Source organism: Solea solea, chromosome 11 (assembly GCF_958295425.1).
Source record: "Solea solea chromosome 11, fSolSol10.1, whole genome shotgun sequence".
NCBI classification, from domain to species: domain Eukaryota; kingdom Metazoa; phylum Chordata; class Actinopteri; order Pleuronectiformes; family Soleidae; genus Solea; species Solea solea.
Window position 1 is genome coordinate 26,920,505 of NC_081144.1, and position 144,179 is coordinate 27,064,683.

A 144,179-nucleotide genomic window follows, 5' to 3' on the forward strand; every position below is an offset into this window, starting at 1 on the left:
GCGCGCTCGCTGCCTCTGATTGGCTTGCGCTGACATGTGTTCCTTGACTTAACCAAGTGTCACAGTCACGTCATAAAAAAATATCCTTAAACGGATTGAAAAAATGTTAAGTTTTAGGAAAGCTAATCTTGCTTTGTTATAATACAACGAGACAAAACTGAGAACTTCTGTCATGTTCACTTCAAATGTGTCTTCCTGTACTTGATTAAAGTGACTTTAAGAATTGAAACCTCAGATGTTCTTATATCTGCACACACAGTAATCTGTGATAGTGACACATCTGTTCTACAAACACACACACAGGAGCAGGAACTCTGGGATTTCATGAAAACCATTGTTTCTGCATCTTAAAGGAAGCTGTAATATCTTTTATTCCATTTCTACGTGCCAAGATCTTTTTGTTGTCGGGCTAAAGACGAGGAAAACTTCATTTTACTTTCTTTAAAAAGTATTTTGCAGTGCCGCTCTTTACGTTTCCCTTTTAAGAAATCTTTCCTCGTTGGAAACACAGGAAACAAATTTGGGATCTCTGGAGTGAGTGGCGAGCGTTTGGACCGTATGGAGGAGGACCTGCGTCGCCTCACTCTGGGCCTGGACACTCTCACTGGGGCGGTGGCCGGCCTTGAGGTGAGACTGCGAACATCCCTGCGAGAGGACACCAACAAACTCCTGGTGTCTCTGCTGCCCGGTGGTCCTCGTGTGCCGGACTCTGTGGTGGGATTTGGAGTGATCCCAGATGATTCGGAAGGAGTGGATGGAGGCGATAGCTTCCCTGGATTTGGAGATTTAGCAGGGAGGGTGACAGAAGTGAGGGATGAGCTGCGAGCCAAGGCTCACATCTTAGAGGAGATTCAGGTAAACACACCTCACTTTTATCCTGCGTCCTTAATAAATGCTGTTTCTTAATAACCTTTCATGTGTGTCTTCAGGGAATGGTCCTTGGTCACGATGGCCAGCTGAAGAGCCTGCTGGAGGGTGCTAGAGGCAGGCCAATCCCTGGCCACGGTTCTACCGCTTTTATTGAAGAGATCCTGAACACCAAGTTGGCGGACATGCGGGCTGAGATCCTGGACGGCTTTGAGAACCGTCTAACCAATCTAGAGAACATCTGCGACAAGAGGATTGGTGAGGTGCAGAAGCAGTGTCACCAGGAGCACATGAACGGCCAGGAGCAGATGCAGCAGACTCTGGATGGAAGAGAGACCGGGCTCAGGGAGGAACTGGGCTCCATTCAGGCTCAGATCCAGGGCCTGACTCTGACTGAGAGCTGCTGTGGACAGGTAGGACGTGATAAGACACACACACACACACTTACAGGGACTGTTCAGTACGTGTGTTACGTACAGGTGACTGCACTCACAAGAGTTCATCTAAACAACACAAAATAACACAGATATAGTGACTGATGGAACTCCTGTATGTTGTGCTGTCGTCAGTGAACCTTGGTGCAGGGAGTGAGTGCTTTACAAGGTGATACAAACCATCTGCTTGTCGCTCTTTATTTACTTTATCTCCATACGTTCCACATATTGAAGTACAGAAGGTTTTTAATGTGTGTAATGTTTCATATGATTTTTATACCCCCCGTCTCTATTGAAAAACTATATCTGAACATTTCCAGCCTGTGTATTGCATTCTACATTATTTGTGCTATTTGAACATGAACCAGATCAGTGAATGTGTGTTATTGCTTAAAGACTATAGACTATAATAAAGGCTTGATGTTGATGTTTGCAGGTGAGCAGCCTGTCTCAGCGTGTTCTGCTGCTGGAGGAGTCTGTAAAAGGTTTGACAGAATCTCAGAGACAGCTGCAGACTGCCCTCACTGACCAGACCTTCCATGTGGAGACGCTGATTGAAACCCGGCTGGTGGACATAGAGGGCCGCCTCAACACCACAGAGGGTGGAGCTGATTTAGGGCTCCCTGGAGGTCTCACTGGCTTTAAGACCTTGCTGGAGGACAAGCTGAAGACCCTGGAGGAGAAGGTGTTTGTAGCTGTGGAGGAGCTGAGCAACGCCACAGCTCCTGCTCTCCTGGAGGGTCAGGTGGTCCCGGCACTGGAGACGGAGATCGAGTCGGTGAGGAGGAGGGTGGAGGGAGACCTGGATGGTATTCAGAAGCAATTAACAGACCTGGAGCTCCTCTGCACCTCCTCCTGCTCACCCTCCACCCCGCCAGCAGGGGGTATCAGCATCACTGAAGTGGAGGAGGAGTGTGAGGGGATGGAGAAGAAGATGACAGGTCGTCTGGACACACATTCTAAACAGCTGGACCGACTAAACAACACCCTGCAGAACCTGCTCTTCAGGATCGCACAGGAGGACACGGAGGGCGTTGTCCAGGGGGAGATCACCCTGCTGAAGGTCAACATCAACTCCGTGAACCGCACTCTGAAGGGTCTCAAGGACTCCATCAGCTACATTGCAGGGGAGGTGGGCCATGCCAATTCCACTTGGGAGCAGAGAGAGCACCAGCTCGTCAACCAGGTGCAGGGAATCACCAGACTCGTGGGTCACCAAGCCTCGCTCCTGGGGGCCGGAGACAGGAGGCTGGCCCAGCTGAAGGGAGAACTGGTGACTCTGAAGAGGCAGCTGTCGGGGGAGCTGCGAGGCTGCAGGAGCACAGCGATAGACGTGCAGAGGGAGGTGAAGGACTTTGACAGCAGGGTGAGTCAGGTGGAGGGGCAGTGCAGCGGCCTGGGGGAGCTGGCAGAGCAGCTGGAGAAGATCAGGGCCGAGCTGGAGAGACACTCAGACTCATACCTGGCCGAGGTGAACGGCACCCTGGTGGACCACTCAGAACAGCTAGCTGAGCTGAAAGGAGAGGTCAAAGACTGTGCGGCCAAGGAAGCAGCAAACCAAAAAGGAGACCAGTAGCATCTGAGCTACAGATTTTACTTTGTTTTTCTTTGTTGTTGTTTTTTTAAAGAGGGACACTTAAAATTATAGTACACATTTTTTGAAATGTGGTTGTATGAGACACAGAAAAACAGATTTGAACTTAACAAAAGGCTGTAAAATAACATGTTTTCTCACCATGAAAATGAAGTTTGTCCACCACTCACACTGAACTCCAGAGATTTGAATCTGAAAGTAGGATTTTAAACGCAAAGTCACAAAATAACACATTTGAATGTATTAATGGAGACGGCAGTGGATCAGCGACCTAACCCTCGCACAGCAACACAAAACAGAAGGCTGTCTTATAATAACACGAGGCAGCTTAATGTAGAGCAGACTTGAGCCGGCGTGCATTAATAGGTGATTTTCCAGTAGGGAAACAGTAGCTTTAGTTCATTTTACCCTAAAACTCGTCCATTTTTGCTAATTCAACTCTTGTCTTAGCTGAAACGGCAGCAATCTGTGCTACTTTTCCACTTGTCTTCACTGTAAAAGTGATTGAGCTACTTTGAGTGTCACACTGGTTCCCAGCACTTGCAGAGCTGCCTGTGTGTCAGTGTCTCATACAGCCACACTTTACACAAGTAAACTATGTATTTTCTGCGTGCCTCTCCTTAGACTCTAGTGACTTCCTCTGGTTGTCTCTTCTCTTTTTTTAATCCCATCTGCACAGATGCAAATTAACGCTCGGCACTCCGCTGCCTCCAGATGTTCTGGCAGTTTGGTTTATTGAAGTGAGGAGACGCAGAGGCAGAATCATGGTTGTATAGCTGGGCAATATTTCCCCTTGAGACTTTATTCTATAGGGCATTTGTTTGATTTTTCTTTTATGATTGTTTTCTTTTCATAGTTGACCTTTTTTTTAACTTATATGAAGTGAGTGCATTGTCATGATGTAGTAGAGAAATGATAACAAAAGGAAGTGAGTGATATGGGACTGATTCGCTGCTACGGGTTCTACTGACCAGCACACTCAACATCCTCTGCATGTGTGGACTCTTCTCTGGTCTTTTTTAAACAATACTGTACGTCAACTTGGTGCTATTTACTTTTTTTTTTTTTTTTTGGTAAACTCATTTTACACCAGTTTTAAAATGTATTCTTCTTGTTTGTTTTCATTGTTCCAACTTTCAGAGAAGTTCCACAGTTCTCCATCAGGGGGCAGTGTCAACACATCACACATCACATGACAGGAGGAGAGAAAAAGGAAGAAAGACAGAAAATGTAAAACACATGAGGGCTGTGCTCAGAATGATAGTGGGGTTTTTTACACAAATATTTTTTCAGTTTCCATTATGTTCTGTCTAAATCAATACAAATCTATTTATCCGTGTAAATGACTGTATGCAGCAGCTTCAGGCTGTGAACGTAACAGTGTATTTATTGTAAAATCCCACATGATGTAAAAAATGTCCTCTTTTTTGAGTGCCAACAAATACACAACGTACATGGAAAATGTTCTGGAGCTAAAACAAGTGTTATCACATATCAACATAAACATTACATTTACATTCAAGTCAGAAAAAACACAACCTTAAATGTCTTCTTCATTTAAATGTGTCCTCAAAGAACATATATGTGTATTTTATTTAACCAGGAATAAAACACATTACAACCAATAAAATAGCACAGCATAAATAATACAATATACATACAAATCTACTAAATGTTAAATGTGTCCAGTGAGACCAGATCCTTCCTTTTAAAAGGAAAGAGGGAGCTGCATATGTCTGCTCCTCCCTTAATGTGAGAGAAAGAGTCTATTTATACCTCAGAGCTCCCTCTAGTGGTGGTTCTGGAGCCGACACTCTGTGTAAAGTCAGTTCTTTCAGTGAAGGAAAACCTTAGAAATAAAACAAACATGTTTCCTCTTCAAACTGCTGCCTTGTTTGGTAACTTTATGTCACTTTAATACATTTGAAGAACACAGGTCACAAAATAACTCGTTTGAACACAGATACACTACACGTGTTTGTCACTTTACATTAAGGGTCACGAGGAGCCTTAATAAAGGGAAATAATGCTAATAAATGCTTAGGTGTAGTTAAGTAAGGCTTATACGTCTATAAATGTTTTACACTTTACAATAAGTGTCACAAGGAGCATTAATAAAGGTAGAGTGCTGCTATAATTAGATTATAAAATGATTATGTTGTGCTATTGTACACAAATGTCACTTAAGGGAAACAAATGTTCAACTTTACAGACAGAAACATTGAATAAATGTTAACTAAAGACAAGACATTTACTTAAAGCTATTAATGAGAATAAATACTGAGTTAAAACATGGATTAGCTGTTTAGTAAATGTGTGTAAAAGGATGAAGTCTGTGTGCAGCAGCTTCATCTCTCACAGATTCAGTGGCTGTCAAACCGTAATGAGTACCAGAGAAGTCATCGTGTCAAATATACTGCGCAGCATGTTTTAGCTGCAGGAATCTGAGGTGTGACTGCGGAGAGTCGGCATTCTTTTCTTCTCTTCTTCACTTTTGTTCAAAACGACTGACTTAACCAAAGTGATAGAAGGAGGAAAGTGCTCTCATGACAGGAATGTTAACTGACACGCTCACAAGACCGGTCACATGCAGTGGTCAGATGATCCGCTGGGTCATTAGCTGAAAATGTGCAGGATATCAAAGTGTGTGTGTGTGTGTGTGTGTGTGTGTGTGTGTGTGTGTGGAGTCAGAGGTGAAGAGTGGAGCTCGCACCTCTGCAGCACCGTCAGCAGGTCGTCTGTGACGCATCAGCACATACTTTCATACAGACACCGTCACTCTCAGCAACCACAGCGGCATGAAACAATCAGAGCGTAATGAAAACCAGAGGCTACACATCAAAATAAAATCCAAAAAAAAACCCTGGAGGGGAAGTACAGAGGGGCGGAGGTCAGAGGCAGAGACTAATATGGATAAGGCTGCTTGGAAAGATATAATTGGCTCAGGGATTAGGAGGGAACGATGATCAAGTACTACATAAATATACAGTTTACAGCAGCTTCATATTTTATTATACATGTTGAAAAGAAAAAGAAAACATTGTGTGGGACCAGTGGGACCTTCAGTGAAACTCACTCGTAACTGAAACCACTCATTCCCACTGAGAAAATCAGTATTTTTAGCTTGTGGTCAGTTTGTGTCACTTACATTCATTTGAACAAAGAATTATAAAAAGCAAAGTCCCAAAAACAACAAAAACACAGATTTTCTCTGCTGGCTTTAGTGCAGTTTCCTGTCAGTGACATTAAACAGCAGACACGTTCTTAAAGGTCCAGCAAAGTACCTTTGTATACGTGTAGAATTGCTTTCAAATAAAACTCTCAAAGCGTTAATCGCACCAACACTCCAGCTGAAAATGTGCAACTTTGGCAAAGAATTTGGCCACATGCTCCAGAGGACAGCACGTGTTTACCAGAGGACAGACTACATCATCCTGTCTCTGTGTCGGCACATGGAGCAACAACAAGTCCACACAAGTATGGTCAGTGAAGAAGTCAGTGACGTCGTCCAGAAGTTGATCTTTAATGAAAATGATCCTGCGGCACTAACGACGGAAGGGGCGCGGCATTTGGAATGAATGCAGCATTAGAATCAACCTTTAAAGCAAAAGCAGGATTCTAATTTAACAGCTTCAGTCGTTGTGAGGAGGATCAGGAACGTGAGCAGGAGACCAGCCTGGCAAGATCTGGGCTGCCAACCAAGAGTTGGACACACACACACACACACACACACACACATTTTTTGAACGCAGAGAATTGAAAACCACAGAGCGGAGCGGCATGGACGAGGCTCCGCAGGCCTGTGTAGAAAAAGCAAATGCACATGGTTTTTCCAACAGTGAGGATTCTATGTCTGTTTGAGGTTAACAGTTAACATTGATACACGGAGTAAACTGTGTGTAACTGTGTGTAACTGTGTGTGCCAACATCCCTCAAGACATTCTCTAAATATGTGGTTCAGACGTCCTGCTCTAAAAGAACAGACCAGCCCTGGATGGAACGCCTCATATCACAGCTGTTGGCAGCCTGGAGGCATAAAAATGAGATTTGACGATGAATTAATCTGGATAATCTGAACAGTCAGTGAAGGGTGCACCTTCTGCCTGGGTTCCCTCAGGTTGGGCACATGATTGTCCCAAACCCAGCCAGCATCTCCATGTGGGCTCCATGAGTGTGGTGTGGTGGGTCGACGATAATGGGTCTCAAGCAGGTTTGTCCATGGTTTCCATGGTGGTCCCCCCTCAGGCCCGGACCCACTTATGCAGGTTCCTATGGTTTCAGTCACTTGGGCCCACATGGGAAGCTCATGTGAGTAAACACTGGTGGGACCAGCGAGGTGCGGTGAGGTTCACGACTGCTGAAACACTGATGTACAAATATATGAACCCAACATACAAGCTTATATTTCATTAAAACATTTGGTTGTTTTAAAAACGTGTAATTATGCTTTAAACAATTCCACAGCAAGAAAAACTACAGAATATTTATTCGTTTAAATTGGATTTTGTTTTTATTGAAATGTTTTTTTTGGTATTTTCACTGCGCAGTTACGGCAGTGACAGACTGTGTAGTACATGTATAATCAAAGTGCTTCAGTCAGTGTGTGTGTGTGTGTGTGTGTGTGTGTGTGTGTGTGTGTGTGTGTGTGTGTGTGTGTGTGTCACAGCTTGTCACTGGCTCACCTCACTGTTCACGTGTCATTTCAGAAATGTTGAACATTTATATAACAGTCATGTGACACGTTGATTTTCTTTTGTCACTGTTAGTATTTTACTTCATACTTACGTCATGATGAGACCACACGTCACTGATGTCCTGACACACACTCAGGAGCCCAAATATAATCCCTATGGGGCCCAGGCCTGGGTGGGGTCCTGGGCCTCTGGACTCCACCCAGCCTGGGGCAGTTTGGCTTCTGTTCATGGTGCAGAGGCCTCCTCTGTGGGCTGGCCCTGGGGGGTTAGTAGGGGACCCTGTTCTCCCTCAGGTTTGTGCTTGGCTTCCATGTTGGGCCCATTTCAAGCCCAGAGCCACTTAGTACTTAGTACCCTTTCCAGGCTACTTGGGGTGCTAAGTGGGTACTAAGTGGGTATATTCTGATTCCAGTAACATGGTCACCATGGAAACCACAAACAAACCTGCTTGGTTTGGATATTGTCAGCCTTATAATAGAATCCTTATGTTGGCTGAGATCTGTCTCTCTGTGTCCTCTGTCCTCTGTCTGTCCTCTGGCTGTCCTCTGTCTGTCCTTGTCTGTTTAATCTCATTTAACAACAAGTGAGAGCCGTGAACGCATGATGTCAGCACATGTACTATTTTACAAAGGAATAAACACAAAGCTAAAAATAACGTGGAAAGCTTCGGTGCTTAGAGGAGACACACACACACACACACACAGACACACACACACACACACACACACACACACACACACACAGGCACAGAGGAAGTGAGTGATACAAATGCTGTCATCAGCTATTTCCTGATGCTAGTTCCAGTGTGAGAGCATCTGTAGGAGAAGCAGCTTAGAAAAGGCAGAGGCGCCACAGGACAACATCAAAGCCTCTGAGTGGCTCAATACTCTAGAGAGAGAGAGTGGGTGAATGAGTAACTGGTATCTGTGTGTGTGTCTGTGTGAGTGTGTGAGTGTGAGTGTGTGTGCGCTGTCTGTGTAAACAACACATGCCAAGACAACGCTCCAGCTCTTAAGAGCTGCCCTATGTGTGTGTGTGTGTGTGTGAGAGACAGAGAAGTGACACTGGTGTGAGCATATCAAAGCCTTCTGTTTCCCAGACGCCATTAACAAGTGGCTACTTCAGCCAAGCGCTGTGCGTCTGCCAAGACTCTCACTCACACACACACTAACATTCAGCCACTCGTGTTAGGACACTACATTGACTTCCATTCATTTACTCAGGTTCAACAAAACCTGTTCATGCCTATACTTTAAACCATGTGGACAAAAGTATTTGGCCACACTTTATCTCCAGTGAAGGACGATAAAGACATGGTCATCCCTCCCTGAATCAAATGACATTTTTCAATTAAAGTAAAAATAATCCTTCAACACAGTAACCTGTTCTCCACATAAGACATATGTGTCTCACATAAACTACATAGAGTAAAGAGAAAAGCTCACACATGCAAACGTGCAGGAGCTGAGACTTACGTACATTTACTTCCTATTGACCTAACCCAGGTCACGCCCAGGTCTGCTCTCCATGGTATTAGGTGAAGACAAACAGCATCACTGTATCCACATGTCTACAGTACTGTGTGTACGACGGATTGACTGTGAAACAAATACGACACAAGTGATTGAATTTTAATCTGAATTGAATCCTTAAAAAGTGTCAAATGAACGTTACGTTTATGGAGTTATAAAGTTTGCTTCCTCTTATTTTATTTTGGTTCAAATGTTCCGATTCATGTGACATTGTAACAACGGAACAAACACATTCATCAGTGCAGACCCGACACGACACGAGCCAGACATGAGGCTTGGATTAGCTTGATTTGCACAAAATGGGGAAAATGCAGCTTCAACGATGAACACAGTGATTTTCATGAGTGGTTGCAGCTGGTTCAAAACCTGGGAATTAAAGCATAACAATCACACACACACATCAAGAGAGGGCGCATCGAAGTCCTGAGGTTAGCAACTCAAACACACACACACACACACACACACACACACAGCCAAGACACGAGCTGTACAGTTTGTCTGATAAATGTTCTGAAATATATTATTTGAAAACCATGTGCGATTGCACTTGTTACTGAGTTATGTGGAGTTATTTTAACCGATAAATACAATTTAATTTGCACGTAATTGTGGGACCTCTGATACCAAAACAAGGTCCTGCAGATAATCTGCTGATGGAAACGTCTCACAACAATCGATCAATGAAGCGACATTCCTGTCACAATGTAACAAGAAACGAACCTGTTACACGTCCATACAAAGCCTGAGCGAGCGAGTTGACGACCGACTTAAATACACACACCCACACATATACACATATATAGTATACATGCACACACATATATACATATATAGTATATATATAAACATACATATATACACATATATAGTATATATACACACACGCATATATACATATATAGTATATATATAAACATACATATATACACATATATAGTATATATACACACACGCATATATACATATATAGTATATATATACACACATATATACATATATAGTATATATATAAACATACATATATACACATATATAGTATATATATACACACACGCATATATACATATATAGAATATATATAAACATACATATATACACATATATAGTATATATACACACACGCATATATACATATATAGTATATATACACACACATATATACATACATACATACATAGTATATATATATATAAACATACATATATACACATATATAGTATATATACACACACGCATATATACATATATAGTATATATATAAACATACATATATACACATATATAGTATATATACACACACGCATATATACATATATAGTATATATAAACACACATATATACATATATAGTATATATATAAACATACATATATACACATATATAGTATATATACACACACGCATATATACATATATAGTATATATATAAACATACATATATACACATATATAGTATATATATACACACACGCATATATACATATATAGTATATATATACACACATATATAGTATATATATAAACATACATATATACACATATATAGTATATATACACACACGCATATATACATATATAGTATATATACACACACATATATACATACATACATACATAGTATATATACACACACACACACATATACACATATATAGTGTACATGCACACACATATATACATATATAGTATATATATATAAACATACATATATACACATATATAGTATATATACACACACGCATATATACATATATAGTATATATATACACACACATATATACATACATACATACATAGTATATATACACACACACACATATATATGTACAAACACATACACATATATAGTATATATACACACAGATACATATATACACACACACATATATAGTATATACACACACATTTATACACATATAGTATATATATACACACATACATACACATATATAGTATATATACACACACACATACATACACATATATAGTATACATACACACACACATATATACACATATATAGTATATATATATACACACACATATATAGTATATACACACACACATACATACACACATATATACATATATAATATATATACACACATACACACATATATCGTATATATACACACATACATATATACACATATAGTATATATACACACATACATATAGTATATATACACACATACATATATACACATATATAGTATATATACACATACATAAACATATATAGTTTAGATACACACACATACATACACATACTGTATATAGTATATATACACACACATGCATACACATACATAATATATACACACACATATATACACATATATAGTATATATATATACACACACATACATATATACACATATATAGTATATATATACACACATATATAGTATATATACACACATACATATATACACATATATAGTATATATACACACATACATATATACACATATATAGTATATATACACATACATAAACATATATAGTTTAGATACACACACATACATACACATACTGTATATAGTATATATACACACATATTATACACACACATATATAGTATATATATACACACATACACACATATATAGTATATATACACACATACATATATACACATATATAGTATATATACACACATACATATATACACATATATAGTATATATACACACATACATATATACACATACATAAACATATATAGTTTAGATACACACACACATACATACACATACTGTATATAGTATATATACACACATATATTGTATATATATACACACATACATACACATATATAGTATATATACACACACATGCATATACATATATAATATATACACACATATATAGTATATATATACACACACATACATATATACACATATATAGTATATATATATACACACATATATAGTATATACACACATACATACACACATATATACATATATAATATATATACATATACACACATACATATATACACATATATAGTATATATACACACATACATATATACACACATATATAGTATATATACACACACGCATATATACATATATAGTATATATATAAACATACATATATACACATATATAGTATATATACACACACGCATATATACATATATAGTATATATATAAACATACATATATACACATATATAGTATATATACACACACGCATATATACATATATAGTATATATATACACACATATATACATATATAGTATATATATAAACATACATATATACACATATATAGTATATATACACACACGCATATATACATATATAGTATATATATAAACATACATATATACACATATATAGTATATATATACACACACGCATATATACATATATAGAATATATATAAACATACATATATACACATATATAGTATATATACACACACGCATATATACATATATAGTATATATATAAACATACATATATACACATATATAGTATATATACACACACGCATATATACATATATAGTATATATAAACACACATATATACATATATAGTATATATATAAACATACATATATACACATATATAGTATATATACACACACGCATATATACATATATAGTATATATATAAACATACATATATACACATATATAGTATATATATACACACACGCATATATACATATATAGTATATATATACACACATATATAGTATATATATAAACATACATATATACACATATATAGTATATATACACACACGCATATATACATATATAGTATATATACACACACATATATACATACATACATACATAGTATATATACACACACACACACATATACACATATATAGTATACATGCACACACATATATACATATATAGTATATATATATAAACATACATATATACACATATATAGTATATATACACACACGCATATATACATATATAGTATATATATACACACACATATATACATACATACATACATAGTATATATACACACACACACATATATATGTACAAACACATACACATATATAGTATATATACACACACATACATATATACACACACACATATATAGTATATACACACACATTTATACACATATAGTATATATATACACACATACATACACATATATAGTATATATACACACACACATACATACACATATATAGTATACATACACACACACATATATACACACATATATAGTATATATATACACACACATACATATATACACATATATAGTATATATATATACACACACATATATAGTATATACACACACACATACATACACACATATATACATATATAATATATATACACACATACACACATATATCGTATATATACACACATACATATATACACATATATAGTATATATACACACATACATATAGTATATATACACACATACATATATACACATATATAGTATATATACACATACATAAACATATATAGTTTAGATACACACACATACATACACATACTGTATATAGTATATATACACACATATATTGTATATATACACATACATATATACACATATGTAGTATATACACACACATATATAGTATATATATACACACATACATACACATGTATAGTATATATACACACACATGCATACACATACATAATATATACACACACATATATACACATATATAGTATATATATATACACACACATACATATATACACATATATAGTATATATATACACACATATATAGTATATATACACACATACATATATACACATATATAGTATATATACACACATACATATATACACATATATAGTATATATACACATACATAAACATATATAGTTTAGATACACACACATACATACACATACTGTATATAGTATATATACACACATATTATACACACACATATATAGTATATATATACACACACACACATATATAGTATATATACACACATACATATATACACATATATAGTATATATACACACATACATATATACACATATATAGTATATATACACACATACATATATACACATACATAAACATATATAGTTTAGATACACACACACATACATACACATACTGTATATAGTATATATACACACATATATTGTATATATACACATACATATATACACACACGTAGTATATATACACACATATATAGTATATATATACACACATACATACACATATATAGTATATATACACACACATGCATATACATATATAATATATACACACATATATAGTATATATATACACACACATACATATATACACATATATAGTATATATATATATACACACACATATAGTATATACACACATACATACACACATATATACATATATAATATATATACATATACACACATACATATATACACATATATAGTATATATACACACATACATATATACACACATATATAGTATATACACATACATAGTATTTATATATACACACATACATATATACACATATATAGTATATATACACACACACATATATAAACATATATATACATATATATATACATATATGCTGCAGCAGGAGAGATTAACAGGGACATTGTCACGGAGGATAAACGTTTTTTAAACACAGTCAATCAAATGAATAGCATCAACCATTTTCTGGTGTTTATGTTCAAAGCAGTGCACACACTGTGGAATATCTCTGAACTCCACATCCCTGCCTGAGGGAGAGCATGTCACTCGTTAACACACAGTGAAGCTGCTCACATTCAGTGCATCTTGAAGTGAACTCTGGTCAATGTCTCTTTCCTGTGGAACAACAGACTGGGCCATTCTGACAAGCTTCATCTCTATCTGGGGATCTGCACGCACACACACACACACACACACAAACACACGCACACACACAAACACACGCACACACACACACACAAACACACGCACACATACACACACTCAGACAGGCAGACACAGAGTCAGCTTTCACAGTAACAGTAAAGTGTAAAGTGGGACTATTTAAAGAAATCCAGAAAAAGTCTGCTCCCAACATGGCAGCTGAGGATCACACTGGTGTCTGCTGAGACTAAATAATCTTCTGTTAGACTGAGAGAGCGACAGGATGTGACGACATCTATAGACAACAAAACACTCTCAGTCTTCCACAAAAATCCCTTTCATGTTCCCCATGTCGTCACATTTGTGTCATATGAAGGAAGAGAGATCTTCTTCATTTGAAAAGAAGACCATCCTGTGTTTCCCTCACAGTGCATGCAGGCTACAGAGAGAGGGAGGGAGAGAGAGGGGGAGAGAGGGAGGGAGAGAGTGGTCATACTGGTCAGAATTTGTGGCCACTTTGTATTCTGTGTTTTGTTAAGGTCATGTCAGTGAAAAATAAATGTTCTGTGTGTGTGTGTGTGTGTGTGTGTGTTGGTATGTAGTAATACAACACTTAAAATAGAGCCACTAACCACTAACACTGTGGGGAAATGCCTGTGCAAAGGCAGAAACAGCAGGAAACAGTGAAAAGTGAAAGGAGACATGAATGTTGGTCAGTGAGGTGAGTGGATTATTGACAGGTGACAAAACATGGCTGCCAACAGAGACGCAGCCAATAAATAGATGTTCCTCTGCATGTATACTTGGAATTAACAACACGTCCAATGGCCTGTCTTAGTCAGACTATGGCCTCAGTGTACGCAGTGTAGGGGATCAAAAGAAATTTGGGGCGTGGCCTGTTATAGAAATCTGCGTTAGACTAAACTAGATAATGTCAACATGGAAACACGTGGATCACATCGAATCACCTGCAATTGGATAAGCTTACAAATGCCTCAGTGTGAAAAACCTTTAAAACTCTCACTAACAGAAGACTTCACACAATCACAAATGAAACTTCCTGATGGAGGCAGCAGCTTTATATACACATACTGTATATCACCTACACGTGTGTGCACTGTAAACATGTGGTCGCCTCAGTCGAGCTGACCCGGCTCCTGATATAAATATAATATCAGCTGACTGTGCACTACAACTCAAACATACTGTACATATTTCATCTGCAGGAGTTTGGTTATGTATACGTAATACACAAAAACATACATATATATATACGTCACACATAGTAAAGTTGTTTTAACACACCTTATCTTAACCTAACTGACCACACAACATGTGACATGATGGGGTTGTTTATGTCCTCATAAGGTGTAAACAGTGTGAACACATTGAACACAACATGAGTCACACACACACACACACACACACATAATCACAGGTAACATAATAGTATGTTTACAAGTTTTATTGGTGTACTTTGACAATAACAATGATGGTATAAAAGAAAATCTCCATCATACAAATTTCCGATAATCAAAAGTATAATAATAATAATAATAATAATATGCCGATACACAAACAGATCCACATAAGGCTGACATCAAGTTTTGACAAGTGGCTTCAAATGGCTTCAATTCAAGGAGAATCCCTCTCCTTACAATCAGTTGAAATTTAGCAATCTGCATCCTTTTGATATTTAGTTGAAGTAGTAGTTTCCTTTCATACAAAAAAAATATATATATGTATGTATATATATATATATATATATATCTCAGCCGTTTGTAAGCGTATGGTGTTTTTTTGTGTGTTGGTTTTTTGGCTGACACACGGGTGTCCTGCGGCGCTTCCCTCTGACCTTCACCTCGCCATCTCACAGGCATCACTCGTCCAACAAGGGGCGGAGCTTCATCTGAGGATTGATGCCTCAGTGTGCAGTGTGATGCGTGTGAGACGGGGGGGGCGTGGCTTAGAGACGGGGGGGTTTGAAGACGTTGTCAATGAAATAAAAGTAAAAGGCTGTGCTGGGAAGCAGTGATGTAAAAAACAGAGATGTTGCTATGTAAAGCTTCACTAGCACTTTAAAATGGCACCGGATTAGCCCCGCCCCCCTTACTTCCCATCGCCATTCCCCTCCTTCCAGCCCGCCCTCCCCACCCCCAAAATACCAAAACCAAACTTGTACTTATTGTTAGCATCTGTAGTGATTTTAAGACCTTATAGAATTTCTAAAACACTACACACAATGATATTTACAAGAATCATTAAGTTGATATGCACTTTTTTCAATTTAAATATTTTTTTTTACTTGTAAAAAACAAAACAAAAACAACTTCAGTGAAAAAAAAGAAAACACTGCAATAAATTAAGAAGCTTAAGGCGGCCAGTCTCGTCAGACGCCCGGACAGTGGACGCTTCATTTAAACCGGCACAGAACGGATCGGAGCAGGTGACATTACGGTGCTTTTGCTTTTTTGTCTCGGTCTGGACGGAGACAACACTTCTGTTTCTTGATAAAAGCAAGAGACTAATCTGCTGACGTTGTGACGTCTCTAGTGGACAGAGCTGTCCACAAAACGTGTCCTCTTTTGAAATATGGTGTCATAAAGCTGCTTGATCATTATGAATATAGAGTCTGATCCCGACTCTAAGGATTATCTACAACATCCAGAGGGCCTATACACATATATGAGTGTGTGTGTATATATATACGTATATATATATATATACACATATATACACACACACACACACATATATGTAAATATCCAGGGGTCTGAGTCTTCACCTGAACACTCAAACTAAAACCCTTTGGCGTTTTGCTATAATGTCCATCTACCTTTTGATTTAAAGCAATAAAAGTATTGAGAGATTTAGGAAAACACCTTAAATCAGGGATTCATGTTCTTATCAGTGCTGGAAAACATAAAAAAAATAATCATAAACAACCTTAAAATGTAGATGGAGGACACTTTGACCTCTGAGAGGTTTTAGCCATTTCACTCAAACACACATGGAAAAGAAAAACTGAACGCAAACGGCGCTACGGTGTGTGACCTTCGCTGGACGCCTCCTGGGCGACTGGTCAGGTGCTAAACGTGTGCAAACCAACTTGTTTTCATTTCCTCGCACTGACCAGACGAGACGATCACTGGCACCCGGGACATTTGAGGACTTTGAGAGCCCTGGTCGAGCGTTTTGCTTCCAAACTGGACTGGAAGGTGTTCCGGTGCCACGAGGAGCACAGGTGCTCGTGTTGGTCTGTGGACGTGAGCACATGACTTCAGTGGAAGTCTGACGACACATGGATGTGGAACGTACGACCCGGCCTGAGTGAAGTTGGGATGTTTTAAACCTGGGTAATGTCAGGATTGGTTCCAGTAAACACGTCAAGAGAGTCAGCACCATGGACTGTCACTTAGAATAAAGGAGGCGTCCAGTGAAAGACAGCGACCACTAGCATTCTCCTCATTAGGTGTCTTGCTCTTCCTGTGGTTGTCACACAAAATGGCCTCCTCCTGCTCCTCCATTGTGTCTTTCCAGCAGATTAATACACACTAGGCTACAATGGCCCCATTCCATTTCCTTCAAAGCGCGCTCCTCCCGTAGATTCTCCCGTAGAGTGCGTGTTTGAATGAAATGGAGAGGCGTTTTTTTTGGTACGGACCTGAACCTCACAATGGCCACACAATTACAAACAATTACAGGTTTCAGTGCGTGTAACACCGTCTTACAGTAGGTCACCTCAATCATCGCCAGGAAACACAAAAACTCAACAATTCCAGAAAAGAATCCAGAAAAGATCAAATAAATAAAAAAACGAGGGCCAGCCTCTTTGCATCTTCAATTTTTTCTCATTGTTTTTCAAACAGCCACATTTTCCTCATTAAGATTCATCATCAGAAATGCATACAAGGCGGTTTGTGTGAAATGAAGTAGCTGCATGACGAAAGACAGTGTGACACAACCTGTTTCTTTTTCATTTAACAGTTTTTGGGATGTTGCTCAAAAATCTGTATCGTCACACCCACCCACACACACACACACATAAAGGAGGCGGAGTTGTAGCAACTGCTCATATGCCGTCACACCTGCAGGTCTGTAGTGAGTGACATCCAAATATTTCACAATAAAAGCCTGGTTAGATTGAGTCGTGTTGGTAAAGACATTGAGAGTGAAGTGAAAGATGAACCTGAACCTGCTCACATGACCTTCACGCTACACGCCATCCAACACAAACTCACAACATCCTGTCTGTGCCAACACCTAGCTCCAAGCTAACAGGGATAATCAGTAGTTTCAAAATAAAGTAGTACAAAGAAAACAAAGGCAGCTATAGATTTATCACTGAGGAGATTTCACAGCAGCCACAGTGAAGGAGGGCTGGGGAACGTCAACACAAAGACGAGACGGTCTGAAACACAACAAAGCAAAAGCTTCTGTAAACACCAGTGACAGCGTCAGCGATCAAGTCATTCCTACCTACACTTCTCCTCTGGAAGAACCATCAAGACGACTAAACATGAAACCACGTGGGATCTGAAAACATGACAAAGCAAAAACCGTTTCCAGTCTCTGCCGGACTTTGCACGCGACGCCCAGCGGCGCAGCGCGCACACACACACACACACACACACACACGGGCCTCCTTCACTGTCACATGACACAGACAAAGATGGTGAAAGAGGGCGGGGTGTTTGCTGAGGCAAAGGTGAGCGCTGAGTTTGCATACACACTCACTCCAGTAAGGTGTGTGTGTGTGTGTGCGTGCGTGCGTGTGTGTGTGTGTGTGTGTGTGTGTGTGTGTGTGTGTGTGTGTGTGTGTGTGTGTGTGTGTGTGTGTGTGTGTGTGTGTGTGTGTGTGTGTGTGTGTGTGTTGGCACCCGCTCTGTTGCATCTGTATAAGTGAAGGAAGTCAGGATGTATGTTTTCCGCTGTCTGCTTTTGCAGCTTATTGCTAACAGGTTGAACAAACACACACACACAGGCGGAACTATGCAAAGACACACACATCACAGTCTTTCAACACGAGGTTCACAGGACCAAATGAAGCCACTCAGACATGATCGAGGTTTCAGGATAAATTAATCTCACTCTTTATATAGAATTCTCTCTAGCACTCTTCACTTGAAGATTTGGCATCTGCAGAACCAGCTGCAGGAATCCACTGGGCTAAAGTCGCTATGTGGTGGTGGTGGTGGTGTGTGTGTGTGTGTGTGTGTGTGTGTGTGTGTGTGTGTGTGTGTGTGTGTGTAAATGTTTTCCCAGGTTTTTAACGGCATTCGTGAAAACGACAAGTGCAAAAAAACAAAAAACAAACGTAAATCAAAGCCTAAGGGAACGAGTCAGCACATGCAAGCCACACTGTCGCATGCGTGCACCTGCGTTACCGTGGCCTATATTTCAAGAAATAAGCACAGCTGTGTAGGCATGAGCTTATTGAATCAGAAAATGAATGAATGAATGAATGAATGAATGAATAGCTGAATGGATGCTGAAGGCCAAAATGGTGCAAAAGGCATGTGGAGAGAGAAGATTAGATAAGCTCAGATGGGAAGGAGTGATGGACTGTTGCACAGACTGGTGCAGCATATATCCCTAGTTTTCTTATACGATTTATCCAACACACTTATTTAACTCTTCTTTGTCTTTTCTTTTTTTGCATATAAACAAAAGAAAAAAGATTGAATCAAGTGAAAAGTCCTAAAGCAGTGCTGAAACAGGTGAAATATGGCTGATGTGATTCCCTGGTGGTCTGCAGTCCAGCTGGGCCTCGGTCAGTAGTCGGCCACAGGTGCGAGGTTTCTGCTCAGGCTCACTGTGATGTTGGTGTAGAGAGGCCTCCTGGACACAAGGGGCGAGTAGTTGAGGTTGTTGAGACCGTCCACCTTCTGTCGCTCCTTTGAGTGACGTAGTAGACTATACCTGCAGGAGGGAGACGGAACAAGCCTTTTAGTCACTGTCACTGTCACGCTCATACAAGCACAGGCCAGCCAGCATGTCCATGTGGGCCCCAGAATGGTTATATGTATATATACACACACATATATATATACACAGTAAATACACATATATATATATATATATATATATATATATATAGCTCAACCTCATACCCTCTGCAATCATGCACATATTGGCTGTCAATCACCACTAGGGTTGGGTACTGAAGCGCGGTGCTAAGAGTGCACCACTTCCAACATAAACAGTAGTAACAAGACCAAATAAGAAGGAAAACTTTTTTATTGTTTTCCAGCTTATTCAGTGATCTGCAGAATATTTGGTTTGGCTGATATTTTGACCGCAGGTGCCCTCCCTGATGCAACCCTCCCTTTTATCTCGGCTCAGCATCGACAATAAGAGTAAACTGGATACAGTGTCACATTAAACCATTCAATGGGGATCAATGGGGATCAATGGGGATCAATGGGGATCAATGGGGAGTGGTACCCGAGCCCTTGACCTGTCAGGATTCAAACTGTGTCAGGAACGTCTTATGACAAGTTGTGGACTGGAAGCTCCTCCCACTGGCAGTGAGCACAGATGATCTGTGATGATCATCTATGAACGCCTCTGTCATCACTGACATGTGACTCTCTGTGTTTTGTCTTTTACGCATGTTTGTAGAATCGAGTGACCTTTCCCTTGAAGGGCGCTGTGTGTTTCTGCCTGGTACAGCAGCCAATAGGAGGCGCCCTTTCTCTCTCTCTCTGAACTGAACTGCTGTGAGCCTGGTCCGATTTCCCTCAGGCTGTAAACAGGGTCTACCTACCCCAGCTTTAACAGCCTCAGTGTTGGAAAAAACACGAGCATTGGGCCAACAAACAAACAAACAATTACAGTTAAATAGGAAATGGACCAGGTTTTATTCTCCCACACAGTCTTACTCCCGTGGTTAAGACAGAAGCAGCATATTTCATAATCAGGAAACATTCCAAGTGGATTTTAGAAAGCAAATGAGTTTTCTGATATATATGTAATCTTATAATCTAGTGTCCCCGACTCCGAATAAAGACATATTTAATCTCTGGGAGTGTATCAGAGCGCAGAGGGAGCAATGACTGGAATTCTGCCCTGAAGGTTTTGAGCAGATCACATGCAAAGTCTTTAAAGAGCTGAAACTCTCTCAAAGTTACTGCTCTGGCTTTTCATGTGACCGGATTATATCACATGATCCTCCTGTGTGTGTGTGTGTGTGCATTTTCTGGCATAAACACTGACCTCGTCAGGACCAATCCTCATAACCAAAACCTGGTCCTAATGAGGCAGAACCTCATTTCTGAGGAACTAGATAAGTTTAGGGCTAAGATTTGAATTATAGTTAGGTTAAGGGTAGGGTTAGATATAGATAGATGATTTTTTTAAATGATTTGATTATCTTCACAAAAACAACTATTTCAACAGTTTGGGTGTTCTCCCCGTGTGCGTGTGTGTGTGTGTGTGCGCGTGTGTGTGTGTGTGTGTGTGTGTGGGTTTCTCCGGCTTCCTCACACAGTCCAAAAACATGTAATATGGGAATTAGGTCAATTCTAAATTGACCGTAGGTGTGAGAGTGAGAGTGAATGGTTGTTTGTCTCTATGTGTGTGTGTGTGTGTGTGTGTGTGGGTTTCTCCGGCTTCCTCACACAGTCCAAAAACATGTAATATGGGAATTAGGTCAATTCTAAATTGACCGTAGGTGTGAGAGTGAGAGTGAATGGTTGTTTGTCTCTATGTGTGTGTGTGTGTGTGTGTGTGTGGGTGTGTGTGTGTACCAGGTATTACTAATGTTGTGGGGACCAAAACCTGTTTACACAGTCACATTATGGGGACTTGTCCTCCTTGTGGGGACAAAAAGCAAGTCCCCATAACGTAAATTACTACATTTTAAGGTGAAGATATGTTTCATGGTTAGGTTGAGGTTAGGGTTAGGGTTAGGATTAGGATTAGGCCAGTAGTAATTGTGGTTAAGGTTAGAGTAAGTCTCCAAGAAATGAATGTAAGTCAATGCAATGTCCCCTCAAGTCATGAATGTCGAACATGTGTGTGTGTGTGTGTCTGCGATGGACTGGTGACCCCGCCTATCGCCCTATGTCAGCTGAGATCGCCACAGCACCCCCGCGACCCTCCTGTGGAGGATAAAGCAGTAGATGACGGATGGGTTGAAAAATAAAAATCTAACACCTTCGGCAAACCGGCTCGCTGCCCCCTCACTGAGAGGATCGCAGAGGCATTCACAGAACTCGAGACTGTTCACTGTCCTAGCACCCAAATGGTGGAACGAGCTCCCCATCGACATCCGGACAGCGGAAAGCCTCCACATCTTCTGCCAACGACTAAAAACACATTTCTTCCGACTCTACCTCAACAAAAAAAAAACAAAAAAAAACTATACATCGCACTTACGACTAGTACTTCATAGGTTGGTTTACTTGAAGCTCTTACTTACTTCTAGCTCTTATTTGTACCCAAATGTTTAAATGCACTTATTGTAAGTCGCTTTGGATAAAAGCGTCTGCTAAATGACATGTAATGTAATGTAACACTGCTGTTGATCTCAGAGAGTAAATGAAGAAGAAGAAGTGATGATTGATTCTCAAGTTTGAAATGATGCACAATCATTATTAACAGTATGAAAATGGAACATTTCATTAGTTTAGAGCATTTGTTGACATTTTATTGTCATAAAAGAGTCTACGTAGAAAATTGGTGATTAAAGACAAGCTAGCGACAATCAGTAGCATATTTCTGTTCCTTATTTTAAACCAATACATTTAGGAAATTAGCTTTTTTTGTACAAGATTGGTTAGTTCAGCCCGATAAAAAAAAAAAAAAACATATATGCATATACATATATATACATAAAGTATAAGTGAGGACATCTTGTCTGGTTCTCACAATATTTAAGGGTTTTTTGGGGATTAAGGCCTGGTTTTAGGTTAAGGGTCAGTGATGTTTAAGGTTAGGGTAAGGGCCCAGTGAATGTCGTCAGTAAGACTGCAGGGCGAGAACGTGTGTGTGTGTGTGAGTGTGTGAGTGGCACACTAACCTTCCCAGAAACTGAACTTCCCCACGATGGTGATGTGGTATGGACATGTAGCGTCCCTGTTCTCCATGTGGTCTGCTCACTGTGAGGTTAGCAAACTGCACCCTGTGCAAACACACCAGGCCCAGCAATTAGTACACACACACACACACACACACACACACACACACTGATATTTTCAACCATTAACAGTCAGACACGTACACAGGGAAGTGGTTTCACGGTGAGAGCACACTAAAGTGGTCATTAGCACATAAACAGTACAGAGCTTTCCCATCATTCATTTTCTCCATTGACGATGTTTCTGAAACCAGTGAAAACATTTAATACTGGAATATTCAATGATATGATTGTTGAATATTCAAATGTTCTAAACTCTAGCACATGAGAGCTAGTGGAAGTGATGTAGTGTTGAGCTAACAGGGGCAGCTAAAGAGATGCATTCAACGACCCTGGTAACGCCACAGCGTGCTGAGCTTCAAGGAGCAACTTGAAGATGCGTTCAATTCCTCAGCTCCACTCTGGTCACATACCCTTTCATTTACAATAGAACAGAACAGTGTTTCTGATTTAGTACAAGCCAGATGAAGCACCACAGCTTGAGAACCATGGGCTGACACAATACAAAAAGTGTGTTCTGTTCGTTGGTGCAAAACAAATATTAAAACCAAAATGAAAATAAAATACAGGAAATAAGAAAATAATGAGTACAGTGCAATCTTTTACAAAAGAGAAAATGAGTATACATTTAAACAATAATCTGTCACACACACACACACGCACACACTGCAGCTCTCTGACTCTCTGTAATGAAATTGTGAATATCATTAATAAACAGGAGCGAGAAGTTTTTTGTCTTTTGAATACATGTCACTCACTGAGCATCAACATTAGAAGCACTCACAATAATTTCATTGTGATGAATTTCCATTATGCAGATAAGTGTAAAAACTATTTCACTTTATTTATTTTGGGCTTCTCCATCAGTGGTCGTCACAGCAGATCATAAATAAATGATGTGTCCTATCTAAGAAAACTAAGTTTAAGGCTTTTTTTTTTCTTTACACTTTCTAATAATCACTTTATAATAAATGAAAATATGTTATAGCACATTAATCCTTCACAGCACCAGGGATTTGTTGTTTGTTGTCAGTTAATGAGCTCATACCTGTGTGTGACCACAATGCTTTAATGTTACTAAATGATTTATAAAGTGTTATAAATCTTGTTTGTCAGTATGAAATGGTACCTGGTGTGTTTCCTGTGTACCTTCAGTTGAAAGAAGAAAGATGTGGTAAACTGTTGACATTTGTGGTGGTGATAGACATTTCCATGGAAAGATGGAGACCAACCATCGAACACACAGCCCACATCCTTCACATGTGTGGTTTTCACAGGAACAACCAAAAACATCATGACTGACAATCACAACCTCTACTCAAGACAATGCAACATTCAATGTGTAGTTGTGGAGCCACAATGTTGAGATACACACAACACATGTGTGTATGTGTGCGTGCGCACAGCAGCCGGTCATGGAAATATGGAAAGTGACAAACAAGTCAACATAAAAGCTTCATTCACCTGTTCCAGAGGTCATCGTCCTCTCCTCCCCATCCCCAGAACGCATTAGGAAATCCATTAATCTTCTTGAACTGCTCCACCGTCAGGCCGCTGACGCCACCAAAGAACTCATTATATGGAAGCCTTGGAGGAACAATTACACTTATTATTATTATTATATTCCTCTGAGGGAGGGAGGGAGGGAGGGAGTGATGGAGCACAGTCACAGGCTCAGCAGCACTCACATGTACGAGTACTTGTCCAGCTTGACCGCAAAGTGTCGCGGCATGTCTGTGCAGCCGTAGTAGTTCCTGTCGTTCTCCATGAGGTGGTCCACGTCATGGAAGATCAGACAGTCCCAGTCCAGGTCCTTCATCGCCTCCTTGTAGCCCACGTTGAACAACATGGCTCGGTTAAACGGCTCTGTGCCGCCCTGAACGAAAAAAGACGCAGTTGAGTGATTCCTGTGTGTCATTGTCTGATGTTATCACAATCCCAACAGAGGAACTCAAAACTGTGTCTTCTTGTATTTGTAACCTTTTTAGGACCTTTTCCAGCATAAACCCTGACCGTCACGACCACTAGCCCTCATGGAAACCAAAACCTGGTCCTAATTAAGCTCAACCTCATTTTGTTAGGATGTGAATTGTGGAAGTCAGAGCAAAGAAGAATAGATACACAAAGCTGTGTGTGTGTGTGTATAAATATGTTTGTGAGGAACAAACAACACAAAGTAAGGATAACTCACAAATGCAGGTGACAGAGATATTGTCTCAATAAAGCAAGTACATCCACTTTTCTATGTTGATAAGAGCATTAAAATTGTGGGGCAAAAAGAAATCAAGGGACATTTAGAATAGATACAAATGTTAGAAATATTAAAACGATTAATTGCGAGTTCACGATGACATTAATGCAATTAATCGGGATTAAATATTTAAATTGTTTGACAGCACTAATGATTTCGCAAATACTCAATATATCGCCATAATAACGTATTGGGACTTAAATATCGCGATAATATTGTATCGTGGTGTCTCTAGCTCAAAACCAACTACAGAGCCAGCTTTCCTATTTCTACAGTGTTGTTACTTTTGAAAAGTAAATGCTATACATGGCTTTTAAGACCGGTTTAATGATTATTTATTTAAAACCTTTTATTTGTGGCCCTTCACTTGCTTCATTTATGTCTGCGTGGCCCTCTGAAAATAATGTTGCCCACACCTGGGACAGGAAAGTGTCCTCACTCAGAATGCTGTACATGAATTACCTGCTCTATGACATAAAAGGCAAACTGGATTTTCTGTTTCTGCAGCACTGGCACCAGGTGTCTCAGGAGGATTGGTAAGTGTTCATGTCGGTTCCTGAATGGGACGAGGATGGCCACCTGCAGACAAACACCACAGTGCAATGTTCAACATTAAGGCAGAAACCAAACAGAGAAACATTTTCTTATAAGGCCTGGCCCCCACACCAGAGGGATTGATTCAAATGTGACTCGCTTTTAAAAACACAAGAGTCCACAGACACAATTCACTTTGTAACGATTTTACAAAGTCTTAATCCTGAGAAAGCACAGAACAGACGATCACGTCAGGACGCAGGACCACACACTCTGTGTTTCATCAAAGGAGGAAATGTATGTAAAATGTACAATGCAGTGTATGACACATATTGGGACAAGGGGCTTTTGTAAGACATGCAGTCAATTCACCGCTGGACTATTTTCATCTTATTTCCATTTTGCACTCTGTCATGTTTCTAGTCAAAGTCCTGTACTCCAGCTCAACTCTCTTCTGCTTTTACTTGCCACCACATGTTCCTGACAGGATTGTAGTCATTAAGCAATGGAAAACATCAGCACCAAAAGGCCTGAATGATGAACTATTTTAAACATATCACATATCACATATCATATGTCATATGTCATATATCACATATCATATATCACATATCATATATCACATGTCATATATCACATATCATATGTCACATATCATATATCACATGTCACATATCATATGTCACATATCACATGTCACATGTCACATATCATATATCATAAATCACATATCATATATCACATGTCACATATCACATATCATATATCACATATCACATATCATATATCACATATCACATGTCACATATCATATGTCACATATCACATGTCACATATCATATATCACATATCACATGTCATATATCACATATCACATATCATATGTCACATATCACATATCATATATCACATATCACATGTCACATATCATAAATCACATATCATATATCACATGTCACATATCATATATCACATATCACATGTCACATGTCATATATCACATATCACATGTCACATGTCATATATCATATATCATAAATCACATGTCATATATCATATATCATAAATCACATATCACATATCACATATCACATGTCACATATCATATATCACATGTCACATATCACATATCATATGTCACATATCACATGTCATATATCACATATCATGTCACATATATGTCACATATCATATATCACATATGTCACATATCATATATCACATATCACATATCATATATCACATGTCACATGTCACATGTCACATGTCACATGTCATATATCACATATCACATGTCACATGTCATATATCATAAATCACATATCACATATCACATATCACATGTCACATATCATATATCACATGTCACATATCACATATCATATGTCACATATCACATGTCACATATCATATATCACATATCATGTCACATATATGTCACATATCATATGTCACATATCATATATCACATATGTCACATATCATATATCACATATGTCACATATCATATATCACATATGTCACATATCATATATCACATATCATTTATCATATATCACATATAATATCACATATCATATATCACATGTCACATATCACATATCATCGTCCTTCCTCATGCAACATGATAATCATTATGCCAGGGCAAATATCCACTATTTGATTGATTGGGATTGTTGACTCCACCCTCTGCTGACATCACGTTACAGCATCAGCTCACTTGAAACCTCGTTGGAGCAGGGAGCCAAAAAAAGCACCAGGTCAGAGGTCAGTGAGTATTACTGATCACATCCATCCACACTTACCTTCCATCGAGGTAAACAGTCTTTGGGCTTCCAGAAACCTCCTGGGGCGACACTCAGCTCCGCCTCCAGCAAGGGTCCCTCAACATCCTCCAGAGAAACCTCGCTCATGTTGACCACCAACCTGCCCTCTGGAAGACAAACATGTGATATTATATATAGATGATAATAATAATAATAATAATAACTTACAGTCATATTTAGCATGTTATTTTTATTTTTTTTGGCCTTCTTGTGCTTGAGTTGTTGGGGTTGGAAAACCATGGTCAGTTGCACCCTGAGGGGTAAGAAGGAGTTATCTTACCACTGAAGCAGCCACAGCTAACGTTAGCAGCAAAGACGTTAGCAATTTAGCCAGCCATAGCAAAGCACTTCACCAGACTAAACTGGAGGAGAGAACAAGTCTGCGACCGACAGGCTACACGTTTTATTTTGAATTATTTGGAGTTTGACAAAAGAACACAGCGGAATGTAAATGGCTGCATTTGTTCAAGTTTCTTCAAACAATAAATGACTTTATATATCAATCTTTTCATCTGCCACAATAATGTTATAATGAATTTAAATGAAAATACCTCAAGTTGAGGGCTTTTCTAAGTCAATTTTAGGTGAGATTAAAAAGGAGATTAATTAGATCAATTAATTACAGATCATAATTCATTAATCGCCCAATTTTTTTAATCCCTTGACAGCACTAATTATATATTAAAAGATTAAAATGGAAAAAGGGGGAGGGGCTGGAAAAAAAACACATACTGGCACATGTTAGGGCTGAGTAATGTGGGTGAAGTTATTGCGTGTTATTGTGTGTTTTTGTGTGCTATTGTGTGTTATTGTGCGTTTTGTGTGTTTTTGTGTGTTTTGTGTGTTATTGTGTGTTATTCCAACATAATTTGTATGCACCATCAATCAAAGCTGAAATAAAACACATGCTTTGAATCTTTTCACTGTTCATTATTCAAATAATGATGTACACAAGCACAATGAGAAGTCACTGAAGGGAACAGAGAAAACCAGAAAAACCACAGTTTAAGGGTGATTCAAAGTCAAGAGAGAGCCGCTGCCACGGGTGGATTACAGAATTACGAGTCGGGATCGAAGCCAGGCCTTAAAATCCTAAAGTTTCACAGCGTACTTACTCATGGAGGGCAGCCTGTCAGGGCACACCTGCGAGGGGAGGTAGGTGAAACCCTCAGGCAGGTATGTGGAGGGAGGAGCATCACTCTCACTCACATTAAAATCATAGGAATAATCTGCAATCACAAGCACACAGGATATCCAATATTAAAAGTGTCCACATCATAACCAACACTTCACGTGGTTACTGGAATCTCAACACCTGAGTCACAGTCAGCTGTAAGACTTGTTTATCAGGGCGTGAACCATCAGCACGAGCTTCATCCGTGTGGTATGTTGTTGTTTCTCACCTGTGCCGTTGACGCTGTACGCTCCTCTCACCACCTGCTCCAGCACCTGTGCCCCGATGTTCTTCACATTCTCTCGGATCTGGATCCCTCTGGCTTGGACCATGAACACATACTCATTCACTGTGTGCAGAGGAGAGAAAAGAGGAAAAGTGGCTTCCTTTAGTTATTCACGTTTACTTCAATGTGACGAGTTTCTCATCAGCAGAAACACACACACACACACACACACACACTGCATGGCCAAAAACAAAGTCGCCACCTGGATTTAACTAAGCAAATAGAGAAGAGCCTCCTGCACTTGTGACAATGTATACATATATATGTAAACCAGGGATTCCTGAGACCTGGGTCGGGACTCACAGACGGGCAGCACAAACTGCACTGCACAGTATCTGTCATGTTGTTTCTTTAGTCTGACCAATAACAGAGAAACCTTCTCACTGTCAGGGCAGTAAACTGTGGTCTTCTACCTGAACTGGTCCAAACCACTGCCTAAATGCCTTGGTGACATAATGCAGGGAATTTCCCAGCAGCCACACACATGCAACCCTTCACTGCACCAAAGTCATTTAGTGGAATGTTAATCTGTGTGTGAGGTGGGAGCAACACTGTAAATTACTGGTGGGTTCTTCACTTCTGTGGCAACACTGTGACGTCATTCATTGAATCTGTATCAGAGCAGAACATGACACGTTTTAAACGTCAAACTCAAAGGAAGTTGGACTAGGCAACATATGATTGGTTGATATCGATCAATAATCAATAATCCTTTTAATCCTAAAAAGGAAATCTGCTCTGTGACAGGAAGCTTGGAGCGATCACATGGAGTTCAGAGAGAGTTCACAGGGAAACAAAGAGTTGCCTCCAGTTGGCTGCAGTTAGACTCACACTGGTGGAACCTATGTTTCATGAGCAGAAGACAGATTATGTGGGATTACTTCATTAAAAAGAGAAAAATCCAGACCAGCGGAGCAACATTGCCAGGTTCATAACCCTGGAAGCCACTAATAAAGCTGGTGTAGGCAATACATGTGGTGTTATTGATCAATAATTCCTAATAACTTTTCAGCAAAATGTCAATCAAGTGATCTCAGAGAGTTCGAGACTTCTGCACCGTACACCTCACGTGATTAGACTCAAGAGAATCTGTAGCAATACTAGTTCAAATGTCAGGACTGGAGATCAGGAAGGAAGAAAACATGACACACAAACACTTCAGTGAGCACTTGGGTCACCAGCCCATCGCCAGCCCATAATACAACATAAAACAACGGTCAACTTAGGTCGTCCAGTTCACTGAGAAGCAGGTTTTTGGACTGTAGAAGAAAGCCAAAGATCCGGAGAAGCCGATGTTCAGAACATGCAAACTGCACGTACAAAGGCCCTTGGTCAAACTGGGATTCAAACCTAACCCTCTGGCTGTGAGGCAACAATGCTAGCCACTGCATCACCGTGTGACCCCTAAGCAGACTGTCATTAAAAAGCAGCAACAATGGTTCACACGAGTCATGCTGTGGGCTAATCATTTCCTCCTGCGCTCAGAGAGCAAACATGGAGCCACAGTGTGTCGTGTCGTCCACGATGAACAACGGCAGGAAACACCGTTACCCTGACCACGCTACACATCTCTTAAAGAGAACTTCTCCGCTCACTGTGGCCTGACAACACAGGTCAACACAGGTCAACACAGGTCAACACAGGCCAACACAGGTCAACACAGGTCAACACAGGTCAACACAGGTCAACACAGGTTAACACAGGTCAACACGCCTCACTCCAGCGGGGACCTACAGGAAAGGTGACTTGTACTCATCTCCCATGCCAACACAATGATTACAGTGACTCCATATCAGACTGCACCATCTCTGGCCATCGATCCAATCAGCATTCCTCTTACAGCGATGCTAAAGTGATCCAGCACACCCGTGTGGATGCGTGTCTTTGAATGTGCTGCTATAATAACGCTGAGCTGGAAATCCACAGGATGTGGTTTGTCATCAGTAATTGTGCTACACTGTCCATCACTTTGGTCTCGTTGGGTACAAACTGTCTGGCCTGCAGGACGAAGCAGCATCGAAAATCAATGCTCTGGTTTGACCATGACAACAAATCTGCAGAAGAATAATCATGACGCCAAGAAAAAAACAACAACACAGAGAAGATACTGTTCACTCTCAGCGCACGCACGCACACACACACACACATACACACACACACACACACACGCACACATGTATGAGGAGAATCTACAAGTAAATAATCTACTGTCAATCATCACAGAAATTAACCATGTTCAGGTTGGGTGTGTGTGTGTGTGTGTGTGTGCGTGTGTGCATATGTGTGTGCGTGCATGCGTGTGTGTGTGTGCGTGCATGCATGTGTATGTGCGTGCGTGTCTGTGTGTGTCTGTGTGTGCGTGCATGTGTATGTGCGTGCGTGTGCGTGAGCGTGTGTGCGTGCATGCGTGTGTGTGCATGTGTGTGCGTGTGAGCGTGCATGTGTGTGTGTCTGTGTGTGCATGCATGTGTATGTATGTGTGTGTGTGCGTGCACGTGTGTGTGCATGTGTGTGCGTGCGTGAGCGTGCATGTGTGTGTGTGCATGTGCATGCGTGTGTGCATGTGTATGTGCGTGAGCGTTCGTGTGTGTGCATGTGTGTGTGCGTGTGAGCGTGCATGTGTGTGTGCGTGTGTGAGCGTGCGTGTGTGAGCGTGCATGTGTGTGTGCATGTGTGTGTGTCTGTGTGTGCGTGCGTGCATGTGTGTGTGTGCGTGTATGTGTGTGTGCGTGTGTGAGCGTGCATGTGTGTGTGCGTGCATGTGTGCGTGAGCGTGCATGTGTGTGTGCGTGCGTGAGCGTGCATGTGTGCGTGAGCGTGCGTGTGTGTGCATGTGTATGCGTGTGCGTGTGAGCGTGCCCGACTGCGCATTTTCTTTTTCAGAAAGTGAGAATGATCTTTGAGCACAGTCTCTGTGTCACATGTCACTGACACCACGTGTCAAATCAAACTCAGTTTTATGTTGAAATACAGTATGTGCAGCACATCATCACGAGTATCTAGATCATCGACTTCTGGCAGAAACATGCAAAATAAACCACATTTGTACAGCATCCCATAATAAAGGTGAATGTGTCTCATATCAGATAGCCATGCTTGTGTGGTGGCAGGTAATAATGGCACACCTGAACAAACAATGCCACCCCTCCACATTCACAAATACTGCGTTGCTATTTATGGATTTATGGATATTATAGAATTGCTGTATGATCCATGTGTTACAGTGTTACATGCTGTGTTGTAACTGCCACAGTTCCTCTCTTCATCATTGTAGGGCTCAGTAGAGTGAAGCAGTGCTTAGCGCTGAGGTATTCATGCCTATAAACTGTGACAAATGCAATTAGATACGAGAGAAGTGCAGTTTACAGGAAGCCGGCGTGCGTGGGCCTGGATTTCCTCTAAAAGTGAGAGGGCACGCAGACGCTCAACATTCTGCTTGTAAGTCAAAGACACTGATTCACACATGAGTAAATGATACTCACAACTGCCTCACTGCAGCCGATGAAGCATGACCAGAAAGTCCTTGAATGACCTTGTGCTCTGGAGCTCTCACAGAACACGCTGTCCGCATGCCAAGCCCCGCCCACCTCTCCCTCTCTCTCTTTCTAACCCCTCCTCACTCCACATCCCTCTATTGTTGTTCTTCCCTCTATCGCTCCTCTTTATCCTGTTACTGCTGTTACTGCTGCTGTTGCTGCTGCTGCTGCTGTTACTGCTGCTGCTGCTGCTGCTGCTGCTGCTGCTGCTGTCTCTCTGTAATGTGGTTTGTATCCCTATCTGTCAAGTCCACTTGTTCCTCTTGTTTAAGTGAATAAAGTGGACGATGTCCAGCAGGCTTAAGAGGACACATCCAAGAACAGGTCGTCTAACGTCATAACTGAGGCCAGGTGAAAAAAAGAGAAAATGAGATCTTTCTTGTTTGTACGTGACCAAATACTTATTTTCCACCATAATGTACAAATACATTCTTTAAAAATCCTACCATGTGATTTCCAGGATTCTGTGTCTCACAGTTGAAGTGTACCTATGATGACCTCTGTCATCATTTTAAGTGGGAGAACTTGCACAATCGGTGGCTGACTAAATACTGTTTTGCCCCACTGTAAACACACGTCACATGTGCCAATCACATTCGTGTACACTTCAGGGACTGATCGGAAATCATATTACACTTCTCCACTACAAGAAAAGGACCTAGTCCACAGACTACACAGACGCAGCAGCGGTCTGTGATGCTGCTCGTGATTGCCGGGCGCTGTCCCTAAACACACCAGACTCCTCTGTTAAACATAGAGGTCTCAAGGGTAGTTGTTAGAGATGAACCCACGTTTTTAGGATTGTTAAGTTCTTTGTTTGTTAAGTCATCTACAGTTCAACACTGTTCGGCTTGATTTGTGTGTGGGACGTCTCTACTCAGCACGCTTTTACCTGATACCAGGTACTAACAATAGTACCTGGTATCAGGTACTATTGTTAGTACCTGATACCAGGTACTAACAATAGTACCTGGTATCAGGTACTATTGTTAGTATTGTTGATACATTCAGACAAGGACTGCTCATATGTGAAGTTCGGGGCATGAATGATTGAAATCAAACTTCCAACCAAATAGTGAATATTTCAGTAAAATAAAATGATGATTGTGTCACATGGGTCATTTCCTGTGAGCAGCAGATGGCGCTGTCACTATTCATCGGTACAGACATGTAGCTGTGACTGTGAAACTGTTAAACAAAAATAATAATAATTTAAAAAAAGGAAATGACATGCACACACGCACACACACACACGCGCACACACACACACACACACGCGCACACACACACCCATGTTCGACATTCATGACTTGAGGGGACATTGCATTGACTTACATTCATTTCTTGGAGACTTACTCTAACCTTAACCACAATTACTACTGGCCTAATCCTGATCCTAATCCTAACCCTAACCCTAACCCTAACCTCAACCTAACCATGAAACATATCTTCACCTTAAAATGTAGTAATTTACGTTATGGGGACTTGCTTTTTGTCCGCACAAGGAGGACAAGTCCCCATAATGTGACTGTGTAAACAGGTTTTGGTCCCCACAACATTAGTAATACCTGGTACACACACACACACACACACACACACACACACACACACACACACGCGCACACACACACACACACGCACACACACACACACACCACCTTGCTTGCTTGCTTTTCCTCTGAAAGGCAATTACGTGCACAGTGATAGCTCAGCAGTGGGAGGTGATCAGCCGTGTTCTGCTGCCTCTCTGATAAGAGCTGAGAGGCCTTTTTTTTGTCTCTGCCCAGCAGAAACGACCGCTGCAGTCGCACACGCGCAGCAACACGAGTGCACACACACTGCACACACACTGCACACACACACTGCACACACACTGCACACTCACACTCCCAGGGAATCATCACTCTGATAAAAAAGGTTGATTTTTTTATTGCCGCTGCGCCTCAGAGACAGCCGGCGGCGGGGGAAATTGTCCCGGTGCAAAGACATCGCTCATCAGTGAACGCTGGATGTGAATAATGTGGCTTTAAAAGCTGAATTAATGACACTATCAGTATCAGTAACACTGTAAATTAACCATGCATGATTGAGCAGAGCCACCACATTAGCACCAAATCCCTCACAATGAACTACAACCAACACTGTCATTCTAGTGCATCGATGACTTTGGGCTGTTTAATATTGGCACGATGTTCATAAACATTATAGATTTCTGATTGGATGTAGGCCAACGTGTTTTAAACACACACAACACCGTTTTTTAAAGATTATTGGATGTGTAGTGAAGGGACAAGCATATTATTACCTCCTCTGACCCTCTGTAAGTGATGCTGAGAAACCCTCAGGCTGTAGTGCTCAATCAATACACACACACACACAAATAGTGAGTGTTATACAGCAGGTGCAGAAACAGCGGTCTGATGCTCTGATCTCTGCGTCTGTTTGATTTGACTTTTTTATAGAGAATATGTAAAATCACAATAATCATCAATAAAAACATACGACATCATTGTGGTAAAGAGCACTTCAAATAAGTCATCAAGGTAAATGTGTATAATCTAATAATCCTGAAGAAAGACAAACAAAAAGCTGTCTGGCTCACCAACACACAGTCCTTGTGGTTTATTTTTAAATGAGGAGGAGCCGCATCTTTTCTCATGACTTATTATTATCCTACTAAAGAATGACACATACCGTGTATAGATGATATCTAGGGCTGCAACTAACTCATCTTTTCTCATGACTTATTATTATCCTACTAAAGAACTTCCATAAAGAATGACACATACCGTCTATAGATGATATCCATAACTCATCTTTCAACGACTTCCTTTATTACGTGTTCATAAAATGTCAGACAGTGTTGGAAAGTGTTGACGTGTGTTTCCCAAACCTGGAACTGATGATGTTCTCAAAACGCTTCATTTTGAATGATTTCTTTGTTTATTTGGAGCAAAGAAGCCTGAAAATATTCCCATTCACAGAGCTGAGGAATCAGAGGGAAACACCCACACACACATGAATCCATGATGAAAAAATCTAAATACAACAGCTCGAGATTATCAAATATACTATTAAATGTTAGAGGTTTACAAATCCTCACTTAATGCTACACTGTGAGTTAAACATTAAATCCATGTTTACTGAACTCATGTCGTTTTGCTACTGAATACAATGACATTGTGGTAATTGTTTTGTTAAATGACTAAACATCAACGTGCTCTTTTACGACTTTAAACTTTGACATTAAAGTCTTTAATCATTGTATTCATACTTAAACACACGCCTCAGTCAGCAGTGTGTGCAATCCCATCAGATTAAAGATCTAAATCTGTTTAGATCGTATCATAACAAGTCAGAGCCGATGTGTGAGGAATCTTTCCTTTCTGAATCTTTCCTTCCTGCTGTTTCAGTAACGTTTCAGGACGTGTGCCACGTCTAAGATGGAATTCATCACTTCATCTGTGTTCAGTCTCACTCGCTCCTGTTGTCACGGGTAACTTCAGGTTATGTAAGCAGCCATTTGGAATGGTTTCCCATGAGGCTGTTGTGTGCACACTTCAGCAGACACACAGTACATGTGCAGCTCAGTCATGATGGCACACTGAAAACCACTGTGCTCAAACAATGAATCCATCAATCGATTATTAATCCACAACTCTTTTGATCATCGATTCATCGGTTTGAAGCTTTTTTCATGATGAAAACATGATTTCTGATTGTTTCAGCTTCTTAAATGTGAGTATTTTCTTCATTTCTTTGCTCTGGTAACAAAGAAATCTTTCAAAGTGAATCATTTTGGTTTGTGGACAAAAACAAGACATTTGAGAACGTCATCATTTCCAGGTTTGACAAACACCGATCAACATTTGTTAAGGTTTTCTGATATTTTATGAACCAAACGATTAATCGATTAATCGAGAAAGTAATGGACAGATGAATCGATGATGAAAATAATGGTTAGTTGCAGCTCTGGTGTAAATGTATGTTCAGCAAAAACAACATCAATGCAGATGGAGTCCTGACAGACGCCGCTGCAGCGCACACACACACACACACACACACACAACCACACGTCCACATGCATCATGGACACAAAGACAAGCCAACGTCCGTCAGGGGGTAAGAAAATGATTGACAGGGACAGTCAAATGAACAATAAAGCAGGGCATGGACACCGCGTGACTGACCAAAACACAAAACATGATAATGACCAAAGTTCTAAACTCCTCCTGTCAATTTACAAGCAATCTATTCAATCACCTGTCTCACCTCATCATACATGGTCCCTGATACCAATCATCTAAATATTGTGAGACAATTATCTTGTGATACATCACGATATCAGTGTAACTGCAGAAGATGAAAAGTTCAAAGTTTTATTTATTCACAACAACGAGAACAAAGTTTATAAAGTGGCTAGATTGGAGGTGGAGGGGGCGTGTCTATCCTGCTGTAAACTCCCTCTTCTTGGGCCATCATTCATTGATCAGCACCGCCTAATTCAAATATGGATATTTGAGGCGTAAAAAAACGATGATCGTACGTCACGAGAAAGGACGACGATACACAAGAGAGTTTCAGCAACTAATGATAGAATTAGGCTTTTTATTTTAGGCCATGTTGATAAATACCTCAGGACTCAGGAAATAATATATATATAATCACTATTGTCTGTAGAGGACGTTTATCTGAAGTCTTTTATATGATATATAATTATATAGGCAATTAGAAAACTCTTGTTTTTTGCAGTCAAAATTTGAACTTAAAAAAGTTAAATGTCATAATCTCAAGTGAGAAAAGTGCAATTATTTATTTTCCTAATTCTGTCCTATAATATGGGTCTAATTCACTGGACAATCGACGACTGTTATTATATACTGTTTATTATTCAGCTCATTTTCAGCAACACAACATTAATAGAAACATTAGTCTTTCCAACACAATAGAGTCAGGAATCTCAATCCGGGACACAAACCTCAGCTAATCCCAGAATGGAAGGAAAGGACGTGAGGGAGGATGTGGATGTGGTGACGGGAAGTTTGAGCTCACGCGTCAGCACCAGATCATGTGAGCACATGAACAGTCAGACTTTGACTCTCTGATTGTTAGAGGGAAACTGCAGCTGATCATGACGCTCACATGAGTCCAGTGCTGTGATCACATCACAAAGTCATCGGCAGATGAAGAGGCGACATTCAAACACACAGCTGCACTGCTATCACACACACACACACACACACACACACACACACACACACACACACACACACACAGTCTCTTTCACACCACACCCACACTGACAGCGCAACAACAACGACAGGAAAACCATCACGACGGCATTAACCAAAATATCCTTTTCTCACACGCATGGCAAACTCAGAAGGAAACCACACACACACACACGCACACACGCACGCGCACACACACGCGCGCACACACACACGCACACGCGCAGCAGATGTCTCTTTGACAGACTGAGCACTCTTCATCTGAAGCGTGACATGAGCACTCAGAGCAGTCCTGGGCATCGTGCCACATCCTGAGGAACCATTGCTGTTCCCTTCTTCTTCTCTTGTGGTAAACTTTCATTCATTCGACCATTTCAGTCTCTCTCTTGTTATGACTCTCGTCGTGTTGCCGGAACGTTCTTTAACTCTTCACATCTTTGGCCAGTACATGCATGTACAAGTACATACATACAGCGTATTACAGCTGTAGTATTACATTATGATCACACTTTACTTCAGTTTGATTGTGTTCTTTTTTAAATATTTGCATGTCTGGACACATTTCCCATGTTCTCTCGTCTTCTAGATTGTTTTTTGCTGCCACTCCAAACCTTAAAAGGCTTTTTTCACATATTTGTAGTGGAAGAGTGAGGCATTTTAAAACAGACATGGTCTCATGGTCTCATTAAATGCATGTATTATACCGATGTATAGCTGCTTCTATACTAGTGCAAACACTACATAAGTGATTTTTCTTCCTTCAGGTTGACGATTAACCCACATTACAGTTCATTCTCCTGCATGAGGCCTACAGACGGAGGTAAACAGACAATATCCCTCCTCTCGGGATCATGATTCACTAACAACTACCTGGTGGCCACTGGTCAGCAGCATCACGTCTAACTCTATTTAACCAGTTAACCGTGTGCTAATGTGACGAGGCCTGAACTTCACGTGACTGTAGAGTTCACCGTGCGAGCTCTTCACAGACATTTGCATCGTTCTTTAGCTCTCAGCTGTAAGGTCACCTGACACCAATCCATTCAGGAACCTCCAGATGGAGACTGTGCTACTAGCTTAGCCCCTCCCCCCCCCAAACAAACACAAAACTTAATGATAAAAAGACGTTCAAAGGTGTGATGACGTATCGTGATGTCAAGGAAAATGAACGGCAGATTTAAATAGCACAGCACTGTCAGACACATGCCAGCAGTGACAGCATGAGGTCCAGTCTTGGACTGTAGTGGTTCTGTCCCTCCATCTGTTCTGCTGTCCCAAGTGTGTGTTTGTGCACATGAATGTGTGAGCCCTCCCTCAAAGAAGTGTGTCTGCCAAGTCACTACATGGCAGAGAAACACAGGGAGCACACGCTGCCAGAAGAATGACAAAAATGACACCGTGGAGCCACCGTGGTGCCAGGACACAGATCACAGGGAGGGGCAGGTGAGGACCGGAGGTGGGCAGATTGTGGACACATGTATGTGTGCAAGATTCCTCCTGCAGCATGAAAATGACCTGCAGCGTGCAGCCCCGGGCACAAAGAACTATCTTTGAGGACAAGAAGAACAAGGAGTCCAGCAACAGATGGTGACACCCATAAAGTCCTGATCGCAGCATCGAGGAGTCAGTCCGGGGTCACATGACAACACACCGAGCCAGAACTGTGGCAAGGTCTCCAAGACAAAGTGGATTAAGAAGAACCACATTTCAGCCAAATGTTGATCATATTTAAAAATAGCAGGGTGTCATCTGCATCCGATACATGACAGGAGACTTTTTTTATTATTATTGAATTCTTTGAGGATCTCTTAAACAGATTTATACATAAGTATATGTTTTTAAGAACACATGCATACAATTAAGTTTGATTTATTCAGATATATCTCTTGGCAATGGCAGGTTTATCCATTAAAAATAAGAAACACAATGAATTACTGGCTTGTGGTTGCATTACTCTGCAGTGAATATGATTTACAGTAAAGTTCAGTATCCTAGATACATGTATTATAGTCAATGGATTATTTTAAAGTCATTTATTGAAAATCACTGTAACTTCACAGCAATTATGTCACAAATGAGTGTAATTTAGCTCTAAGTTCCTAAATAAATACAGTATATGTGTGTATAAATGGCACTAAAGATGTTTTATTATAAATACTTTTATACTAAATATATGTAGTCAAGATTTATATTGAGTGACAGTTTACAGACACATTTAAAAACTTTGGGAAACACACTCGATGTATATAGATGTAATTTTTTTTATAAAATGCTAAATCTGAATTATTTTTGAGCCATTAATTTTTTATAAAGCATGTGTTTATACAACTGTAATAAACGCCAACCTGAAACACATTAGTTAACTAAATGACAGTGAATCATGGTCTGGTTCTCGAGTTTTACAACCCTGTCACAGAATAACAGGAGCGTGTGTACGATGTGTTCAGGCGCCGCAGTGACTGTAGCCCAGTGTGAGATACTGAGAGCAGAACTAAGAGCAGGGAGAAGATACAGTATACTGCAGTGTATACAGGATCACACACGCTTACAAAGACGAGACGACCACTGATAAATGATGATTTATCAGAACATTATTATTTAAACAAATCTGCTGGGATGCTGGCCATGTGCACATAAGTGCACACACAGCTTTAAGTATATTATTATCAGTACCTGCTTATCACTTTACTTCACCTCACCCTCTCTGGTGGTGAATAACTAACCCACACAAACAGCTCGGGAGTGTTTTTTTGTCATAAAAGAAAGAACTTGTTGTGTTACTTTTCATAATTATGCCTCATTAACTGAAAGTCTATCACAGGGTGTTCCCTAAGGTTCTGTACTGGGCCAGATGCCTTTCTGTGCGCTTGCATCCTCTCAAACTAACCAGAAATAATTACAGAGGTGTGTCCCACTGTTATTTTGAATTCCAATTAAGCCTCACAACAGCTGTGTCTCAGTGGAGGAGCCAACAATGACAAATCACCCGGCTTCAACAGAACCAGACGGCTAATGGAACATTGTCTTCTGCTCAGATATGGCCACCAACCTATGTCAGCTTTGGAAACCCCATCCTTCCATTCAAGTCCATAAATACAGCAACAGAGCGTCACTAAAACATAAGGCAGCTCCTTCACTTCCGGTCAGTCGTCTTTGAGGCGAAACACGGACTTCTTCAGGCAGAGAAAACGATCCAACGTGGTCTAAAATGAAAAAGGCGTTTAAATGAAAGGCCTTAAGTTTGCATGCATGGGATGGGAGGTCCTGGTCCTGGACCATAATCTTCTTCACTTCTTCAGATAGATTTCCTCAGTGAGGCTTTGAGTCTCCTGCAGCTGACAAACACAACAGCAACACAGCCAAACTCAGACCTACTGTTTATATAGGTGAGCACTACTGTCACTAACTCTTTCTCTGCTTATCTAAACATCCACAAACTGCTGCCAGCAACCTCTGACCATTCAACCAGACAGTCTTACACTGGCGAACCAGCACATTCACATGCAGCCACCTGCTCACAGTATATTACAGAGCTACTGAAACCCGTTAATTCCAAGAGGAATGTATGCGTCTCTGATTCGGGTTTATTGGCTGTTCCTCACTGCAGACTAAAGGTGGAGGGAGGGAGGGAGGGAGGGAGGGAGGGAGGGAGGCTGTGATTTGAGGTTGCAGATCCTAAACCTTTAATCTCTCTTCTATTGGATGTGTGGATACGGTAAAGACTTAAACGCAGCTGGATGCTCATTACTTTAGACTTTGTTCTGGTGCTAGTTAAAGGTGAAGCATGGTCTGGTGCAGGACCTTCTAATGCATAATCTGCAGCCACCAGTAGTTTTATAGACTACGGCGTTTAGACGTAACAGAGCACACAGACTTACAATATATAAGATCGCTGATGGAGGATAGTGAGGATCGGATGGTGGGTGGTTTTCAAGTGGCTCTTGCCTGCTGAGATAAGCGTGAGTCAGGTTTGCTGTAAAGTCCCACAACCGCCTCACTGTCTCACCACAGGCTTTCAGTTCTTCGGTTGCTTCAGACTTCGTTTGCTAACACAGGCCCTCGTCTCATCCTTTCACAATCTCCAATCGTCCGTGTCCGTTGCCAGATGAATGGATGCTTCCGTGTACGATCGTGTCCATTAGTTAGTGCAGCAATCCTGTGAAGCAGCTATTGCACAAAAACTCCTGTCACAATTACGAGGCTTACAGAAAATGAGACGTTGGCTGTTGGTCCGGTAAGTAGTGAGTGATTGCGGCATCGTTGCCCTCGGCCGGCTTATTTCAGCCTGCTTTTACACTTACACACACACACACACACACCTGAGCACCTGCCACAAGCATCCGTGCACACACCACATCCTCTGCCTGTTTTCTCTTGCTTGCTCTACATTGCTACCCCCCCCCCCCCCCCACCGGCAGGAAGATGGACTGAGCAGACTCTGTTCCACAGTTGCTACACCGCGGAGTCCCTCTGAATTTCTACCTCTTTGGCCTGATCTTGACCTCGATGTGTACAGCATGACCTTCCCAACACACACTGAAGAGTCAATTCTCTTCTGTAAAACACCACTCAGTGTACATTTGTAACGTCTGTGTGCTGTATATGATATATGTATATACTGTATGTCGTATAAGAACAGCTGATCTCACTTTGAGATTCAAGATGCTACTGCTTCATTAGCTTCATTAAATGGACTGTGCAGTATATAAAATGCACAAACATTGTTTTTCAGGGAAGATATCGATGCTAATTATTACTCGTGACACAGGGTGACCTGTAACAGTGAAAAGTTCAGAATTAAGACATCGCTACGTAAGAGGGAACTAACATTCTGTTAAATGATATCCAGTAATGCCAAACAGCTGATTTTCACTATCAGACTGAGATTAATATTTCTAAATACTCAAGTAGAGCTGAAACCATGTATCGATTGTTAATCGATTACTATCATGGATTCAAAGCTTTTTTTATGATTAAAACAAGATTTCCGATTGTTTCAGCTTCTTAAACGTGAGTATTTTCTTCTTTCAAAGTGAATCATTTTGGTTTGTGGACAAAACAAGACATTTGAGAACGTCATCATTTCCACGTTTGACAAACACTGATCAACAGTTTTTAAGGTTTTCTGATATTTTATGAACCAAACGATAAACCCAGAAAATAATCGACAGATGAATCGATTATGAAAATAAGCGTTAGTTGCAGCTCTAAACTCAAGGCTGTGATATCGGGCTCCTGATTTCTTATTTAAGATTCCTGTTGTCAGAGTTCTGAGATTAAAGTCAGAGTTCTGAGATTAAAGTCAGAGTTCTGAGATTCAAATCAGAGTTCTGAGATTCAAATCAGAGTTCTGAGATTCAAATCAGAGTTCTGAGATTAAAGTCTGAGTTCTGAGATTCAAGTCAGAGTTCTGAGATTAAAGTCAGAGTTCTGAGATTAAAGTCTGAGTTATGGGATTAAAGTCAGAGTTCTGAGATTCAAGTCAGAGTTCTGAGATTCAAATCAGAGTTCTGAGATTCAAGTCAGAGTTCTGAGATTTCTTTTTGACTATCTTAATTTTTTTATTAATTTTTAAATAAATATGGCCCTAATCCCCTTCCGTATTTTAAACTTAACAATGTTGAAAACTCAAAAATGTAAGATGAAAGGATTTCAGTGTGTTTTAGAGGCATTTTAAGAATTGAAAGCTTTTTTTATTTGATCTTTTAATGAATGAAGATTGCCCAGTCTACAGTAGGTGTGTGTTACAATAATATTCACCTGCAGTAAGTGATCATTGATCGTGGTGTTCAGGAAGCTGCTGGGATGTTTGTAATATTCTCTTTTCAGACGACACAAAAGACCTGTTATCGGTGCTGCCTTAAGCATTAAGCCTCTCAGGCCTAATCACACAGTTACAGTTTGACTGGCCTCAAACAAACACATGACCACGGTAACCACAGTAACAGTCTCAATAACAAAGGGAGGCCCAGACCAGGTCAACAAAGCCTGGGATTCTCCTAATGGGTGATTGGGTTACATAAATGATTCCCTCTGCTCGGGTCCCAGCCTGATCACCGATGCTGTGCTCAGACTCTGACTCAGACTACAGGTTACAACACCTGTAGTCTGAGCTGAGCACAGCACCGGGCTCATTTTACAGTCAACACAACGAGAGAGCGTTGCGTTCAGGGATCACCATTTCTGTCTTTTTACTCGCGAGACTAAACAGACTTCAATTACACTCAGAATATCAGCAGCAGGAACAGGAAGGAACATGAAGGAGGCTGAGGCTGTACGAGCACACACACACACACACACACACACACACACACAGACATGAAACAGCAAGTTTTCCAGATCTGCAAATGTCTGCAAATGTGTTCCAAACACAATTACAACATATTTCTGCTATTATATCATCTAACATAACACATTCCTTACAGTCTCAAACGGGGATGGCATAATACTACTTATCACAGACGTGTTGCGAGACATTTTAAAGAAAAATATTCTTCTTCCAATATGGAGAAATAAAGCGCCCATGACATGATTCAGTTAAAGTCTGCCCCAGACCAGAGGCTCCTGAGCCAGATCGCAGTCTGGATCTGGTCCATCCAAAGAGATCATCAGCTGCAGTGTGAGGGGTTAACAGACACATCACAGTCTTCCTGATTTCAAATCCTAACTATAATACTATTATATGTTTGATATTTACTGCTGAACAGCGACTGGCGCCTCCTGAGCATTAGCCCACAATAACCAATGAGAGCCAGTTGACTGGGAAACGGATGCTTAGAAACGTCACCAGCCAAGGTGACACACACACACACACACACACACACACACACACACACACACACGCTGACAGAACACCTCCCGTCCTGACTGGACGGTCGAGTCTGATCTTTCGCCGGATGAAAACATCGTAGTGTCTGTGGGGTGGACTTAAAACGCAGAATATCAGGTTTTTTTTTGATTGTATCAGGTTTATCATTCTTATCTGAGCCGTTTGTACCAGTTCTACAAGTTAAAGCAGTAACAATTGTTATGGATGCCCTTACAGTACAGCACACTCACTGGGAGTGGCTAGTTCATGAAAGGGTGAGGCCACTTCAATAAACCAACAGTATTTCCAGGTGCAACAATAATGGGTGTTACTCCTTATATAAACGTTAAAGTCAAAGGTAGAACAACCCGCATAGATCCTTAGACCTGGTCTTAAAGTGAGTTTAATGAACAAAATGTCATAAAGCCATAAAAAGCAGAGAGCGTCAGCTGTAAAGCATTTGCATGACGCGCTTCTGCCAAAGTTATCTCTGTGTTAAAGGGATATTTTGATGTGGGGTTTGTGTCATGCTGTGTGACATTTGACCAGTGATGATGCAGTGATGATGCCGTCGTTTCATTATGGTTAAAGAGAGGATGGAGGTGCATCTGAGAATAGATGATTTCCTCTTACCAAATGTGATAAGAACAACAATGCAGTGACAGCTGATTTTATAGTCAAATCACTTCCATGATCAACGATTCTGTACTAAGGCCGAGTCTAAGTTTACCGTATGACAAGGACAGCGATCGCTCATGACTCGGACTGACTCACAAGGTGCAATGAACTACCACTCTATTGATGTTTAACCAAACTCCTTTGTTCATTCAGAGTCACGTGTCCCTGGACTGAGTGCTTACATTTACAACACAGCGACGTAACCCTCGGCAGCAGATTCACACAAAGGTCAAAGGTCATTAAACTCAAGAAAAACAACATGGACTCATTGAAATAAAGCAGTGAGCGTTGCTCTGACCTGGACCCTCCATGGCTCTCTGCTTTAACGACTGTAATCACTGCCCCGCCCCCTCTAGGATTTGTTGTCACCGGAATCATCATGGAAACAAGGATGGCATGTTTCTCTGGTTGCCATGACGATAAAAAAAAAAAAGAAGAAGTCAGTCCTAGATGGGAACAAGCCCTTAGGGAACCATAGCAACTGCAGTCAAAACGTCAACTGGGAAACCTTAAGTGACTCAGCCACAGGAATTCATTAGGAGTTTTAAATTCACTCATCACTGAATCAGAGATAAAGAAGTTAAAATAGAGAGGAGCTTTGATAGTTTAATGCCACATGTGCGTCTGCGAGGGCAAATATTTCACCCTGACCGTCCCCGGCTCCTGAGGACTGATCCTCACGATCAACTGAGCTTTCACTACATTTTGCCTTGAGGATGAAAGATGGATGGTTTGAGTATCACGACTGCATTAACAGCAGCATCAGTGTCATGTAAATATTGTCTGGTTTAACAAAGAAATCATTAAAACTCAGATTATTTTGGTTTGTGGACAAAACAAGACATTTGACGACATCGGAATTTGGAGGTTTTTCAAACATCTCCGAACATTTTCTGACATTTTAGGCATCGATCGAGAAAACAATCAAAAGATGAATCGATTATGAAAAGAATCCTTAGATGTGTATCAAACATGGAGGTAATACGCAAACAAACAAACCCTGAGATTGGAGCCCTTGTAAAGGGGCCCTAAAGACTACAACTGATTTATGTTTAGACATTTATAAAAAGTTCCAAAGTGCAGCAAGTCAAACACATCCACCCCCTGAAGAAAGCTAATGATTCAACCCAATTAATGAGGCCACGGGGAGGAGGACAGGTTGTGAACACATGAAAGACTCAGTCGTGACTTCTTCCTCTCAAAACGACACAGGCCCAGAACATCCTCCGTCTCCTGAACTTTGCGAGCATCTTCCCGCTCAGAGTCAACATCCACCTCATGTGCCAGTTTTTACCCAAATGAGGATTCAAATGTTCTTGGGGGTGAAGTCGCCGCCCCCTTGTTATACTGCAGAGTCAGCGCTGCAGGAAGTGGCTGAGCAAACAAACAGATCCAGAGGTGAATGACCACACGCGTGTGCAGTGTGGTGGGTGTGGGGGCAAAGAGCTGCCACACTACAGCGACAAATCACAACACATCGACATAATCTTATTCTAGCATGTAGAAGAAATGCAGACAAACATGCAGCGGGAGCTAAAATGATGTCAGCACCTGAACACATGACAGCATGAGCTGGATTCCATTTAAAAGCAATGACTATCATTTGCTTGTGAGACGTGTACTTAGTGTAAACTGGTCGTCTCTGCGACAGCTCAGTGAAGATGATAATAATGTAGATGTGTCAGTGAAGTGAAGAGGATCAGCCACATATCTCATTACTGAGCAAATACACTGCTTTACAATAGCAACAACAATCTGATACCCGTTTGCAATAGTATTGATACCAACAGAGGGGCTAGCAATGTCGCCTTACAGCAAGAAGGTCATCACTTTGGATGGTGGTTCACCTGACGGCCTCATCCCGTGTATAAAGCACTCGTTTAGCTGAAAAAAACCTAGAGTTCTAATCATTTCTTTGTTCAATAGAGCGAGGAAAGCAGAAAATATTCCCATTTAAGAAGCTAAACACTCAGAGAACTCGTTGTGATTACCTAATACCAACATTATATTAGGGATGCACGATATGTTTTCACTGATATCCAATATATCAGGGTGCTTGTAGGTCTGGGCGACCAAAACTCATATCTCGATATTTTCTCTTCAAATGGCGATATGTGATATTATAACCATATTTTGAAAAAACGGGTAAAGTGTGTACTTTTAACTCATCACCATCAACCATTTATTTAGGTTTAGTTTAGTTTTTTTTGCTCCAAACAGCTGTGCATATAACAACAGATATAAACAATAGTGTTGCCTGTTTGAAACATGTAAAGTATTATGTAAAGAAAACCAATTACAGACATAATGTGCAAATAACAAAAACAGGCCTAGAGCGTCACAGTATCATAGAAGAAACACAGGCCTACATACGCCTATATTCTGATGTAATAGCACAAATGTACACAGCCTGCAGGGCGAGAGACACACTGCGCCTGCGAGCCCTTGGCCACAGCAGCACCACGAGTTTCACACCCTTTTCATACAGCAGTCGCTGGTTCTGCTGGTTCTGCTGCAGGGGGCTGAAGAGATCTGAAGTGTACCGGTATGGTGATATTGTCTCAACTACATACTGTATCTCTTTCAAATATGAAAAACAATATGAAAACTACAGTAGTAGTCGAGGAGGTAGCAGCCTATTGGGCTACTGTTTTAGTCAGAGGCGTGCACAGGTAGACACTAGGTGGTGCTATAGCGTCTGCCCTTTTGAAAGTTGGTTGTTATTTCAAACAGTGTATGTGGCCCACGCTGACATGATCATCTACAAATTCTCCACGATTAAAAGCGTGTGATAATATGGCCCCAATTAATATTATATTGATAATATAACATGTGCCTGTAATGTTTTTTTTTTTATAATCTCCACATGCCACACAAAGTGCCCTTATTTTTCACTGAGCACCTGGCCCCCAAAATGTCTGTGCACGCCACTGTTGTTGTGAAACCTGAAAACCACCAGCCTGACTATCATGAACAGTGTAACAGACCATCACTCACACATGAACAAACATGAGACAAAGCCAGGCGCCTGGCCTCTTGTTCTCCTCGCTCTCCCTTGATGTAGAGGTGGATGTGAGTGTGCGTGAGTGTTTGCATCTGTGTTCAAACCTATAAATAGAGGCCGCGTCTTCCCCTACCTCGTGCTCCGGTGGGGATCCTCATGTTTTAATTAAATAAACTGCTTCCATCAGGCCCAGCTGTGCCCTGCATCCCCAGTCTGCATCAGTCGGAGCATCAGTGCTCAGGGGCAATGCACAGGCAGCAGTGACAGAGCATATGAGTGCACATGGGAGTCAGAGAGACAGGGATGGAGGAAGATAGGGAATAGAGAGAGAGAGAGGAGGGAGAGCGAGGGAGAGCGAGGATTGGAGGTGGAAGGGAATAAGCCCTGAAAATGGGACATGGTGCACTGGAACCACCTGGGTACCACAGGAGGTCCTGCTCAGGTGTTCTGGATGGGTTCCCCGTTGTGTGCAAACCAGCAGAAAGGAAGGAGCTCAGCTAATCTCTTTTATCCCTCCCTCTCTCTCCCTCCCCTCCTCCACATTGCCCTTTCCCATTTTTCTATTTTCCCTCTTCATTCTGAATTATTCTGCTGCATCTCTACAGAGTCCCTCAGAAATCCACTCACATTCAAAGAGGGGGCAAAGTCCTGTATAATTGAATATACAGTATAGACGAATGCTATGGGAAGGAGATCCAGGCTCTTGTCATTGTTTACTGGCTTTGTATGTTCACAGTGAAAAAAAGCTTAGAATGAAACAGTAATATAATATTAATAGTAATATTTGATCAGGCTGACTTCAGGCAGCAGATCACCACATCCTCTTATCAGCATCAAGGTGTAACTTATGAAAACCACTGTAAAACCAAGTTAACCGGGTTACAAGAACTGATTTGTCTATACACACACACACACACACATATACATATATATATATATATATATATATATATATATATATATATATATACACACACACACATATATATATATATACACATATATATACACATGTGTATATATATATATATATATATATATATATATATTTATACATACATGTATATTTGGTGTATTTCACTAATTTATTAGCCTTTAAAACCAAGAAAAGTCATCACTGAAACCTTTTCATGATATGACGATATCCAAAATCTAAGAGAATATCCACATATATAATATTATATATACTGTATATTAATATACGGATAAATTGCCCAGCGCTATATAATTGTATGGTAAATGGGTTGATGTATAAAGAATGTAGACACACGGGGTCTGTTTTCACTTCCTCTTAAAAGGATACATGTTCAAATACACAAAATGGTGGTTAAGACACTTATATTAGCGATAATCCGCAGGGATATTTAACAGCTCGCAGCATATTGTACTCTGATGCCTGATTTTAATCGCTCTATCTTTTGTTGACTAGGTCCACAATACCAAGTAATCGGAGAGGAGGATCAATTCACTTGGTGCATTCTGTTGGGGAGGGCTCAATTGAAAGCTAATTCTGTGTTGTGGTTTGTTAACTGGGCCCATTTTCTATGGTCTCTTCACTGGCGCTACACTAACCACAGCAGCTGAAACCTCAGCACACGTCCATCCAATAATAAAACTGTACGACAGTGTGAAATAAGGGGTGAGCAGGTGTTGTTTATAGTGTTTCTTGTTTTCCAGTACTGCGGTTAATAAGTCACCTCCTTCTACTTCCTGGTAATTGTCTTATTGGACTTTGAATTGAATTATCCAGCTATGTTAGTCCGACTAATTATAGTTGAATTTTACTTCTTTTACTTGGACTAACGTTTACAGAAACGTAACGTCTTAAAATCTTCTCACTTCTCTTTCACTGACTTAACGCACTTTTGTGGGCCTGGCCATGCACGAAAACTCACCAAACCTAGCGTGGACATGAGGACCTACGATAATTGTGATCTGACAGATTGACACGTTATGTGTTCCCACTAGCGATGAAGCACTGACACACAGTAGCCCTAACCTTCCTTAGATCTGTATGTGGGTTACAGTGTGTTTGCAGGAAAAGCACGCAGCAGGAAGTACGCCACCGACTGGCAGCAGGAAGTACGCCATCAGTAACAATTTAATTTACATGAAGCTTTCAGGGTGTGGTCAACATTTACAATACTATGACATAACTAATTATTGGTGGCCTTTCTCTAGGGCCACGCAATGGCCAATGTGGTCGCTCCACAAACCAACATGCATTGCAAAAGTAACAAAAGGCACTGAGGGATCATGGGAATTGTTGTCTTCTTCACCACAACTATGAAAATCTATCAGTGTTTCAAGGGTGTTTGTCCCAGAAGTTAAATCAGAGGTGAATGAGGTAATTAAAAAGCGACCAAAATGAAATGGTTCATTAGGTTGAATAGAAATAAAGATTGCTGTGAAATGAGCGTTGGAAACAATCTGGATAATGTAAATGCACTATTCGATAAACTATACAACGTTAGTCTAGTCAAATGCAGAAATGTTTTATCTGAATGTCCTAATGATGATCACTGTAGATTATTCATCTTTGTAAGTTATATCTTAAATCACAGGTTTTAGTGCTCACTTGTGCAAGTTAGTGATAAACATTAGAGCACATTTGATATTGATGATCGCGTGAAGTACTGTCAGGACAAAGAAAAATGTAAAATATCACATTTGTACACCATGAATATGAAGTAAATGCTTTAATAAACTCAGGCAGCATGCTATAAAGAGAGATGTCCACCACCACTGTCATGGGACAAGAGAGAGGGCCGCAAATGTCTCACACAATTGGGGCATTATGTTTTTGAAATGGTGGATTACAGCAAGGTTGTGAAAGCATCAGCACAAATGTCTTATTAACAGCTAAGATGGTTAATAGAGGTAAGAAGACTATTGGAGTGATATCAGTGTCGAGCTTCAGATGTCACGTTACTCGGTTTCTATGAACCGCCATCGTGGCAGCCTAAGATTCAGCAAAAATGAAGTGCTAGACCTGTATAATGGAAAAGCCCCAATTATGTAGAGAAGTCAGGAAGCTGAAGTGTGAAAGACTAAACTGTAGCTTTTAGTAATAGTAGCAGAAGCCAACCTGCTCTTGGTTACCATCTATAATTAATGGACGGTGCTTGTTCCATTTCTAAACTACCCCCCGGTCGGCCACATGGCCATTACAGCCCCCCCCCCCCACAATACAGTCAGAATAGCAGGGGGTGGACTACGCAGCTCCCAACCACTTACAGTCCTCCATCAATATTTGAGCTGGAAAATTAGTAAACGAGTGAATGAAGGATTATTTTTAGCCTATAGTTACTCAACTATTCATTTGTTTCACATTTAGAGGAATCGTTGATGTCCATTATTGAGACATAAGTTGCCTATTCCTGTTCGTAATGTGCCCTCCATATGACATTTGATCCCCTTATTGATTAAATTGTCCACAGCAGGTAAAAAGGCGTGAATGAATCAATACCCATTTCGGTGCCTTCTTTTTTAAGGTTTTAGAAAGGCTACACTTGTGTAACACAGACACCATTTCACAACCTTGCAGCTCTACAAGTGTAGTTATTTACCTTAGACACATTTTATACCTCCATGGAATGCAATGTATTGTTTTTTTACAGTGCATAAACGAAGCCCAACCTCAACAAATGTGACTTTTAAATGGATAGATCTTTGATGTGTGGTTGTAAAACATGTATGTTTAATATTTGTTCATCTTTTGTGTTGGTTGGGATGGTCGATGGGCGGCATTTGCTTTGTGTGAAAGCTGCTATATAAACATAGCCAAGTTTGTGTCACCGTGTAAACTACTCACGCCCTTGCAGTAAGTGGTAAAAATCTCCTTTTTAACGTCACAGCACAAGGTTCTACATGTGGAGCAGCTTTTATGGCAAACAAAACAAGAGCAAATTCATGCATAATGTAGCAACCATATCTGTAACCCCTAGTATTAGAATTTGAATTGATAAATTAATCTTTAATAATGAATCACAACTTAATTGTATGCATGTTATTTAGGTTGGGAAAGAAAAACCGATCTGTGGGTCCCGAACCACGCTTCAGGACTTGATTTTCTCCTCCGCGTGTATAATCGGCATGTTGTCTTAGCTATGGCCTTAGCTTGATTAAACTGTGCATGAAAAAACATACTGACTGACCATGTGATCCTTTTTTCATCCTTGTTTTGTCCACAAACCAAAAGGATTCCGTTGATTGAATGATTTCTATGTTATATGGAGCAAAGAAACCAGAAAATATTCATTTTAAGAAGCTGAAAATCAGAAAGCTTGTCATTCTTAAAGAAACAATGAATCCATTATCAAAATAGTTGACGGTTCATTTAGTAATCGATTATTGATTACTAAACGACATTGACTGGAAAATCAAACTCACCACAATTAGTACCACCCTGACATCTGCGTTATCAGTTAACAACAGGGCAACATAAACATAAACTGCAGTTTATTAACTCATGCTAGTCTTGGTGAAGCATGTTATTGCTTCTCATGTGCAAATTCATCATCAAGGAGAAAGTTATTGCTGATCACATTGGCACAGACTCAAGGACAGAGTCAGGTGAAAGTCCCAGTTTTACAGTGCTATTCGTCCAGATAAGCCTTCAGTGTAATAATGCAAGAGATGTTTGAGCATCACGTGGATGATAAGGACTTGGACAAATGTGTCTGAGGCTGATAGAATGAGTGGACGACGCCTCTGAGAGCGGACGAAAGAGACACGTTCACACACACATACTCACAGACTTCCAAATATTCACATAGCCAAACTAAAGCCTTATCCCTATTCTATGTTTCTAAAATAACACAGCTCACATCTTACTCCAAACTTTAACCATGAAGTTGTGCCTCGTTAGGACAAGGCTTTTGTCTCCATGTGGACAAATGGTCCCGACAAGGTCAGTCAGCAAGTACATTTACATGGCATTAGAAAAAAATCAAGTTCCTGTATTAGCGTGACGAAAACTGGATTACATCTACAGGAACTAATATGTTACGGGAAACTGTACTAAATTAAATTTCTCTGAGTATGAATGACACACTATGATAATGCACTCGGAAGTAAAATGATGGTCTGCGAAGCTTTCACAGTTCCCTTTGACCCAGAAAGAATAGAAGTTATGTAAAGTAATGTAAAAGTCAGTACACAGAAGGACTGACGAGGAGCCTGAATTGTAAAGAATGAAATATTTTGAAGTTAATGGATAGTAGAATGTCACGCCACATGGTACCTTGGACGCTAATGATTGTGGATTGAGCAGTAAAAATTTAATCAACGAACAAAATTGCAGAATTTGTCATGATTTGACTGAAATGCTGGATTTTCAAATCGTGTAGCCAAGACAGGGGGAAGTTTAGCCATGTGGGACCAGCGCAGCTTCCCTTCACAACAATGTCTTAGCTGAGACTAACTAACTAAAAACTAACTGGGAACAGAGTCAGGTGCTATGATGTTCTGTGAATTCTGCCAGAGTAGAATCAACAGCACCAATAAAATCACGGATGACGACGACCACTTAGCTTCAAAGCTAAAGAAGTACAATGAAAAGCAGCAGCATCCTCTACAAAGCACAATTACAGCTACATGCACTTCAACACATTCAACACAGTATTTGTGTCGAGTCACACATTCCTCTCGAAAAGATAAAGACACTACAGCCGCTTCTAGTCTAGCTAAATCCTGCAAACAAGGAGGGGGCGTGGCCTGAAACTCATCAGTACCTAAAGTACACCGTGTTGAACAATCACAGTAGTATGCTTAAAATCACTTAATGTTAATTACAAATGGAATGTTTTGTCTAAGGTTATGCATTTCATACTTAAAGATAAAGGAATGATAAAATGGTGCAATGTTGTGTTGCATAAATATATTTATTTTCAGTACTTCAGGGCTGCAACAATTATTTGATTAATTCATTTTTAATTGATTATTAAATGAATTGTCAACTATTTTGATAATCGATAAATAGTGCCATATTTTAAGACAATTGCTGGTAAAATAAGTGTGAAATATTTGAAAAAATAAAGCTCAGAAGAATTCAAATGTAATTTAAGGGAAAAAAAGACTAGTCAAAAAAAGATTTCATAGAGCTCTAGCTGTTTCAGTCTGCGGTGTCATAGGTCAACCAGAAAATACCTAATACTAACAAGCTAAAAGGGGGTGTGTCACCACCTAGCATAGCACAGGACAAAGACAGTAGTCAAATTAAAGGTATTTGTGCTTCTATCTTGACCAGGACTCTCTGGGACATTCCTGGGTAAAATAAAGGATAAATAAAAAATAAAAAATGACTGTGCATAGAAAAGTATGGAATGTTTATACCAACAAAGATCCTGACGAGGTAACGGCACACACACACACACACACACACACACACACACAGTGAGAGAGACAGAAGGGGAGGCACAATGAGGCACACCGATGAATTATTGATAGGAAGGATTCACGACATGATATTATACAACTGCATGAGACTCACAGGAAGCAAATGATTGGTCATCTCTCATGCTCAGGTTACATTGTACACACCACATGGGCATGAGTCATAACGTGACCTTTGACAGCCCAGACAGTACGAGCCATGTGACACGCACATGGATCACAATTACCCTGACGATACGACTGAGAGGAACAAGACAGAACTAAATGTAGTTTTTCAAACATTAGTTCCTGATCATAATCACAACGCTCACACATACATTTGTGATGGTTTACAGCTCTGGTAGCTCTACTGTAGTCCACAGGCAGACAGCCAATAATCACCATTACAGTTGCTCTCTGGGTGCCCTCTTTGAAAGGGCTTTTCCATGACACAGTTCTAGATTTCCATGAGGATGGTACCTGGTGATAGATACCTGCTCACCTGCTCCAAGCCGACGCCAAAATGTGACGTCAACAGACTGATCAGTGAGTGAGTGTCGTCACCGGAAGAGTCAAAACACAAGAATCCAACCTGCCTTTTTAAACGGGCAAGAGCACTACAGAGAGGTGTTAGGTGGCTGATGTGAGGGTCGAGTATAAAACCACGTCACAGCAGACCACGTTGAGAAGGTTCTATGAAGTCATGGGAAACGACGAGACCCAAACCTGGTAGAGCCACATGGTGCTAGAGCTGTAGAATGGAAAAGCACCATTATGTTCCATGTCTGTGTGGAAGAGTACACTGGGTGTGCTCCCCCCATGTGCCTTGGTCAGAGGCAGTCCCAGTCCTTGACCTGGTGGGATTCGAACCAGCAAGTCAAGATCTCTTCCCACATTGTTAGAACTATAACAAACCAAATAAAAAGACATATTTTCCCTTTATGTGACGCTCTCTCTATGCCAGCACCAGCGTGCTTACAGCCGCCATGATGCTCGTTAGTGCTCGTGAACAGTATGAGCAGCACCGTCAGGTACACGGATGATCCAGCATCACCGTGGACTGAGTCCAGTCCGTCACACATGACCACACCGCGGCCACAGCAGCCACAGCAGCCACAGCAGCACCGTTAAAGCAAGACACGTTTTTTAACATCAAAATCACAACCGTGATAGTGTCGGTGGCGACTTACCGATTCCGGGAGCGGAGTAGATGAAGTACAATGCGGAGGTGGACAGTGAGAAGAGGAATATGAGCCCAAGGAATGACCTTCTCCGAAACCGCAGATGTGTCGGCATTATAATACAGGCGTGAATAAATCACACTCTCACATTCACTCACTCACTCACTCACACACACAGGGAGGGTCCGCGTTATTCTGCAGCAGTTGTGATGTGCCCAGATGTCAGTCAGTGGCCTGCGGACGCTCCGGGATTCAATGAGCCGAGGAGCGCGCTCACTCTGCGGCAGCAGTGACGGAGAGACAGAGGGGAGGGAGCGAGTGAGGAACCAGGAGACGAGGAGGAAGACCGTCTATTTCCGCGATAGGTCAATAACAAGCAGCAGGAGCAGCAGGAGCAGGAGCAGCAGCAGTGGAGCAGAGGAGGAGAGGAGAAGAGGAAGGGGAGCTCCGCTCGTCACTGAACACGCTCACAATCCATTTCTGCGGTGATGGTTTCGGTGAGAGTCCCGCGTCCTGCCCCCGGTATCGATACTGGCTGCTCGGCTTTGACGTGGCCTGTGTTTTCAGGAGGAAAACATGTTTTAGCCTCACACACACACACACACTCACACACACTCACACACCGATAATGTCTTTGATGGATGCTCGGGTCCGCCCGTCTGTCTGTCTGCCTGCCTGCCCGTGTGTCTGCCTGCCTGGCCCGAGAATGGACCTGTCTCTCCGCAAAATGAGCAATGAGGGGAAAGTGGGCGTTAACAGTGTTCACCACCGAAAAAAGGAAAAAGAAGAAGAACGTCCGCGCGCACAGCGTAACCTGGCGACCGGAGATAAAAGGAGAACTGAATAAAGAAATAAATCAATAAAATGCACAATATTCAAGCAGCACTCATGTAACATGATTCATGATTCATGACCATCATAAATTATGTAAAAAAATAATTGAACGTATTAACTAATTTAGTCAAATTATTTTTTAATCACATTTAATCAACAATAACAATAATTGTGAGAAGATGATACGTTGTTTCGACTTGAGTGTCAAACATTTGTTAAGAAAGTACTATATAATAGTTTATTATTTACTATTATTATTACTTTTATTGACATATAGTATGGTATAACAATGTACAGTAAACATTAATGTTGTTAAATGTCTTATTGCTAAGAAAGTAATTTGGGATATATTTGGTGCAGAGTTGTGTAAAAAATGTTCTTTAGCTTCTTGGTGACCATTCAACATCCAGAGCAACACAGTTCTCTCCTGTGAAGCAAGAAAAGCATAAAGCAGATAAATTACTCTACAAAGCTGAACTAAAAAGTCAAAAACCAGCCAGAATCTTTATTCTTCTCTCTTTTTTGTCATGCCAAATGCAACTAATATGCCATTGTAATGTATTTGTTTTATTCTGGAATGATCTGAAACTAAAATGTGACGTCAACAGACTGCTGGCCAAGCAGGAAGTACTGAACTAAGCTTTTTAACTCGCTGATTCGAATGATTCAGTACATCGAAAATAACTTAGGTTTGCTCATCATAAAAAAAGACGTCATGGCAGATTCATGCAGCCACGGTGACGACCTTGTCCACACTGAGAAGGGACTATAGTGATGGAAAACACCTGATACCAAACCAAGTAGACTCCAGCTGAGCCGAGTTGTGCAAGAACTATAGTGGAAAAGCACCATAAGCCGTCTCCTTCCAGTTAAGGGTCATTAAGGGGAAACTTTAGCAAATAAATAAATGTTGGGAAAGTTTATATTGTTTTAGTAGACATTGTGTTTGCATTGGAGTCAGACCCTATATTTCCAACTCAGAAACTCACATGCCACAAGTGACCTCACATGCCCTGGATTATCACCATACAAACTTACTGTAAGCCCAAGATTTTGAACGTGGTGAACTTTTATTTTGATGTGTATGTAAAAATGCCACAGTAATTCAAGTTTGATTTACCACACTTTCTGTACACAGCCACAGAGATTCGTTTATAGTTGTACAATATTGTTATTATAAGGTAACAGGTGCTTTTAATATGCTGTCATTTACATTGACCGCGTACATCCGTGGTACTGACATAGAACTACAATATCCATCAACGGTTGACTCTACGCCCCAGTGGCTGATGGGTAATTGAGTACAACAAGGATTTTAAACAGTGACACTTTATTTTAAAAATCGTCCAAAGTGAACTCTCATCCGAGTTTATTGAAAAGGCGAATTAACTGAAGACATTATCTGCAACATTCTGCGTCTGTTTCTATCTTTCAGTTATTTTAATAAAGACATTTGTCTTTCGAACAAAACGGACTTCCTGCTGACGTTTCACCCGGAAGTAGAGTCCGAAATGTCAACAGATCCACGTCCATGTCCGACATGAAACCGTGTTATTGTATCGCAGAACCGTGTGTTTCCACTTGATAAACGGCTGGTTATGACAATGGCAGCCGTCGGACGGGAGGTTTTGTTGCTGACCGTCTTCCTGTTGTTAAACCCCTGCGAACCACAGCGAGCCGAGAGAGACAAGTCGCTGGAGCCGCGTGAGAATGATGACGACGGGGGAGAGCGAGTGAAACAAGTCCCTGTGGAGAAGCAGCAAATACAAGTAAAGCACGATGAAGACGATGGAGTCGATTCAAACACTTCGCAGGTGGACGGACAGTCTCTCAGGTCAGGTCTCACGACATACACCCATCTCTGTAGCATGTAGCCCAGTGTGGTAGCGTCATTCTAAGGGTTCCCGGTGTACAGCAGCCCAACAGCTGTTTTCATTTTGAGGTTGTATGAATAAATGATATATATATATATATATATATATATATATATATATATATATAGTACCGTGAGAAACAGGTCAGTACATAATGTAATAAAGGTGTAATCGGTGCAATTACATTCTTTACTTATTCCTTCTATCCCTAAAAAATGAATATATTATTGAAAATCCATATTGTATAGTATTGTATAGTAACTGGGAAGAAATATTTAAGGAAGACAGACACTGATTGTACGGCTGATCCACATGGGAAAAATATTATGCCCTAATATACATATGTATATGCATATGTATACATACATGTGAGAATTAACATTTGACTTTGACACCCCTAATATATACTGAAAGCATCAAAACTATTAATGAAGTGTGAAATAAGTCCAAACATGTTTTATATTTTCGATTCCTCCCTTTGCTTTGTTGACAGCTCTGCAAACCCTCGGCCTTCTCTCATTGAGCTTCATAATGTATAAATACCTGAAATGGTTCTCACTTCACGGCCTTGTCAGGGTTCATTTGTGGAATGTCTTGCCTTCTTAATGGGGTTGGGACCATCAGTTATGTTGTGCAGAAATCAGGTTAGTACACAGCTGACAGCTGTTAGAATTCATATTATGGCAGGAATGAATCGTCTCAGTAAAGCTCGTCGAGAGAAGGCTGAGAGTGTGCAAAGCAGGAATCAAAGCGAAGGGTGGCTATTTCGAAGAATCTAAAATCTAAAACATGTTTTGAACTATTTCACACTTTTTTGTTTACTACATAATTCTATATGTGTCCATTCATAGGGCTGATGCCTTCAGTGAGAATCTACAATTAAAATAGTCATGAAAACTGTTAAATGAGAAGGTGTGTCCACACTTTTGACTGGTAGTGTATGCATGTTTATATGTATATACCTTAGTTGACTGAGTGCCTCACAACATCATGCTTTTATTTGTGACTGTCTGTTTGCAGCAAGTCCAATGACACAGATAACTACAACAATGAGACTCTCCTCTCCTCTGCCTCAACCATTGTCAAGCCTCCGACCACAGCGCCACCGACCCTCAAGCCCATTCTGCCCTTGCAGACGGGGGTCAAGGCTCAAGAGGAGGAGCAGTCCAACGGGCTGACGATATTCTTCAGCCTGTTGGTCATTGGTAGGTAGCATCTCGGCTTATTGCATTGCTAAGTATCTACTGCTTCAGTCCATTTCAGTGACTGCAGTTAATGACAAAAGTCATCTAAAAAAAACAAATGCACACCAGCCACTCCAGAATGTGGAAGTGGAAGTATGGATGAATCAGGATGCAGATAACGGAGGCTATGTGGTTACACACTAATATGTGAGAGGTCATGTAATGCTTCCTCAGGCACTCAAAGTGCCCATTATGCATGTTAGGTCACCACAGTTTGAGTCAAATGCTCACCACTTTGAGGCTTTAGATGAAGGAAGTGGCATTAAAAATGTATAAGGTTACAAAATATCACCCAGATAAACTTGTGATTGGTTTTCCTGCAGCACCACAAACAGACAGTCATGGCCAGTTTTCCAGGCTAAAAACACATCGCGTGTGGTTTCACTGAAATCGGTTGAGCTTAGCAATAAAACGACTTCCTCAGAAATCAGTCCAGAAACCACATAGAATAATCCAAAATACGACTTCCTGTAAATCCTGTAAATCAGCACTATGCATTTTACTTTTCCCTTCACAAGAATTGACTCAAAGGAAACATTTGCCTTGTCATTTTGATTTAGCTCATTTATTTCCATATTATCTTAATATAAATTCCCACTATTATTGCATGATTTCAGCAGTTTTTATGGTTCTCAGTATTTTCCTCTGTGTTGTTTTTAACGGTTCAAAATGACGTTATACGTATTTAATGTACATTTTTAAAGTGATACCCCAGGAAGACTAGCTATGCTTTTCGGGCCATGATTCTCAAACTGTGGTATGCGAACCTCCTCTGGTGGTACTTGGAGGACAATCAGAAACACTGGTTTACTGTATATACCAGAGTGTGTGATCAGAGGGGAGCTGAGGAATTTTGACCAGAGTGTGTGGACAATGCCGCAAATAACAAAAAACAAAAAGATCATGTGTCTGTTACATTCAAACTATTGTCAAGTGAGTTCACACAATGTTATGTTGGCAGGTGACATTCCCGCACTGCAATCAGGAAGTGATGTGTTTAATGTCAAAGACAGGTGAAGGCAACTGCAACATTGCACTAGAAAAGTGAGACTGTAAACCAGGCGTGTCCAAAGTCCGGCCCGCGCACCAATTACGGCCATCGGTCAGATTTTGTCTGGCCCGCAGCGTATTAGCATATGTAACGTATTATTCAGCTCAGCTGGTAAGGAGTTGTGCTTTGAAATCAGAGTCTTTTACTGCAATGCATTCACCTCTTATTATGATATCTGACTCCAGATGTGAAAGAAAGGCAGCATTTTTTCATCTGTTCACTCGTGCGTGGCTTAGTTTGGTTACGTTGCCTTTTAAAGATGATCATTGTGACAAGGGAAATAAAATGATTATAGAACAGTGCATTTGTATGTAACTTGTTAAAAAAAACACCCCTGCCATAGACCGTATATAAACATCTGGAAGAACAAACTCAACACGTTTCGTGATTTGACTGACGCCGCGATACCATTTCACAGAAGATACCAGCTGTCAATCACACTGGTGCCCACTAGGGATGCTACAGAGGTCTGATACTGGTCAAAATCACTGGATCAGATATTGGACAGATACAAATATAAAATGTTGTGAGTCATGTTGTGGGGTGTTTATTTTTAGAATAGGATATTTGTTACACAGTTGTCTTTGAAATAGCACAAATGTGTTGATAACAGCTTCATAGTTGAGAAACTAGAGCTGAAATTAGAAATGAATAAGATTAGCTCCTCAGAAACGCTATAAATCAAGTGATTAGTCAGATCATTTTCCACTTTCCAGTGGAGTGACCAGCTGAGAGTTCCATCCCACTACGTACGCTTCACTTCACAAACCCGCAGACTATGTCCACTGTCTGAAAACACAAAGAAGCAAAGTTTCACAAGTGAATTCTGCTGCTTTCATGAGCTGAAACCTGTTCATTGTGTGTTGTGACGCTCTTTTATAAATGCAAACAATGCCAAGTTTGAAGCCTGTCAAGTGAACCGTTGTGCGAACAAGCGGACGTTCTTTGTTTGTATACACTTAAAACATCAGTCATTTTACACCTGACTACATCTGTGTCTCAAGTCTCAAACTGTCTGACAAATATTCCTCTCCCAATAAATAAAAGCATGCTGTTGAATTTTTACAGTCAGGAAATGAGGATAGAGAGGTTTTGTCCAGTATCAGACTGATCCCAGTACCAATTATTGCATCGGCTCATCCCTAATTAAAACATGACTGTCCATGGTTCTGTCATAAGCTAACTTGCTGTGATTTCACTGGTGGTTAATGAAGGTCCTGGGCTGATCTGAGTCCCTGTGTCACGGTGGTCTCGACGTGGATGCGTTTCCTCAGTTGTTTTTGCTTTTTGCTCCCTCCAGGTATCTGCATCGTATTGGTACACCTGCTTATCAAGTTCAAGCTCCATGTCCTCCCAGAGAGTGTGGCCGTGGTGTCTCTCGGTGAGTGAGTCTTACATGACACGTCTGAGCCCTATTCACCCACAAGTGTGTGTAAAGACACACAGGTGTACACGTGTGTGTGTGTGTGTGTTGTCATTGTTTGTGGGTGTGTCTGTTTCTGTATCATGTAGAGAGAGGGAAGAGGGAGAGGAAGTTAGCTGGTCTTTAATAACCTCTTCATCACAAGACCTATTTTTTCTGCCTCCTGTCTGAAATGACTTACCCAAAATAAATGTACAACTACAACGGCTGTGTGTATAAAGAAAGCTAAGATGTGAGAATCCAGATGTGTGCTACTGACCGCTGCTCAAGATGATTAACTCCACGGTGGAGTTACTCCTAGAACTTTGAGCACTGGGTAGAAAAAAACATACTCTTAATAGATTTAGGAAGCACGTTTTTTTTTTTTTAATGTAAGGTCATTTTTGGTAGGTTCCACTTCCTCTACATCTCTGTATGTTTGTGTGCAGTTAGACACAGATGAACTCAGTGACACATCTGTCTTGACCCTGAAGGTCTGTCTTTCCTCTCACATGTTCTGTGTCCTCTGCTTACACATCAGGAAGGGCTACTTTTCCTTCCTCATCACTTCCCCTTTCTCCTTCAGTCATTGTCACTGTCCTCCCTGCACTGGTCCATCCCGCCACATTTATATCTGGGTCATTCTCAGTACTTTGATTCTTGAACCACGTCTTATCTCGTTCTTCTTGCCCCTCTTTTTTTACACATCCCTGTGTTTATCTTGCTCTTTTAGTCGACAATCAGCTGTGCAACACGGGAGCTGAGTGCCCAAGAGGACTTACTCAGAGTCAAGCAATACAGGTTTTGTACAGGTGCTTGAAATCCTTGAAAATGTTGTGTTTTCAAGGTTTGAAAAGTGCTTGAAATACTGACTCTATGTCTTTTCACAAAAATAGCTTATTTGCTCTATAGATTGCATATTTGATGGCACAATGATGAAGTAAATACTATAAACTGGGCCGTGTGTATGCGTGACATTTGGAGCATGTATAAATGAATATGAATTTACCACAGCTGCAAGGAAAAGCATTAAAAACAAGGCAATCAGAGATGGCACACTTCACCCCATTCACACAACGAGCCTCTGGCGGCCTCTGCTGGTCAAACTGCCAAGTGTGGAAACACAAACAAGCAGACACACACACAGAGAGCCACCAAAAACAATACTTCTCTCCCCCTCCTCTCCTCTGTCCCCCATTTTGTCCTTTCACCCCAACCAGTCTTGGCAGATGCAGCACATCTCTGAGTCTGGTTCTGTCAGAGATTTGTTCTTCTATTAAAAGGCAGTTTTTCTCTCCACTGATGCTTGTGAACTGTTGGGTTTCTCTTCCCTCTGTAGTATTGTAAAGGTTTCTGTCTTTCTATCTACGGTGCCTTGAGATAATGTATGTTGTGATTTTTGTGTGTACTCACACAGCACTTTATACTTTTATTTGGTTGGTCCGTTATCAGTGTTTTGAATTGATTGAAATTGAGAATATTTTAAACATTTGTTATAGTGTTTGTTTTTCATTGTCTGTCATTTATTGTTGTTTATTGTTGTTTTTACCCATTCTAGGGATACTAATGGGAGGCTTCATCAAGCTCATTGAGTTTCAGGAACTGGCCAACTGGAAGGTAAAGTTTTTGACCTTCTTTTCTTTTTATCTACTCTCCACTGGCTAGATTTTTCTTTAGCAATTAACTAACAAATGCAATTCATGGTGCTTTGTCACAGATGCACACTAACAGCACTCTTAAAAACTACTGGCAAGACCAGTCGTTTTTTGTTTTTAAGTAAAATTCCAGTTTAAAAAATGAAAGATGAATAAAAGATAAGAGTAGGGCTGAACAATTAATCAACATTTTATCGAAATCCAATATTTCTTCAAGCCATAATGTGTGTCAAAATATCATTTTGTAATTATTATTACATATGTTAGTCTACAGACTGAAGAGAACATCTGCACACATATCACACATTAATCCATTGAAATGTGTTTTTTTTAATGAAAATAAGAATAATGATGTAACAATTATCAATAATCATTCCCTCTCATATCACGAATCATATCGCAAACGCATTTCCTGTCAAAATAATGGCAATTACATAAGTGTGTGACGGGAAGATCTGCTCACAATCCAGAGCAAGGTCATCTGTGAGTCACTGTGGAGGTTGACATGGTGCCGTGGTCTCGTATGGCTGCCTCTGAAATGGACTCGTTAAACTTTATTGATCATAAATCACTATGGTAGCAACATAATTCATTCAGAAACATTTCATTTTGATAATCTAATCAGGAGAAAAGTCACCAGGAAAACAATACAACTGCAGCAGAGGGCTTTATCAGTGGGGGGGTGGAACATTTCAAGACTTGTCATTTCAGACCTGAATCCAACAGCTGTTCACTATCTCAGTGTGAAACTAACATGACATTAAAGAGATTTGAAGGCTGCAAAAGCATCCCATGTCACAAATGCAGCAGTTTTATTATGACACTGAGTCTTCATGACACTATTCCAAAAAACTCCAGTTTGCAACCAAATTTAATTCATTTAAGTTATTATCAGACAATGTTCTCTTTAATCTTGCTTTGGGAGGTCTGATACTAAATACTATAAACTATTACGGGCTCTGCAGGCTTTCTCTGTGTCGTTGTTGTGTGAGCTTGTGCCCAGTATTTTTCAGTATTCAGTTGGCATAGTGTGCAGTTTTCATGACAAATGGAAATATCAGTGGGTAACATGTGCATTACATTATTTATTTAATTAATTGAAGGTTCGCTCAGAGTCTGTCAAAGTCTGACATTGTATCATGGTGCGAAAGCTGCAGCTGAGGCTCCACACAGCACCAAGTCCCTGACGAGAAGATTTAACGCTTAAAATGTGAAAGGCTGAATGGATTATATTTTTTTAGAGGGCAGGTCGAACAATTGGCTTTATCAAAGAGTCAATGCAAGATATTTTATCTACATCATGTCTTTAGACAAGATATGGTCTTAGATTTTGCTGTTGTATTGAATAACACCAAATGTTAGAAACTCAATATTATATATTGATTCCAAAACAGGAGTATAATAATACTTTAATGTTAAGCCTAAATATTTGTGTTTGTGTGCAGAATTTGACCATATTAATGGGCAACTTCATACAAACTTAATTATCCTTCATTTAACGTTAACAGCCAAAGAAATAAACCAGTTATTACCTGAAAGGAAAAGTAATAACTGTATTTTAAGCATGTGATACAGCTCATTAAGTGTTTTCATTTACTGTCAGTCAGACTGTGGTCTGAACACCAGATGTGGCTGATGATAGTGTGACAGTACAACCAGCTAAATGGAATCCAGCCATCTGTATTATTATTAGTTAAACCTGTGCACTGTCAGTGATGTCATAACGCGACTCAGTCTCCAGTCATGCAGGAAGTGCTGAACCATTCAATAAACAACTCATTGTAATGATTCAGTTACACCGAAAACACGTGCTTTGCGCGAGTTTGTGTCGCGTGAAGTCATCACAGCAGTTTCACACAGTATGACGACCAGTGTTGTTCTTGGCAGCCATTCTAGATTTAGTCTTAGTCTTTTGGACTAAAATGCTTATTAGTTTTAGTCCAATTTTAGTCATTTCTATATGTGATAGTTTTAGACCAGTTTTAGTTTAAAAAAAAAAGAAAAAAGTATAATTTTTTAACAAATTAATTTAGGTCAATAAACAACATATTTCATGCCACGACGAAACAAGTCGGAGTGGGAAGGCTCGGGGCGTAGGTGGTTTACAGAGACCGCCCCACCCAGACTTGCCGCTTCCCGGAGCTGCGGACATGTGCACTCGCTGCGGCTTCTCCTGCCCACCGGCTGCCCTCCTCACCGGGGGTTGTCGGTGGCTTTCCTCAGTGCGCCACAACTGCGTCGCGTCACCAGGGCGAGGAGCGGCCCATGTAAATCAGGCGCCAGGGGTCGGTGGCAGTGTTGCAACCCACCTGACCCGTCTTACAACACGGACCAAGGGATTTTTAGGTTTTAATTGACAGATTACGCGCACAATATTTTGAACGTCTGACAAACCACACACTAACCTTCACGTCCATTCTCGTCTCGTCGACAAAAACTCACACACATCTCGTCACGTTTTCGTCTTCAAAGATCATCTTCATTAGAGCTGTAACAATGAATCGATGAATACTAAATTAATCAACAACTATTTTGATAATCAATTAATCGCTTCAAAGCTTTTTTCATGATTAAAACAAGATTTCCAATTGTTAAAGCTTCTTAAATGTGAGTATTTTCTTCATTTCTTTGCTCTGGATAACAAAATAATCATTAAAAGTGAATCGTCTTGTTTTGTGGACAAAACAAGACGTCCAAGAACATCATCATTTCCAGCTTTGATGAACACCGATCAACATTTTTTAAGGTTTTCTGATATTTTATGGACCAAACGATTAATCGAGAAAATAATCGTTAGTTGCAGCTCTACTGTTCATCTCGTCACCGTCTCGTTATCGTCATGAAAAAAGGGGCGTCAACGAAATAATTTTGTCATCGAAAACAACACTGATGATGACCCTGCCCACGTTGAGGAGGTTCTATGAAGCGATGGAAAATGACGTGATACCAAAATGATACCAAACCAAGTGGATCTGAGCTGAGTAGAGCCTAGTAGTGCTAGAACTGTATAATGGAAAGGCCAATAGTTCCTGTTGGACATGATCAGAACGACTGTGTATGACTGATTTGGTCTTTACAAGCTCAGAAAACTGCATTGCACACATTCATGCAGCACTCATTCTATACATTACACATCCGTCTCACACACATGCAAAAGTGTTGCTTCATTGAAAACATGCTGTTCTTATGATTGGTTCGTGATGCAATTTGCACCGCAGCAAATTCCCCCGTAACCTCCGCACTCATCCAACAACCCCTCCCACACAACCTCAGCCCAGCCCAGCAACCCAGTTCATGTGCAGTCTGTCCTCCCCATGCTGCAGTTGGCTTTTTCCTTTGCTGCCTCTGCTGCAGTCATTCATTTCCTGCTCAGTGTCCATCACATATCTAATCTCTCCATCTTCTCTCAGCACCTACATCCATAGTGACAGTCATTATTCTTTGCTTGATGTGTTTTTACCCTGGATCGCAGCCTCTAATTAACATTCCTTGTTCACTGCCATTGAGTGAAACAACAAATGAACTACAGAGGTATACAGAGGGATATGTAGAGTGAGTGGGGGGGGCAGGAAGACAGGACAGGTTGTGTCAGTGTTTCATGCACACAGGGGCTTATTGTCTGTCAGCCAGGGGGCCTCTGGGTGTAGCTGATTCCTCTGCACTGGTAACCAGAGAACCCCCGACAAGCCCATTCCCACTGTTCATCCCTGTCCTGTGGATCTTATATACGTCGCCTCACTTGTCCATACACACAGTGGCTTCATGATCTATTATTATTGCTGTACAGACTCACTAAAACTGTCAGGGGGGAGATGTTAGTGGAGACCTAGGCCGTGATGTAGATCCATTATGGCTGACCTATTTGTATTTGAGAAATCCCTGAAGAACAGGACGCTCTGAGTAACAGCCAGAGGCAACCATGTCATTTTATCTGCTTCTCCTTTTGCAAATGAAACCTTTAAAAAAAGTGCAGTTTTTTTACAGGTTACATTTAAATCCCAACAGCAACAGAAACTCTGTTTTCAAACCACACCCAGTTGGCAGGTGAATGTGATAACTCCCAGAACGTCTTTCTCCCTGACACTGGGGGGAAACCTTCAAATATCCTGGTGTTCATGGCTGATGATGTGCCCTGAAACTAGTTTTATCACTTTATTCAACAGACATGTCATTATATACATATCATAACAACCTCCACACCAACAAACATATAGACACATGCAAAAAGAATGTGTTATTCATCTATGGAGGTCGGACTCGACCATAAATCTAAAGATCACATAACACACACAATCTGACCTTTGATAAACGGTAAACAAGTATTATTCAGGTTCATGCAAGCATCTCAACAGCCATCTGACAAGTCCAAATAATATGATGAAGTCAATGAATGAATAAAGGCTTTATTTCCAACATGTGAATATAATACACTTTAAATAAAACACAAAATTGTGAAAAACAAACAGAAAAAAGAAAGTGAAGAAAGAAAGTAAAATAATAAAACATGTCTGAAAAGGAGTAGGAAGAAGCCAACACTTATTAAATCCAGGTTTTTTCAGGTTCAGAATGTTGGCCCTGATCTACCGTGGGGAGTTTGGCCTCAGTGGGGAGAGGCACAGCAAAGGCAAAGCACCTTCCATGCACCATATTCACGTGACTGACACTAAACAAACCAAAGTAACTCACAAAGTTCCATTTAAAAAGTTATTTTAGACAACACTTGAGGAGTGTAAAGAAGCCCAGATTGTGCAGTTGTACACGACACTGTTAAGATGGACATGTCCCACTTCAGCATTCGACCTTGAACACACCGCAGCATCCACTCGTGAAGCGCTATGGTGTCTGCTCCACGGAAGTGACGTGCGGGGAAACCCGTAAAGGGAGCAAATAATTATAATTATTCATATAATAATTATATTATTACTGATGTGTTCAGGCCTTGTGAGGACATTTTGTCAACTTTAAAGGGCTTTTTCAGGGTTAAGACCTGGTTTTAGGTTAGGGTTAGGCACTTAGTTGTCATGTTAAGGTTAGGCTAAGGATCAAGGGAATGCCTTACGTCTATGATGTGTCCTCACTAAGATATAAAAAGAGGTTTGTGTGTGACAGTAAAAAGGTTTGCAGCTGTAGTCCAGCTGTGCATGTCTGAGATGCACCTTCTTCAATCTCAGGTCTTTCTTCATTCCTGACCCTTCACCTCACCTGAAGAGTACAAAGTCCTGCTGAGATTGAACATTAGCAGGAATGGTTAAGCTGGCCATTCCTTTCCTTTTTGAAAGTATAATGAGACAAAGTAAAGCGGAACATAGTCTTTTACATTCTACAGGCCGTTCTGTAAGTTCTCTTCTCCTGTGGTCGAGATGTTTCTGAGAGCGATAGTGAAGTCTTTTGTGCTCAGACACGTGAGAATAGGTTGTTTTCTATGAAGACACATTTTTGCAGAGGTAAAATCTCCAGAATCCTGTAGCACCTGAACATTCTTTACAACAACAGTGTATATTTATGTAGTATTATCGTTATACATGACATTAACATACTTTTTTTTATTTTATTCAAGGAACATTTTTAATGAAGAGCTTAGGGGCCTAGCCCAAAGCCTGATTGGAACACCTGAATTCAGTACTTAACCAGTGTGGCCAAATATTTGTGTCCATATAGTATATATACATTATACAAACATTTAAATTTAACATGACTCCTGAATCACTGATGAAAAATCATGTTCATTTTATGACTTCTCCCACAATGCACCATTCAAAATAACTATAAATAGTCATAACTGTAGCACTGTTAAAGAAGGATGTGATCATTGTACAGTACTGATATTAGTTAATAAGGTTAAAATCTTCTTTTTAGCTGATACACCAGTGACCGCTTTATAAGAACTGTTCAAAATGATTAAAAAAATATGGTGGTCGATGGCTGAACTGTACAATAGCAGCCAGGATTTGCACAAACATACACAAAATGGTTGAAGGTATTTTGCCACACCTGTTAAGTATTGAGTTCAATTGTTTCCATCAGGCGTTGGGCTACGCCCCTTATATCAACTTCAGCATGCTATGCTTCCAACAGATGTAGAGGAAGAGCCTCTCCTGTTCCAACATGACTGTGCCCCAGACAGGTTTGGTGTGGAAGAACTTGACCTGACCTCAACCCTAACCCTAACCCAGCAGCTTTAGGATGGACTGCAGCAGAGATTGTAAACCAGGTCTTGGCCAACATCAGTGCCTGACCTCAGAATGAATGGGCACAAATTCCCATAGAAACACTTCTTGAAACAATCTTAAGGAAAGTCTTCCAAGAAGTGTGGAAGCTGTTACCAACTCCATGTATTTGAATACGCCATTACAGTTGTTAGGGCTGCAATGATTCTTTGTTTACGCGATTATTAATCGATGACTCAATTAATGGTCAACTGATCCATCATACGGTTTGAGAGATTTTTTACAAAATGAAAACAAGCTTTCTAATTTCTATGCTTCTTAAATGTGAATATTTTCTGGTTTATTTGCACCAAATAACTCTGGCTGTCAATGACGTCGACAGACGTCAATTCAAATACAACTGTTCACTGCCGGTGATGTCTGATGAAAGTCTAACCTTTCTTTTGGTAGTTTGGGTGTTTACGTAGTCGTAGAACACACTGGGTCTTGGACAGTCATTCAAAATGCTGTAGAACACTTGACAGTTCTGCACTGAAAATGGCCGCCAGCCAATGAGATAATAAAGAAAGCAGTACAACTGAATCATAGTTGCAGCTCTAGAACTTTAGCTACAACTGAAATTGTAGCACTCTTGCAACATCTAGTGGCAGTTAATACACACATATACCCTTCATCTCCTCTCAGTAGCATGTTTCTCAAGCTCAGAACATGCACGCTGTCACAGCAAAACACCTCAGGCAGCAGCCTGTCCTCACCAATCTCCTGTCATCTGCCCGTCTGATGGAATAACGTGCTGTCTCCTCAGCAAAGCATGATATATATATATATATATATATATATACAAGAAGACAAGAAACTGTCTTAGAATTTAGATATCATCATACACTGCCTGGCCAAAAGAAAGCCCAGTGAGCTGGCTCAAATGTAGGTATAAAAAGGTGAATTCAGTTTGTTATTTGCCATAATATAAATAACAATAACATTTTAGGTTTGCTTTATGTAAATAATATATAAGAACACAGGTGCTCTAATACGCATGTGAAGCACTCATTCTATCTTTTTTGTCTAAAGGAGGAGGAAATGTTCCGGCCCAACATGTTCTTCCTTCTGCTGCTGCCACCCATCATCTTTGAGTCTGGATATTCTTTACATAAGGTATTACTGAGGAATCTGTTGATTATTGTCTCTATTAAGCCATCCATAAACTGTTAATCAGTTCATCACTAATCAGTTAATGAATGAATTGTTCCAGTCTCAGTACAAACCAGCAAACACACAACAAAAATAATGCCTGAATTAATTTACACTTTAAATGTCTTTTCTTTTCTCCTTTGACACAATTTACACACTGCACAGAATATTGTAATTTTTCTCTTTTGTAAATCATTTCTTCTTTCTTCTTTTTTTATACACATTCCTGGTGTTGTTTGAGCTGTATTGTGATTTGATTGTGATTGTGCTCTGCAGTGCTGACATATAATCACAAATGAATGTGCAGATGCTGCCTGGTAACTCACAGCATGACGTTGTTCTTGTTTTCATTTTAATGCTGCCTCCATGTTATGCAACAGCATGTGCCTTCTATGTCATGTTGTAGTGATGAAGTTGTGTTCATGTACAATCAGGGGAACTTCTTCCAGAACATTGGTTCCATTACGCTCTTCGCTGTGATTGGCACAGCCATCTCAGCCTTCATCGTTGGAGGAGGCATCTATTTCCTTGGCCAGGTGAGGACTTTATTAGCTTCTATGAACAACTCAGAAAATAAAACAATGTATACTTATTTGTTTTGATGAAATATTATTGTTTTTAAATATGGGGGTTTGGAAGGAATTAGTTGAATTGCTCTACATCTCCATCAATACTGTTTTTTGTTGTTTTTTGGGTACTTTTTCCTCCAGCAGAGAGAGTCTACTTTCTTAACATAACTATGGATAATAGGAAGTGGCCTCATTTAACCTACTGTATGAGGATATGATTAGTTATTTATGTACTGTCACTGTGTGTGTGTGTGTGGACGCTTTAATGAATGAATGAATGAAATGAATCAATTAGTCAGCAGTATAACCCATATCAACTGTTACTTAACACTTATTGACATAATTAGCTGTGGGTTTTTAACTGTGGCTGCTGAAGGTTTACGGGCGTTACATAGTGTCGTCACTTCTCTGGCACTGGATGATCTTCTTAAGGTTTGTTTTCAACAAAGTGAAACAAACAGACAATCAGAAAACCCCCACCCACCCCCGTGAGCACACGCCGCCGCCCACACCTCCACTCATGTCACAGTTCTCTTTACATGAAAAATGTTCATAATTGTTACATTATTAACAGTGCTGTTGGCAGTAGAGTATTATTGACACACAGTAGAGTGAGATGAAAGTGTAATAATGTTACATCCAGTAGTCTGTCAACTTGATTGGGATTGAGTGTGACTCTCTACATTATTTACATTTACATTATTTCATTATTGTGGATGAGAACACGAGACTTTGTGTTTATGAGAGAGCTCATGGTGCAGTTACTTGTCTCTTACTGCAGCAGTGGCCACTATATATCTATGGCCTTATATTTGGGCCAATGTGAGATTTTGAGCACAGAAAAATATATTTTGAAGAGGAATTATACGCGAGCAAAACATCATTTCATTTGAGCAAACAGAAATATATTCTGTACTCGATACATGTATTTGCATGTTTGCAATTATTCATTTTAACGTGCAATAATAACCCTCTCACAAACTCTGCAGACCGCTCTCAATCTCTCCCGTCTGTGTGCGCTCAACTTTACCCGAAAATCACATTGTTCCTTCACGAATGTGTCCCAAATATAAGGAGATATATAGTATCTGCAGAGAAAGATACTATATATCTTCCTACCGCAACCATACATGCGCGTAATAATAGTTTAAATGCAAATTTAAACTTTAAACCTAAAACATGGTTATTATATATTATTTGGATGTTGGTTGCTTGTCTCTCTCTGTTTGGCATGAATTCTTTCTTCATTGTTTAAAGTGGTAGTTTCTGTGTCACACATGTTTGGACTCTACTCACATGTAGAGCTGTACTTGACCTCATGTCTGTTTCCCTCTCAGGCAGATGTGATCTATAAGATGTCCATGACCGACAGGTGAGTGTTGGTTTTCTTACATCCCTGTCAATAACAACAGTCAATAACAATAATACTATAACAGTAACAGAGGATATTCTGCATAGCATATTAAATAAAAAGGGTTTATCTACTAGAACAGAGCTCACATGGAAAAACATGTGTCCACACTCCACGCCCATGTGTTCACAAAAACTTTGGATCAGTATTTTGCAGATGTTTGAATCCCTGTGGGTACACAGTGTGTGTGTGTGTGTGTGTGTGTGTGTGTGTGTGTGTGTGTGTGTGTGTGGGTGGGTGTGGGTGGGTGGGTGTGCGTGTGTGTCATGCGTCATTGCCTTCACCAAAGCAAATATTTTGAGTCTTACTGAGAATTACTTAAAAGATTTGAATGACATTCAGGGGAATTCAGGACATGGGCCGAGAAAGCACTGATTAGATTTTGGGAGGGAAAGTCCCGAATGTAGCTACTACAGATAGTTGTTGTTGTCCCAGCAACAACAACAACAACAATGTTGTTGCTGAATGTACTGAATTACCTCCACATATATACCACTCCTCCCTATTCTTCTGCAATAATCCAATCTTAACATTAGTCATTTTAGCGAGTACCATTTTTGCCAAACGTTGCAGTTTGACCAGTGCTATTTGGGTTTATAAACCATCCCCTACTTTATCATCTGTTGAAGAAAGCCTGAAACTCCTGATTAAAACCATAAACCATACATAAACATAAGGAACATGCTGACTGGTGTTAGAAATACAGGGAGAAGAAGGCTCAGTTTGGAGTCACTGCCCCCTACTGGCCATTCAAGAGAAAACCAGTTCTGGCTGAACTTTCTGCAGAGGTCATGTTCACTTTTTGAGAAGCACTGCTCGGGTCTGTGCCTTCTCAGTCACTGGTGTGTGTTAATTAGCTTCATGACATCCCATTGATTATGTAGGTGGATATGTTGTTGTGTGTGTTTGTTTTTTAATTCTGTTACCATGACATCACTCAACCTTTACAAGCTCATCAATAATAGCACAAGTGATGTTGGTCATGAGACTGTGTGTGTGTGTGGCAAAATGGCTCCACAGCATCACCTAGACAATGTAACAAGCAAAGTGTCACCGACACACATGTTTATCAGGATTAAAAAAGTAAGGACCCGTTTTAAAATGTCTTTTTGAAAGTATGAAAACATGACTGTGCACTTCCTCCTGTCCCGCTGCAGCTTTGCCTTCGGCTCACTGATCTCGGCTGTGGACCCTGTAGCAACCATTGCCATTTTCAACGCCCTCAACGTGGACCCGGTCCTCAACATGCTGGTGTTCGGTGAAAGCATCCTCAATGATGCTGTCGCCATCGTCCTGACCAAGTAAGACTCTATCATGGCTTGTTTTTCCTCCACAGCTCAGTCAGCACAGTTGCCCATGCATGATATACATTCAGCTGCCACTTTATTAGGTACACTGCTGCTGTAGCTCAGCTGCTTCAAGGTTCCACATGTTTAAGTTACAGTTGCCTTTCTATCATCTGGAACCAGACTGCTCAGACTCCTCGGATCTCTGACCCAGAGGAGATATTTTCTTTTTTGGACCTTTGTCTGTTGTTAACCATGTTACACTCAGAGTCACTTCCTCAAAATCACCTTTCTTCCTCATGTGATAGTCAGTTTGGACTTCAGCAGCTCATCTTAACCATGTCTGCACTCCTAACTGCATTAAAAGGCTGTCATGTGATTGGCTGCGTTAACAAGCAAGCATATGCACAGCTGTTTTTATATTGATATAACAATGAATCATTGTCTTACCTGTGAGGTACAACTATCGATACACCAGTGTCACTACTTCAGGACTCCATGAGGTGGCGCTTATCATAGGGCTGAGAGTAACTCTAATAGCAGTTAAATGGCTGAAGGAGCATCATTTTGTTTACTTTAGTTAGATTGTGTGGTGATTATCTCTGATTGGTTAATGTAAAATCGTTTGCATGTACAGTATATCAGCTAGTGTATTGCGAGTATTCTTTTTGTGCATTTTTGTGTATTTTTTGTGTATCTTATCAGAAAATCAGCTGTCTAGTCACTAAATGACAAAACCCCCGGGGAGGGCTATATCTATATCCTGACATGAGTCAAGATTTTGGATATGGTTATATCCTGATAGGGTCTCTGATGACTTTTCCTGGTTAAAGGCTGTTGCATTTATAATCATCATGTTTATTATAGTTTAAAAATAGTCACTTAATAACGCTTCTTTAATTTTCAGAATACTTATTTGTGCTATAGCAGAATTTGACCATATTTATCAATTTCATTGTTTCTAACACGTAAATATCCTTCATTTAACAAAGCCACAGAAATAAACCAGGTATGATGTGAAATGAAAGGTAATAGGTGTATTTTAAGCATGTAATGCAGATCATAAACACTAGATGTTTCATTATTATATTTGCAGTGTATTGTCACTCTCCTTTGAGAAGCACAATCATCTCAAAAGAAAATGTTTCATGAGCTCAGAGAAACAATCTGTGTGCAGCTTTATAGCCACATACTGTGTATCTTGTATATCGAGATATAGCCTAAAAATATCCACATTATTATGTATAAGCGTTACAACAATATTGATTTGATTTATATTGTGATTTTTTCTTCCTGGTTTGTTCATCCATCATAAAACTGGTTGTGTAGCTACGGATGTAACCGTCTATTCAAAGTATCACTCTTTGTTATTGTGCTTTTTGTCCATATTTGAGACCCTGGCCCAGGAACACCTTGTCTGCACACATCGCTGTCATCATATCTGCTGTCGCGGTAATTGCCCCGTTGCTGCTATAGCTCTCCTACTCACGACCAGCTAAAAGTGCAAAGCGATCGTGTCCGCACGCCTCCACAGAGGAAATGAATGCATGAATTATAGATAGGCTGAACAACACTGGCAATTTGTTGATAGCACCTCAGACAGAGTTTCCTGGAAAGCTGCACAACAAGATTAGCTCATTCTTTTCATTGCAGCCTCAAAGCTAATTGCTTTACTTGGCTGCTTGTAAAGAAGCATTTACATCGGATTATTAATTACAATGTGCTGTCCAGCTGTTTGTCAGGATAATAGTCAATTATTAATAGAATTTGAATATGACAGCTTAAAGGGATAGTGCCATTTTTAATTAGGGCTGTATGAGGTACCTATAGAGCTCCAGATGACGAAGTTTTTTATTCTATATTTTATTCTATTCTAAGTCTAAGATGCATTCAGTTCACTGCACACTTGAAATCCATGGAGATATCGCGAAACATGACACATATCTGACACCTTATTTTTCCCCTGTCATGCTTGTTATGAGTTTGGAAGCAGCCGGACATTATCCCAGACCTGCAGTATCCTGACATCTTCCACTTCCTGATTAACTTCCCTTCATCTTCCTCCAGAGAGTCACTGAAAGTTTACAAGAGCCTGGAGGGAAACCAATGGACACAATCTGGCATAGCATAGCATAACGTTAGCAACGTTGAGGTGCAGACTACCGCGAGGTAAATCTGGTCTGAGTCCATGATTTATCAAGAGTTAATCACAAAATCTGTTGCTTGAGTTTCATGGCTGACATTCACCTCCACCGTGTCTCTGGATCTGTGGAGATCCAGTAAAATGCTCTCCTGTTAGCCTGTAGTCACAACATCTATCATCATCTCCACTTTTATGATGAAAATGAGACAAGTTGTCTGACGTATTGCCTGGTTTATGTGTTGTTTTTAGTCAGGCTTCCTTCTTCTTACCAACGATAGGTGATGAGCTGATGGTGCAGAAACAAACCCCTCTGTCACAGGACTCCGAACAAAAGGGATTTTTATTTGGTTACAAGTCAGGCATCAGACCAATGGGTTCCTGCCGAATCTGTGAACCATTCTGCCTGCAGGTCCATACTTTTAAGGGTTTCTGTAACATCCTTATCTTAAACCCCACATTTAACGGTTCCCCGTTTTCCTGGGAAACAAGTTGTGTCAGCTCATTCTATACATTCTCACGATCGTCCATCTTAGGTGCACAGGTTTTGACATCGGTGCCATTTGGTCAACACAGGAAGCATCAGTGCTTCTTTGACAAGCATTGTTCAGGACTGGCATACAGACTTCTGTTGTAACCAGATTGTAGTTGATACAGAGTCAACTCTCTAATGAGGAAGTTCCTGTTTACTTCTCAATACACATCTCTAACACAGTCGAGACAAATTAGCTGAGTCAGATACTACACTTGTACTATAAATTGTGGTACATGTAGAGGAAGCTTGCGTACCACTAAATCAGAAATACTGTTTTACCATATATACCAGGGTATGTGATCGGAGTGGAGCTGGAATTGTGTATAAAATGAAACAAATATCAAAAAATAATAATAAATGATGTTGGTGATAGTGGTGTTACTGCGGTATAATTCTTTGATCCCTCACTTTGTGAGTTCACCCACTGACACAGAAATGAACAGTCTATCATTTTAATGCTAGGTTTATTTTAACAGAAAGAAAATCCAGAAAATCTCATAAAACAAAAGATTTAAATTATTTTGCAATTCACTGAGTGAAATAAGTATTTGACCCCCTATCAAAACATGACTAAGTTCCTTGTTGGCAGTACAGAGGTCAGACAATCACCAGGTCTGCAAACATCTCAGCAGGGATTTTGGACCACTCCTCTTTGCAGATCCTCTCCAAATCCTTAAGGTTTGGAGGCTGTTGAAGCTTCAGCTCCCTCACAGATCTTCTACAGGATTTAGGTCCAGAGACGGGCTCGGCCACTCCATGACCTTCATGTGCTTCATCTTGAGCCACTCCTTCGTTGCCTTGGCTGCATGTTTTCGGTCATTGTTGTGCAGGAAGACCCATCCACGACCCATTAAAATGACTGTCATTGACAGTCATTTTATGTTTCTTCCATTTTCTAATTATCGCACCATCAGTTGTCTCCTTCTCACGCAGCTTCTTGTAGCTCATTCCAGTACAATGTCACAAAATATGGATTTTTTCTTTGTCCATAAACCAAAGATATAATGTTACACTTACTTGCAATTCATCGATTACTAAATTAATCATGGACTCATTTTATTATCGATTAATTGGTTTGAGTGTTTCTTAGTAATTAAAAGGGAATTTTTCTGGATCATTTTGTTCTTCACACAAAACAAGACATTGTCATGTGTGAGATACACCGGTCAACATTTATCTTGATCAATGAGGAAAATAATCTACAGATGAGTTGATTAAGGAAACACATGTTGACGTGTAAGATGCCATCAAGAAACCTTCAGAGAAAACCATGAAGAGCCTTTCAGACTCCACGTCCTCTCAGTGGTGGAGTGTTTCTGCCCTCTAGGGTCAGATACAGGTACAACAACTTGTGTATTCTTTCTCTCGTCTTGTGTTTCAGCACCGCTGAGGGTTTCTTCTCCCGTTCAGACACCAACTCCACGGTGACAGGCTGGGAGATCTTCCTGCAGGCACTGAGTTACTTTCTGAAAATGTTTTTTGGGTCCGCTGCTCTGGGAACCCTCACTGGACTCATCTCGGCTGTTGTATCCACACTTCATTTGTGTTTGTGCACTTAATATTCCTGTCCAGACTCTTCTCCCTCTTCTCATCTGTCCCTCGTGTCCTCTTTCACTACGTCCATGAACCTTTCATGTTGCATTATTGAATTTGCTTAACTCTGTGATCAGTTTCTGAAACACTTTGACCTGAGGAAGACTCCTTCCCTGGAGTTTGGTATGATGATCATATTTGCATACCTACCGTACGGGCTGGCAGAGGGCATCCAGCTGTCTGGTGAGTACACACACACACACACACGCACACACTACTTAATACTTAATAATACTATTGCCAAAAAACATTTTCAAAACCAATTTTATTTGCCTCAACTTGACTGTGAAGAAAATATAACATTTGATAGATCACACTTCTTTCAGCTTTTATTTCCAGGTCTTTATATGAAGATATGTTAAACAAGCTTAGAGATAGCCTTGTTAGTAATGGAACGCCACATTTTAATGTGAGCAAACGTATAGACTTGAATGAATGAAATTAATTTAAATGAAGTTTAAATGAATTCTGCTTGGTTCTTTGAATGTTCTGTTGAAGTCAGTGTAGCAGGGTACAGGTTACAGTCTACTCTAGCTCTGTCATCATTGCTCGTCTTAAAGTGTTTACAAAGTGCTGACATTGCGACACATCCGCTTATTGCCGCACACTTGAACATACAGTATGTGAAATGGTTTTTGGTACAGTATATGACCCTGTTGGTGAAGTCCCATGTTTTGTCTCCACCCACAGGGATCATGTCTATCCTGTTTGCTGGGATCGTGATGTCTCATTACACCCATCACAACCTGTCTCCCATCACTCAGATCCTCATGCAGCAGACGCTGCGCACAGTCGCCTTCATGTGTGGTCAGTGAAGTTCTTCTAAATCTCCCAGGACTACTTTTTATTTTCCTTTTGGAATAAAACCTCATCTTCCCACTTCTCTTTCTCCAGAAACATGTGTGTTTGCCTTCCTCGGCCTCTCCATCTTTAGTTTCCCACATAATTTTGAATTCTCCTTTGTCATCTGGTGCATAGTAAGTGTTCTTGTCATATTTCTTTGGAAGTGGTCTGAACATTGAAGTTGAAGGTGTGTCCGTGTCACAGCTGCCGTGCTTCTCTCTGCAGGTCCTCATTCTTCTGGGTCGAGCAGTGAACATCTTCCCTCTCTCCTTCCTGCTGAACTTTTTCAGAGACCATAAGATCAACCCCAAAATGATGTTCATCATGTGGTTCAGTGGTGAGCTGACACCAGGGTGTGCTTGTTGTACTGGCTCAGAGAGAAGCTAGAGAGAAGGATATGAAATGTGGTGTGAGGTCATACACTTCTGAGGAACATGTCAGTTAGAAACCACTTACTTCTCCAGAGTTCACTGAAAATAAAGAGGGATTAGATTAGATTAGATTAGATTAGCTCACAGAACACAGGAGTTAAAGTAGCTCAGTTGTGTTATTTTGTGACTTTAGTGTTTGAACACAATCACTTCCTGTGATTCAAGTGGACATACATTGTTCCACAGTGTTGCTTCATGTAGCAGTTCCACCTTCTTTCAGGTTCCATACATAAGCACCAAACAGGACACAGTTGACTTGTTGTCTGTCCACAGTCTCATTTGTCTTTGTTGGTTGTGTGTCAGGTTTGAGAGGAGCCATCCCCTATGCTCTGAGCCTTCACCTGGGCCTGGAGCCCATCGAGAAGCGGCAGCTGATCGGCACCACCACCATCATCATCGTCCTCTTCACCATCCTCTTCCTGGGGGGCGGGACCATGCCTCTCATCCGCCTTATGGACATAGAGGAGAGCCAGACTCGAAGAAAGAGCAAGAAGGACATCAATCTCAGCAAGACACAGAAAATGGTAATGAATGGAAACACACACACACACACACACACACACACACCAATGATTTCTGCTGTCAGTCACTTCTCCTTCATCCCTCTCTGTGACTCCACCCTCAGCACTGTCCTGTCATTTTGACTCTTCCTCCCGTCCTTCCTTCCTCCCGTCCTTCCTTCCTCCCGTCCTTCCTTCCTCCCGTCCCTCTCACTTCACTGGTCATTAAGTGTTGATCTTCCTCTCCTCTCCTCTCCTCTGGTCTCTCCAGGGTAATACCATCGAGGCTGAGCATCTATCAGAACTGACCGAGGAGGAATACGAGGCTCAGATCTTCCAGAGACAAGATCTGAAGGGCTTCATGTGGCTCGATGCTAAGTACCTGAACCCCTTCTTCACTCGAAGGCTAACACAGGAGGTGAGACCCAGAGAAACACTCCCTCCTCATTCATGTCATCACATGTTTCATTGATTTCACGTCTTTTTAATGTAGATTAACAAAGTAACACAATGGGAATTGTCAAGATTGATTGTGATAAGACACATTTAGAATAGATCAAAATGTGCGATTCATCGTGAGTGAACTATGACATTAATGTGATTAATCGTGATTAAATATTTGAATCGTTTGACAGCACGAGTTTTGATCCATTAGTGACAAATAAAGACAATTAATAAAAGTACAACACAATGACTTACGAGCAGTACACAGTCTTTCCTTCATCAGCCCTGTGGTGATGTGTGTGTGTGTGTGTGTGTGTGTGTGTGTGTCTGACAGGACCTGCTGCACGGCCGGATCCAGATGAAAACCCTGACCAACAAGTGGTATGAAGAAGTTCGCCAGGGACCGTCAGGCTCTGAGGATGATGAAGACGAGGCAGAAATCCTGTGAGGTCAACACAGACTCTCTGTGTGTGTGTGTGCGCGGGTATTACTTATGTTGTGGGGACCTAAAACTGTTTACACAGTCACATTATGAGGACTTGTCTTCCTTGTGGGGACAAAAATCAAGTCCCCACAATGTAAATGACTACATTTTAAGATGAAGAAATGTTTTAAGGTTAGGTTGAAGTGTGCGTGTGTGTGCGTGTGCGTGCGTGTGCGAATGTGTGTATGCGTGTATGCGTGTGTGTGTGTGTGTGTGTGTGTGTGTCTGTGTGCGCGTGTGTGTGTGTGCACGTGTGTTCGTCCATCTGCTGAACAGGAACTTTATGAGGAGTTTGTTGAGTAAAGATTTAGTTCTTAAGGGAACTCAGTAGAGGAAAGTAGTGAAGTGTGAAGCAATACTCGAGCACCTTATCACTCTTGTCATGTGTTGCTTTGTTGCACTAGTTTATTTGAGTTGTGTTGGAACATTCACAGTTTGGTGGAGTTTGACTTTTTAAAGGGATAATTCAGGTGTCTGTGTCAGAGGTGACTGTGTGCCCTCTGCTCCAAGAACCACCACCTTCATGACTCTGAGAACATCGAGACTCTGGCGGCCTCTGTTGGTCATGTTGGCAAGTGCAAGTGTGGAACACACACACACACAAACAAACAGACAGACAGACACACAGAGCCACCAACAACAATACTTCACAGTGAGAAACAGGTTTTAGTGACTTAAAGGTACAGTGGTAAAGTCTCATGTGACAGCTGAATATCTCTCACCTGACTCAGAACCTCTGTAGCCTTCAGTTACTTATGTCTAGTTTGTCCCTTATGGGCTGTTGTAGAAACATGCAGGTCCCAAAAACATTTCATTGGCCAAATGAAACAAAGTTCACCTGTTTGTGTTACACACTGCACCATGAACTGATTACATACTTTACAATATGTTGTATCGTGTTCTCTCTCACTTGACTTTTTCAGCATTTTCCCACTGATGTGTAAGCGCTCACTCTCCCACACCAAAGTCCAGTGATAAATGCTGTGTTTTCAGCTCACAGGGACACAGGAGCTGATGGTCTCCTGCTGCCTCGTGTGGTGACTTTGTGTCACTTCAGTAAATCTGAGAGAACAATTACAAACACAATAATGTAGTGATGGAGGCAGCGGTGAATCAACAGCTCCTGTGTGTGTGTGAGTGGTTTACACGGTGATCCAGACCACAGCCTTTTGAGAAGAACATGAACAGGAATGTTTCACAGAGAGGAGTCGCACAGAGCCTCACACACACACACACACACACACACACACACACACACTGATATCTGCATGTGGAATGTTTCATCACATACACAACATAATGTATGTAATGGAGAGTAAATACAACCCTCCAGCAACTGGTGAACAAAGAGAAACTGTCAAAGTGAGTGAAACAAACTAACGTCACTCTTTATTATTAATGATGAATTATCACACACTTTGTTTTGTAGTTAATTTGTAGTTTTTTGGTCACGACACTGTCACTTTGTGGTTTTCACTGTGGATTTCTAATGAAGTTCCACACCAATGAATGTGTGGGTATAACAGGGAATGTGGTCTGGTGAATGTTAATATATATATTTTTTCTATTTATTCCTAAACTGTGCTGTTTTGTTGGATAAATGCTTTTTATTACAGGCTCCATGAGCTTGAGGAGAAAAATATCTATAATAAATCACATTGACATCACATGTGCGTTAAATGCTTCTTTTATTCACTGCTGTCACTGTCGACACGAGCGCTGATGAGAGAAGACTTATTTCCTCCTTTGTTTTAACTGCCATGTCGTTTCCTGCAGAACTCTAAAGAGGAAGAAGATCCTGTGCTAACATACACTGACCTACACTGACAGGAACTGACCTACACTGACAGGAACTGACCTACACTGACCTACACTGACAGGAACTGAAAATAGCTCAAAAAAACTACATCTGTTCAATTTCAATTCAGTTTTCTATATTACATATTTGAAAAAGAAAATACAAATGCTCAAAAATTGCACGTTTATTGAAAAAATCTCTTTCTCTAAACTTAATTTCCCACAGAGCTTTTATTCTGAAAATATATGAACTGATTCAGAGATTCTGTTGCTAGAATTGATAATTAACTGACAAATGTTTGGTTTGAAAAATCTAAATCAAACCGAGTCTGTAAAATAACTGTTAGCATAGATGAGCAGAAATTCTTCAAATTAAAATCATGCATAATCATTATTAACGCTACAGACAGGGAAAATATATGAGATGAGACATTTTATTGTCTCATAAATGAATGTGTGTTGTGTCTCTGATTGAAGACGTTTTAAAGTCAGCGGCTCATTGTTGTTACTTTTTTTAAACAATATATTGACTAAGTCATGCATTATTTATTTAGATAATGGCAAATAAAAAATCAGGTTCGGCCTGATGAAGACGTGATGACCTGATATTTAGTTGCTGGGGAAAAAAACTTGTTTTTTTAATATAAATAAGTGAAAGTTTTTCATAAGAAGTCAAATCCACAGACGGTCGTGGGAGACAAGCCCTCAGTTTATATTCATAAACCCTATTTACATTCAGTTTGACAAATGACATCAGTTCTCAGTCTAAACATGTGCATTTAGAACCAGCAGGGGGCGTCAAATCCATGACAAATGTATTATTCCGTCACCACACACGGTATCTGGTGTGCACGTGAAGAGCGAATAGAGGTGAAATTATGAATTGATGAAAGGCACTTTTAAATTGTTACACACCTTCAAAAGTGTCACCACTTCTTTGGAAGTTGAAATATTTCCACATGAATCAATTCTGTTGAATGATCTGTTTTAATATTGTTCCTGCACATACACATGACTAACGTCCTCTTGGCTTTTATTTTGAAGTATTTGCTTTCACTTTTGGGTCACCTGACTTCCGTTTCGTTCCTCGGGAAAAAAAAGGCAAAATAAATTGTCAAAAAAACAAAATTTTGAATTTGGTTTTCTCATTTCTCATTTTTTGATTTTGACCAAAAAACTGTGTTTTTTTTCCGTCTATGGTTAAAAATGAAAACTGAAAAAAACTGTGTTTTCTAGATCATTGGTTTAAAGGAATATTTCACAGTTATAAAGATTAAAACTGGCTCATCGATGTCGTACAAATGTGAAATAATATTTGAAGCCAGTGCCGACAAAGGCAGAAAAATGTCATTTTGGCTCATGTAGATGAACGACAACAGCTCCCAGCATGCACTGCACTCACTGCGCTAATGTGTAAACCCACAAACCTCTGTGAGGAAGTAAATGTATGATAAATCTCAAAATAATGCTACATTGTTGTCATTGACACAAAGTCACCAACAATATGATATGTGACATACATTTTTATTATTATGTGGTTCCACAACTGACAAAAGAGCTTTTCACGCACATGACGAACAACCATTCTGACATTTCTGACATTATTTCAATGCATTGTGGGTATTTTCAGCTTATCTGTGGTTGACAAGGCAAAACAAGGAACTCTGTAACTTTGAGGATGAACATCTAAAATAAACATAAACAAAGAACTAAAGTCATGTGTTTTCGTCTGTGCCGTGGTCACAGGAAGTGGACGGCGTGAGTTACGTCGTCGACGCGTGAGTTACGTCGTCGACGGCGTGAGTTACGTCGTCGACGGCGGCGTGAGCTACGGCGGCGGCGGCGTGAGTTACGTCGTCGACGGCGGCGTGAGCTACGGCGGCGGCGGCGTGAGCTACGGCGGCGGCGGCGTGAGTTACGTCGTCGACGGCGGCGTGAGCTACGTGGACTGAGCAAAGACACTCTGAAGTTTCTGCCAACACGTGATCAGTGTTTTGATGACATTGATGATCCTCTTCCTCTTTCGCTTTTTTCCTCGTATTTTCTTGACGGAGGAACAAGACGTTCTCTTGCCCTGAAAACATACAACCACATTATTCTGCTTCATTTTCTCTGTTATCTTATATTTCACTATGTTTAAAAACATGAAATCAGACGGAATTGAACAATACAAACACATGTATCACATTATGTCTGTGCAACGTCCCTAAAAATGAAAGTATATATGTATGTATATATACATACATATATATGTATACATACATATATATGTATGTATATATACATATATGTATACATACATATATATGTATGTATACATATATATACTGTATATATACATATGTACATATATACGTATACATATATACAGTATATTATAAAGAACATAAATATTACTCCCAGATGCATGTACTGTTTTCTTGTTTTCAGTGCTGACAGCAGACAGATTGTACGCAGGTATAGATGTGATCTGTAGATGTGATCTGTAGATGTGATCTATAGATGTGATCTATAGATGTGATCTGTAGATGTGATCTATAGATGTGATCTATAGATGTGATCTGTAGATGTGATCTATAGATGTGATCTATAGAATAACATGTGTAAGTTAAACTGGTTTTTGACAGTGTGTCCATTAGACTGGCTGTAATAATGATAAAAACGATGGCGTGGTTGTGCTGATTTGTGAAAGTGAAAGTGAGAATGTGAGAGTGGTCACCAGATGATCAGGGCTGCAGTTGTGAACGATGAGGCGCTCCATGCTCTCCACTGGCTTGACCACATCGTTGAGCTGCTGCTGCTGCTCAGCGCTGCGCTGACACCCGACCTGCTGCGTCAGAGCATAGATGGAGACCAGGATACGACGAGCCTGCCGTGGACAACGGGACCAATTCAAGCTTATTATTGATACAATCATCCAACTACATAGCATTAGCACTGGAAACATCTCATTCACTCATTGATGTCACTCCATCATTATGTCTCACATGCATGAGACTCATTTAAGGAACGTCAGACTTTTAAAGAAGGGGCAGGACAGTGAAGCAGGGAACCATTCAAACCCTTATGGGACACAAGCTCCACAAGCTCCACTGACCAACTGACCAACTGACCAACTGAAGGAACTGGACTTCCAAATGTTGCACTACACCTTTATAGAGACATCATGATTGTCAACAGAGTCAATGGGACTTATACTCTACATGTCTGTCTGTCTGTCTGTCTGTCTGTCTCTGCCTGTCTGTCTGTCTGTCTCTCTCTCTCTCTGCCTGTCTGTCTGTCTGTGTCTCTCTCTCTCTCTCTCTCTGTCTGTCTCTCTGTCTGTGTCTGGCTCTCTATGTGTCTGTCTCTCTGTCTGTGTGTGTGTTAATCACACGTCTGTTTCCAGCACCAGTGTGTGTGTGTGTGTGTGAGTGTGTGAGTGTGAGTGTGTGTGAGCGTGTGTGTGTGTGTGTGTGTGTGTGTTAATCACACATCTGTTTCCAGCACCAGTGTGTGTGTGTGTGTGTGTGTGTGTGTGTGTGTCTGTGTGTTAATCACACATCTGTTTCCAGCACCAGTCAGTGTGTGTGTGTGTGTGTGTGTGTGTGTGTGTGTGTGTGTGTGTGTGTGTGTGTGAGAGAGCGTGTGTGTGTGTGTGTGTGTGTGTGTCTGTGTGTTAATCACACATCTGTTTCCAGCACCAGTCAGTTAGTGTGTGTGTGTGTGACATAGTTTGGAGTGTTCAGATGTTCAGCTGTATTATAATTGTTCATGTGACATCATTGTTTTTCACATTGTTTCATTTTTATTTCCACCTTAAAGTGTGAAACGTTTAACATGGTGGTGTCAGGTCTGCATTGTGCAACATTGTTGTGCAACTATACATGTGTTGTGTGTTTTATATATCTTAACACCATATAAACACTGTACGTACAGGCTTTTTGAAGAGTTAAGGTTAGATTTTTGCTTTGGTTAGTGGTTATGGTTAGGCATTTAGTTATGATGGTTAGATTAGGGTAAGGGGTTAGGGAATAGCCCTTAGTGTAACTCTGCGTGTCCTCATTAAGACTGCTGTACAAACATGTGTGTGAGCGTGCCACAGCAGAGAAAGTTGCTGAATTTCTTTTTAATCATTATCAGTAGTTTCATCCTGTTACAGGACACAGTACAGTCATATTTACCTTTCCTGAGGGACACGGGTCTCTGTCTGTGGACGAGTTCACTGAATCTGTCAAATTCTGAAAAAAAGAATCGTAGAAAATGATTTATTAACTAAACGCTGAAGTTGTCTGACATCAAAAGCAAAAAAGAGACAGAGTCTGACACAGTGTGTGTGACGGATCTATGTGTGGACCCTGGAATCCTAATCCCAGGGTACATGAGGTTGCCCCAAGTTTCCGAGTTGGAAACCTGACCTCGAAAATTCCGCGTTCCGATTACAAATGGAATGCAGCATGAATCTAGTACACTAGCAATTCCGGCAGAAGATACTGAAGACTAAATGGTAACAAGTATTTATTTTATTAAATACATCTGACAACGGGGGGTGGAGTGGCTCAGAGGTCTAGACCAGTACTCTGTGTGCAAAAGACATCATGTTCACAAGTTCAGCTCCACCCCTGGCTGATTGTACTTAAGTCGCTTTGAATGACATGTAATGTAACAACGAGCAGATTTTGAAACAATCGTTAGAACTTAAACTAATTCCTCTGGTTTTCCCTCCTGTTGTCAGACTGTTCAGTGACGCCCTGAAGTGAACCTCAGAGTTCATTTACTGATACTTTTCATTTCAAACATAGTTTCTGACGCTAACCGTTTTACCTTCTCCATAAATAAATAATAACATGCTGGTGATTTCATCGTTTGTGAACTCGCCATTTCCTGGTTCATTCATCCATTCATTCGTTCATTAGTTGTGTCTCAGTCCAGGGTTTGGATCCCAAGTGCAGCTGCTCACACCACGAGGCTAAACGCTGCCCTCTACAGTTCAAAGTCCTGCTGATTTACGCCCTGACACACCGTGAAAATCAGATATCTTTAATCACATCTGATATTAAATCTACATCAGATATATTTCATTTTTCAACATTGTCCTAGAACTAATATTATTTTTAGTTTTCTAATTATTACTTTTGATGGAGACTCAGCTGTTATTATTATTATTTTTTATATATATATATTTGATGTAATAAAGGAAGAAACAGATGAGTCTCACATCTCAGACTGAGAGACAAGTACAATCATTTCCTTTAAATGTTACTAACCTGGAATATGATTTACAAACATAACTTCTCACAGATTTATGATTTTTGTAAAAAATAAAATACTTTTTCATCATCAATAGTTTAACGACATCATAAGTCAACTCGTCAACCAATGCAGTCATCTCTATAATTATTATTAATTATTCACAGCAGGTCATTTTGGACATGAAGTAGTAGAACAAACACAGGTTTGACCATGTCAAATAAACCTGGTTAAACTTAACCAGGTCAAATAAACCTGGTTAAACTTAACCAGGTCAAATAAACCTGTTCAAACTTAACCAGGTCAAATAAACCTGGTTAAACTTAACCAGGTCAAATAAACCTGTTCAAACTTAACCAGGTCAAATAAACCTGGTTAAACTTAACCAGGTCAAACTAAACCTGTTCAAACTTAACCAGGTCAAATAAAACTGGTCAAACTTAACCAGGTCAATTAAACCTGTTCAAACTTAACCAGATCAAATAAACCTGGTCAAACTTAACCTGTTCAAACTTAACCAGGTCAAATAAACCTGGTCAAACTTAACAAGGTCAATTAAACCTGTTCAAACTTAACCAGGTCAAATAAACCTGTTCAAACTTAACCAGGTCAAATAAACCTGGTCAAACTAAACCTGTTCAAACTTAACCAGGTCAAATAAATCTGTTCAAACTTAACCAGGTCAATCTAAACCGGTTCAAAATTAACCAGGTCAAATAAACCTGGTCAAACTTAAAAAGGTCAATTAAACCTGTTCAAACTTAAACAGGTCAAATAAACCTGGTCAAACTTAACCAGGTCAAATAAACCTGGTTAAACTGAATCAGGTCAAATAAACCTGGTCAAACTAAACCTGTTCAAACTTAACAAGGTCAATTAAACCTGGTCAAACTTAACCAGGTCAATTAAACCTGGTCAAACTTAACAAGGTCAAATAAACCTGGTCAAACTTAACCTGTTCAAACTTTACCAGGTCAAATAAAACTGGTCAAACTTAAAAAGGTCAATTAAACCTGTTCAAACTTAACCAGATCAAATAAACCTGGTCAAACTTAACCTGTTCAAATTAACCAGGTCAAATAAAACTGGTCAAACTTAACCAGGTCAATTAAACCTGTTCAAACTTAACCAGATCAAATAAACCTGGTCAAACTTAACCAGGTCAAATAAAACTGGTCAAACTTAACCAGGTCAATTAAACCTGTTCAAACTTAACCAGATCAAATACACCTGGTCAAACTTAACCTGTTCAAACTTAACCAGGTCAAATAAAACTGGTCAAACTTAGCTAAGGTCAATTAAACCTGTTCAAACTTAACCAGGTCAAATAAACCTGGTCAAACTTAACCAGGTCAAATAAACCTGTTCAAACTTAACCAGGTCAAATAAACCTGGTTAAACTTAACCAGATCAATTAAACCTGGTTAAACTTAACTCTTCTCTTAAATTCTTCAGAACTGTTTAAATTTGATGAAGAATGAGCTGAAATGACTTCATTAGTCCTTGTTAATATTAAATGATACAAAAACTTCAAAATGAATTATTTTAGAGTTTAGTTTTTTGATTAATTTTTTTTTTTTTTGCATTTGTGTTTGGTTTACAATTAATAAAGTTCTACACAGTTAATAAATGAATGAATGAATGAATGAATGAATGAATAAATAAATGAATGAATAATGCTCTGCCTGGGATAGCCTTTCCCGTCAAGTATTCACGATGTATCCGCGATGTAAAACACGCGTCAATGATTCATGTGTCAACGGGGACAGCCCTTGTCACGGTCTGTGACACATTTTGACAGCAGATCCACATTTAGGAGGATCCAGAGACTGGATTGAGACACAGCTGTAGTCTAAGCACTTTATCCTCCGGGCTGCTGGAAGCAATCCCAGCTGACAACCTGACAACCATTCACCCTCACGCTCGTTGGTTCAGTTAACCTCGGCATGTTCTTGGACTGCGGGAGGAAACAGGAGAACCCAGAGAACCCGGAGAACCATCCATGTAAACTCCAAACACAAGAAAGGACGACAACGCTGAGGTGGGACTATGACATCATTGACTTAGCAACATTCCATATAAGGTACACAAAGATGCAGGGGTGGAAATCTCTAAAAAATTGCACTTCACGCCTCACAAAACATCATTTCCACGATTGTGAATTCACCTAGACTTGTTTTCATGGTGCTGGACAATTTGTAATAATTATAATGACAGTGGGAGTTCCAGACTACGTCCACTCTCTACATGACGTGAATGAGACTAGAAAGTGTTCAGTTTTCAGCTGTGGTCTGCTGCTCTATCTTCTACAGCTACACTGACCTTTGACACAACAAACATGATCTAGGAGAAAAATGCAGTTTCTTTGTTTCTCAGATAGGGGGCCCCACGAGGCAATCGCCCACTTTGGAGCACCATTTTGCCGTGCCCCTGGTGGTCACATGACACTTGTCTTCATACCAGATTGTGCAGCTGAACAAAGATAACAGCTCTGTACGAGTCCAGTATTTCCTTGTAGTTGCATCCACGTTTAGCGCAGGTGTCAGCCAACATGAGAAGCACCAGGACACTGCGGAGGAGAGAACCGCTCACACACTGCAAGAGACACAAGGGGCAACAACGTCCACACACAGTTTATTCACAATAACACAACTAACTTTACCAATCAATCACTTACAGATTCACTACTTTAGCCAACAGTTAATATTATTTAGTTATTTAGTTAAAGTATTGCTATTGTGTGTGTGTGTGTGTGTAAACACAAGATCATTATGTGAATAAATTGCTCATTTATTTTGTGTTCAATAAAAAAAAGTCAATGTTTTTTTGTTTTATTGAATCCATCAAAGTCAATGTCATGCAGTAATCTTAATAAGTGTTCTTCATGTGCTTCTGAACATAGGTCAGGTAAAAACACAACCAAACCACATTGACCTAAAATATACTTACAATTTCATTTACAGTGACATATTAGACCTTTAAAAAAAATCAATAATCAATAATCAGTAACATAGCCAGGCTTTAAGGCCACACCCTTTGCTACAAAACGCACCCGACTGGGTGTCCCCGGTGCCAGGCTGCCTTCGGCCCCATGTGCACTTTGCGCGTGCCTGTCTGAAGTGTAGCAGTGGCGCGTGCCTCGCCCTTTCATAGTCATGTTTTAGTAAAAGTAAAGTAAACTGTGCTGCTTCGTGTGTGTCGTGTAAACACAGTGAATACGCAGTGACAGCATCTGTTTTGGAGTTTACAGCGTGACTCAGACACAGATGTGTACATGTAATAATAATAATAATAATAATATATATAATAATATGACAATATGTTCAAATCTCACTCACCATTTATCATGTTCTGCTGCGGGATCCTCAGAGGAATAAAGCCATGTCATCTCTGTCTGTGTCACATCCGAGGATTCACTCCTGATCCATATCATTGTCTCCAAACCTCTGTCACCATCACCGTCATCATCATCATCCTCCTCATGCTCCTCATCCTCAGTCTTCTCAGCCTTCCTCTGCGGGATAGGTTAACACTGTGGCTGTGGACGGGCTTCCGATAAATCGCCGCGTGGTTTCTCCAACATCAACAAGTGCGCGCTCCGGTTTCCTTCCCCGCGTCATGGAGGCTGACGCCGCGCTTTGGATTTCACCAAAACTCCAGTCTGATCAAGTCTGAGGAGGAAAAGTCTCATGTGTCATCAATCACTCGCCTTCTTCTCTTTCGATTTCAGAGGAGAAGATGTGACACAGAGAGCATCAGCGATGTGGGAGGTCGTTTTGTTGTTTTAGCTCCAGTGCTGCCGCGGTCACTAGTCGAGTATTAAACAATGTGAGTGTTTCTTTGTTTTCTATAATTAAAACAAGCTTTTTCATTTCTTTCATTTGAATATTTTTTTCTCCATACAACAAAGAAATAAATCAAACTAAATATTTTTGGCATTTTCTGGACCAAACAACTCATCGAGAAAATAATCAACAGATTCATCAATAATGAAAATATATCAATGGTTACCAAAGACTGGGTCGGGACCCACAGATGGGTCACTGGCGATAATGTTTGGGTCCCCCCCAAAAAACTTGTCCTAGAATGTTCCCCACCTCTTCGTTAAGCTTTATGTGCATATAATATATATATATTAAAGAACATAACAGGAGGTTTTAACTCATCGATCCAAACATCTTCATAGGAAATGATTCATTTACCAGTTGAAAATGTCACTACATTATATTCAGTGTGACATTCATCACTGGCAGAGTCTCTCACACACATCATTGTTTTGACACCTCAGTGATTACTTTCCATTCAAACCCAGAGAAGATGAACATAGATTTCATTATACTCACATAGTGTTCATTGGTATCTGTGTTATAATCTAACACAGATAACAATGAACACCATGCAAGGAAAACACTTCCATCTCCAGAAACATCACGCTGCAAATACTGTACGCTTCATAACAAATGTCACCAGTGTATTTAATATGAATGTGAAGGTTGGTTGGTTTTCACCATGTTGTCTTTAATAAATTCTTCCGTCTTAACTCATCTCTGATCCATGTGAGAGGAACTGGGACTGTTGAAAAAGTGATTTATTTCTTGGATTCCTTCCTGCATGGTACTAAAAAACAAACAAAACATTTCAAGCACACTAAAAAAATTATCAGATCGTTACAACATGAAGCAAATCAAACGTCGTCTCTGTGTAAACGACGTCACAGAAAAAAAATGCTGAAAATGTTACATTTCGTCCGAGTGCAATAAAGTTTTCCATTTCCTTTCTGCTCGTTTATTCTTTTACCATCGTCAAACAATCAGTGACACATTTATCAAACGCTCTGTTGAAGGCTGTAAAATTTAGGTGAAATTATTATTTTTTTTAAATAAGTGTACAATCACCTGATAGTATGAAGTGTTTTTCATGACCACAGAATGAGCCTTTTATATTCAGTCAGCTATACCAAGGTGGCCATTTTGGATCTAATGTTTTACAGTAGCCCACAATGGACAAACAAAACATCTTTCCTTGCTTTCTTTTGTGGCAGGAAAACTTTCATTTTTCAGCTCTTTATATATCACATTATTTTGAGTAATCGTAATTCTATCACAATTTTGTTGGCAAAAACATTCCAATTTGAACCTTTTAGCCTTTTTGTTTTTTAAATGATGAGAAAGTTTCAGTTAACTCAGGCCAGAAAAGTAAGAATATCTGTTTTCTTCTTCTTTCAGCTTCTCACTTTAGGGGTCGCCACAGCGGATCATCTGCCTTCATGGAACAGAAAATGTTATCTTATTAAGATGTCATTCTATGTCAATATGTATATGTGTGTGTGTGTATATATATATATATATATATATATATATATATATATATATATATATATATATAGATTTATTATAGATTTGGTTTCACTTTAGCATGAGATCAATATTGTTGATAAAGTGAAGCAACTGTGATTGACGAAGGTAAAAGAGTCAACATGGAGGGTAAAGGGAAGAAGGAGGTCAGTAGCCGCTTCCCTGCCTCCCTGCCTCCCTGGTGACGGCCAGAGTCCTGCCAGTGTTTGCGGTCCTTTACATCGGCGTTTCCTCCGTTTCAGAACGTGTTCTTGATCTTGCTGGCGACCAGCGCTAAGATCTCTCCCGTCTTCTTCTGCCAGTTGAGGACGTGCTTAGACTCGGCACACCACAGCTCACCGTGGCGGGGCTCGGCATTCTCACAGCGCTTCCGCACTTCTTCCTGCTGTTCCTGCGTCAAACAAGGGTTAGACACGACACACAGTTATCACAGAGCATCATGTGTCTTACTGTGCTTCTCTACCAAAGATGTTGTAGGGCTGTGCATCTTCACTGCTATCATCATGCAAACAATCCCGACTCCATTCGACAATAAACTAAATCCTAAATGTCAGCGGTGGCTCAGTGGTAGAGCTGGTCGTCTTACAACTGAAAGGTTGTGGATCTGATCCGCGGCTTTGCTAGTCTACATGCTGATGTGTCCGTAGGAAAGACACGTAATCCCAAAACAGCTGTGAGTGTGTGAATGGGAGAAAGTTGTAAAACAAACAATGCTGCAAGTAGATTTACTGTATGAATGCCTGAGTGAACAGGTGTGAATGTGTGAATGAGAAGCAGACCTGTAGTGTAAAGCAGCTTTGAGTGGTCATTAGGGCTACTAATAACAACTAATCAATTACAAAATCAACCTGTAACTATTTGGATTATAGAAAAATAATCAGTTTTCAGATTTTTCAGCTTCTTAAATGGGAATATTCTCTGGTTTCTTTGCTCCATATGACAAACAAATTAAAGTCAATCATTTTTGTCTGTGGACTATAGAAGATATTTTAGAACATAATCATTTGGACGTTTGGGAAACACTCTTCACTGTTGTGGACCAAGCCACCATTTGATTGATAATATAAAAATATTGGAAATAATCAGCAGATTAATCCAAAATAATCTGAAACCTTAATCTGAAAGTAATAGTTAGCTGCAGCCCTAGTGAAAAGTGAAAACAGTTAAGTATACAGACCATTTACCATAGATTAACAAACACTAATTTATATATACACATATTTATATAGATCATAGCAGTTCAACACAGACGGACCAAGCAGAGAACAGCGAGTTGCTGAGCATCTCAAATACTGAACCTAAAAAAGCCTCAGAACTCCTCTCAAAAATACACTGATGGCTGAAAGTGGAGATGAAGCTCAAGACGAGCTGTTTTAAACACTGAAGGTCGCTGTTGTACACATTTTACATCACCATTCAATATGACTTCAATGTTATGTGGCTGTATTCACTTACTGTTAACAGTGCAATGCAATTTGTGCAACTCTTTTAAACACAGCTAATATGTTGCATGTTCATTTAAGCTGCAGGAACTTAATTATTGTTTGTTTGTTTTCTGTTTCCATTGCATCTCTGATGATAGTAAAGTAAATCTTTGTTTTATTCACACATTAAAAGCTTTTTCATAATTTCCTGACACGTTATGAACAGAATGAATCTAATTATTGACAAAATAATAGACAGATGAATGGATACTAAAAAAAAAGTTGTTCGTTGCAGCACTAAACATAATAAAAAAATGACCAAATGTTACAAAAAAGTGTTAAAGGCAACAGAACATTGTTTCTCTGCATCGCTCTGTCATCAATAAAAGTCTCCCGTCACAGGTCAGAGTTCCCCAAAAGAAAAAGGTCTAGAGGAGAAATCTAGTTTTTTTTAATGGAATAATTGATCAGTAACAACAAAAATATGTTGCTTTAATCAACTTAAATTTATGTGACTATTGTTGACCTTAAGACATGGTCTCTACTGTGTGATATTTAGCTGCATTGTCAACACACAGGTCTCACAGACAGAGAAGAGAAGATTGTTACCTCTGTGCCGTGTTGCAGCTCAAACTTGTAGAAGAGAGCCCAAGCATCTCCCAGGTCTGGGTCGATCTTCACTGTCCTAAGGAACCACTCTCTGGCTTTAGTGATCTTGCGCTCGCTCCAAAACAGCCTGAAATGTGAGCACAATTCAAGTTAGCCTTCCCAAAGTATTGCCATCTTGAAATGTGCACTAAGCACAGGGTACAAGCAACGAGATTTGAAAATAACAGCATATCACACACACACAACAGGATATTATTAAGATTATCAGATGCAGAGCCTTATTAAGATTATAGGAAAATGGACCAGGATGGACAGGATTAGAAATGAGCACAGTTTGAGGGACAGCTCAGGTAAAGTAAGAGAGTCAAGGTTGAGATGGTTTGGCCGATGCAGTGGAGGGATAGTGATGATACTGGACAAAGTGTGTTGAAGATGGAGCTGCCGGGCAAGAGGAAAAGAGGGAGACCACACAGAAGGTTCATGGATGTTGTGAAGGAGGACACAAGGACAGTTAGTGGAATAGACAGAGACACAAGGGAGAGGACTTGATGTGCTGTGGCAACTCCTAAAGGGAAAAGCCAAATTAAAGAAGACTGGATCTACTACAACTACTAAATCTGCGCCAAAGTTTCCGATTCTTGTGGGACAGAATTGTGTTAAATTCCTGTTATCTGCATCTCGAACAGCATTGTAATAGAGTGAAAGGACGCAGTCATACTTTGCTACAGCAAGCAAGACGTGGGGGTCGTGTTCACACTTCTTCAAAGCGTCCACGCTCTTAGTCTTCCTTTGAGGTCTGGCCTCCAAAAACACAGCCTCAGCCCACAGGATACCTGTGTAGGAGGAAGTGGGAGTTTACACAGAGAATCTGAGATTACAGCTCTTTCATTCATTCATGAAAACAAATCAAAAGAAAATGCACGGTATTAGAGAAACAGCAACAATATGGTCTGACCTGAATTGGGGCACTCCTGCAGAGCTTTGGCCATCAGCGTGTTGGAAATGTTTTTCAGTCCAGCCCTGAACTCCAGTCTGACTGAATCCAGCCTGTTCAAAATAACCACACACATCATCTTCAGTCACGTTTTCACTGGTACGTGATGTTTTCAGCTCGTCATTGGTTAAAGGAAAGTGTTTTTTCTAAGATTAAATGAACATTTTAACTCTTTACCTATACACAATTTAATAAAACATTCAGCAGCTGTGCGTGTGAAGTGGAAATGTTTTCTTACATTAACATGAATATGCTTAATACACCGTTACACTTCAAGCAGCATCCAGTCACAATTTCTGTTGTCAGTTGTTGAATTCTCACCACAGCTCTGGGCTCTGCGGGTTCTTGAGTCGGGCCTTCTCCAGAATCGCTCTGGCTCGAGTCAGCTGTCCCACTCTCTCTTCAAGGTGAGACAGCAACAACCACAGCGACACCGAGTGGGGACACTTTTTCAACTGAAGCAAGAGGAAAAGACACAATCCCCTTTTTTTATTAAAGAAATAACAACTTCAGTTACAAACAAACAAATGCAGTTTTAGTCTTCCTGATTTTGTTTTCCAGAATCATTAATCATAAAATGTATTGTAAGTCTTATTGTAAACCACTTATTGTTAAACCATGTGTCTGCTAAATGACATGTAATGTAATGTAATGTAATGAAACGTGCTCATCGTGAACTTGATCTTTGGTCAGGGAAATCTACAGCTAACGGATAAAGTGTGCCAAATATGACATGATTTATTTTTAAGGGGTGGGCATTTCTATCAATGAATATTTGATATTACTGTTAGAATATTCAAAACATTTTCAACTCCAGCACATGAGAGCGAGTGAAAGTAATGCAGTGGGCAGCTCACACAAGATGCATTCAGAGACGGTAAATGTCATCACTTCTGCGAGATCTACACATCAGGATGCATTTAAGAAACTGCATAAATGTCATCACTTCTACAAACACACATGCAGTTAACATCAACTAAATGCTTGCTGTTGCTGCCACCCTGTGATAGTGGCTGCACCACAAATGAGTAAGTTACTGTAGTAGAAAGATTTGCTTTGTGTCTTTAGTCATGACTATCTCTAATTATATCTCTAAAGGTAAAAAAGGTTGTTTTTTAAGTTTTCACAGTGAATTTGACAATCTTAGGAGTCCAATGATTGTTTTCTCCACACTTGAAAGGGTTCCTTGGCACCGTCAGTGAGATATTGTGGTGAAAAGGAAAATGTGTTTGTGAGTCAGTGTTCAAAAGAACGGGACAGATTTCTTTTTTAGACACAGAGGCATAAAAATGTTCTCAGAAGCCAAATTCCTTTAGTCCCTTTACAGTTCATATAACACCAACACAAACCCCTGACCCAAAGACATCTCGCACTCCTCACCCCTTGGTTGTAAGCCTCTCTGGCTTTGTCCATGTTTTCACACTGCTCCTCAATCTGGCCTCTCATCATCCACAGTTTAGGGAAGTCCTCGTAGTGTTTCAGCGCCTCAGTGCACAGCTCCTGAGCAGCTTCTATGTTTCCCAACACCCACTCCAACTTCACAGATTTCATAAATACCTGGGTAGATTTAAAAAAACAACAACAAAACACAAACAAGCTGTTTAGCCAGGAAATACAATTGCTGACCTTGTCCAGTGATTCTTAAACAAATGTTTTTTCCTATGCTTTTAAAACATTTTAGTTTGTAATTGTGCTTCAAACATAACATTGATGTTTATAATCAAATATAAAATGTAATCTGAAATAATAAAACAAAGATTCATGTTCTCAGAAGCCAGTGCTTTCCAGTGTGTGTATGCATGCAAAATTAACTAATATATATAATATGGAAATAATTTTAATACATGTTACTGCAGCCAAATTTGTGCAATGCTAACACAATTTTAGCTTTCAACTGGTTTCTTAAACAAAGCTTAAATGTGTAACTGCTTCAATGATACCACACAATTGTCTTCTGTAAACAGTAAACAGGCTTTCTCTGTCAATACAGCGCAGGCAGCTAGTGGAGAGCAGCCGGGTCGCCCGAGAGTCGTCTGTGTTAGTCTGGAAATGCAGAAAGCTGGCAAGCCTGAACCTGAGAACAAACTACCTCTGTATGATGCACTGAAGCGGAAAACATAACCTGATAAACGTGGGTCAGTGCTGCATTTATGGCAGCACTGCTCAAAGAAAAACAACTGTTCTGGTACAGAGGGTCAGGGGAGGACAGTCACACCTATTTTACACCAAAGTTAAGAGATACTGAATACAGACACATCTGCTAAAAAGGCAAAGTGCATTTTTCTAGTGTTTTTCTAGCAATTTCAGCTTTTTCTGATTCAAACGTTGTGAAGAACAAGAGGGGTGGAAATAAAGAACATAAAGAAAAGCACCATGGAGACCAGAAACAATGTTACTATGATAAAACGGTTATCCCTTTCACACTGCACACATTCCTCAGTGAAGATGATGTGGTATTTCTTATTGTTGAGGGAATTCTGTCCAACACTAAAGGCGTTGTTAGTTGACTCAGGCTTTATCGACACAAAAATGTCCCTCCTAAATCTTTTTTCCTAATTTTCTGTTTAAGTTTTTCAATAAACACGGCACTGTTTCAAGAAATGTCTCCATCCACACAAGACCCTGCAAAACAACACTAAACGCTGTAGTACATATGCCAGGTCTGTATGTGGCGCTGTAACACCGTTACAGAAATACGTACACTGATAATGTATACTGTGTGCAAACCTTTTCCTTTAAATAAAGCTTTATTTGAACAAAGACACAGAAACAGGACAGAATGAAGAAAGCCAGGAGGACTAAGAAAATGAAATAAATATTATTACAAAGCGAATACCAAACAAACAATCTTCAAACACACGAAGAGGAAGACAACAATGATGAAGATAGTGACAGCAAATTCAGGCACAAGAGAGGTGGGGCTATGACATCATCATTTTCCCAAAGTAGCGTATTAGTGTTGAGATTTTAGAACTCTGCGACCTGATTTCAAAAAATGTGTTTCAGTATATATGCGATAAAAATGTTCCCGTCGTTTTTACCTAAACTTGTTTTCATGTGTACGGCCCCTCACTTTAGACGATTGGTTGCACTTCAATACAAAGAAGATTGGATTATCCAGCTCATGTGCTGAGCATCTGCACAACATGACGAGAGATTGGTGCTCGTGCTGCTGATTGATCTACTGCATCAACAGCATTTCAATTGAAGCCTCCATTGTTAAATGTGCAGTGACAAACTCAACAGTTTAGATCACTCCTTTAACAGTGTGTCACAACTTCATTCCAGAAAAAGTACAGTACCAACAACTAGACTTCCAAAAAAGTACCAGAGAAAGAAATGAGCCTGTCCAAGCAGAACCAAAGCCAATAAAAACCTGTGTCTATGCAGTCATTCACTCAAGGAGTGAGTGAAGAATGAATCCATTCACACTGGAGAAAAAGGTTAATATTTTGGTTTTTTACTAGTGGGAAAGAAGATAGATGAGCTAAAGGACAGAACCGCTCAAAAACATGGCCAAATAAAGCTCCCTCAAATAAACAAGCCAAGAAAAGTTGGACTTTCAGAAAACGGTACTCATTTTACTTCTTTTGTCTATTCTACAAAATGGAAATCTCGTTTTTTTTCCTCTCCCACGCACATATATAGGGATGGGTACCGAAACCTGGTACTAAATGGGCATCTGGCAAAACTTGGAAGTACCGTATTATCGATAAGTGCTGATGTTAACGGTGCTGCTAATGGTATATTTGAAAAAGAGCTAAACATTCCAAAGTCTGACTATATGTCAACAGGATTCACATAAACATCAGTCGTTACCTCAAATGTAATAGGAGTTTTGCTCACTAAACACTTCAACACTTAACTAAAGCTTAGCTCAGCTCGAAGCACGTCTCCTGCGTCCCCCTCCGGCATGTTATGCTAGCAGGAACCCATGATGAGTCACTTAAATGATGTCATCATGAATTAATGGTAGCTTTTAGTTAGTTAAAAGATTATCTAGCCGTTTATGAATACTGTCTGAAATGGTTGCAACATTAAAACTGTTATTCAGGAAACTTAAATATGTCATTAATTAATCTATTGATCGAGTCCGAGCATAGAGTTAAGTACATACATTTATTGAATTGATTACAGTTTGGTATTCTTTTTTCTTTTCTTTTAGCAGAACACTGTCAAGTCGAGTCACTGTCAATGATAGTGTGTTGTCCAAAACATGGTTTTATGTTAACATAACATGTTTTATTTTATTACCATTAAACCACTGCTTTAAAATATCACTGTTTCAGTTCTCGTATATGTTAATAATGAGAAATAAAAAAACATTTCATCTTTACTTGTTTTGTTTCATTCTTTCTCCTAAAAAGACAAATCAGTAAAAAAGCAGTAGTATCGGAGAAAAGAAGAAGTCTCTTTAAAATCTTAATGATACCCATCCCTACACACACACACACACACACACACACACACACTCACTCACCCTGGCTGTTGGGGCACTGCTGCGGGCCTTGGCCAGCAGTCGACGAGCTCTTTCATACTCATTATTCTCGGACTCCAGTTTCACAGCAGCCAGCCAGATCTCTTCACTGTTTGGATTAGCCTAGAAAACAAGAAACGGGGGAAAGAAACAGCAAAGACAGAGAGGGAGTTATTAACAGACTGACTGGGTCAATACATGAACAAGTTGCAGTCTGTATGAGTGTATCATCACCTGAAAGGCCAGAGCCAGGATACTTCTGGCTGCAGGCACATCCTCAGCCAGCCATTTGGACTTGGCCCCCATCAGCCACAGGACCTCTGCTTTGGGACAGTGAGCCACAGCTCTCTGGAGCAGAGCCTCCAAAGACTCCCTGAAAGATGCAGTGGACCATTAATACAGGAGTACAGGATAAGAGAAGCACAGAGACCGTAGATGAAACAGATAGTGGATGTAAGGGAGATAATCCAAGAGCATAGAGTACATAGAGTTAACTGTAAGGTTTTAAGTCAACTAATGTTTTGGTCACCTGGTGCCATGGCTCTTTTCAAAGTAGGCAGCTCTGAGCCACACACTTTTTTTGCTTGGGAACACCTGCAGGGCATGGGCATAGATGGCTCTGGCACACTCCAGCGCTCCATGGGACACACACTGAAACATAACAAAGAAGCATTTCTTATATTAAATAAATTATTCTTGAAGTCTGAGGATGTTTGTGCAGCACGTCTGCAATAGGGAACATCTTGCTTTTCATTTAGGCAGACATGTGTCTCAAATGCATCTCACACAAGTGAGCTGTGCTGCTCTTTTTGGCAATAAACTTCTCACCTATATTTACCACAATCCCAAGTTTCATGTCAAAAAAATCTTCTTTCAACACAGTTTCCACCACAACACCTCCTGCACATGTGTAAATCCAAAGCACTCTAGCCAGTTCAGTTTCCTAAATCCATTTATGTCTCTCAACAAAGATATTTAGTGAAGTATTCAGCACCAAACAGAATTGCAGTTTCATACGAAAAAAAAACCTGGGCATTGAGTTGAGTAGAGTATTTTGAGTATGTAAAGATTACATACATTGTGGGTGGTTTTCAAAAGTCAACCCTGTAAAATATAGCAGTGGCTCCATAGCAGATAGGACTGCCTGAGATGCAGCAGAGCAGTGATGCATCAAAAAAAGAAATACTACTCACACTCTCTGCATCCTCCATCCAGGTGTGTTTACGGTCCTCCTCCTCAATCCCAATCCCAATGACGGCTCTTATCACAGCCTGACAGGTAGCCACACTGCCAGCCTTGTCACACTCCTCTGCGTCCTGCAGGGGGGAAAATATATCAAGAAAGCGGTTTTGAGTGGTACACAAAAGGAGAGTAGGCCAGCAATGTCAGATATTAAATATTCTTAAATTATTTACACACCCGATTTGTCATACAAACAGAAACAAACATGGAGTATTGATTGACATAAATGAACAGAAAGAAATGTTCTTTAATGAGTTATCATTTCTGAACGTCGGTTTTTGTGAAAAGGACAATAGGAGGGAAAAGGGTGGCAAAGAATGTGGTGCACGCTGGTTTATGAAATGATGTTGTTTTAGCAGCTCACCTCAGGATGAGCTAGTGTGGTGCTAACGGCTAGCTCGTGCTCGCTGTGCGGCTTCGTAGCCTCTGATTTCAGAGGTTAAAGAAAAATGTTTCACCTCTGAAATAGCAGTAGCACACACACACTGTTGTTGTGATCATGTGATCTACATGCATCCAACACGCAGAGCCCACGTGATCACAACGGGCGCTGCTGGATAGAAGAGCTGGAGCGGAATGGACTGTTGTATCGGAGCGCTTATATAAGATTTTTGCCTGATATCGAACCAATATCCGACATCCCTAATAATGATATTTATTATGTTGAATACATTTGTGAAATAATATTATATATATTATAAATTGATTGAAAAATACATGGAATTGGCAAAATGATTTTAAATGAGTTACTTAATAAAACCTTTCATTTTAAGCCCAATTATTTGTAGTTAATTTCATTGTTTCTAACATCCTTCATTTAACATTAAAAAGCTAAATACATAAACCAGGTATGATATGAAATGAAAGGTAATAACTGCATTTTAAGATCATGTAATACAGATTATAGATATGTATGTATTCACAGAGTATTGTCAGTCTCTTTTGAGAAGCACAAACATCTCAAAAGAGCTCAGAGAAACAACCTGTGTGCAGCTTTATATCCCCATATATCTTGTATATGGGGATATAGCCTAAAAATATCAAGATATTATTTTTAAGCCTTATCAACCAGCCTTACAGAATTATTAATTTGATTTATATCATGATATATACAGTATCAAATTATATTTAAAAAGGTATATTGAGATATCACCCAGCCCTACATAATTTTTTTGTTTTTGTAAGACTTACACACAATTTGTGGACCGGATTAATCGGGATGGTCTGTTGCAAGCAAAGGTCTTTACTAGAAAGCTTCTTTTAAAAACTCATCTGTTGTGAAGGTCTGTGATTGCATAACAACTGTGAACTGCACTGAACAGAATCTAAGACATGCTTGTATTGTTTTGCACTCAGATGAAAGAGCTGAAGCTGTTATGCCAAAATATGTTGGCTTGCTGTCAAAGCAAATTACGCAGTCCCTGCTCCCTTAACATTAACCTTTAAAGGCACAACCATTCAATTGTTCGCCTCTGAATTTACAGGTTTATTCTGATACATTTCAATAGCAATACTAGAGGTTGGGTTTAATCCAGCAATCATAAGCATTCCTGTTGTTCCTTGAACATAAAAATCCATACAGGCAGACACAGGAGTTCTTGATCCACTATTCAAAAACATTATAAAGTTCAAACATGTTATTTTGTGAATTTGGTGCATAAAAACCTTCATTCACATTCACTTAAGTGACACAAACTTACCAAATGAAGTAAGACCCCCTGTCCTAGAAGCTAAAATGCTAAAATGGGATTATAGTTACACAATAACCTAATGTTTTAATTAGCAAACAGCTCTGCAGGCTCATAGATTGCACTGGGGCAATGCTTAGTATCAGTATCACACCTGTATCCACTGCTCTCTGTTGATCTCCACACCGTTGGCATGTAGAGAAGTAATGGCTCTGTCAATGATCTTGTCCACCATCTGAGTATTGCTGTTGGCCTCCTCCAACTTGGCAGCAGTGATCCAGATGTGTCGGTCAGTGGGAATGTTCTCTCGAGCTTTGTTCAGGACACGACGGGCATTCTCGTATGTCTCTAACCGGGCAAGAGCCAGCCACAGCTACAGAGGACACAGAGAACAGAGTTTGATATATCTGATGAAAGTTTAGGAGGGTGAAGTAGTGTTTCATATGGAATTATTTAGTTAGAGGCAATAGTTCAGGTTCCCTCTCATGCAGACCAATGACACAAACTACAAACACATAACAGACACAAACGATAGAGTAACCTGTCCATGAGACACGACGATAGAATCTTAATTGTTGTTTTAATCACTTTTTAATCAATTGTTGTGAAATCACAATATCGAGTATGTCGAAATAATTTTGCAAGAACCAATCCAAACACGCCTTTTTGAGAGGCCACACATTCACTGCATGATCCAGCCTAGTACGACAGACTGCGGCACATGCATTAAGAACACATGCCGTGTCCACGGAATCCACGTCGTTGGATTTAATAGCTAAACGTGGATCATCCTCACTCACATAGAGGTGGTTTGGCTTCGAAAAAACAGATGTCACTCAAAAGACGCCAATCTGTAAACTATAAACCCTGGAATATGGAATCATGAAAAACAAACAAACAAAAGAACACTTCAACACACCACTAGTACTTTTGCCAGATCAGTTGCTAGATCAGCTTTGCAGGTTGGAGCCTTGTCATGGACCATTTTCTTCAACTTCCACCACAGATTTTCAATTGGATTGAGATCCGGACTATTTGCAGGCCATGATATTGACCTTATGTGTCTTTCTTCAAGGAATGTTTTCACAGTTTTTGCTCTATGGCAAGATGCATTATCATCTTGAAAAATGATAAGTAAGGAAAGTGTCCAAAATGTAAACGTAAACTTGTGCACTTATTGAAGACGTAATGACAGCCATCTCCCCAGTACCTGTACCTGACATGCAGCCCCATATCATCAATGACTGTGGAAATTAGCATGTTTTCTTCAGGCAGTCGTCTTCATAAATCTCATTGGAACGGCGTCAAACAAAAGTTCCAGCATCATCACCTTGCCCAATGCAGATTCGCGATTCATCACTGAATATAACTTTCATCCAGTCATCAACAGTCCACGATTGCTTTTCCTTAGCCCATTGTAACCTTGTTCTTTTCTGTTTAGGTGTTAATGATGGCTTTCGTTTAGCTTTTCTGTATGTAAATCTTCCTTTAGGCGATTTCTTACAGTCTGGTCACAGACGTTGACGCCAGTTCTCTCCCATTTGTTCCTCATTTGTATTGCTGTGCATTTTCTGTTTTCAAGACATGTTGCCTTAAGTTTTCTGTCTTGACACTTTGATGTCTTCCTTGGTCTACCAGTAAGCTTGCCTTTAACAACCTTCCCATGTTGTTTGTACTTGGTCCAGATTTTAGACACAGCTGACTGTGAACAGCCAACATCTTTTGCAACATTGCGTGATGATTTACCCTCTTTAAGGAGTTTGATAATACTCTCCTTTGTTTCAATTGACATCTCTCGTGTTGGAGCCATGATTCATGTCAATCCACTTGGTGCAACAGCTCTCCAAGGTGGGATCACTCCTTTTTAACTGCAGACTAACAAGCAGATCTAATCTGATGCAAGTGTTAGTTGTGGAAAAGTCCATGCCTCAGAGACTGCGAGCTGTTATAAAAGCCAGAGGTCGGACAACAAAGTACTAGTGTGTGTTGAAGTGTTCTTTTGTTTTTCATGATTCCATAATTTTTTCCCTCTGCTTGGTCCAAAAAAGTAACTGTTACTGACTACAACAATTTTTTTTCTTGATTTCTTTTAGTGTGTCTTAAGGCCAGAAAGTTGCCATTTGAAATGACTTTAGTTTTGTGTCATGTCTGTGATCTGCGTTTTTTTTTTTACAAAATTAAACAACTGAATAACATCCTCCAAGACTGGTGATTCCATAATATTTGCCAGGGGTTGTATGGGGGAAAGCGGTTGCCGTCAAAGACTTGACAACGAGTTTGTTTCACCATCTGTGAAAGAACCAGCGCACAGAATATGAAGAATATGAAAAGCTTTGGCAGTCAGCGGTCGACCACGAGTGGCCAGCTAACGTACGACAAGAAAACACACTCAGCAAACTCTGGCAGCAGTTAAATGTGTGTCCACATTCTCATGTTAATGCCTTGTAGTTCAAATATGATGAGTATTGTTTACAATAGTTTAAAATGCTCTCATGATAGTTTTTGTTGGTCGCAATATTTTATGAAGTAAATTTAAGTTAATAAATAAGACCTGTTTTTCTTGAACAAGTTGTCTTTTGTCAATATTATCATTAACATGTAACATACTTTTAACAAGAGAAGCTGGTACAACAGGCCTTCCATGCTCTTACAAACACATTTTTGAGGATTGCAAAATATCGCCAATTATCGTTATTGGCCAATACCAAAAGATATCGGGATATTAATTTTCATCAATATCGCACACCCCTTTGTACAATATAACAGTGGTAGGAAAATGAGAATATGGCGGGCCAGAACGGTCTAAAGGAATGGAAAACATTGGTACAAGTCCCACATCCAATTTTAATGATGGTAAAAATTGTGGGTGGCCAAGTGGCAACGTAGTGGCTAGCACTGTTGCTTTACAGCTAAATGACCCCATGTGCTTGGGTTTTCTCCAGGTTCTCTGGTTTCCTCTTGTAGAGGTTAATTGACCATAGGTGTGAATGTGAGAGTGACGCGGTGTTTGTCTAGAAGTTGATTGGCAAACCGCCCAGGGTGTGGCACTGCCTTTCGCCTTGTGTTAGCTGGATTGGCCCCAGCAGCCCCACGACCCTCACATGGAGGATAAAGTGGTAGACAATGAATGGAAAGAATGGCCTACCTCCACACTCGTAGGGCAACACTCCACTGCTCGGCTAAGCATGATCCTGGCATCCTCTGGCTCCTCGAGCTCCACGGCTGTCTTCCACAGACGCACAGACTTGGACACATTCTCCAGGGCTACATGAGTAAAAATTGCACAATTGTTAAGTCATTTATCTGATTCTGACTGATTAGCAATGAGAGCAAAATCATGTGTTCAAGGCAACCCAAAAACACTCACAAACATTTGGATGTCACTTTAATTGTTTCTGGAAGGAAAATACTGGCAACACAGTGGCTAAAAAGGAAATGGACACTGCACACTTCAGTAACCCCAGTAAATAAATCATAATGAAAACAAACATCATATTCTGCAACAACTGTAAAGTTCAACTTAGAGTAAGAGAAAAAACTAGCAAAGGCAAGTGAACATGTAGAGGCGCAGAGTCCTCCTCCACAAAGGAAGCACAACATCAATCTCTGTCACTGGGGTATGCTGCTGGGAAATATTGTGTGTGGGTGTACGTGTGTTATCGGTGCACTGACACTGTGGATCAAATGGGGTGCTTCGTCTTGACAAAAAGCAAGAACCACAGCTGCCAAATGTAAGCATTACAGATTTTTTGTGAAATCCTGCATATGCAGGGTGTGATAAGTTTTGTGTGGCTGCTTTTATGACACATTAGACAGATTGAGACAGGTTGAGGATTTTTGCCCTGCAGAAAGCAGTGTCTTCCTCTTGGCAGAAAAGTAGTGACACATTAATTCATGCAGGCGAAGAGGCAAAAGCACACAAACTGCTCAACATAACAACATATTAGCAACAGGTCTTTGCAAAAATTCCACTCAGGACCCGTTCAGACCTGGGATTGAAATCCATCCTGAGAGCTTGCACTATCATTTAAAAGGTGAAGGAGGCATGTATTTTTTGTTTGTGTAGTTTGTGTTGTAATGTTGCTGTAGACGTTTAAAGCAGAACGGTAAATGTAGTTTTAATTAACTAATGTTTTTCTCGCTATCTCTCCTCATATCAGTAGGACAGTGCAGCATGAGCACACTGTTGCATGGTCACTGCTCGTTTTCCCTGATTATTAACGACTGTGAATATACAATAAATAGTTCAGCCAATGTGACAGAACCACACTCAAAACTGATCGTCATTTAAAATGATCTGTCGTCCTTCTGTGATCAGCTTTTCTGAAAGTGTACAGCAAAAGAAACTTAAAAAAGTCAAAGAATGTATAATTTTCCTTAAGAATCATCTCCTTTTTAAAGTGAGATAACACAAGTAACAAGTACTTTATATGTTACTTAAATTTACTTTAATCTAAAGTTAAGAATCACAGAAACTAGTCTACAGGGCGGTGAAAGAACTCAGTTTTTGGAGCTATTGGGTGCCACCACAAAACCAACCCATCCTCCAACAGCATGATGGGCAAAATAAATGATTACTTTAAAAAAGCAATTTGTTTTGGCATTTTTGCCACGACCACAAAAGCCCTAGACATCTCAGCGTTTTTCTATAGAGACAGAAAGCTTTAAAAGAGGGATTGGAAAACAATGTTGTTTTTTACTATAAGTTGATAAATACATCCGATTTAGGGCTGCAACTAATGATTAATTCATAACCGATTAATCTGACGATTATTTTTTCAAATGAATTGTTTGGTTCATTCAAATTAAATGAGATTTTATTATAATAATAATAATAATAATAATAATAATGATATTCCACATTCACATTTCAGAAGCTGATAAATCTGAGCTGAACTTGATTATAAATGATGATTATCAAAATATTTAATTTAGTAATTAATTAATAATCGATTAATGATTGCAGCCCTGATCTGATTATTTAATTATGGACCAACAAATACACTATGGTTTTACATATATCTATAATCTGGTTTGGATCACTCAGGATAGATGTTAATACCAGGTCTTAAACAGAACTCACTCAAAACTTGATAATAGATACATGCAAAGAAGAAAACAAGGTAAAAACGTGACTTTTTTATTGTTTTAGCTTTGGCCTTACCTTTCCTGAGGACTCGTTTCTTAGCCCTGACGTCTGTCTCCAGTTCTGCAGCTCTGATGTAGATGCGGACCGACTGTGGCAAGTGGCGGACAGCCTGGGCTACCACGGCTTTAGCTGTGTCACCAGGCTGGAGCCGAGCTGCCTCTAACCAAACATCCTCACTCTGGTGAGCAAGAAGAGAAAGAGTTAGAGCATCAAGAATAAAAGGTCCATTGCCCCCGCTGGTGCAAAAGCAGGCTCCTTAGCAGATTTCGAGCACTATCCCTCATCCTTTACCTTAGGACACATCTCAGTCCCTTTCATGATGAGGTTCCTTGCCACCTGCAGTTTGCCAGTCACCTCCTCCAGCCTCGCTGATGCAATCCAGGCAGGGGGGTGATGGGGATTGGTCTCCCTCACTGATTTTAACAGCAGACGAGCTTTCTTGATGTCACTGGACAAAAGGAGCCAACACTTACAATTACACACTTATTTTCCACACAAATAATGTGGGAACATATGATGTCGCCCATTGTGTGTCTTTACCTGATGTCCCCGCCATATGTGGGGATCATGGAGTTGAGATCTGTCAGGTAACCTTTAGGATCTACCACTGTTTGTCCACTCACAGAGTCAGAAACCTGAAGACCAATACAACGCAAACACATCGTTATGTTGTCTATTCTGCCTCTGTGCCAGGTCGTCATTGTAAATGAGAACCGGTTCTCAATTGACCTACCTGGTTAAAGAAAGGTTAAGGAGAGGACAGAAATGCACAAGTATCTCGGGCTAGCCATTGTAAGCAATACCAGTCAATAACAATGCTCTATATGGTCAATTGTCTATTCAATTACATGCAATTAGAATTACATACAATTTTAAATAATGAAGAACAAATCATCTTCACCATGGTCTTACTGGTTTTTCCTTACTGGAAAACTATGTGATCAACAGCACCATGTTCATTATAAGTTGGCTCAGGCATTTAAGATGTTTATGTTTAGTGATAGTTATATAAATATTGCTAATTAAAATCTGTTAATTTTTCATTACAACTGTGTGACTACCGACTTTTGTCATGACTTGTGAGCTGGGCCTTTATAATATAGGGACATTATAGTGTGAAAGTGTGAGTGAATGGGTGTAAAGCAGCTTAGAAAAGCACTATATAAATACAGACCATTTACCATATATGGAAAAATTATGCTGAAGCATTTGTGTCACTCTAAGAACACCACACTGCATGAAATAGGCTACATGTAGCTGTTGTATATAACATACAATTTAATAGGAAATAGGAAATATTAAATATAATTTGAACTGCTTTGGCAAGAACATAGAATCAGGTGAATAAATCCTATGTATCAGGATATCAAAAGGTTGAAGGGACTGAAGATAATATATCATTTACCTGACTGAGCCTCATATCCATCAGCGTGTTCCTGGCCTGACCGATCTTCCTCATGTCCAGTTCTCCAGTCCCTGGAGTCATCAGGCCAGGGGTCATGCTTCCGGGGTAATTGGTGTTCAGCCCCGCCAGCTATGGAAGAGAAGAAATTATCACAATAAAGAAGAGACCTATAATCTGAGAATTTAATCTTGGACTATTGAAAAACAAAATGCTTATGAGGAACACTGGCCTTGACTGGGTGACACATTTCTCACCACTATAAATGATACATGTAACAATCATTAAATTTAGCTGAGGTCTAAATGTCTTACAAATAATGTATGCATGAGTAATAAGTAATTATGAATGTCATTGTCTACTGTTCAGTGAATCACACAAAAATATTATACGTTTACTTATCAAAGTTTAAAATTACTAATCTATAATTTAATGGCATTTATTACCACTAAACATAAATAAAATGATGCTTTGTTTAACGTTTTTAAACCAACAAAGAAGTTTAACGTTTGCGCTGCATGCAAGTATATGCCTGTTACTAAAAAAACAATTGTGAGTGAGTGACAAGCTTGTTTGCAGTGAGACATCACGACTCCTGCTGGAGCAGGCTGAAACTACACCATGTCATCATGATGTGGACATCCACATTGAAGGCGATTGTTTTTGCGTGTATACTGACCCCTTGCAAAGGGTCAACAGAGGTGTGGTTCTCTCCAGTCTGCAGGTGTTTGGAAAAGAAGCTGTCTGGGACAGGGGTGAGTTTTTCGTAGCGGGGATTCCTCTGCCGCTTGTTTCTTGCATCTCCCACCTCTGGGATGCTCAACCACTCTTCTTCTGAAACCTCTGCCAACTTCCTCTGTGACATGACAGAAAACCAAACAGTCAACAGTTAAACTGGGGTCGACCGATATAGGTTTTTCCATGGTCGATATCAATTGCAATTATTACTAATAGTCCAATAGTTATTGGACCGAGTATTGGTCCAATAACTAATACACGGAGAAGAGATCATTGCCTTGCACAAAGAAAAGGATACAAAAAAACAGCAAAGGCACTGAATGTTCCAAGAGATACAGGTGGAAGTATAGTTTGCAAGTTTTAAGTTAAAGGAACAGTGGCTACACTACCTGGACATGGCGTGAAGCTAATCAACACCTGCCACCAGAGTCCTGAGGAGGCAGGTGGTCAAAAACCCCTGACTGATTGCAAAAGACATGCAGCAAGACTCGGTGACAGCAGGCACTGAAGTTTCAGTTTCCACAATAAGGCCACATCTACAGTGCATCCGGAAAGTATTCACAGTGCTTCACATTTTGTTATGTTACAGCCTTATTCCAAAATGGATTAAGTTAATTTTTTCCCTCAAAATTCTACACACAACACATAATGACAACGTGAAAAACGTTTTTTGACATTTTTGCAAATTCATTAAAGAAAAAAAAAAAAGAAATCACATGTACATAAGTATTCACAGCCTTTGCCATGAAGCTCAAGATGGAGCTCAGGTGCATTCCGTTTCCACCGATCATCCTTAAGATGTTTCTGCAGCTTCATTGGGAGTCCACCTGTGGTAAATTCAGTTGGTTGGACATGGTTGGGAAAGGCACACGCCTGTCTATATAAGGTCCCACACTTGACAGTGCCTGTCAGAGCACAAACCAAGCGTGAAGTCAAAGGAATTGTCTGTAGACCTCCGAGACAGGATTGTCTTGAGACACAAATATGGGGAAGGTTACAGAAAAATTTCTGCTGCTTTGAAGGTCCCAATGAGCACAGTGGCCTCCATCATCCCTAAGTGGAAGAAGTTCCTTGCCACCAGGACTCTTCCTAGAGCTGGCCGGCCATCTAAACTGAGCAATCGGGGGAGAAGGGCCTTAGTCAGGGAGGTGACCAAGAACCCAATGGTCACTCTGTCAGCGCGCCAGAGTTCCTCTGTGGAGAGAGGAGAACCTTCCAGAAGGACAACCATCTCTGCAGCAATCCAGCAATCAGGCCTGTATGGTAGAGTGGCCAGACGGAAGCCACTCCTTAGTAAAAGGCACATGGCAGCCCGCCTGAAGTTTGCCAAAAGGCACCTGAAGGACTCTCAGACCACGAGAAACAAAATTCTCTGTTCTGATGAGACAAAGATTAAACTCTTTAGTGTGAATTCCAGGCGTCACGTTTGGAGGAAACCCGGCACCGCTCATCACCACACCAATACCATCCCTACAGTGAAGCACGGTGGTGGCAGCATCATGCTGTGGGGATGTTTTTCGGCAGCAGGAACTGGGAGACTCACCAGGATAGAGGGAAAGATGAATGCAGCAATGTACAGACACATCCTGGATGAAAACCTGCTCCACAGTGCTCTTGACCTCAGACTGGGGTGACGGTTCATCTTTCAGCAGGACAACGACCCTAAGCACACAGCCAAGATATCAAAGAAGTGGCTTCAGGACAACTCTGTGAATGTCCTTGAGTGGCCCAGCCAGAGCCCAGACTTGAATCCGATTGAAAATCTCTGGAGAGATCTGAAAATGGCTGTGCACCAACACTTCCCATCCAACCTGATGGAGCTTGACAGATGCTGCAAAGAGGAATGGGCGAAACTGCCCAAAGATAGATGTGCCAAGCTTGTGGCATCATATTCAAAAAGACTTGAGGCTGTAATTGCTGCCAAAGATGCATCAACAAAATATAGAGCAAAGGCTGTGAATACTTATGTACACGTGATTTCTCATTTTTAATACATTTGCAAAAATATAAAAAAAAAACGTTTTTCACTTTGTCATTATGGGGTGTTGTGTGTAGAATTTTGAGGAAAAAAATTAATTTATCCATTTTGGAATAAGGCTGTAACATAACAAAATGAGGAAAAGTTGAAGAGCTGTGAATACTTTCCGGATGCACTGTACATGGAAACGGCAAAAAACGGTTTCAAAAATATCCCCGTAAGACGGCATCATTTCAGGAAATATCTCCGTCCACACTGAACCCCCTCTAGTACATATGCCAGCACTGTAGTTGTACTGTTACGTTACACCAAAAAACAGAGAAGACAAATTTGTAAACATAACTGAACTGCAGGAATGGGCTGATTCCTCGGGAATGCAGCTGGTGTCTGGCTATGTATCACATTTGCAGTAGGTAAGACTGCAGTAATCATTAAAAGTGGCATTTTTTTTTTAAATTGGAGAAACCTCTTGCAATATTAGCTGTGTTGAGCTATTAAAATTGTACTTGTTTGTTTTGTTTATTGCAAACAGCTGCAAGATTGCACATTTTGTGAATAAAAACAGCTGCTAGATTGCACATTTTGTGAATAAACCTAATTTGCAGAGGGGTTTGAATAATTCAGATTGGCACCAATACTGATAATTGCAAAATGCAGAACGCCAGCTCACAATAACTGGTCAGGCCATACCTTGGTTGACGCCCAAAAATAAAGCTTGGAGCAGTGTGTTCTTCTACTCTTGAACACATTAGCATGAATAGATCTAAGCCGCTAATATGTAGAGAGACATACATAGAAGAAGGCTGGTTAAGATGGGATTGAAAAGAGGTACAACCATTGACATAGCATGTATAACTCCATACCTTTAGATCTGAAAACTGCTGCTGTATTTTTGGCCGCTCCATACGGTACTTCTCGATTTCTTCCTTTTCTCTCAACTCCCTAAAAATACAAAAGACAGCTTTAAAACTGAAAACAATTTGCACACAATGTCCAATATAATGACAGAGGTTGACTGATATGGGCTTTTCAGGGTTAGCCAAAGGAGGATTTTTGGGCCGATAATTGAAAGTTTTCCCCCGCTGTTTGCATGATAAAATGTGACACTATTGCACATTACAACAGTTACACGACAATACATTTTGGGGGCAGGGGGGTACATTTATGACTACATAATACATACTAAAGAACTAAGATCTTTCACTGACATGTTTTTTTGTTGTTAACATACAGATAACCTACAAACCAAATGAACACAATCTAGTGATCACAAAAAAAATAATAAAATAAATTTGTTGCATTACACAGCCTTGTATGAAAGGACAATGCAAACCATAAGTGACGTATAGACATGTTTAATGAGGAAGCTAACTGTGCAAACAAAGTTTTGCACACTTTTGTACAACATCTGACTATTTTTTTTTTATTATTTGAATCTCGGCACTCAAATGCAAACAAGTTACATGGAGGAACCACTGTCAGCATCAACTAAACCATGCTTACGAACAAACTTATCATACACTCTTCTGAGTGCTGTCTCTGAGCAGGTCGGAGTACCGTGGACCGCTGTCTGCTCCACCCCACACAAAGAGTGAAATTCTCAGACTATGACAAAAGTGTGGTTTATGTATCAAGACAGGACACATTTATAATTTGGCAGCAAAGATGTCGGAGGTGCAGAGCAGAGCACAATCTAAAGGAAATCTAAACATAACAAAAACATAACTGAGGCAGTGACTTTTCACAGAGCCAAGGACATGTTTCCAGTAAGCATAGTTGAGAAGTTTGTTTTTAAAAATCTCATCAACGTGCTTGACATCACTATTTTCCTCTGTGTGGTCTGACTGATAACTGAAAAGATTAAAATAAGAGGAAAGTTCATGAGTTTAGAATAAAAGGGTTAAGGTATTTTTTTTATTATTATTATTCATTTTTAATAGGCCATGAAAAATGTTAATAATTATCAATATCGATCGATATGAAGTAGTTCTATCGTGATAGGTTTTTCAGCCATATCACACAGCCCTAAGCTCAGGCACTGATTTTTCGACAATTATAAAGGTACAACCTTCGAATAGTGTTTTGGCATGGAATGCCCATCCCTAAATTTAAGCCCTAGTTTGCTCCCAGGATTGTTGAAAATTTTTCCATAACTTTTGGCCATCAATAACACTGCGCTACACGCAGATGTGCCTGACTGTAAATCTGCATAATTTTTTAATCTTAAAAATGTATTAAATAATGTTATCAGTCGGCCCTTTAAATGACACTGCATAAAACAGACAAGTATTTATCACAACCTTCTTTCTTTGCGTCTTTCGTCCATCCTTTTGTCCAATGCAGCATATATGGCATCTGCTTCTTCATCGTCTTTCTCGTAGGGACCACTGGAAAACAAGCTTCCTGCATATCCATTGAACTACAAGAACAAAAAGCAAAACATTTTTGTGAAACTTAATTCAACATTTTACAGATACAAAAAACACCCAGAGACAACAACCCAGTCGTAGGCACCTCATCATAGTTGGTGTCGTTCAGATCTTCCTCGTCTTCCTCTTGGTTCTTTTTCATTTGGTCTCCAACTGTTCTCTTCCCTGGGGGCGCATGGCGATCATCCACTGGATCATTGGCATCACGAGCAGGACCAATATCAGATCGTGTTGTGAAGCCAGTGGCACTAAAGAGAAACAATTACTTAAAATGTCAATCAGATTAAAAAAGAGATAGGATTCTTGTCTATACTGCAAATACTATTCTATGTTTTTATTATCTTATTAGTAAATATTTTACTATACTGTAGATAATGTGAAAACATTAATTATTTATTACCATGATCTCATCTTATGATCAAGCACAGGTAAGTTTAATATACAACAGGACAACTTTATTTCAAAAGTGTTTTGATCACTGTAATTTGAATCGGCTGAGCAACAGATCTTCCACTGAAGTCACTGCAAAGTTTTAACAGAGATGTCTGGAATCATTTAAAAAGTGCAAAGACAGACATTCTCAGAGAACAAAAGTTTTTGTCCGACTGTTCTCCATCGTCTCCAGGCTAAACTGGAAATTAAACTGGAATGTATGCAAATGAAATCAATATCAAATTGAGGGAATTGGATCTTGTGAAAATGCATCAAATCAACTCAGGAAACCAGTAGAAATTTCCCAGCCTTAATACCAAGTTTTCTGGAAAAATACGAATTTATGAGTATTGTATAGGTTGTTAAGTACAGTGAAGATGTGCATGTCTGTACTGTAAAGTCCATGTGCATGGACTGGGCTTAAAGCTAAAACATAACTGCCTAATTACTTCATTGGCCTGCAGGTCTATGTGTAACACCATGTGAATCAAACTCATTTGATCCTAAATCAGATAATGTGATGTAAGCCATGTTTCATGCTTCCTATGACACTATGACTATGTAACAATCAAAACACACATGATACCAAGCGTATGTAATAGATCACTAAGTTACATGCTGTTTATTTCGAGTATTAACACAAAAGTGTTGTATTCGTTTTAATAAAGTCAAACCCACAGAAACCTATTTAAGTATGGAATATAGATTAACTATATCCTGGTCTGTTCAGACTCGTCGACTTCAGGGTAAGTTAATCTCTTTCAACATATATTTCTAAAATGTGTAAATGTATTTCTTTTGAGCACTTAAGATATAACGTGTTTTATTTAATATGTTCATAACTGATACATTTTCTCCCATTGTTAGTGATTTTGTAAGCAAGGATTCTTGATAATTCTTGAAAAGTATATCGCATACGACTTTTATTGTAAAGATAATTTATACTTTAGCTCCGACGTCAGTATGACCGTGCTACAACGCAGGAGCGTGTGCTAGTCTTCTTCAGACAAACTTGTTAGCTTGAGAGCTGTTAGCATGCTACCAAGCTAAATTAGCTTACCCTCTGCCGAGACCGGGGACGTAACCGAGCGGAGCGGGCATCCCCAGGAACGGCTTTTTCTTTTTCCCCATGAGTGGAGAAGCGAGGGGCATTGCCGGGGGCGCACCGGCAGCCCCCGCCGCCCCGGTGCCTCCCGCGGAGGCTTTCGAGTTATTTTTAGGCGCTTGTTTAGCTCCAGCGCTAGCCATCGTTGCTTCAACGACGAGGGGTCTCAAACCGGATAAACAACAGTGGCACTTCCGGTACCAGCAGAAAACGCGTCCGCTACGTTCTGGAAAGATCAGTTGTTTGTAACAGCGCCCTCGCGCGCCGTCTTTATAGACTCCCTTTGTTAAACCGGGCGGTATGTTGTAATAGTAACTTAAGCGGGGAAAGAATTTTCAACCCCTGTTTACAGCGCGCTCTCTCTCTCTCTCTCCCTCTCTCCCTCTCTTTCTCTCTCTCTCTCACACACACACACACACAATCAAATCAAAAGGGTCTTTATCGTCATGGTAACGTGCATCTTACATTGCCAAAGCATATATTTATCAACATTGTTCATACACTCTTATTTACACAATTTAAACAATATGTACAATATCTGTATAAACACACATATTATGAGTAGTAGTAGTAGTAGAGTAGAGAGTAGCTGTTCAGTAGGTTAGCTGCTCTTGTGTCCCTCAGTCTCTCTGTCTGTCTGTCTCTCTCTTGTGTCCCTCAGTCTCTCTTTCTGTCTCTCTCTTGTGTCCCTCAGTCTCTCTGTCTGTCTGTCTCTCTCTGTCTGTCTCTCTCTTGTGTCCCTCAGTCTCTCTGTCTGTCTCTCTCTTGTGTCCCCCAGTCTCTCTGTCTCTCTCTCTCTCTGTCTGTCTCTCTCTTGTGTCCCTCAGTCTCTCTGTCTGTCTCTCTCTTGTGTCCCTCAGTCTCTCTGTCTCTCTCTCTCTCTCTCTGTCTGTCTCTCTCTTGTGTCCCTCAGTCTCTCCGCTGTCTCTCTCTTGTGTCCCTCAGTCTCTCTGTCTGTCTCTCTCGTGTCCCTCAGTCTCTCTGTCTGTCTCTCTCGTGTCCCTCAGTCTCTCTGTCTGTCTCTCTCTTGTGTCCCTCAGTCTCTCTGTCTGTCTCTCTCGTGTCCCTCAGTCTCTCTGTCTGTCTCTCTTGTGTCCCTCAGTCTCTCTGTCTGTCTCTCTCTTGTGTCCCTCAGTCTCTCTGTCTCTGTCTGTCTCTCTCTTGTGTCCCTCAGTCTCTCTGTCTGTCTCTCTCTTGTGTCCCTCAGTCGCTCTGTCTCTGTCTGTCTCTCTCTTGTGTCCCTCAGTCTCTCTGTCTGTCTCTCTCGTGTCCCTCAGTCTCTCTCGTGTCCCTCAGTCTCTGGCAGCTTGACACGTATTGTGCTGCTTCACGGTGCATTTACTTGTCTCTCCCAGGACAAAGTGTAATGCTGCTTTGTCTGGGATGTTTTCAAATTGGATGTATTGTTTTATTGTTTATTGGACAAACAAGTCTCTCAAGTCTTTGTATGTGTGGCAGTGTAGTAAGAAGTGCACCTCTGTCTGCCGTCTCTTGGTTGCCAGGTGTGTCTGTGTCGGCCTGTGGTCACTTCTCCTGTATGGGGTCAGGGTCTTCCTCAGTCTGGGGTGTTTAACTGTGGTCAGATATTCTGCTCATGTGTATTTACGGTTTAATGCAAAGTAACATTCTAGTTTGCTTTGAGTTTTTCTTGACTTTTCCCAGTAGGTTATATAGTTTTCCTTTTGTTTGGTGATCATTTGGTTGGGCCAGATAGTTTGGGGGATGTTTTGAGGCAGGGGAGGGTTGTTGGTGGTCAGCCTCTGGACCAGCTGGCTGAGGCCACTCCTCTCTATGTTGCTCACTTGGCTTTGCCAGGCTTGGTGGTGATCAGAGGTGGGGTCAATAATGTCAATAAGGAGCGGGAACTGGTCCAGTTCAGCTCTGCATGCATTAGTTGGTGTTCTTCTCTGGACTCTAAGAATGTTTTTGCAGAAATCAGTATGGAAGGTTTCAATTAGATGTTTGTCCCAATTAGAAAAGTCCTGGTTTGTTAATGGACCCCATATTTCACTACCATATAATGCAATTGGTTGGATTACTGTTTTAAAAATTTTGAGCCAGATTGGGATTGGAATATTAATTTTAGATTTTCGTATTGCATGTCTTGCTTTTTCTCTCAGCTGGTTTATTGCAGCATTGAGGTTCCCTGTAGACGTCATTTTTAATCCTAGGTATGTGTATGTGTTTGTGTAAGTGTATGTGTAGGTCTATGTGTATGTGTATGTGTATGTGTATGTGTATGTGTATGTGTTTGTGTTTGTGTATGTGTTTGTGTAAGTGTTTGTGTAAGTGTATGTGTATGTGTATGTGTTTGTGTTTGTGTTTGTGTTTGTGTATGTGTTTGTGTAAGTGTTTGTGTAAGTGTTTGTGTAAGTGTATGTGTATGTGTTTGTGTAAGTGTATGTGTATGTGTATGTGTATGTGTACGTGTTTGTGTATGTGTTTGTGTAAGTGTATGTGTATGTGTATGTGTTTGTGTAAGTGTATGTGTAAGTGTATGTGTATGTGTATGTGTATGTGTATGTGTACGTGTTTGTGTTTGTGTATGTGTTTGTGTATGTGTATCTGTATGTGTAAGTGTATGTGTATGTGTATGTGTTTGTGTAAGTGTATGTGTTTGTGTAAGTGTATGTCTATGTGTTTGTGTAAGTGTATGTGTATGTGTATGTGTTTGTGTAAGTGTATGTGTATGTGTATGTGTACGTGTTTGTGTAAGTGTTTGTGTAAGTGTATGTGTATGTGTATGTGTTTGTGTAAGTGTATGTGTATGTGTACGTGTTTGTGTATGTGTATGTGTATCTGTATGTGTAAGTGTATGTGTATGTGTTTGTGTAAGTGTATGTCTATGTGTTTGTGTAAGTGTATGTGTATGTGTTTGTGTAAGTGTATGTGTATGTGTATGTGTTTGTGTAAGTGTATGTGTTTGTGTTTGTGTTTGTGTAAGTGTAAGTGTATGTGTATGTGTATGTGTTTGTGTAAGTGTTTGTGTAAGTGTATGTGTATGTGTTTGTGTTTGTGTTTGTGTATGTGTTTGTGTAAGTGTTTGTGTAAGTGTTTGTGTAAGTGTATGTGTATGTGTTTGTGTAAGTGTATGTGTATGTGTATGTGTATGTGTACGTGTTTGTGTATGTGTATGTGTATGTGTATGTGTTTGTGTAAGTGTATGTGTATGTGTATGTGTATGTGTTTGTGTAAGTGTATGTGTATGTGTATGTGTACGTGTTTGTGTTTGTGTATGTGTTTGTGTATGTGTATCTGTATGTGTAAGTGTATGTGTATGTGTATGTGTTTGTGTAAGTGTATGTGTTTGTGTAAGTGTATGTCTATGTGTTTGTGTAAGTGTATGTGTATGTGTATGTGTATGTGTACGTGTTTGTGTATGTGTATGTGTATGTGTTTGTGTAAGTGTATGTGTATGTGTATGTGTATGTGTTTGTGTAAGTGTATGTGTATGTGTATGTGTACGTGTTTGTGTTTGTGTATGTGTTTGTGTATGTGTATCTGTATGTGTAAGTGTATGTGTATGTGTATGTGTATGTGTTTGTGTAAGTGTATGTGTTTGTGTAAGTGTATGTCTATGTGTTTGTGTAAGTGTATGTGTATGTGTATGTGTTTGTGTAAGTGTATGTGTATGTGTATGTGTATGTGTACGTGTTTGTGTAAGTGTTTGTGTAAGTGTATGTGTATGTGTATGTGTATGTGTTTGTGTAAGTGTATGTGTATGTGTACGTGTTTGTGTATGTGTATGTGTATGTGTATGTGTTTGTGTAAGTGTATGTGTAAGTGTATGTGTATGTGTATGTGTACGTGTTTGTGTTTGTGTTTGTGTATGTGTTTGTGTATGTGTATCTGTATGTGTAAGTGTATGTGTATGTGTTTGTGTAAGTGTATGTGTTTGTGTAAGTGTATGTCTATGTGTTTGTGTAAGTGTATGTGTATGTGTATGTGTATGTGTACGTGTTTGTGTATGTGTATGTGTATGTGTTTGTGTAAGTGTATGTGTATGTGTATGTGTATGTGTATGTGTTTGTGTAAGTGTATGTGTAAGTGTATGTGTATGTGTACGTGTTTGTGTTTGTGTATGTGTTTGTGTATGTGTATGTGTATGTGTATCTGTATGTGTAAGTGTATGTGTATGTGTATGTGTTTGTGTAAGTGTATGTGTTTGTGTAAGTGTATGTGTATGTGTTTGTGTAAGTGTATGTGTATGTGTATGTGTATGTGTTTGTGTAAGTGTATGTGTATGTGTATGTGTACGTGTTTGTGTAAGTGTTTGTGTAAGTGTATGTGTATGTGTATGTGTTTGTGTAAGTGTATGTGTATGTGTACGTGTTTGTGTATGTGTATGTGTATGTGTATGTGTATCTGTATGTGTAAGTGTATGTGTATGTGTTTGTGTAAGTGTATGTCTATGTGTTTGTGTAAGTGTATGTGTATGTGTTTGTGTAAGTGTATGTGTATGTGTATGTGTATGTGTATGTGTATGTGTTTGTGTAAGTGTATGTGTTTGTGTTTGTGTAAGTGTAAGTGTATGTGTATGTGTATGTGTTTGTGTAAGTGTTTGTGTAAGTGTATGTGTATGTGTTTGTGTAAGTGTATGTGTATGTGTATGTGTTTGTGTAAGTGTATGTGTATGTGTTTGTGTTTGTGTAAGTGTAAGTGTAAGTGAATGTGTATGTGTTTGTGTATGTGTATGTGTTGGTGTATGTGTTTGTGTATGTGTTTGTGTATGTGTTTGTGTAAGTGTATGTGTAAGTGTATGTGTTTGTGTAAGTGTATGTGTATGTGTATGTGTTTGTGTACGTGTATGTGTTTGTGTATGTGTTTGTGTAAGTGTATGTGTATGTGTTTGTGTGTGTGTATGTGTGTATGTGTGTGTGTATGTGTTTGTGTATGTGTATGTGTTTGTGTAAGTGTATGTGTATGTGTATGTGTATGTGTACGTGTTTGTGTTTGTGTATGTGTATGTGTTTGTGTATGTGTATGTGTATGTGTATGTGTATGTGTATCTGTATGTGTAAGTGTATGTGTATGTGTATGTGTTTGTGTAAGTGTATGTGTTTGTGTAAGTGTATGTCTATGTGTTTGTGTAAGTGTATGTGTATGTGTATGTGTTTGTGTAAGTGTATGTGTATGTGTTTGTGTAAGTGTATGTGTTTGTGTTTGTGTTTGTGTAAGTGTATGTGTATGTGTATGTGTATGTGTTTGTGTAAGTGTTTGTGTAAGTGTATGTGTATGTGTATGTGTTTGTGTAAGTGTATGTGTAAGTGTATGTGTAAGTGTAAGTGTAAGTGTATGTGTTTGTGTAAGTGTATGTGTTTGTGTATGTGTTTGTGTATGTGTATGTGTATGTGTGTGTGTATGTTTTTGTGTACGTGTATGTGTTTGTGTTTGTGTTTGTGTTTGTGTATGTGTATGTGTATGTGTATGTGTTTGTGTATGTGTTTGTGTAAGTGTATGTGTAAGTGTATGTGTAAGTGTAAGTGTAAGTGTATGTGTTTGTGTAAGTGTATGTGTTTGTGTATGTGTTTGTGTATGTGTATGTGTATGTGTGTGTGTATGTTTTTGTGTACGTGTATGTGTTTGTGTATGTGTTTGTGTATGTGTTTGTGTAAGTGTATGTGTATGTGTTTGTGTATGTGTATGTGTGTGTGTTTGTGTATGTGTATGTGTATGTGTATGTGTATGTGTATGTGTTTGTGTATGTGTTTGTGTAAGTGTAAGTGTATGTGTATGTGTATGTGTTTGTGTATGTGTATGTGTGTGTGTTTGTGTATGTGTATGTGTATGTGTAAGTGTATGTGTGCTCAGCGTGAACTGGAGTCTGTTTCTCTCACTCTGAAACACCATGATCTCAGTTTTCTTCTTGTTGACTGACAGAATTGTTGAAGGTGGTCGAGGAGCAGTTGTTGCTCACTCTCTCTCTCTCTCCCTCGGTCTCCCTCCCTCTCTCCCTCTATTTTTAGTTGCAGTACCACAAGTGGCCACTGGAAAACAATGTCTTCAAGGCAGAGGGGGCGGAGCTACATCCAGTTCTTACAATACATCCATGGTGTAGTATAATAGCTCACTAGCAGTTCCCCCTAAAAGATTTCAACATAGCAGTACGTTTGGCCCACAGGTTTGAATGTTATTGTTATATTTATTATTCCAACATCACTTTTTTATGAGTTGATGTGTAAACCCATTAAAATTGTCATTTCCCACCTCACGTGGTGTAACTGTAACTGAAACCATTTTAACAGTACTACAGTACGTTATTATTATTTTTTTCCAATTTTCATGAAGAGATCACATAGCACAGTTGATCCACATGAGGGCAGCACATCCTGATAAATACCTGGCCTATTAATACTTATTCAAATTCAAAAGGTGCCAGTGGGATTTATAGAAGAAGTTCTTCATGGGACTTGTTTTTTTTTCTAATGGGCTAATACAAGTTTTCTTCAAGTGTGTTGTTTTACTCCTGGTAAGAAATTCATTTTAACCCTGATATTTCATGAAATATGTTCATTACCTAACTTTACCATACACTTTTTGTTCCTGGAGGCATACAAACAACACACACAGCTCACAACAACAAGACTGTCAGGTGAACATTTAAATCACTGTTTTTATTAATAGCTATTAATAGATGTAATAGTGTGTGAGATATAGTAAAAAGAAATGCATACAGAAACACACAATGCACATAGAGGTGAATGAAATACGTTTTTTGTTATGTTTATTGCAAAATGCCAGTTGTGGACACCAACGTTTTGTAAATGTTCAGGCAAACCAAGCTCCTTCAGTTTGTTTGGGTTTGAAATAAGCTCTGAGAATAAATGCTAAAAAGCACGAGTAGCTCAGCCATTTTCATTTTGTCAGTGTAGTTCTCATTTAGAGTGTCCATTTCATCTAATCACCATGCAAACTGCACACAGAAATCTGGGTTTTGAACTGTGACCTGCTTGTTGTGAGGCAACAATGCTAGCCATTACAATGATGTGTGGCCTTCTGCCCATGTTTTTGCATCAAAGACGGACCCATGACCTATGCCATGGCACATAAGACATATGTGACATACGACTCTCAAGGTTATATAATGTATTAATGCTACTTAAATTAACTTTCTTACGCGTCCTAAATCAAATAACTGCATAATATTCTGCCTCTGTAAACATAATCAGTTAGTTGAGATGGATTTACATCTATTTACATGCATTTAAGTGATTTCCCTGTAGCTCCATATAACAGACATACGTAGGTTAGTTGATTTTCAAGAAAGTGAAATAAGCCACATTTCTGCAAAGTTGTTCATATTTTTGTTGCCTAAAAAGTAACTGCATTAAAATGAAGATATCACAGGTAACTTAAGTCTGTAATTATCAGTAACAAGTTAAAACCATGGTTTGCATACCCCAGTGGCAGATTACCTTTCTTAAAACAATCAAATTCCAGTCGATTTAGGAAAATGTGGCTTATTTCTACGAGCATTGTTTTTGCAGTGCACTTGTCTTACATTATGAGTGAAAAACAATCACGTCGGAGGCCGGAATAAAGTTAATTACAGCCAAAGATGACATTTCTGGGTTCTATCCCCTGAGATGAAGTGAGGCCATACATCAATTAGCTTCAGTCATGTTTCACTTCAGACCCGACCCTTTACATTTTTCTTCATCTACATTGCCTGGAGGGCAGACATCATTTCACTCCTGGGAGAGGATGTTATGATGAAAATGGACTGTTACAGATACATGATTTCACCCTGCTATCTCCTTGCTGATTTTACTTTGCTGCAGTTATTTCAGTCATCATTTCATTTGTGTGCAATGATTTGTATGATCATGTATTAAAGTGCACCTAGAATAAGCTGCGTATGTTTCATTGTAATAAAAGAATGGCAGTAAAACGGCATCACTAATATTAGCAATATACAGTATACATGATTCAGTCTGGTTCATGTATGGATAACTGATCCCTATGTTTATCTCTGCTATGACTATTTCACAGTGATAAACCCCTGTAATCATATTTTTGATTCTGTTGTTTTGGAAGAATGTTCTTGAAATGATGTCAAAAACACTGGGATTTAATACTGACACACGTGACCAACAATTCCATGAAAAAACAATGGATCCAGAAAAACTGCCCTTCTGTTGGCCTCTTTGTTATCACTGTTACACATTTACAGAATAGATTCATTCTATTCTATTCTATTTGATTTGTAAAGCGCCACATCACAACATACATGATCTCAGGTCTCTGTACATAGACAACATCATGGAGAGCAGAGAAACACAACACTACACGACTCACACAATGAGCAAACACTCACTTTTAACAGAAGAAGAATATGTTTTATGTGTGTTAACTGCAAAAGTTTTGAAACAACAGGATGTGTTGTATACACAGTATGTTGCTTTGAAACCATTGATATTGATATATTATATATATATTATTATATATATTATATATAAATGATATATTTTACATTATATATAATACAATATATTATATATTCATTTACTTATATTGATATACCAGTCTGTGGTCGGATTAAACAGTGAGAGAGTTGAACATTTTGGTTTTACTAACAAATAATCTACCGCTGAGCCTTAAACCTTTTGTGTAAACTACCGGATTAACCATATTTAAACCAGCAGGTTCATTGTTTTTGTCTAAATAAATTAAAAGCAGTCAACAGTGGATCTTAACTGGGCTGAGGGCGCCCTCTGCTGTTAGAGGAGAGGATTACACCTCATGTCCCCCATTTTTAATTTATGGCTAAAAGTCTCCAATATACAAGCATAGTATTATGACATGGGATGGAATATGAGGATGAACTGCTTTTTGAACTGTAATTTTGTGTTTATAGAGATCTATATAAATAATAATGGCAATAATAATAATAACAAAAACTTATATATACTGTATAAAGTTTTTTGGTTTTTTTAAATTATTTATATATTTTATATTTTGTTTTCCTTTGCAATCGGAGAATTCAAACAGCTCTTATTAAGGCCAGGCCACCACTGAGAAACTCACTCACTTACTTACTCAGCAAATTTGACAATACTATATATGATATTATCATTTTCCAACTCTTATATAGGTGTTTATTTTTAAGGCTGATTTAATCTCTAATTTGTCTTAGTACATTTGTCAATAACGTAAACTAAGGGAAACCTCTGGTCTTTATCCCCCCCAAAAAATGTCTTTTAAGAAATAAAACTAAAGAAGTCCAATTCGAGTTGTTTTTACCTCCTCAAAAAAGTACTTTTACGTATTTGACTTTGTAAACTTTGTAAAGATAATAACTCATTTAACGTTATTAGCAATGATTTCTCTGATTTATAGTTATGATCACAGAAAAAAACTTCGGTATTGTGTCTTGTTCTTTTTAGGATTGTTGTCCTGTAACCAGTTTGGGGTTCCAAGCAATGCTTTTAAGTGCAGTGGTTGTTGTTGGGTTTTTGTTTTGTGTCAATGTTGTACTCATCTACTTTTTTGGGGTTTCTTCAGTTTCAGGTTTTCGGGTTTTCCTCGGTTGTCGGGTTTCTTCAGTTTCAGGTTTTCGGGTTTCTTCAGTTTCAGGTTGTCGGGTTTCTTCAGTTTCAGGTTTTCGGGTTTCTTCAGTTTCAGGTTGGGCCTACTGTGGTGTTTGATCATGTTGGGCTTGTGGTCTGCTCTACTGCAGAACTAAAATGCAAAACACAAACTAAATGATACAAAACATTTAAAATGGGTTTTCCTCACTAAACTTCAAACACCTTAAACATTTACTCTCCTTAAATGCGTCAAATCCCAAAAATCCCACATTTCAACAACAAAAAACGGCCGCAACTGTGCGGATATTATTACAGTGGTTCACTGTCACTTTAATTCTGATTTGTCTTGAATAGATGGATAAAGACTGATTTTCGTATTTGATGAAAACGTTTTTATTGTTGTTGGGAATCAGCTCATTCAAGATGGAGTCACATGCATCTTGGATGGAGAACACACGATCCCTTATCTTCTCCTCTGTTCTTCCCTGCCCTTCTGGGTGCAGGAAGGACACATACGTCAGCTCTTCAACTGAAGACCCTTCAGCACAGAGCTAAACAAGGTTCCAGCAGCAAAAGAACCCTTTCACAGCAGCCTGCTATCCTCCCATCAGAGGCAGCGACACCAGAGCCTGCCTCAGGATCAACCAACGATCCAGAGCCAGGTTAGCTCCAACTAGCTAACTTTGTAAGGAGGAACCTGAGCCACAGACACCAGAAACACAGTCAACCATCTACTGTTCCTGGACCAACAGACAGAACCTCAAAAGGACCCTTTTGCATCTTTTAAGGACTTGGTAACGTAACTGGGCCTAGCATAGCATTACACTACTTGGCTAAGCATAGATGAAATGTTGTACTGAGTTTACTTGCTCACACAAAGTGTTGTTGCAATGTCTAGATTAAGGTTAATATGATGTTAGTGATGTCCATGCTTCTTAGCTCTCAGCTGTAGATGTCCATGCTTCTAACCTCTCATCTAACCTGATTTAACCTCACTTTACAAAAGTGGTTAACAAAGAAACACAGCAGCCATGTGCTCAAGAAGCCATCTTTGATTCCGCCATCTTGTTGTAGTTTCTTTGTCAACCGCCATCTTGATTTGTAGTCTACCTCTATCTGACTTGACCATTTGACCTGTACACACACAGACTCCCTCTCTCGCTCTCTTTCACACACACACACACACACACACACACACACACACACACACACACAGTATATAGTTACATTTAGTAGATATTCTTGTTCAAATCTTTGATGTCTTTTTAATAAATGTTTTATAAAATATACAGTCTGGTCTGATTAATATTGCCAAGAAATTAATTATTCCATAATTAATTAATTATTAATATTCTAAATTCATAACCAATCACGCTCCTAATCCCAACATTGTGATATATTATTGCAGTTGATGAAATGATTAGAAAAAGCTGAGGTTGTAAAAGTTTCTATCAAGTCAGTGACGAGAGGAATTCTATAAAATACTCATTTATTCATCTGTGTTTGTGTCACAATGGTATTTAAGACGGGACACAGTGTTTCAGGACCTGCGTGACATTATTGATTCATTATCTGGTGATCGTATCCAAAACGATCGTCACCACAGATCTGACAGGGAATACATCGTTGTTATTATTATTTTTACATGTTCTTATATTCACAATCTAGTCACTGAGTCTCTGGGACAAACATGAAGGAGATGAAGTTAAAACTGCGAGGTGAGGTAACTATTTAAATAGCAAATATGATGATGTCAGTGGAGCAGTGGTAAGTGAGGAGCTCATTTGCAAAAAGCAAATTCTCTTTCCTTTTTTAAGTTTTATTTGTAGGATACGTCTGCCGATGTATCCAACCTCAGTTTACAGCATAGAACAGTATAAAAATGCTTACTTTGCTGAAATAAGTATTTTGAATGGGTTACTTATACATTCAGTCGTCTGCAGTTCAGTCAGACTTTTCTTTTCTTTTACATATGTAAAATGTGATCGACCTCATGGTCTAATTCAAAGAGAGACATGAACGTGCATTTACCAGGAGAAATTACACCTGGCTTGACCAAGCCTCGACTGCTCATCCTGGTGTGATGTTCGTGCAACGGACTAAGCCGGGGTAAACTTAGGTTAAGTTAGGTTAAGACTGGCTTTTTCCGATATCCTGCATATCTTCATTTTACTTTCATGCAACAGACCCCCGAACAGACAGGACTAAAACATCATGACACAAACAAAACACAGGTGAATCACATTAGAACAGGACACACGATCAACAGGGAGGACAGGACAAGAAGTCAAAATAAAACAGGAAACAAAGAACCAAAAACAGAAAGAGCAACAAAGAAAACTGCCTAAACCAAAAGCACCTGGATTAATCCAGTGATTGTGACATCGTCACAGTGGGCCTAATGGCTGACAGAAGACAAGAAACACCAAAAGCCCAAAGCCATGGCTGGGCAGCCTGGAAAAACCCAAAAGGGCACTAAAACACTTGTGTGACCGAAGACTGGCAGCGTGCTGGAGTGATGAGTCATGGGAACCAGGTGTGCCAACCTTGAATAATAGCATGTTCTCCTAACCACTGTAGTAATGGCTCTTTGTTAATAATAAATAGTGATATGATTAATTAACGTGAACAACTCCGGCTGTAACAGACGTAGAGGCATAAAAAATGTAATATCCCAGCAAATAACACAATGCCCTATTTTTGAATGAATGAATGCATCAATTTACAAGACAAAATCACAGAGGACAGGTTCACTGACATGATTGCATGCAACACACACACACACACACACACACACACACACAGCACATCCTTCACTCTGCCTAAGCTGCTTTGTGTGGTAAATTTAGCTCATTATATTTCAACAGGACAACGTGGGTGAGGAAGACAGAAAAGTAGGACACGGACATCATTTCTCACCAATACACACACACACACACTCAGCATCTCTTAATCAAGAGCAGTCCTCACGCACAAAGCCTGACTTTGTGTGTGAGTGTGTAATAAAGACCTGGGAGGATTAATGATTTATTAATTACTGTATCCTTTTGAAACAATGCAGTGTCCTTGTGAAAGGACAACAGTAAAGTGCTGAAGGCCTTGGGTAAAGACTGCAGCCCAAATCGGATTTCTAAGCATATTCGAATTCAGAATCTGATCTTCCTGACCGACTGTTCACATATTGCAAATGATCAGGTCTGATGTCTGCTTGTGTCCATGTTGACATTGTCTAGTCACGTCTTCCACATGGATTTCTATAGTTATAGGCCACACCCTGGAAAACAAGTACTCCAAAGAAAATAAACTAAATGGACAACAGAAATCTGTACCTACCTGTCCCAAATGGTCATGTGGAGCCACCGTGCTAATTTTCTCAAGTCAACTCGAAGGTTGTGGGTCAAATTCCCGGCTCCCCTCTACATGCTGATATATTGTTGGGCATGCTGCTCATAGATGTGCTGTATGAAAGTGTGAGTGAATGGGTGAAAATGGGTGAATGGCAAAACTGTAGTGTAAAGCAGCTGGTCATCAAGACTAGAAAAGTGCTATATAAACACACACCATATATTATTATATCTATATTAGTACATTATGTCATTCTATCCTTCGTGGCCGGACAACAGCAGTCGACAGTCATTTGGCTGCATACGAAGGAATACACATACAATTAAAATGGTACAGCCTATTTTTACAAACTCCTGAGGATCCAGCCCAGCAGCTGCAGGCTGAATCCAATTAGAATGATCCAATTAGAAGAATATACGATTTTGACCACAGGTAACACCACAAATAATTCATAAATCTACAATAAATATTGACATAAAACCTCATACCAAATGTAAATTATTACTGTGACTGCTGCTTATTACTGTGACTACTGCTTATAACTGTGACTGCTGCTTATTACTGCTACTGCTGCTATTACTGTTACTGCTGCTTATAACTGTGACTGCTGCTTATTACTGTTACTGCTGCTTATTACTGCTACTTATTACTGCTACTGCTGCTTATTACTGATTCTTATTACTGCTACTGCTTATTACTGCTACTGCTGCTGCTTATTACTGTTACTGCTGCTATATTACTGCTACTGCTGCTATATGCTGCTTCTGCTGCTATATTACTGTTACTGCTGCTTATTACTGCTACTGCTGCTTATTACTGCTTCTGCTGCTATATTACTGTTACTGCTGCTTATTACTGCTACTGCTGCTTATTACTGTTACCGGTGCTTATTACTGTTAATGCTGCTTATTACTGCGACTGCTGCTTATTACTGTGACTGCTGCTTATTACTGTGACTACTGCTTATAACTGTGACTGCTGCTTATTACTGTGACTACTGCTTATAACTGTCACTGCTGCTTATTACTGCTACTGCTGCTTATTACTACCGGTGCTTATTACTGTTACTGCTGCTTATTACTGGGACTGCTGCTTATTACTGTGACTGCTGCTTATTACTGTGACTACTGCTTATAACTGTGACTGCTGCTTATTACTGTGACTACTGCTTATAACTGTGACTGCTGCTTATTACTGCTACTGCTGCTTATTACTGCTGCTGCTTATTACTGTTACTGCTGCTTATTACTGTGACTGCTGCTTATTACTGTGACTACTGCTTATAACTGTGACTGCTACTTATTACTGTTACTGCTGCTTATTACTGCTACTGCTGCTATATTACTGTTACTGCTGCTTATTACTGCTACTGCTGCTTATTACTGTTACCGGTGCTTATTACTGTTACTGCTGCTTATTACTGTGACTGCTGCTTATTACTGTGACTACTGCTTATAACTGTGACTGCTGCTTATTACTGCTACTGCTGCTTATTACTGCTGCTGCTGCTATGACTGTTACTGCTGCTTAATACTGCTACTGCTGCTTATTACTGTGACTGCTGCTTATTACTGTGACTACTGATTATAACTGTGACTGCTGCTTATTACTGCTACTGCTGCTTATTACTGCTGCTGCTGCTATTACTGTTACTGCTGCTTATTACTGTGACTACTGCTTATAACTGTTACTGCTGCTTATTACTGTTACTGCTGCTTATTACTGTTACTGCTGCTTATTACTGCTGCGTATTACTGTTACTGCTGCTTATTACTGCTACTTATCACTGCTACTGCTGCTTATTACTGATTCTTATTACTGCTACTGCTTATTACTGCTACGCTGCTTATTACTGTTACTGCTGCTGCTTATTACTGTTACTGCTGCTATATTACTGCTACTGCTGCTATATGCTGCTTCTGCTGCTATATTACTGTTACTGCTGCTTATTACTGCTACTGCTGCCTATTACTGCTTCTGCTGCTATATTACTGTTACTGCTGTTTATTACTGCTACTGCTGCTTATTACTGTTACCGGTGCTTATTACTGTTACTGCTGCTTATTACTGCTACTGCTGCTTATTACTGTGACTGCTGCTTATTACTGTGACTACTGCTTATAACTGTAATTGCTGCTTATTACTGTGACTACTGCTTATAACTGTGACTGATGCTTATTACTGCTACTGCTGCTTATTACTGCTGCTGCTTATTACTGTTACTGCTGCTTATTACTGTGACTGCTGCTTATTACTGTTACTGCAGCTGCTTTTTACTGTTACTGCTGCTAAATTACTGCTACTGCTGTTATATTACTGTTACTGCTGCTTATTACTGTTACTGCTGCTTATTACTGTTACCGGTGCTTATTACTGTTACTGCTGCTTATTACTGCTTCTGCTGCTTATTACTGTTACCGGTGCTTATTACTGCTACTGCTGCTTATTACTGTGACTGCTGCTTATTACTGTTACTGCAGCTGCTTTTTACTGTTACTGCTGCTAAATTACTGCTACTGCTGTTATATTACTGTTACTGCTGCTTATTACTGTTACTGCTGCTTATTACTGCTTCTGCTGCTTATTACTGTTACTGCTGCTTATTACTGCTACTGCTGCTATATTACTGCTTCTGCTGCTATATTTCTGTTACTGCTGCTTATTACTGTTACCGGTGCTTATTACTGTGACTGCTGCTTATTACTGTGACTGCTGCTTAGAGAAGATGCATGTGTTTTCACCGTTGAATGAAGATGGACAAGGAAAAACACACTGCAGAAGAACTAAATCATGGTGTTACAGTGCAAATCTTTGGCTGTACTTCTTCACAAAGACAGAGGCTTTTGGTCATGCTGACACTGATCTCACTTCTGTTATGCTATCTATGGAAATTCTACGGAAGAAGAAGCCACAACGTGTAGCTGCAAACTTTCTCCAGAGCTTATGAACAACAAACAGACAGATTCTTTGGAGAGAGAGAGAGTGGCAGGACATGATAATAATTGGACACCTTGAGGAGAACAGACACAGTATTTACCTCTGAGATGATGACATAATGCCAGCGATGAAAAGAAAGACCCTGAACTTCTCATTAACCTCCCATCTTCTTATGGGGTGAGTTTTCATTCAGTCACATACAGGGATTAAAATGTTTTTTTCATGCTAGATGCTGTCTTTTAATAATCCACTGTGTGTTTCAGAACATTCTGTGGCTACATTGTTATTAGCTCGCTCAGTATTGTCAGTAATGTCACTGACAGCTAGACCGGGATGGGGTTGGACTATGTAAATGTGATGATACTGTCTCCTGGCTCCAAGAAGGTGTAAATATTTGAGGCTAAAATTCTGCATGAACCATCGTCAGTTGAGTGCCTACATATGAATGGCCATATCTTCCTCAGAGAACACCCATGCCCTCATTGATGTGAGGCAACAGTGCTAGCCCATGGACATGGGAAGAATATGCACACTCCATGCAGAAAGGCCCTCATTCAGACCGGGTTGCAAACCTGGGTCCTAGCCACTAATACCCCATGTGGCATCTGAGGAAAATGACATGACAAAACATGTTTGTGAATGCAACTGTACTTGTGTGGGAAGAAACATCCTTTTCGGGAGGCACATTAGTTTTCTTCAGCCTCCAGACTGACAAAGGAGGTCCAAGTGACTGACGCTCACAAAGAGGTTTTCATCTTTTTCCACATTAAACGTCTGACAGTGGACATGATCCAGCGTCAGCTGATTGATTTTCCCTGACAGCTGAGGGTAAAAATGACATTATTGACTGAAGCTGTTATATCCTGATCCTGTTTGAATGAGACTGGTATTTAGCTGGCTTATTATGACAGAGAATGAGATTCAGAGGAGACGGCTATACAGTTTCTAACACTTATGAATGGTAAAGAAAAATAGATGAAGCATCCTGCTGATTCTCAGAGTACATTTGGATTCTTTCTCATCAGAATCATCCCTGAGGACCCAACAGGAAAAAGCTCTTTAAATGTGTAAAGATGACACAGATATCATTGTCCTCTTTATCTGCCATTCTGTGACAGAAACTTTGCCTTTGTAAAGTCTTAACTTAGCCAGATGTATATCTGTTTTGGCATTTGTTCACATTTTTGAGTTCCTTGTGCGATGAGAGAATTATTATTTTCCCCTGTGAAGAGATAAACACCACAGTGACAAAGATAAGAAACTATACAGAAATGCTGTTGATGTGACTGCACTGCACAGCATATGCCTCAAATAGTTAAATTCCAGTTTAATGTAGTTCAATCAATACATTTTCTTTAAAGATACAGTTGTGTAAGCAGGGGCAGAGGATCTGGTTATGCTGCATTAACCGTATATTACCGTATAGTACTGGGTTTAGGAAATTATAGTACTTAGGTAATTGTAGGTATTGGATACCAAATTGACATTATACATTTTGGAACGGTTGGAACAAGGGCCTTTCTGCATGGAGTTTGCATGTTCTCCCCGTGTGTGCGTGGATTCTCTCCGGGTTCTCCGGCTTCCTCCCACAGTCCAAAAACATGCAATGTGGGGATAGGTAAATTGGACACTCTAAATTGACCATAGGAGTGAGTGTGAGAGTGAATGGTTGTTTGTCTCTATCTGTGTGTGGCCCTGCGATGGACTGACGAACTGTCCAGGGTGTACCCCGCCTATCGCCCGATGTAGCTGAGATTGGCACAGCACCCCCCGCGACCCTCCGGTGGAGGATAAAGCGGTAGATGATGACTGACTGACATTTGTCTAATAGGGCCACAATTAGACAAATGTCTAATTGACATTTGTCTAATTGTTGTGGTTAATTGTGCTAACCACTACATTACACGGTGGTGTAGTGGTTAGCACTCTCGCCTTGCAGCGAGAAGACAAGGGCCTTTCTGCATGGAGTTTGCATGTTCTCCCCGTGTGTGCGTGGGTTCTCTCCGGGTTCTCCGGCTTCCTCCCACAGTCCAAAAACATGCAATGTGGGGATTAGGTAAATTGGACACTCCAAATTGACCATAGGAGTGAGTGTGAGAGTGAATGGTTGTTTGTCTCTATCTGTGTGTGGCCCTGCGATGGACTGGCCAACTGTCCAGGGTGTATCCCGCCTATCGCCCGATGTAGCTGAGATTGGCACAGCACCCCCCGCGACCCTCTGGTGGAGGATAAAGCGGTAGATGATGACTGACTGACATTTGTCTAATAATTGCTGGCTCGAGGCGTGCGAGCTGCTGCGTGCCCACCCCGACACGCACGCCTCAAGCTCGTCTCCCGTTCATTCACTGTGCAGTACTAGTTATTTTCAGCGTCAGGCTGTGGAATCAACGTGACGTGTGCAACAACCGCATCAGAGCGGTAGTTACGATAGTTACAGTGCACTCTCTGCTTAAATTGGGCGACTTCCTGTTGGGTCAAAGATGTGTCCGTAAAGGGGTTCAGGGAAGCTCCCTTGTCTCACATATCAAGTTTTGTGCTGATCAGTCAATGTATGGCAAAGTTTCATTTTGCTTCCTGTTTCGTGTGTTTCACTTCCTGTTGGAAGGACGTCTTTTGCAGACATGTTCGGGGCGGGTCTGTGGTCTCACATATAAAGTTTTAGGTGGATACAACAATCCCTGTTAGAGCAGCATGAAAAACTGTGAAATGTAACGTCATTTGCCGCTACCAGGGGGCGCTGTTTGTCAAAATGATTATTTTTTATAAAGACGTCTTCAGGGCCGGACTATCATCAGTTCAGATCGGACCGATAATCTCTCTAAAAGTTATTCCCGAAATCGGAAAGAAACTGAAATTTGTTGTATTTTCTACCACCACCAGGAGGCGCTGTTTTCATGACCAGGAAATCACCATCTCAGTTGTACAGGGGTGGTAGACACAAGGTGACTAGTCTTCTCAGTGACACCCCACTGTTTCCCAAAGCTGTGAAAGACCTACAACAGTTGGATGGACTCTACGCCATAAACCGCCAGCTCTACAGCAGGCTGTATCCTGAGGATCTATTCCCCACATTTATGGACTTCCCATAGTGCACAAGGAAGGAGCCCCTCTTGGACCCATCATCAGCAGCATCGATTGAGTGACGTGTAAAATTGCCCCCATGAGGGTGTCAAAGACCACCCTCTGGCCTTCTTTGATAACAGAAACCTCATCAAACCCCACCCACGTCATCAGAACCTTGCACCACCGAGCATCTAACTTACCTACAACAAAGGAACAGAAACACATCAGGGGAGCACTTAAAACCTGTGGTTAGACAACTGAGGTGTCCATCACAGAAGACAAAGAAGACAGCCATTGTTATTCTGTATATTGCTGAAGTCTCAGAGAAACTCAGGAGGATGTTCAACAAACATTTCAAACCCTGCAACACTTTAAGACAGAAACTGATTCTTCCTCAGGACACGAACAGCATGTGGGTTTTCTTCCGACCACATTCCAAAACATGCAGATTATTCTTTGATTATTCATCTATTCATCTATCAGTCCAGGTGAAGGCCTGTGCCAAAGACAACATTTAAAAAGGAAATAAGGGTTCACAGTAGCCTGTGCAATCTTATACAGTATAGTAAAATATGGGTGAAGCCCCTGAGTGAGTGACACTGGCTTTCACAGATGATATTTGAGATTAAGTCTGCGACAGTCGTTTGTTTTTTTAATTGCATGGGCTGCTATTTCCATTGGATGCTGCTTTAGAGCTTTTATTTTTAGTTTGGGTCAGTGTCTTCTCTCAGTATCACAGTAGGTGATTTGTCTAAGGTGCTGATGAAGGCAAAAATCTGTACCACCGCTTCCTTCCTGTGCATCTGTGTTCGTGTTGTTCTTCTCATTCTGTTTGTCTCCGAAGCTCGAGCCTCAGTGAACAACTACAGAGCAACAAACAACGCAGGGATGTGTTAAAATGACATTAGCAGCTCCTTGATTTAGACTCAGCTGGTGAAGCCTGATAATCCAAATGTTCCTGTCTCTCATCTACCAATGACAGATGCACACGAGTCACTCAGTGTTTGCTCACACATCAGCACAGATATATGTCATCATGAGGTAAAGATGCTAATTTAGAATCTACATGTGTGTTGATTTAAACTGACCTCTGTCTGAAGAGAAAAGTGTATGTGCCACGTATCGTTACACGTGTTCTTATTCAACCTCGTGTGTGTCTTTGTTTGAAGGTCTATGGTGGGTTTACTTGAACGCCACCGGCTTTTGCAGTTGAGCTCACATGTCGGACCGAAACCAAAACGACGGTGACAGCCAATGCCAGCAAGCTCTCCTGTGCCTATAGCTGTTCCCAATGAAAACAGACCAGCAATAAGTATAATGTACAGTATGTATCTATCACACTGAACTGGACAGCAGCAAAAGTGAAAGGGAAGATCTACAAGACAGTAGTGACACGTGCTGGGATGTATCACATGGAGACAGTTGCATTGTCTAAAAGACAGGAGATGCTCCAGGGTGGACATGATTAGACATGAGCATATTTGAGATTGTTGGCCGACTGTGTACAGTGCCTTGTGATTTGCTGCTATACAAATAAATGAGCTTGAGGTTGAGAGTCAAGGATGGTTTTGTCATGTGCAGAGGAAGGATAGTACATTTGGAAACGTTCAGCAGAAATATGGATTAATAATAGCAACAGAAATACAATAATAATAGTGTGTGTAATGTCAACGCTGTCCTGTCAATCATTTTGTATCTTGTATAAATAACGACATAAATGTTTGACTTTATACAATCAGCACTGCTGTTCTAGAAATATAAAATATACAGTATACATATAATGTGGATTTGGTGAATGCTTCCATAATTGTTGGCTTGTGATGACTTTGATGACTGTGGTGGTTCTGGATGTTCTGGTGATTTCCTCACGAGTTGATGTGGAGTAAAATTGAGCGAACTGTGCTGGGTGATGGACTCTGAGGTGAAAGGCGACAAATGGTCTTACATAAAACTTTGTCTCTCCAGATTCTCCAGCTTTAAAGCCAAAATTCTGCCACTCCTTATTACTAACTAAGCTCGTGGATATATGATATTGTAAAAGATATTGTCAATAACGACAAATATCGTGATATATGATAATATCTAATATTGGCCCAAGCCTATTCCCTGCTACTGTAAATATTTCTGAAGTTAATGTTTGTTGCCTGACATTTATGAGGCTGAACTTTAAACATTAGACTTTATCTTATTATTAGTTTTTTGTCCAAAGTGGCCAACAGTGGATTAGTGGTAGAGGTAAGTAGGTATTTCAAGTGGGAGGTCAAGGGTTTGATGGCCTGCTCCACCTGTATACTTGTAGACACAACCTAAATGACCTAATTCCCACTTGGGTTACTACTAACAGTAATCCTGGGGCCAGTCCCAAGCCTGGATAATTGTAGAAAGGCACCCACCATAATAATCTCTGCTAAATCAACAATACAATGGGAAATCAACAATGGGAAAACAATCCTTGCTGCAACCGCTAACAAGGAGCAGCTAAAAGAAGAAGAAGAGAAAAAAAGACATAATCAAAGACCTCAATGTGCCTCACTGCTAACTTATTTAGAGTCGACTCTGGTCTGATTTTAGCATATTCTCCAAAGCTCCAAAGGACAGTTTGAGGGTGAAAGCTTGGCTTTAGGGTGTCGAGTTATATATAGGTCTAGGTTTGGGTTGGATTTGTGCTGTAGGCATTCAGGCCAAGGTTCTAAGGAATCATTATCTGGTCTATGAGGGTCCTCATAGACCAGTGGTCTGCAACCTTTAGTATCACAAGAGCCATTTTTGCTCCTTTCCATGGAAATAAAATAAATCTGGAGCCATAAAATGAAGATAACATCAAGTATAAAGTTAATGTCGATATACTACGTATAAAATAACTATAGTTTGTTGCATTTATGAAAAAAAGACATTTCACAGCTGTATTTACCTGTTAACAAAGGAGAAAACGAACAATGCTGTACACTGAGAGGTGGAATCTTCCCTCCACAGTTCTTCCAGTGAGTTCCTGCAGGTTGTATACTAAGGAGTGTATTACACTGTGATGTACCCTACACATCGCAGCTCTTGAACTCAGTCAAAATGAATGAAAGTCAATTTGAAACTGTAAAACAATAGCTGTGTGAAACATGCGTGTGTGTGTGTGTGTGTGTGCGTGTGTGTGTGTTGTGCACTCATTTGCATAAAGGTGTGTGGAATACGAATTGCTTTCCACCCCTGCCTCCTTGCATATACCTGCATGTAAATACACACACACACACACACACGTGCATGACATGAGGTGATGGTGAGGGAGTGGAAAAAGCAAATATATCGTTCAAATAGGTTCTGTCATCTTTTGTTCCTCATCTTGAATAAATCCAGAGAGGAGGACACTGGAGCTGCAGCGTCCCCCGGGCCTCTGATTAGGAAAACAGCCCAGGCCCACAATTTAACACCATAAAGTGCATTCTCCTCTATCATCCGCACTCATCTCAGTGGAGTAAATAGCTTCCTGTGGGAATTCATTAGATTGCTTTCACTTCCACCTGAAAGAGCCCTTCCTTTCACATCAGATTAAGTCCAGGCAGAAAAGAACTCTTATGTTCTATTGAAATCCAACCTTTTTGAATCCTTTCAGTTTGGAAACAGTTAGTTGCACTGAAGGTTGGTTTGGTCTTCTCTGGGCTCTTCTTTTTCTGTCTGTCGTCTGTTTTGGTGCTCTATTCGCTCCCTGCCAGTTCAGGAACAGCCATTCACCATGATGCCGGGCTGATGCCACACTCCAGCATCAATGGCTTCTCTATGCCCATTGAAGAAGTGCTATTGCTCTCTCTCTCTCTCTCTCTCTCTCTCTCTCTCTCTCACACTGAAGAGAGCTCTATAGCACATCTCAACATGCTCGTTTCACAATTCATTTTCATGACACCTTTTTTTGCTATTAAATGCAGAGTTTAACAGCGTCATCTATTGAAGACAATATGAGCAGCCCATTACCTAGTGGGAACAGAAATTGGCTTGAAATTGGAGGGTTGCCTGCTTGAATCCTGACAGATCAAGGACTATACCTCTAAACAAGGTATTCCCCATTGCTACCCACTGATTGTATTCCTATTCCTCACCAGTTTATTCCTAGTGCTGGTGCCAAACCCCGATAAATGGGAGGGTTGTGTCAGGAAAGGCATCCATCTTAAAATCCCAAATCAAATATCTGGATCACTGAGCAGCTGATGAACTTGTGATGGTAACATTTTCCTGGTTATGAATGTTTACATTTAGACATGTTTTTTCTTCTTGATAAAAACACACCAGAACATCAATGTAATTGTTCTGTCCTTAGACCAGGGTTAGGCAACATTTGTTCCAGAGAGGCACATTAACATATTAAATGGCATTGCATGAAGAAACCAAAGGTGCACAAATTAGTTCTGACCTCACTGGCCTGTGACTGTCTCAAAATAAAATTCTGTCTGGCTATCTGAATGTCCTGATCCGATCCGATATTGATATCTGATATCGGTCCGATATCAGGCAAAAAACGAGTATCGGATTATATAGGTCTGCCTCTAAAATCTCTGATATAAGCGATCCGATACAACAGTCCATTCCGCTCCGGCTCTTCTATCCAGCTGCTCCCGCCGTGATCACATGGGCTCTGCGTGTTGGATGCATGTAGATCACATGATCACAACAACAGTGTGTGTGTGCTACTGCTATTTCAGAGGTTAAACATGTTTCTTTAACCTCTGAAATCAGAGGCTACGAAGCCGCACAGCGAGCGTGAGCTAGCAGTTAGCACCACGCTAGCTCATCCTGAGGCGAGCTGCTAAAACAACATCATTTCATAAACCAGCGCCACCTGTTGACTTTCAACAGCCTCTGTTTGTTAATTATGGTAAACCCGGTGGGCTTCTGCAAGAGGATTGGACGAACTGTCTGAAAGGCGGAACCAGTTTTTGATTGACAGTGTTGCAGAAACATGGACGACAGCAGAGCCATTTCTGCCTCTTTTTTCAGAGGGAAGTGTGGAGACAAATAGCAGGTCATTGTGTGTTATTTGCTTTTATTTGTACATATACACTGTAAATAAAAACACTATTATAGCATTTCAGTTGTACATGTTTTCTAGTTGTAGTTGTTCATGTGCAGAATTTATGTATAAATAACTGGACAGTTTGAAAGACAATACTCCACAAGTAAAATGCTATTAATGTGAAAGTGCAAAACAGAAATGTTTGGGTCTGTATTTGCAGCGCACTCTTCATATGTCTCACCATATTATACTTTGAACAGACTCTTGTGGAAAAATATCCACTCTTGGTAAAAAAAAAGGTGACATTCCGAGGCAACTTTTCTGTTTCTGAGGCTGTTTCTCATCGTTGCTCTAATTCTGTCATTAAAACTGCTAATATCGTAACATTATTTCACAAGTGAGGTATAGTAACAAATTCTGTGAGCCAACTGACACTATACGTCACTTGTGCAATAAAATGAATACTTAATCTATGTTATACATGTCATATCTATTTAGATAAATATAATTGTGCTCTTATAAACCCTGTGGGTTTAACAGCATAAATAAAGTTGAACTGTTTTTCTGTATGTACTTTACATTCACACGTTCTATGTATCAGTCAGTTATAGTTATTGTTATGGAACCTAACGTTCATATCACTTCATAAGCACATACTTATGTCATGTTTGTATTAATCATGATTCTGATTAATCTGTCATTTGAACTGAGGTAACCCATGAGGACGTAGCTGTGAGAGCAATAAACGTGCTCACGAGCAATTGATATTACTGCACATGTGCAGATATTAATGCATGCATATAAACTGCTGCGAGTGAGAAACAACTCAGCTGTGCTCACTGCCCCTGTTTTACATGCGCTGTGAAGTTAAAATCTCCTCGCACCGGTCCACAGACAGTTTGGGGGTGGAGACCAAGGAGGGCACTGGCCCCTCTTATGATTGGTCACTTTCAGTGAGCTCACACCCACAAGGAACGTCTTGTATTTGATTGACAGCTATCACTACAAGACAAAACATGTCCTCAGAACCAGGAGGTCTCGCAAAGTCTCGGGTCTCACTGCCCTGATCTTGCAAGGCTGGTTTTCCGCTAACAGGTGGTAGGGGGAGTGAAGACAGCCCCCAAACTCCCCGCAAAACAAGCCATTCAACCATCACAAGGACTGAAGCGGTTAATAAATGAGGGTAAACATCCTGCATCATTCTGCTTTACGTGAACAGCAAAAATAAAGGAATTGCGTCCATGTAAAATGTAAAGCAGCAATAGTATCTCATTTTATCTTTTTTTATTTTGTTCTCCGTCAAAGTGAGGCAAATAAAAACTTTGCTCTCATGGGTTCTCAGTACCTACTCAGTACTTATAGTATACAAGTACTCACATTTAAGGACTTGTCAGAAAAGGTGGAATCGGTGGATCGGTGGAGCTGTGATGAGCGTCACAGCTCCATGCTTTGACTGTTTTTGTTATGGAGGACTTTTTTAAGGCGAGTCCCTGCAGACACACAGTCACTCGCTATAGCTAGTTCTGTTTGTTTTCAATGTGAAACTTAGTAATATGGCCAGCGCCACTGTTTGTTTGTGAAACTGGTTCATGTTGACAACAAATGTTAGCTGGCCCAT

At 40.0% G+C, this 144,179-nt stretch overlaps 4 protein-coding genes across 4 annotated transcripts in view; 2 read left to right on the forward strand and 2 right to left on the reverse strand.

Moving 5' to 3' along the window:
- Positions 1–5,185, forward strand: part of LOC131468979 (EMILIN-3) — a 19,924-nt gene extending 14,739 nt beyond the window's left edge. The window contains exons 4-6 of the mRNA XM_058643729.1: positions 512–855; positions 930–1,280; positions 1,738–5,185. Coding sequence (XP_058499712.1) covers positions 512–855; positions 930–1,280; positions 1,738–2,877 — 1,835 coding nt within the window. The 3' untranslated portion in view covers positions 2,878–5,185. The remainder of the gene's footprint in view (positions 1–511; positions 856–929; positions 1,281–1,737) is intronic.
- Positions 5,186–17,865: 12,680 nt separating this feature from the next.
- Positions 17,866–57,805, reverse strand: b4galt5 (UDP-Gal:betaGlcNAc beta 1,4- galactosyltransferase, polypeptide 5). The gene is made up of 9 exons (XM_058642905.1): positions 57,002–57,805; positions 30,123–30,242; positions 29,835–29,948; positions 28,699–28,826; positions 26,822–26,938; positions 25,797–25,984; positions 25,573–25,695; positions 23,992–24,093; positions 17,866–20,888 (listed from the first exon to the last, which is right to left on the reverse strand). Exons 1-9 carry the CDS (start codon positions 57,105–57,107, stop codon positions 20,741–20,743), a joined length of 1,146 nt encoding a protein of 381 aa, XP_058498888.1. The 5' UTR covers positions 57,108–57,805; the 3' UTR covers positions 17,866–20,740.
- Positions 57,806–59,323: 1,518 nt separating this feature from the next.
- On the forward strand, positions 59,324–84,313 carry slc9a8 (solute carrier family 9 member 8). Its single transcript, XM_058643204.1, has 16 exons — positions 59,324–59,660; positions 60,721–60,905; positions 63,296–63,376; positions 64,956–65,014; positions 72,291–72,374; positions 72,845–72,946; positions 74,317–74,351; positions 75,548–75,691; positions 79,733–79,877; positions 80,022–80,127; positions 80,635–80,751; positions 80,839–80,921; positions 81,013–81,124; positions 81,522–81,742; positions 81,990–82,136; positions 82,497–84,313. Exons 1-16 carry the CDS (start codon positions 59,425–59,427, stop codon positions 82,608–82,610), a joined length of 1,971 nt encoding a protein of 656 aa, XP_058499187.1. The 5' UTR covers positions 59,324–59,424; the 3' UTR covers positions 82,611–84,313.
- A 9,932-nt stretch (positions 84,314–94,245) lies between these two features.
- Positions 94,246–118,883, reverse strand: prpf6 (PRP6 pre-mRNA processing factor 6 homolog (S. cerevisiae)). Its single transcript, XM_058643239.1, has 21 exons — positions 118,649–118,883; positions 117,242–117,404; positions 117,028–117,146; positions 115,591–115,669; positions 112,691–112,867; positions 112,015–112,143; positions 111,150–111,244; positions 110,901–111,057; positions 110,625–110,787; positions 108,606–108,724; positions 105,615–105,833; positions 103,724–103,846; positions 103,060–103,181; positions 102,765–102,903; positions 102,534–102,653; positions 99,434–99,610; positions 98,375–98,508; positions 98,015–98,106; positions 97,778–97,892; positions 97,060–97,186; positions 94,246–95,417 (listed from the first exon to the last, which is right to left on the reverse strand). The coding sequence occupies exons 1-21, from the start codon at positions 118,834–118,836 to the stop codon at positions 95,265–95,267; spliced, it is 2,910 nt and encodes a 969-aa protein (XP_058499222.1). The 5' UTR covers positions 118,837–118,883; the 3' UTR covers positions 94,246–95,264.
- Between the last annotated feature and the right edge of the window lie 25,296 nt (positions 118,884–144,179).

Coding starts and splice junctions, on each gene's coding strand:
- prpf6 (XM_058643239.1), bottom strand. CDS start 118,836: ATGGCTAGCGCTGGAGCTAAACAAGCGCCTAAAAATAACTCGAAAGCC. Junction 117,147..117,241: donor ACGACACCAACTATGATGAG/GTGCCTACGACT, acceptor TTGTTCTTGTAG/TTCAATGGATATGCAGGAAG. Junction 98,509..99,433: donor GAGAGGCTTACAACCAAGGG/GTGAGGAGTGCG, acceptor CTCTTGCTTCAG/TTGAAAAAGTGTCCCCACTC.
- slc9a8 (XM_058643204.1), top strand. CDS start 59,425: ATGACAATGGCAGCCGTCGGACGGGAGGTTTTGTTGCTGACCGTCTTC. Junction 60,906..63,295: donor CTTCAGCCTGTTGGTCATTG/GTAGGTAGCATC, acceptor TGCTCCCTCCAG/GTATCTGCATCGTATTGGTA. Junction 72,375..72,844: donor CTGGATATTCTTTACATAAG/GTATTACTGAGG, acceptor ATGTACAATCAG/GGGAACTTCTTCCAGAACAT.
- b4galt5 (XM_058642905.1), bottom strand. CDS start 57,107: ATGCCGACACATCTGCGGTTTCGGAGAAGGTCATTCCTTGGGCTCATA. Junction 30,243..57,001: donor CTACTCCGCTCCCGGAATCG/GTAAGTCGCCAC, acceptor CTCTGCACACAG/TGAATGAGTATGTGTTCATG. Junction 29,949..30,122: donor GTACAGCGTCAACGGCACAG/GTGAGAAACAAC, acceptor TTGTGATTGCAG/ATTATTCCTATGATTTTAAT.